The sequence below is a fragment of the Monodelphis domestica genome, chromosome 2 (genome assembly GCF_027887165.1).
Source record: "Monodelphis domestica isolate mMonDom1 chromosome 2, mMonDom1.pri, whole genome shotgun sequence".
NCBI lineage: Eukaryota > Metazoa > Chordata > Mammalia > Didelphimorphia > Didelphidae > Monodelphis > Monodelphis domestica.
The window spans coordinates 274243984-274383284 of NC_077228.1; the positions used below are offsets into that span (position 1 = coordinate 274243984).

Sequence of the window (139301 nt, forward strand, 5' to 3'; positions counted from 1 at the left end):
GCTACGATGGTCTGGACACGTCATCCGCATGGACCCACAGCGAATACCAAGACAGGTATTCTATGGCGAACTGTCAGCTGGACTCAGGAAACAAGGTTGACCAAAGAAAAGATACAAGGATCAGCTAAAGTCAAACTTGAAGTGGGCTGGCATTATACCAAAGCAACTAGAACTCTCTGCCTCTGTCAGAAGCAGCTGGCGAGCCCACATTAACCATGCCACCTCCACCTTTGAAGATGAGTGATGTCGACATCTTGCTGCTGCGACACCAGGCCACAACCGCACCTCCCGTAACAACTGGCGTCCCATGCCCCATGTGCCACAAACTCTGCACCTCAGCCTTTGGACTCCAAAGCCACATGAGGGTACATCAATAGATGATAATGCACAAAGACAATCGTCATTCTTGGCTTCCGAGAGACTACTACTACATGTCACAATTCCCCTTCTTCACTCCACTCAGTAAAAGTCAATAGCTTCCTATTGCCTCCAGAAAGCAAATAAAAAATGCTACTAAGGATTCAAAGCCCTTCATAATTTAGCCCCCTCCTACATTTCCAGTATTGCTCCCCTACATATATTGTTTGATCCAATGACACTGGTTTCCTTGCTGTTCCATGAACAAGACACTCTCAGCTCTGGGCATTTTCTGACTGTTCCTTGTGCTTGGAATGCTCTTCTTCCTTTGCTCTGACTTCTGATCACCTGACAACACTTAGGGTCCTTGATTTTTATCTCCAAGGGGATCATTATTTGGCACCACTTGTTCCCAAAACTTGGATCTTTACTTTTGTCAGATACAAGGTTATTATAATATTTTGCTCCTACTTATTTTATGTCTGTTCTATTCCACTGATCAATCTATTTCTTAGCCAGTAACAGATAGTTTTTGATAATTACTTTTTTATAATACAGTTTGAAATTGTTCTACTAGATCACCTTCTCTTATACTTTTTTTCATTAATTCCTTTGATATTCTTGACTTTTTCTTCTTCCAAATGAATTTTGTTATTTTCTTTAGCACAATAAAATCATCTATTGATAATTTAATTGGTATAGCATTGAAAAAGTAGGTATCACTTTCTATTTCTTCTTGTAGGTATTTGTGAGTGATAAGTAGAAATAATGATGAGTTAAGTGTTTTTTTTTATTTTTTCCATTTGAATAAGTTTATTTAGTCAATTTAGAACATTATTCCTTGGTTACAATAATCACATTATTTCCCTCCCTCCTCTCCACCCACTCTTTCGGCAGGCAATGCGCAATTTCATTGGGTATTACTTGTGTCCTTGATCAGAACCTATTTCCATGTTGTTGGTGTTTGCATTAGGACGTTCATTTAGGGTCTACATCCCCAACCATATTCCCTCAACCCATGTAATCAAGCAGTTGTTTTTCTTTGGTGTTTTTACTCCTACAGTGTTTCCTCTGGATGTAGATAGTGGTTTTTCTTATTCTCTGAGTTGTTCAGGGTCATTACATTGCCACTAATGGAGAAATCCATTACATTCGATTGTACCACAGTGTATCAGTCTCTGTATACAATATTTTCCTGGTTCTGCTCTTCTCACTCTGCATCAATTCCTGGAGGTTGTTCCAGTCTCCATGGAATTCCTCCACTTTCTTATTCCTTGGAGCACAATAGTATTCCATCACCGACATATACCACAATTTGTTCAGCCATTCCCCAATTGAAGGGCATTCCCTCATTTGCCAATTTTTTGCCACCACAAAGAGCACAGCTATGAATATTTTTGTACAAGTCTTTTTCCTTATTATCTCTTTGAGGTACAAACCCAGCAGTGCTATGGCTGGATCAAAGGGCAGACAGTCTTTTATCGCCCTTTGGACATAGCTCCAAATTGCCCTCCAGAATGGTTGGATCAATTCACAACTCCACCAGCAATGCATTAATGTCCCAACTTTGCCACATCCACTCCAGCATTCATTACTTTCCTTTGCTGTCATGTTATCCAATCTGCTAGGTGTGAGGTGATACCTTCTTTTTGCTGCCCAGGTAATAACAACAGTTTTTAAGAGTTACCAATGACCTCTTTTCTTATAGGGATACATATCATTTTAAGTTATTGAGTCTCTTAAAATTTTTTTTGTTTTGTTTTTCTTTTTTCCCCTCTTTTTTTAATTACCTTTTGATAATTCTCTTGAGTTCTGTGCTTGGACATCAAATTTTCTGTTCAGGTCTTGTCTTTTCTTCACAAATTCTTGGAATTCTTCTATTTTATTGAATGACCATACTTTCCCCTGTAAGAATATAGTCAGTTTTGCTGGGTAGTTGATTCTTGGTTGTAGACCTAGTTCCCTTGCTTTCCGGAATATCATATTCCATGCCTTTCTTTTTTTCAGTGTGGATGCAGTCAGATCCTGCGTTATCCTCACTGTGGTTCCTTGGTATCTGAATGACTTCTTCTTGGCAGATTGTAATACCTTTTCTTTGGTCTGATAGTTCTTGAATTTGGCTATAACATTCCTGGGTAATCTGTGGATTCTATCAATCTCTACTTTTCCCTCTTGTTCTAGGATATTGGGGCAGTTTTCTTAAATAATTCTCTGTAGTAGTGTGTCCAGACTTTTTCTTTTGTCATGGTCTTCTGGTAGGTCAATGATTCTTAAATTGTCTCTCCTTGAACGATTTTATAAGTCCTCTGTTTTGTGAATGAGATGTTTCATATTTTCCTCAATTTTTTCATTCTTTTGGTTTTGTTTTATAGTGTCCTGCTGCCTTGTGAGGTCACTTGATTCTAGTTGTTGTATCCTGGTTCTTAAAGACTGGATTTCATCTTTAGTTCTTTGGTCGTCCTTTTCCTTTTGGTCTGATTTTCTTTGGAGGTCATCTTTCATCCTCTTTACCTCATCTTTCATCTCCTTTTTCTCATCTTTCATCTTCTTCACCTCATCTTTCATCTCCTTTGCCTCATTTTGCAGCTGGTTGATTTTGGCTTTCAAGACACCATTTTCTTGTTTTAGTTCAAGTGCCTCTGTTTCCAGATGACTTATCTTAGTTTTTAAGTTCTTTTCCCAATTGTCTTCAGCCTCTCTTAATTGTGTTTTGAATTGCATTTTGAGTTCTTCCAAAGCCTGTATCCAATTCACTGGGATTTCTGATTTTTCCTTTGCTGATCCCTTCCCCTCTGTTTCGTTTGCTCTTTGCTCATTACCTGTGCAAAAGCTGTCTATTGTAATTTCTTTCTTCTTTTTCTGTTGTTTGCTTGGGTTTACTCCTTCTTTGCTCCCTGTATTTGTCTGTGCTCTTGCTCCTCTCATTTTTTTTTTGGTTTTGGGTCTGTCAGTCTCCCCTCTTGGAGCTTTGTCAGATTTCTTGGTACAGTCTCTAGGGGAGGAATGTTAGCTTCCCTGTCCTCTGGAGACTTTTGATCAGATTAAATTCAACTGGGTTGGGCTGTATGTGCTCTGAGGTAGAAGACTCCTGGAAGGCTGGGCCGCCCAGGCTCTCTCCAGTTCTCTTTAGCTGCTTCTCCGCTGTCCGCCTCTTACCTCTTTCTTATTTATTTTTTGGTTTGATTTATCTAGTTCAAATAGAGGAAGGTTCAGGTTCACTTGTATAGTTTTTCTATCTATTTCATCCTTGAGCTCCACTAGTTTCTCCTTTAGAAATTTGGATGCTATGCCATTTGGTGCATACATATTGAGTACAGATATTTCCTCATTGTCTATACTGACTTTTATCAGGATGTAATCACCTTCCCTATCTCTTTTAACTAGATTTCTTTTTACTTTGGCTTTGTCAGATATTATGATTGCGACTCCTGCCTTCTTTTTATCAGTTGATGCCCAATAGATTTGGCTCCATTCTCTTACTTTCACCTTATGCGTATCTACCTTCCTAATGCGTGTTTCTTGTAGACAGTATATGGTAGGGTTTTGGATTCTAATCCACTCTGCAATTTGCTTTACAGTTTATGGGTGAGTTCATTCCATTCTCATTCAGAGTTATGATTACTAGCTGTGTATTTCCCAGCATTTTGATTTCTACTCCTGATCCTGCCTTTTCTTCTTTCACTATTTCCTTCTATACCAATGTTTGTTTTTAATCAATCCCCCTAGTTCCCACCCTTATTTTACTTCCCTTTCTACCCCCTCCCTTCTTATTCCCCCCTTATTTTCCCTGTAGTCTTTCTAAAATTACCCCCCCACCCTCTCCCTCCCTTGTACTACTTCCCTCCCCACCAGTCCATTTGTTACCCTCCTACTCCCCTATAGGGCACAAATCTATTCTCTGCCCCCAATTGATTGGATTGTTCTTCCCTCTTTGGGTCAATTTCAAAGCATGTAAGAGTTGAGTATTTCCTGTCTTCAACCTCTTTACCCTTTCAGTATATTGATGTTCTCCCCCCCTCCCACCAAGAGCTTCTTTGTGACATATGAATTTACCCCCATTTGTTTCTTTTCCCATTTCTTTTAGTATTAACCTCTCTCTTTTTTAGCTCTATTTGTATACACACACAAGTATATGTATTTATGCATGTATATATCTATATATATATATATATATACCTATTTATGTCTTGTCCTTTCATCCTATACAATTTGTCACTTTTCCCTCTAAGTGTAGTTCTTCTAGCTTCCCAGGTATTTTAAGAGTTATCAATGACCACTTTTCTTATAGGGATACATATCATTTTAACTTATTGAGTCTCTTAAATTTTTTTGTTTTGTTTTGTTTTTCTTTTTCCCTTCTTTTTAAATTACCTTTTGATGATTCTTTTGAGTTCTATGCTTGGACATCAAATTTTCTGTTCAGGTCTGGTCTTTTCTTCACAAATTCTTGGAATTCTTCTATTTTGTTTAATGACCATGCTTTCCCCTATAAGAATATAGTCAGTTTTGCTGGGTAGTTGATTCTTGGTTGTAGACCTAGTTCCCTTGCTTTCCGGAATATCATATTCCATGCCTTTCTTTTTTTCAGTATGGATGCAGTCAGATCCTGCGTTATCCTCACTGTGGTTCCATGGTGTTTGAATGACTTCTTCTTGACAGCTTGTAATACCTTTTCTTTGGTCTGATAGTTCTTGAATTTGGCTATAACATTCCTGGGTGTTGTCGTCAGTTGGGGATTAAGTACAGGAGGTGATCTGTGGATTCTTTGAATCTCTACTTTTCTCTCTTGTTCTAGAATATCGGGGCAGTTTTCTTAAATAATTCCCTGTAGTATTGTATCCAGACTTTTTCTTTTGCCATGGTCTTCTGGTAGACCAATGATTCTTAAATTGTCTCTCCTTGAACAATTTTCTAGATCCTCTGTTTTGTGAATAAGATGTTTCATATTTTCCTCAATTTTTTCATTCTTTTGGTTTTGTTTTATAGTGTCCTGCTGCCTTGTGAGGTCACTTGATTCTAGTTGTTGTATTCTGGTTCTTAAAAACTGGATTTTATCCCTGGCTTCCTGGTCATCCTTCTCTTTCTGGTCTGATTTCTATGGAGGTCATCTTTCATCCTCTTTACCTTATCTTTCATCTCCTTTTTCTCATCTTTCATCTTCTTCACCTCATCTTTCATGTCTTTTACCTCATTTTCCAGCTGATTAATTTTGGCTTTCAAGACACTGTTTTCTGTTACCAGATGACTTATCTTGCTGTTAAAGTTTTCTTCAGCCTCTCTTAATTGTGTTTTGAATTGCATTTTGAGTTCTTCCAAAGTCTGTATCCAATTTGCTGGGATTTCTTATTTATTGTTTGCTGATCCCTCCCCCTGTGTTCCATTCGCTGTATAGAAGCTATCTATTGTAATTTCTTTCTTATTTTTCTGTTTTTTGCTCATATCCACCCCTTCTTTGCTCCCCGTATTTGTCTATGCTCTTGCTCCTCTCATTTTTTTTGGTTTTGGGGGCTTCTGTCAGTCTCCCCTCTTGGAGCTTTGACAGAAAATCTCTTGGTGCAGTCTCTGGTGGAGGTTTGTTGGGGGTTTGAGCTTCCCTATACTTTGGAGGATTTTGATTGGATTAAAGTACAATGAGGGAGTGGTGTCGAGCCTGGACTTCCCTGAGTTCTGAAGACTTTTGATTGGATTAAGTTCAGCTTGGTTGGGCTGGGTGTGCTCTGAGGCCAACACCTCCTGTAAAGCTGGAGCAAATATGGAGGATCTCCATAGCTCTGGCCAGGCTGCCAGCTCTATGTTTCCTCTCTAGCTCCTTCCCTGCCATCTGTGTTTGACACTCTGAGCTTGGCACAGTCCTGCCCACAAGGTACACCCTCCAGACCAGCACCTTTGTCCACCCAGAAGTTCTTGCTGCCACTGGAGCCTCAGAGCTCTAGGTGGGCAGGGGGGGAGGGGTCCTGGGAAGGTCCTTCTGCCTTCCCCTTAAACCTGAGTGTTCTCAGATTCTGGCTTTTGGGGTGGCGTACCTTTTGAATTGAGTCCAGCAGAAGGGTTCCTTGGCTCTGTCTTGTTGTTAGGCTTGATTTTCAGTCCCCTAGGAGCATTCAGTTTGTGATCGGTAAAGAAGGGTATTCAGAGGTCTGAACTTCTGCTCCTTCTAGGCCGCCATTTTGACTCTCAGATATATCTTGATACTTTATTGAAATTGTCGATTGTTTCAACTAATTTTTTAGTTGATTCTCTAGGATTTTCCATATATACCATCATATCATCAGCAGAGCTAGTTTTAATATCTCCTCGCCCAACCTGATTCCTTCAGTTTCTTTTTCTTCTCTTATTGCTATTTGTAAGCATTTCTAATAAATAGTATTGGTGATAGTGGGTATCCTTGTTTCATTTCTGATTTTATTAGGAAGGCTTCCAGCTTTTCCCCATTATAAACAATGCTTTTTCATGGCTTTAATGTAGATGACTCTTATCATCACTTTAATAAAAAATCAATTCATACCTATTCTTTCCAGTATTTTTAATAAGAATGAGTGTTGTATTTTGTCAAAAGCTTTTTCTCCATCTATTGATAGAACTACATGATTTTTGTTAATTTAATTATTAACATAATCAATTATGTTGATAGTTTTTCTTGTTAAACCATTCCTGCATTTTTGGTATAAATACTGTTTGGTCACAATGTATAAATTTTGTGATATATTGTTGTAGTCTTCCAGCTAAGATTTTTGTATCCATATTCCTAATGAAATTGGCTTATAATTTTCTTTCTCTGATTTTGCTTTTCTTAGTTAGTTCTCCTGCTTTTCTATATTATTCATATTCATTATTTCTTTCTATATAATAACATTCTTTGTTATTAATCAATCACAATTTATTTTTCCATTTCCCAATCAATAGGAATCTATGTTGTTTTCAGTCCTTTGCTACTACAAACAGCTCTGCTACATGGATGTGGATATATGAAATACCTTTCTATCTTTGTTTCTGTTTAGGATAAAAGTAGTAATAGTACTCTGGGTCAAGGGTATGCATATTGTTTTAGTCAGTTTTTTAGTATAATATTACATTGCTTTTCAAAGGGGTTTACACTTTACAGATCCATCAACAATGAATTAGTGAGTATCTTTGCATAGTCTTTCTTTTTTATTTTATTTTATTTTATTTAGACCCTTACCTTCCATCTTGGAATCAATACTGTGTTCCAAGGCAGAAGAGTGGTAAGGGCTAGGCAATGGGGGTCAAGTGACTTGCCCAGGGTCACACAGCTGGGAAGTATCTGAGGCCAGATTTGAACCTAAGACCTCCCATCTCTAGGCCTGGCTCTCAATCCACTGAGCCACCCAGCTGCCCCCTGCATAGTCTTTCTAACATTGATTGATTCTATTTTTTATAATTTTTGTCAGTTGTCCAAGTCTGAGTCTTAGTGTAGTTTTAATTTGCTTTTCTCTTATTAATGATAGGTCTTAATAACAGATTGAATATGAGCGGTGAGGGAGTGAAGATTTGAGGTTGTAATCTAGGGAGCTTGGGAGGATGGTATTGTGAAAAATGGCAAATGGCAAATGGCAAATGCTGGGATAAGGTTTCCGAACAACAGGTATATTGATGCATTGTTAGGAGGTCTTTGAATTGGTATAGTCATTGGGAAAAACAGTTTGGAACTATGCCCAATTCTAAACTGCCAAATTCTCTATACCATTCAGTCCTCCTAGACCCGCAAGGTGGTCAAAGAGAGAAAAAAGGACCCACATATACAAAAGCATTTATAGCAGCTCATTTTGGAGTGGCAAATAAATAGCTTCAGTAAATGATGAATCATGAAGATATTAAAGATGTATTCAGAAGCTGATTCTAATGAGCAAAGTGTTCATGAATCAGACATATGGATATATTTCTAATATTTCATGTTTGATTTCTGAATCTTTCAATTGGATGGGGGTAAAAATTTGTTGGTCTTAAAGTTGTACTTTCAAAGAAGTGAAACTGCAGCTGACAGACAGGCTGAAAATAGATCTTTTTGAATTTGTAACGTTTACCCTTAACATCTGAATAAGTTTGGACCAGACTTCTGGGAAGTTTTGACTTAAGTCAGGAAGGGCTTTCAAATGGGCTTCTTTCCTTGGCTTCTGGCCGAAAAATTGTGTTACCACCTGTTCATTATCTCTGTATCTTATGTAAAAACCTTTGCTGCTTCCATTGTTCAATAGATACCCCCCAAACCGCTAAGGCTAAAAAAGTTATAATAAATGGTCAGAGACAAGAGCTCTCTCTCACTGACTTGTCTCCCTGGCAGACATCACACTGTAACTCTGTGTCCCTTGTCTGTTATTTTCCCTCTTCGTCTCCTTACTTAGTCTTAAAACCCCTTCCCCATCGTTTTCCAGTCTTTGGCTTCCCTCCAGTGTGACTAGGAGCCACTCACAGATCTTTGGAGAAGCTGGACCTCTTCAGCAAAGAACTAGAAACTGAGGGGGTCACCAATCAATTGGAAATGACTAAAGAATTTAAGAGTATATGAATGCAATGGAATCCAATAAGACCATAAGAAATAAGGAAATGGATAGTTCTAGAGAAACCTGGGACAACTCAAATGAAGAGATACAGAGGAAAATGAACAGAACCAGACAAAGAATTAATAGTAGTATAACTGTAACATTGAAAAGATGAGCAATCTGAAAAAAAAGGTCCCTCATAGCCCCAGCTTATACTGAAATCAGTGATTTTAATTGATCTTGCCGTATGCAGATACTTTTTATGTCATCATCATAAATAGATCAGAGTCCAGGCCAAAGTTTCTTTCCTTGTTTTTTTTCTCCTTTCATTTTCAGAAGCAACCTAAGAGGCCCAAGAAAGGTTGAATTGCTCTGGAGAGACGTTTATTGCATAGATTTCCTGGATACTTGATTTTTTTTTTCTGGGATAATCATATTGTATCCTTCCAGAAGGACAGCCAATTCTCAGATCACAAAAAATAGGAATGCATCATAACTTTGTGAGAATGAAGAGCAGGAAGAGCACCGAATCTACCATTGTCCCAGCCTCGTGTGAGCAGTCAGACTGAAGAGAAACTCCAGAGTGTCTCACTGATTATAAGGAGAAAAAGTGTGAGTATTGTGTGGTGCCTCTGAACTGTGGGGGGTGGGGTGGGAAAAGGAAGAGATGGGAAGATATTATGCAGATAAAATGTGGGTGCAGAAGACATAGCATGTCAGAGCCATTTATTATTTTATCTCCCCCACTTCCCATATATACATCCTGGATTATGAGAAGAAGCTCAAGAAAGCAATGGGTATATTGAAGGGGCTAAAGTCATAAAAAAAAAAAATCTATTCCTTTCTTTCTTTCGGCTTTTCAAGCCCTCTTAAATAAAAGTCAATTACCTTATCTTTGGAGAGTTCTCCCTGCAGAGCATGACTTTTAAAAAACTTTTACCTTCTGTCTTAGAATCAGTACTGTGTGTTGGTTCCAAGGCAGAAGAGCAGTAAGAGCTAGACAATGGGGGTCAAGTGACTTGTCCAGGGTCACACAGCTAGAAAGTGTCTGGGGTCACATTTGAACCTAGGACCTCCCATAGAGCATGGCTTCTAAGAAAGTTACTGCATTATTGAATTTCAAAGGAAAAGGAAGAAAGGAAATAATTGCTGCGTGCTCCATTACCTGTTTGCCTGCTCTTTGTGTTCCTTCAGGGAATCACTGGCCTTTTGATCAAGATTTATAGGGGTTTGTAGGACTTAGGCAGGGTTGTTATAGCAAACAGTACAGATGCCCCTTTATACGGATCAATAATCTTTGTCTTTTCTTTATCCCAACCTATACACACAGAAAACATTTAATTAACTAATTAAATCAATATTTGTTAATTATTTGATTGGTTCTATTTTCTAGTTTCCATGTTTGCAGCTCTGAGCAAGATGGGTTTCCTAAGCTCCTTTTTATTCATCTGCTTCATGTTCCTTTTTCCTCTGCAGATGCCTGTGCGGGGCACAGGTAAGGATATTTGTCTCTTTCCTTTTCTTTTTTTTTTCTATTATGTATAAAAAATTTGAATGAGACACTAACCGGAACACATAGAATCAGTAGCCTTGGAGGTGACCAATAGTTCTACCTCTTTCTATACAATGTTAGATCATTGACAATAATTTATACACTCCTAACTTTAATGGGTCCCCCAAAGAACACTTTATAGAAGCATCAGTTCACTAGAGTGGATCAACATTATTAGCCTCATCAGAGTCAGAAAAATAAGTTTGTTTGAGAATAAATTCCTTGGAAAAATCTATACACATGCTTTCCCCTAGAGGTTTTATAATAATTATTATGTCAATTCCCTTTCCTCCTAAGGAGAGGAAATATCCTTTCAGGAATAGAATGCTCATCTTCCTTTCCCCTCATCTATCTCCTGTTTCTCTAATTAACAGAACAATTTGTGGTGCTTGGACCAACTGAGCCCATTGTGGCCTTACTGGGTACGGACATCATACTGCCCTGCCGCCTCTTCCCCTTGATGAGTGCGGAGCACATGGAAGTCAGGTGGTTTCGCTCCCAGTTCTCTGAAGCTGTGTTCGTGTTCCAAAAGGGGAAGGAAGAGACTGACGAACAACTGGTGGAATACACAGGGAGGACAGAACTTATAAGTGAATTCATTAGTAAGGGGAGTTTGTCTGTGAAGATTTACAATGTTCAAATGTCAGACAATGGAAAGTACCAGTGCTATTTTAGAAAAGGAGATGTATACGAACAAGCGAGTCTCGAAGTGAAGGTGGCAGGTAAGCAGTTTGTTTGGAAAGACGAGCCCTTTTTGATGGGACAGTACCATGTGTGTCCATCGTATTATTTCTCATCACAACTCTTGTAGATTCAAATTATACATTCCATTTTTTAGCAGTCCCAAGTTCCACTGATCTCAGTGTTCTGTGTCTGATATTGGTTCAACTGTAGCATGGAAGAAATATTTTTTCTTGGAATCACAAGACCTGGGTTGAAACAAATTTTATTACTTGATTGCTGTCTACCATTTTGACTGTCTGAATCTCAGTTATTTTATCTTAAAAATGTAAATAATAGTCTTTCTACCTGGCCAAGTCTAGTACTCCATTAAGACTTACAGAGTCAAATGAGATAATAGCTGCCAAAATGTTTTGCAATGATAATACGATTTGTATAAATCTGAACTATCCCTTTTTATGAATAGATATGTGGACATGGAAGAGTGCTTTCCTCCATGATTTCAACCTCTGTGGTTGGGGATGTGTCTATGATATCCTAGGCATCGGGGTGGAACAGTGGATAAAGTGTGGGGTTCTTCATGAGTTCAAATCTGGCCTCAGACACTTATTGGCTATGTGACCCTGGGCAAGTCACTTAACCCTGTTTTCCTTTGTTCCTCATCTGTAAAATGAGCTGTATAAGGAAATGGCAAATCACTCCAGTGTCTTGCTAAGAAAACCCCAAAATGAGGTCATGGAGAATCAGACAACTAAACAACAGTCATCATATCCTTAACATATAATAATTTATAGTATAATATAATAATAACATAATGATCTTTGGCAGACTTATATCCACGATCTTTAACATCTCGTATAAATATATGTTGAGAAGCATGTGCTATTTAAAGTAGCATGGCTATTTTCTTTATCTACTTTGATATCCTCCACTCCTTAGACCTATACCACCCACACCACCTTGGAAAGCAATGCTGGGAGTGGAGCACAGATGAATGATTCTTTGTCTCCTTTTTCTTACTTTGAAGAAAGATGGAATTAAGACAATCCATTTCTGATACAGCTAAAAACAACTGACTGAACATGAACTGAAACCAACACAATTGCAACAACACTAACACCTTGGGAAGTCAGGAGTAGAAAGTCTGCCTAATAGATCCATCTTATAAGAAGGAATACATAGAAATTCTGTAGTTATAAGTATCAATTTAAAATACTGGTCACACATACACACACATTCTATCTATCCAGAGATAAGAAGGGAAATTTCACTTTGTTCCTTTTACAGGACTCCATAGGCAATTTCAGAGTTACTTGAAGTCTTAAGAGAAAGAGAACACTTGAAGAAAGGAATGATTCCCAACCCAAGCTCGGAATCTGGGAAATCCCTTCCCTGTTATGGGCTGCTGTCTTCCTATCTGTTTAGTTGGAAAAGGTAGTCAACTTGCACTTATTAGACACCTGCTATTTGCTAAGTCCTAGGGATATGAGGAAAGGCAAAAGATAGCCTTTGCTCTCAAGGAGCTCCCAGGCTCATGGAGCACAGCCTCAGCCCTTCTCTAGTTTTCTCTAAGGCATGTTGATGTAGAAAGATGATGAATTCTGTAGCCATGATGATTTCTGCTCCTGAGGGCTCTCAGGTCTCTGGCTTCTCTCTCTAGGTCTAGGTTCTGCTCCTCACCTCCGCTTGGAAGGGCACGAGGATGGAGGGGTTAAGTTGGCATGCATGGCAGACGGATGGTTCCCACAGCCCCAGGTGCAGTGGAGAGACAATAGGGGAGGGAAGTTATCCTCCCTCTCTGAGACCCAGGCCCAAGATGAAGCTGGTTTCTTCCATGTGAAGGCGTTGATTGTGGTCCAAGAGAGCTCTGTTAGAAATGTATCCTGCTCCATCTGCAACAAGCTCCTGAGTCAGGAGAAGATATCAGCCATTGACATCCCAGGTCAGTTCTCAGTCCTAAAGAGAATGATTAGAGTTGGGGTAAATGGGACAGGTGGAAGAACCATAGTGGAGGGAAAAGGGCTTATTTTTGGTATGTATCTGACCTGATCCCCTTGGGTCTCTCAATAGAGTCCTTCTTCCCTAAGACTTCTCCGTGGAAGAAAGCCCTGAGTGGGATTTTACCTGTGGTGGGAATTCTCCTTGGAGTCAGTATCTTTTTCATCCTGAAAGAAAGGAAGAAAGTAAAGAAATTGCTCCAGGAAAATAAGGAGGAACAAAAAGCCAAAGGTAAATGAGAAAAGCAAAGTGGGGAAATGAAATGAGCAGGAACTTTGTCTTGGTTTGTGGAGTGATGAAGACCAAGTAAGAGGGGGGGGAAGAGAGAGAGAGAGAGAGAGAGAGAGAGAGAGGGAGACAGACAGAGACACAGAGACACAGAGACACAGAGACACAGACAGAGACAGACAAGGAAGACAGAATTCCAGACTCCAGAAGAGACAGCATCATGACAATTCCAGAGCAGGGAAGACTGGCAATTTTAGGAAGATTCCTTGTATCTAGGAAAGGATCCCTCTCATCTGGTATTTAAGGAGCAAAAACCTGTCCTTTCTGCAGAGCTTAGATTTATGTAATTTCTTTCTCTTTCAGATAATTTCAGTACAGAGCTTGGTAAGTTCAATTTCCCCCCACAACTGAATTCAGCCTGTGTCTCACCCAGGACCAACTTCAGGATGATTCATTTATTATTGTTGCCTTTCAGAAAAAAGGAAGCATCTCTATGATTCAGGTGAGTAATTCTTACTTTTACTCAAATGAGCAGTCTCTGCCTACTTTCCCTGTGGGAGATACAACCTTCCATACCAGTGCATAATTACACACACACACACACACACACACACACACACTGACCATACATATATTATGCTTATGGATTGGGGTGGGAAAAGTTTATTATAGAATAGAGTCTATGAAGAAAGCCATTTTATTTTTTATCAATGCATTTCGTTTTTTATACAACTATTCCTTTATGTAGTCTTTCTATCCTTTGTGACCAGAAAACCAGTTAAACAAAATCTTCCCCAACTGTGACTACAAATCACAATGCAAGAAATGTCATACCTGTAACTTCCTAGCTCTCTAATGAGAGGAAGAAATATTTTTTTGTCCTCAGGGCCAAGATTGGTCATTGCATTTAATGTGAGTTGACTTTGATCTTTAGTGTTTATCATTTTCACTTACATAGTTGTGGTCATTGTGTATTTTGTTCTCATGGATCATCTTTACTCTGCACCATTTCAAACAAGTGTTTCATGTTTATTTGATTTCTTTACATAAATAATTTCTTAAGGTGAAGTATTTCATGACATTGCAATATTATACTATGATTAACTTCTCCATAAATCAGGAGTACCCTCTTTCTAACCAAAGTTTTGATACCACAAAAATGATTCTATGAATATTTAGCTTTATACAGGACCTTTTTTTTTGATACCTTGAAACATGCATAATAGTGATATTTCTGGGCTATTTAAAAGTTTGATAATTTTTTTTTCTGTCATGTAATTCCAAATTATTAACCAGAATGTCTAGACCAATTCACTTTCTAGAACACTGTATTGGCTGCAATCCTCAAGAGTTCCTTTATCCTAAAGGCTTCATGATATCTCTCTCATTTCTCTCCTATTTGCCCAACTTCCTTCACTGTCTCTTGTGCTAGTTTATCATTCATATATGGATATTCTACACTAGGTCCTCTTCTCTCTCTATACTCTTTCTTATTTAACACATCAGCTCCCATGAATATAAGTATCTTTTCTAAGCAGATAATTCACACATCTATGTATCTAGCCCCAGTTTCTTACTGGTGCTTTTAATCCCAAATTATCAGTTGTATATTAGAAATTTCAAACTTACCATGTCCCAAAGTAAATTCATTTTCTTTCCTCTCCTCTTCTAAACCTTCCTATTTCTGTTGAAGGTACCACAATTTTCATCATCCATAGTAGTTGGTAAACTTAGAATTGGATAGAAAATAACTCTTACTCTCCCTCACTTCACATATCCAGCAACTTACTAGATCTTGCCATTTCTACCTCCATAACATCTCTTTTTTTCCTTATCTAACACCTTTTCTCCATTCACACAGGAAACATCTTAGGGTAAGCTCTGCTAATTGATTGCATTGGCTTTCTCATTGATTTCTCTTCTTTGTTTCTCCCTTCACTTCACTCCACTCGCCATCCCCATCCAATATGTTGTTATCAAAATAATTTTCCATAACTGTAGATGTAACTATATTTCTTCCTACTTGATAGTCTCCTTTGGAATATTAATGCCTCTGGGAAAAATAAATTATCAGTACTCTGTGATGCAGGAAAAATGGCCTTTTCTCTGTTCCTCACATGTGAAACTCCTGTTTCCCCACTTTGCATTGCTCATTCCGTATGCCTAGAAAACATTGACTCTGCACTTCTTGGAAGGGCTCTCTTCTTTCAAGACCCCGTTCAAACACTACCTTCTACATGAAGATTTTCCTGTTCCTCAGACACTCAATTACTACTTGCCAAACAACTTTGTATGTATCTACCCTGTGCTTAAGTATGTATCATCCCTTTATATTTAAGATTTATTTTTAAGTGGCTTCAGACTAGAGAGAGTTTCAAATTTTTTATTTGTATCCACAGCATCCAGCAGAGTGCCTGGTATGTAGCAGGCATTTAATAAATGTGGGTTGCTTAATTGAGAGGGAAGCTCTAATTGAAAAAGTTCTCATTGGTATTCCTTTTCATGTAATTTAACTTTCACTGCCCAAGAACAAAACTTTGAGCATAGATAAAGGAAGTTCTTCACATGCAGTTTCATCTTTTTGTTTCCTTTCAGCCTGGCGGAAGGCCCACATATATGCTGGTGAGTCTCTCCTCTTCCCCAGGATCACCACATCTCCTATTTCAGGGGACTTTCTGTTAAATGGAAGACTCTGACACATAGACATGATCCCTGGGAGTGGGAGGAGGATCCAGAGTTAATGGTGGCAAATATGGGGGAACATTTTTCTGCCTTCAGGCATTTCAGAGCCTTACCTCACCTTTAATTGTGTGTGTGTGTGTGTGTGCACATGTACATGTGCATCTGTGTTCTCTTTCAGACTGGAGAAAGAAACATTTTCAGGCATGTAAGTGATTTCAACTTTGTCTTCTGGACCCCCATTAAATCATATTAGGCCAAAAGATTCCATTTTTCTTTTTGGACCTGAAGAAGATATTCCATTGATCTTATTTGAAAGTTTGCAGGGTAGTTAGATGGTTTCGTGGATTAAGAGCCAGGTCTAGAGTTGGGAGGTCTTGGGTTCAAATGTGGCCCCAGAGATTTCTTATCTGAATGACCTTGGTCAAGTCACTTTATCCCCAATGCCTAGTCCTTACTGATCTTCTACCTTGGAATCAATATACAGTATTAATTCTAAGATGGAAGATAATGGTTTAAAAAAGCCAAGAAAGTCTGAATCCCCTTTTTCTGCAGATTACTATTTATGTGTCATCTAAATCCTTTATTTAAAAAATATAAGCCAGTTTCTTTCTGTTCTTTCCTAAGGGAGAGTGAGAATTGCTGGTTATTTCCCTCTGTGTAAGACTGAAGACTTATTTTACCCATTTCTCCAGTCTTGATTGCTCTAGTTCTGTGATCCTTTCCTCCCAGGTCTTATTCTTCATTCAGAGGCAGTTTTCTTCTCCACCGTCTCAAGCTTTTCTCTTGTTAGTTCTTCCACAATCTACTTTCTTCCCCAGAACACAAACACCACTTGCTAACTCCTTTCAATATTGCAAATATTCTCCAACTGCTTTTGAGAGAGGCCTGGTGGGGATGAGGATATTTAGCTTGCAGAGAAGCACAGGCTGAGGCATGAGATCTCCTGTATCTGAAGGCCTGCCTGAGTGCGATGAGCATCCAGTTCTTGTACACATTCACAGGGGAAGAGTAACTTGTATTAAAGTCAGAGATCGTGGTTGCACAAAAGGGGCAGAAAGGGCGCTAGAATGAAGGCTGAGGGAGGATGCAAAGATTCTGTGGAGTCAGCAATGGTCTCACTGTGGGACTGTCCCACTGATCCTCGCACACTGCATCTCTTTTATCCTGTGCATTGATTCTAGGCGTCCCCCAGGGGTACAGAACAGAACATGTTCTGACAGGAGCCTCTTCCTTTCCCCACTAGCCCAAGCTATGGAAAAGGCATTCAGGAATGAGGAAGCAGGTGAAGGAAGGGCACAATGGGGGCATTTTCACTGGACTTAGCCGTCCTGCACTGTCTCTTTTGCAAAGGCATTTCATAATACGCGTTTTAGCATTGGATCTCAGCTGCTGAGCTCTTCAGATGAAGGTGGCCCCTGTGCAGAGAGGAATCTGTGGCAGGGACTCATTCGGGAGAGGCTGGAGCCAGTCAGACAGGCGACAGCCCAGCTTCTGCTGAAGGCTCTGAAAGGCCTCTCTGTGTGGTGTTTCCTTTGGTCCTAGGTTCCTCCTGGCCCCTAAGCCACGCTTTCTCCTGGACCTGTATTGACCTTGTGCCTCTTTCTGCAGTGAATGTGACTCTGGATCCAGCCTCTGCTCATCCTGGCCTCGTTCTCTCTAGGAATGGGAAAGACACGAAAGTGGAAAGTGCACGAACGAGTGCAGAAGAAACATTCAGTGTCCTGGGCCGGGAGCCCATCACCTCTGGCAGACATTACTGGGAGGTGAAGGTGGAAATGGAGGCTCAGAATAAAGCCACTTGGCATCTTGGAATTTGTAGGGAAGGTGCAAGCAGGAGTGGGTGGGTCAGAGAGTCCCTAGAAGAGGGGTTCTGGGCCGTAGGATGCAGTGACGGGATATTTTGGCCAATAGTTAGTAAACAGTCAGTGGCTCCATTCCTAGGGAAGCCCCCAGAGCAGATAGGCATATTCCTGGATTATGAGGCAGGAGACGTCTCATTTTACAACATGACAGACGGGTCTCACATCTACAACTTCCCCCCAGCCTCCTTCTCTGGCCCTGTGCGCCCATACTTTAGTATTCAGACCCTCGATACATCTTTCACCATCTGCGGTGTGTCAGACAGACCTGAGAGCATCCCTGCCCCTTCTCTGGAGACCCCAGGGACCGCCCAAGAGCAGGAAAAGTTTCTTGGTGACAAGAACAAGGCTCCGGAGGACAAATCTACCCCAACACAAAGTCATTCTCCACCTCATTATAAGCCAGTCTCCCAGCATACCAAGTAACTGAGCTCTCCATGTTCCCTCTTCGATAAATTCTCCCTAACAACCAACTTTCCCAAAGCTTATTTCAAAGCTCTCATTTAATGAAAGCACCCACTGCATAGAAAAGAGCCAGAATCTGAACTCTGTTTTTTTCTTTTAGAAGAAGTAGAGCAGGAATATATGCCATTTGGCATCAGTTCTATGCATAGGCCCTAGAAAGAGCAAGGTTTTCTTTTGTTCTTTTCCTATTTATTTTTCTAAAGCACATTTCTTATGTGTTCTAAATACTGTTGAGATGACCAAAATAGAAGCCTAACTTTCATTCTTCATTGGAGCCTGTCGGTTACTGTGGATTCTCAAAGACTTTGCCAATGGTACATGGGTCTTGGTGATGATGGGTCTTGAAAAGTCTAACCCAAGTGTCTTGTCTGAGGGCGATTTTGTTCAGTATTGAGTGAAACATATCAAGTAGGTTAGCCACTAGACTAATGACTTCTTAGACACAGGCAATCCATAAAACAAACTAAATGAAACGTACCTTAAACATTGATAATATTCTATTTTTTGTAGTGTTAGTGGAGTGTTGGGAAAGGGGGTAAAGGGTATTGAGTCTCAATTTTTAGATCCCCTATAAATAATAAGAGAAGATATTTGAAAGGTGAGATTTCCCCTTGAGGTTAGCATGGACTAGAATCACATAGGATGAGTAGGTATGGATAAATTGTGATTCAAGTAGTCCCCATGTGCCCTGAAGTGTCAAAGAGGCCACTGCTCCATGACTGTGCTTAAGTGGTATGATGAGGAAAGAAGACAAGACCCTAATCTTGAGTTACTTGTAATTTACCTAGGTAAAGAGAGCAATGTCTGTTGCCTGCAGAAAAATCAGAAATCAAGTATATATTGATGTTTTACTTGTGTGGAGATTTGGTACAAGATGATTGTAAAAAACCCCAAACTCAAATTGTCAGTCTCTTTTATGACTCTTTTATAATATAATAAAACATAATAAATAATTATGTCTCATTTATAATAAATTTTAGTTTAAAAATTCTTCTATTGATTCTATTTCTAGTTAGAGGGATACTCGATGATTATCTGAGTGTCCTCTCTGAGTATATAAGAAAGATATTGAAGTGGGGGCAGGGGAGAGAAATTAGAACCAAAATGGTGCAAAGAGTATTACATTTGATGCCAGAAAATCTGGTCTGAAGTCTTGGCTTTGTGTCTTTTTGACTGTGATCTTAAGTAAGTATTTTATCATCTATGGGTCTCCTTTTTTCCAACTATTAAATGAGGGAAATAGGTTAAATGGTATGGTCTCTTCCAATTCTAAATATATGACCCCATTATGCTATCTTGGTTGCTACTTTTAAGAGAAGTTGGTGGCAGAACTGGGACTACTGGGAAGGAGCAGGGGCTCTTTCATTTAAAGATTATCAGTTATTAGATCAGAATTCCCTCTAGTAATCTCCAGGGTTAGGTCTAGGACTTAACATAGACTATGGTAAAGCACACACACACATATGTATATGCACATATACATACACCCATCTATTACATGCCCAAGAACTGGATACATTTTTCCTTATTTGGGTAGCTGGATATCCAGAATCAAAAAAATCACATCCAGAAAGGGCCCAGAAGAAGAAAACCAAATGAACAGTATCAAAGTTGGAAAAGGGGGACCTCACCTCTAATGAAGAGGAAATTAAGGCAAACATTAGAAACTATTATGCCCAATTATATGGCAATAAATATGACAATCTAGGTGATATGGATGAAGATTTACAAAAATATAAGTTTCCCAGATTAACAGAAGAAATAGAATACCTAAATAATCCCACATCAGAAAAAGAAATTGAGCAAGCCATCAAAGAATTCCCTAATAAAAAATCCCCAGGTCCAGATGGATTCACAAACAAATTCTATCAAACATTCAAAGAACAACTAATCCCAATATTATACCAACTATTTGACAGAATAAGCCAAGAAGGAGTTCTACCAAATTCATTTTACAACACAAATATGGTACTGATCCCAAAGCCAGGCAGGTCAAAAACAGAGAAAGAAAACTATAGGCCAATCTCCCTAATGAATATAGACACAAAAATCTTAAATAGGATACTAGCAAAACCAGCAAGTCATCACGAGGGTTTTTCACTATGACCAGGCAGGATTCATACCAGGAATGCAAGGATGGTTCAATATTAGGAAAACCATCCACATAATTGACCACATCAACAAGCAAACTGACAAAAATCACATGATTATCTAAATAGATGCAGAAAAAGCCTTTGATAAAATACAACACCCATTCCTATTGAAAACACTAGAAAGCATAGGAATAGAAGGGCCTTTCCTGAAAATAATAAACAATATTTATCTAAAACCATCAGCAAACATCATCTGCAATGGGGATAAACTAGAGGCCTTTCCAATAAGATCAGGAGTGAAGCAAGGATGCCCATTATCACCCTTATTATTTAACATTGTACTAGAAACACTAGCAGTAGCAATTCAAGAAGAAAAAGAAATTGAAGGTATTAAAATAGGCAATGAGGAGATCAAGCTATCACTCTTTGAGATGATATGATGGTCTACTTAAAGAATCCTCAAGAATCAACTAAAAAGCTAATAGAAATAATCAACAACTTTAGCAAAGTTGCAGGATACAAAATAAACCCACATAAATCATCAGCATTTCTATATATCTCCAACCCAGTTCAGCAGCAAGAATTAGAAAGAGAAATTCCATTTAAAATCACCCTAGACAATATAAAATACTTAGGAATCTATCTGCCGAGACAAACACAGGAATTATATGAATACAACTACAAAACACTCTCCACACACTCTAAATGAACACTCTAATGCAAATATTATCAACATAGCAATGGGTTCAAATCAAGAAAATATGTAATGCCCAGCGGATTTACGCGTCGGCTATGGGGGGTGGGGGGGGAGGAAAAGAAAATGATCTATGTCTTTAATGAATAATGCTTGGAAATGATCAAATAAAATATAAAAAAAAAACACTCTCCACACAATTAAAACTAAATCTAAACAATTGGAAAAACATCGATTGTTCATGGGTGGGATGAGCTAACATAACATAACATGACAATCCTACCTAAATTAATTTAATTATTTAGTGCCATACCCATTGAACTACCAAAAAACTTTTTTACTGAATTAGAAAAAACCATAACAAAGTTCATTTGGAAGAACAAAAGATCAAGGATATCCAGGGAAATTATGAAAAAAATTCAAAGGAAGAAGGCGCTGCAGTTTCAGATCTTAAACTATATTTTAAAGCAGGGGTCATCAAAACAATTTGGTACTGGTTAAGAGACAGAACGGAGGATCAGTGGAATAGACTTGGGGTAAATGACCTCTGCAAGGCAGTCTACAATAAGCCCCAAAATCACAGCTTTTGAGACCAAAATCCACTATTTGATAAAAACTTATGGAAAAATTAGAAGACAGCACAGGAGAGACTGGGTTTTAATCAACATCTCACACCCTACACCAAGATAAACTCAGAATGGGTGAATGACTTGAATATAAAGAAGAAAACTATAAGTAAATTAGGTGAACACAGAATAGTATACATTTCAGATCTTTGGGAAAGGAAAAAATTTTAAACCAAGCAAATGTTAGAAAAAAATCACAAAATGTAAAATAAATAATTTTGATTGCATAGAATTAAAAAAGTTTTTGTACAAACAAAACCAATGCAACCAAAATTAGAAGGGAAGCAACAAATTGGGGCAGGGGGATCTTCATTACAAAAACCTCTGACAAAGGTCTAATTACTCAAATTTATAAAGAGCTAAATCAATTGTAAAAAAATCAGGCCATTCCGAATTGATAAATGGGCAAGGGATATGAATAGGCAATTTTCAGATACAGAAATCAAAACTATTAAAAAGCACATGAAAAAGTGTTCTAAATCTCTTATAATCAGAGAAATGCGAATCAAAACAACTCTGAGGTATCACCTCACACCCAGCAAATTGGCTAACATGACAGCTATGGAAAGTAATGAATGCTGGAGGGGATGTGGCAAAGTTGGGACATTAATGCATTGCTGGTGGAGTTGTGAACTGATCCAACCATTCTGAAGGGCAATTTGAACTATGCCTAAAGGGCGATAAATGACTGTCTGCCCTTTGATCCATCCATAGCACTGCTGGGTCTGTATCCCAAAGAGATAATAAGGAAAAAGACTTGTACAAGAATATTCATAGCTGCACTCTTTGTGGTAGCAAAAAATTGGAAAATGAGGGGATGCCCTTCAATGCCTTTAAACATTATTTTATTTGGTCATTTCTGAGCATTATTCATTGGAGGCAAAGATCATTTTCTCCCCCCCACTCCCCCACCTATCCCATAGCCAACGCCGATTCCACTGGGTATCACAAGTGTTCTTGATTCGAACCCATTTCCATGTTGTTGGTATTTGCACCAGAGTGTTCCTTTAGAGTCTCTCCTCAGTCATATCCCCTCATCCCCTTGTAGTCTAGCAGTTGGTTTTCCTCGGTGTTTTTACTTCCACAGTTTGTCCTCTACTTGTGGATAGTATTTTTTCTCCTAGATTCCTGCAGATTGTTCAGGGACATTGCATTGCCACTAATGGAAAAGTCCATTACGTTCGATTGTACCACAGTGTGTCAGTCTCTGTGTACAATGTTTTCCTGGTTCTGCTCCTTTCGCCCTGTATCACTTCCTGGAGGTTGTTCCAGTCTCCATGGAATTTCTCCACTTTATTATTCCTTTTAGCACAATAGTATTCCATCACCAACAGATACCACAACTTGTTCAGCCATTCCCCAATTGAAGGGCATCCCCTCATTTGCCAATTTTTTGCCACCACAAAGAGTGCAGCTATGAATATTCTTGTACAAGTCTTTTTCCTTATTATCTCTTTGGGGTACAAGCCCAGCAGTGCTATGGCTGGATCAAAGGGCAGACAGTCTTTTAGCGCCCTTTGAGCATAGTTCCAAATTGCCCTCCAGAATGGTTGGATCAATTCACAACTCCACCAGCAATGAATTAATGTCCCAACTTTGCCACATCCCCTCCAGCATTCATTACTTTCCATAGCTGTCATGTTAGCCAATCTGCTAGGTGTGGGGTGATACCTCAGAGTTGTTTTGATTTGCATTTCTCTGATTATAAGATATTTAGAAGTCTGGGTATTTTAGCAGGTTATCCCCCATGCTTGGAGCATTCTCTCTCCTCTTTGCTGACTTCCTTTAGGTCTCAACTAAAATCTTATCTTCTAGAAGCATTTTCCAATCTCTCTTATTTCTAGTGCCTTGACTCTTTTCATTATATCCTACTTGTCCTGTATTGAACTTGTTTCTACATATTTGTTTGTTTGTTGTCTCCCCGGTTAGACTGGAAGCTCTTTGAGGGTAGGGACTCTGCCTCTTTTTTTGCACCTTCAGGGCTTAGCACAGTGTGACACATAGTTCTTGTTTGGTTTTCCCCTTTAAGAGGATCCATGACATCATGGGGGTGATGTCTTGATTTGGGCTTAATTTGGATTTAAGTCAGGCAGAGTTATACAAAGTTATCTGCCTCACTCTCTCTTCCAGAGTCATCAAAGTCTTTCAGCAGGTCAAAAGAGTGATGAAGGCATCTTCAATGTCTGACTGAGCTCTGCTTTAGCCACCTTCTAGCCATTGGAACAAATTGTTTTCATCTGCCCATTCTCCTGGGTGAAGTTTTCCCCCATCAGCTGCTAAGTCTGTCTGGTTGATTTTTTCTCCATAATATTTCTCATTCCCATATTTCTCTCCATTCACATGGCCACCACCCTAATTCAGTTGGTCATGATTTCTCACCTATATTACTACACTATCCTCCTCACTGATCTTGTCTCCAGTCTTTCCCAATTCCAATTGCTCAATAGTTGTTAAAACAATCTTCCTAAGGTACAAAGCTGTCATAGTCAAAGATCCTTAATTACTAATCAGATGAAATACAGATTCCTTGACCTGGTCTTTAAGGTTCTCCCAAATTTCATTTCTATCTACCTTTCCAGTCTTATTTTGTGCTATTGCTCTTAATGAATTCTATGCTCCAGGCACACAAGATTCCTGGCCGTTTCTAGAACTTCATATTACAGCTTTCATGACTGCATTCAGTACACAGTGCTCCCATGAATGGAACACATGTCCTCTGCAATCCTCTTAGGACCGTTGACTTTCTGATTTATCACCACTTAAGGAAAAACACCAAAGCTGTCATGCTTCACTTCCGTCCTAACACCCTAACCATGTCCACCTTGACCTCCCCATCACCTTCGCCATTCATTCCCTCAACAAACACAAGCGTGATCAAATCTACTCTGCCATTGTTCCTTTGTGCCTAGATGGGTGTGTCAATTGGTTTCCCTCTAGTTCCACTCCCAATCCCAGTAATTTTCTTTCATTCTTTCTTTCTTTTTTTTAAATCCTTACATCCTACTTTAGTATGAATTCTAAGACAGATGAATGAGAAGGGTGAGGCAAACAGGGTTAAGCAATTTGCCCAGGGTCACACAAGTAGGATGTGTTTAAGCCAGTTTTCAATCCAGGTTTTCCAGACTCCAGGTGCTGTATCCACTGCGACCAGCTAATTGCCCCTATCTCTGTAATTATCTGAACCAAAGTGCCCTTCCCCAGCTAACCCTCACCTTTGTGGGTTGCCTCAGCCATTAGACTCAAAGAAGATAACATGTAAAGCACTTTGCAAACCTTAAAATGCTAGTTTTTATCATCATCATCATCATCATCACAATCATTGTTATCCGGTTGTTACCTTGAGGACAAGAACTGTCTTTCCTTTTTGTATCCCTAGTCCTTAGTGCAGTACTTGGGTACATAGTGGATGGTTAATGAATGCTTTTTTGACTGATTGATTCTTTTTTCTTTAAACCCTTACTTTCTGAAACAACAAACCAGGGGGAAATTTTTATAACAAATTTCTCTAATTTCTCAAATTTATAGAGAACTAAGTCAAATTTATGAGAATTAAATCATCCCCCAATTGACAAATGGTCAAAGGATATGGACAATTTTCAGATGAGGAAATCAAAACTATCAATAATCATATGAGAAAATTTTCTGTTTCACTCTTTTTGTCCATTTGAATTAGTTTATTTAGTCAATTTAGAACATTATTCATTGGTTACAATAAACACATTATTTCCCTCCCTCCCCTCTACTTACCCTTCCCACAGCCAACATGCAATTTCATTGGGTATTACTTGTGTCCTAGATCAGAACCTATTTCCATGTTGTTGATGTTTGCACTAGGATGATCATTTAGAGTCTACATCACGAACCATATTCCTTCCACCCATGTATTCAAGCAGTTGTTTTTCTTTGGTGTTTTTACTCCCACAGTGTTTCCTCTGAATGTGGATAGTGGTTTTTCTCATAGGTTCCTCCTAGTTGTTCAGGATCACTGCATTGCCTCTAATGGAGAAGTCCATTACATTCGATTGTACCACAGTGTATCAGTCTCTGTGTACAATGTTCTCCTGGTTCTGTTCCTCTCACTCTGCATCACTTCCTGGAGGTCGTTCCAGTCCCCATGGAATTCCTCCACTTTATTATTACTTTGAGCACAATAGTATTCCATCACCAGCATATACCCCAATTTGTTCAGCCATTCCCCAATTGAAGGGCATTCCCTCATTTTCCTTTTTTTTTTTTTTGCCACCACAAAGAGCACAGCTATGAATATTTTTGTACATGTCTTTTTCCTTATTATCTCTTTGGGGTACAAACCCAGAAGTGCTATGGCTGGGTCAAAGGGCAAACTGTCTTTTAGCACTCTTTGGGCGTAGTTCCAAATTGCCCTCCAGAATGGTTGGATCAATTCACAACTCCACCAGCAAGCATTAATGTCCCAACTTTGCCACATCCCCTCTAGCATTCATTACTTTCCTTTGCTGTCACGATAGTCAATCTGCTAGGTGAGGGGTGATACCTCAGAGTTATTTTGATTTGCATCTCTCTGATTATAAGAGATTTAGAACACTTTTTCATGTGCTTATTAATAGTTTTGATTTCTTTGGTTGAAAACTGCCTATTCATGTCCCTTGCCCATTTTTCAATTGGAGAATGGCTTGATTTTTTGTACAACTGGTTTAGCTCTTTATAAATTTGAATAATTAGACCTTTGTCAGAGGTTTTTGTAATGAAGATTGTTTCCCAATATGTTGCTTTCCTTCTAATTTTGGATGCATTAGTTTTGTTTGTACAAAAACTTTTAATTTGATGTAATAAAAATTATTGATTTTACATTTTGTGATTTTTTTTCTAGCTCTTGCTTGGTTTTAAAGTCCTTTCCCAAAGATCTGACAAGCATACTATTCTGTGTTCACCTAATTTGCTTATAGTTTCCTTCTTTATATTCAGGTCATTCACCCATTCTGAGTTTAGCTTGGTGTAGGGTGTGAGATGTTGATCCAAACTTAATCTCTCCCATATTGCCTTCCAATTTTCCCAGCAGTTTTTATCAAAGAGTGGGTTTTGTCCCCAAAACTGGGATCTTTGGGCTTATCATAGACTGTCTTGCTGAGGTCATTTACCCCAAGTCTATTCCACTGATCCTTCTTTCTGTCTCTTAGCCAGTACCAAATTGTTTTGATGACCACTGCTTTATAGTATAGTTTGAGATCTGGGACTGCAAGGCCTCCTTCCTTTGCATTTATTTTTCATGATTTCCCTAGATATCCTTGATCTTTTGTTCTTCCAATTGAACTTTCTTATGGTTTTTTTCTAATTCAGTAAAAAAGTTTTTTGGTAGTTCAATGGGTATGGCGCTATATAAGTAATTTAATTTGGGCAGGATTGTAATTTTTATTTTGTTATCTCATCCCACCCATGAGCAATAAATGTTTTTCCAGTTGTTTACATCTTGTTTTAATTGTGTGGAGAGTGTTTTGTAGTTGTGTTCATATAGTTCCTGTGTTTGTCTCAGCAGATAGGTTCCTAAGTATTTTATATTGTCTGGAGTGATTTTAAATGGGATTGCTCTTTCTAATTCTTGCTGCTGAACTGGGTTGGAGATATATAGAAATGCTGATGATTTATGTGGGTTTATTTTGTATCCTGCAACTTTGCTAAACTTGTTGATTATTTCTACTAGCTTTTTGGTTGATTCTCTAAGTAGACCATCATATCATCTGCAAAGAGTGATAGCTTGGTCTCTTCATTGCCAATTTTAATACCTTCAATTTCTTTTTCTTCTTGAATTGCTACTGCTAGTGTTTCTAGTACAATGTTAAATAATAGAGGTGATAATGGGCATCCTTGCTTCACTCCTGATCTTATTGGGAAGGCTTCTAGTTTATCCCCATTGCAGATGATGGTTGCTAATGGTTTTAGATATATACTGTTTATTATTTTCAGGAAAGGCCCTTCTATTCCTATGCTTTCTAGTGTTTTCAATAGGAATGGGTGTTGTATTTTATCAAAGGCTTTTTCTGCATCTATTTAGATAATCATGTGATTTTTGTCAGTTTGCTTGTTAATGTGGTCAATTATATGGATGGTTTTCCTAATATTGAACCATCCTTGCATTCCTGGTATGAATCCTACCTGGTCATAGTGAATAACCCTTGTGATGACTTGCTGGTTTTGCTAGTATCCTATTTAAGATTTTTGTGTCTATATTCATTAGGGAGATTGGTCTATAGTTTTCTTTCTCTGTTTTTGACCTGCCTGGCTTTGGAATCGGTACCATATTTGTGTTGTAAAATGAATTTGGTAGAACTCCTTTGCTTATTCTGTCAAATAGTTGGTATAATATTGGGAGTAGTTGTTCTTTGAATGTTTGATAGAATTCATTTGTGAATCCATCTGGACCTGGGAATTTTTTCTTTGGGAGTTCTTTGATGGCTTATTCAATTTCTTTTTCTGATATGGGGTTGTTTAGGAAATCTATTTCTTCCTCTGTTAATCTAATCAATTTATATTTTTGTAAGTATTTATCCACATCACCTAGATTGCCATATTTGTTGCCATATAATTGGGCATAATAGTTTTTTTTTTTAAGACTGAATTGCAAGTACTTTTATTATTAAATTTTAGCTTCATAAAAAGAAGAAAAATAAGTTTTGGTCATTTTTACTATTCCAGCTAAATTGTCTTCTGCTATAATAAAACATTATTTTAGAGTGGGATACAAAAGAAAGTATAAAGGCAATCCAAATATATATATATATAGTCCTATTAGAGCAGGATTCTGGTATGTCATTTTTTTTGTTTTTTTTAAAATATATTTTATTTGATCATTTCCAAGCATTATTCGTTAAAGACATAGATCATTTTCTTTTCCTCCCACCCCCCCACCCCCCATAGCCGACGCGTAAGTCCACTGGGCATTAGATGTTTTCTTGATTTGAACCCATTGCTTTGTTGATAGTATTTGCATTAGAGTGTTCATTTAGAGTCTATCCTCTGTCATGTCCCCTCAACCTCTGTATTCAGGCAGTTGCTTTTTCTCGGTGTTTCCACTCCCATAGTTTATCCTTTGCTTATGAATGGTGTTTTTTTCTCCTGGATCCCTGCAAGTTGTTCAGGGACATTACACCGCCACTAATGGAGAAGTCCATTACGTTCGATTATACCACAGTGTATTAGTCTCTGTGTACAATGTTCTCCTGGTTCTGCTCCTCTCGCTCTGCATCACTTCCTGGAGGTTGTTCCAGTCTCCATGGAACTTCTCCACTTTATTATTCCTTTTAGCACAATAGTATTCCATCACCAACATATACCACAGTTTGTTCAGCCATTCCCCAATTGATGGGCATCCCCTCGTTTTCCAGTTTTGGGCCACCACAAAGAGCGCAGCTATGAATATTTTTGTACAAGTTTTTGTGTCCATTATCTCTTTGGGGTACAGACCCAGCAGTGCTATGGCTGGGTCAAAGGGTAGATATTCTTTTGTCGCCCTTTGGGCATAGTTCCAAATTGCCCTCCAGAATGGTTGGATCAGTTCACAGCTCCACCAGCAATGAATTAATGTCCCAACTTTGCCACATCCCCTCCAGCATTCATTACTTTCCTTTGCTGTTATGTTAGCCAATCTGCTAGGTGTGAGGTGATACCTCAGAGTTGTTTTAATTTGCATCTCTCTGATTATAAGAGATTCAGAACACTTCTTCATGTGCTTGTTAATAGTTTTGATTTCTTTATCTGATAACTGCCTATCCATTTCCCTTGGGCATAATAGTTTTTAATGATTGCCGTAATTTCCTCTTCATTAGAGGTGAGGTCTCCCTTTTCATCTTGGATACTGTCAATTAGACCAGTACTTTGTCTGTTTTATTTGTTGTTGTTGTTTTTCAAAATACCAGCTGCTAGTCTGATTTATTAAATTAATACTTCTTTGACTTTCAATTTTATTAATTTCTCCTTTGATTTTTAGGATCTATAATTTAGTCTTCATCTGAGGATTTTTAATTTGTTCACATTCTAGTTTTTTAATTTGTATGCCCAATTCATTGACCTCTGCCCTCCCTAATTTGTTAATATATGAATTCAAGCATATAAATTTCCCCCTGAGTGCTGCTTTGGCTGCATCCCATAGGTTTTGAAAGGATGTCTCCTCATTGTCATTTTCTTCAATGAAATTATTAATTATTTCTATGATTTGTTCTTTAACTAACTGGTTTTGGAGAATTATATTGTTTAATTTCCAATTAATTTTTGATCTACCTCTCCATGTACCCTTACTAATTATTATTTTCATTGCATTGTGATCTGAGAAGGTTGCATTTATGATTTCTACTCTTTTGCACTTGTTTGCAATGTTTTTATGCCCTAATACATGGCCAATTTTTGTGAATGTACCATGTGCTGCTGAAAAAAAGGTGTATTCCTTTTTGGTCCTCTTTATTTTTTTCCACATATCTACTAACTCTAATTTTCTAAGATTTCATTCACTTTGTTAGTGGAGTTGAAAACTGATCCAGCAGTCTGGAGGGCAATTTGGAACTATTCTCAAAGGTCTATAAAGCCATGCATACCCTTTGAACCTGTAATATCACTACTGGGTCTACATATCAAAAAGATATAGATAGATAGATAGATAGATAGATAGATAGATAGATAGATAGATAGATGGAGACATATCTTTTTAAAGGGAAATGACCTACTTGTAAGGAAATATTTATGGCAGCTCTTTTTTGTGGTGGCAAAGAATTGGAAATTGAGGGGATGTTCATTGATTGGGGAGTGGCTGAACAAATTGTGCTATGTAATGGTGATGGAATACTATTGTGTTATAAGAAATGATAAGCAAGATGATTTCAGAAAAAGCTGGAAAGTTCTACATGAACTGATGCAGAGTGAAGTAAGCAGAACCAGGAGAACATTGTATACAGTAACATTGTACAATGATGAAGTGTGAAAGACGTGTCAACTCTCAGCAATACAATAATCCAGGACAATTCTGAAGGACTTATGGCAAGGAATGCTATCCACCTCTAGAGAAAGAACTATTAGAATCAGATGCTGATGAAAGCATACTATCTTTCACATTAGTTTATTTTTTATTTTGGGTTTTGGTTTTATGTGAGTATTCTCTTTCAACAATGACCAATATGGAATTATGTTTTGCAAGTATAAACCAGATCAAAATGCTTACCATCTCTGAGAAGAGAGAGGAAAGAGAGAGGGAAGCAATTTGGATCTTGTAATTTTGAAAAATGTATGTTGAAATTGTTATTATGTATAATTGGGGAAATTAATTATCCTTCTGTCTTAGTATTAATTCTGAGACAGAAGAATGTCAAAAGCTAGAAAATTGGAGTTAAATGACTTACCCAGGAACACACAGCTAGGAAGTATTTGAAACAGATTGAACCCAGGTCCTCTTGACTAAAGCTGCACCCTATCTACTGTTCCACCTAGCTGTCCCATATTCATTTTTTCAAAGCTTAATTCAAGTGCCTCCTTCTCTGTTATACCTTCCTTGATCTGTTATTGTTTTGTTGTTTCAGTTATATCCAACTCTTCCCAACCCTATTTGGAGTTTTCTTGACAAATTTACTGGAGTGGTTTGCCATTTCCTTCTCTAGTTCATTATTTTCAGATATCAACAATGGTTAAGTGACTTGCTCAGGATCACATAGTTATTATCTGAGGCCTGATTTAAATTCAGGTTCTCTTGACTCCAGACCTTTCTCTTTATCCATTTGGCCACCTGGCTGCCCCCTTTTCTTCCCCCCACACCAAGTTCTCTTCCTTCTCAATTTTCCTTGTCTTATATTTACTTGTATATGTGTTGTATCTCTTCTTCTCCTCCCTCCCCCATGTAAGTTCAATAAGGTCAGGGATGTGTGTGTGTGTGTGTGTGTGTGTGTGTGTGTGTGTGTGTGTGTGTATCTCCTCAGCACCAGCAATATGCCCTGCACAAAATAGGTATTTAATATTTGCTCAATAGTTGGATTTTTAAAAAAAATTAGGCATGTCCTTGGACTGGAAGCTGCCATGGGGCAAGGTGTAAAGGGTGAAATTATGGCTGAGACTGAATGTATAATTAATTTAGGTTGCCAAGGATTTTATTTATAAAAATCCTAATGAAAAACCCAAATAACAAAATACCCAAGTCAGCTGCCAAATTTTATGGTGATTTAATTGATATAGTGGAGAAGATTAAGAAGAAGGGAGAAGGAAAGGGTGAAGGATTTCTCCCCATCCCCCCACCTGGCTGATACTGGGTGGGAAGATTAGAAAATCTAGAAAGTAAGGGTTTGGAGTGTGAAGGAGGAAGGAATCAACCTGAACTCCAAAAGGGGCTCAGCTGAGATGCCTGAACTTGAATTAGGTCAAGGACAAAACTCACTGCCCAAACCTAGACAAATAACTGCCACTACTCCCAAGATGTCGGGACGCCTAGCACACTGCCAGCCAAAGTCACCTCTCCAGGGAAAGAGGAAGGGACAAGAAGTGACGTGCCTTATATGGACACTTTTACATCACTTTCCTGCATCTTATCTGTACCAATGAGGACTTAGCTTGACTTAGGACAGCCCAGAGGTCCGTCCTTTTTTCTGCACATGTCTATTGAAGGCCATTCCTTAGATAGTTAAATCTTGAGTTTGATGCAGATCTTTAAAATCTTGTTAAACTAAGAAGGAAGGAGAAATGTAGAGTTTCTAAGATCTGATTCTGTTATTCCAAGTATCTCTATTGTTATTGATCAGGAAATAGCTAAATCAAATCTTCTAAAGAATGGTTTGATTAGGGTGGAATAGTTATAAAATTCACAAAGGAGAGTATATCTTCATTCCTGACTCATGCTGAACAAATGCCAGCATAGGCAGGCTCTTCCAGATGTTCTGTGATGATGATGACAGCGATGATGACAATCATGAGATGTCCTTCCCCTCCATGATAATCAATCCAAGGCCTCCTCTCTCTTTATTCACCAGCAAAAAACCCAGACAAAATCCTTAAATATGTATATCAAGGAAAAACAATATTCTGAGTTTACCAATGGTTCTCAAGTACTTACTCCAACATTTAAAAACAAAGGAGCTTGGAGGTATTTTTCATTGATGGAGTGTCCAGGAAATAGTTATGTGGCCCATTGTGAATTTCAAAACTACTCCACCCTATTCAGACCATTCTTTAGAAGATCAGATTTAGCTATTTCCTGATCAATAACAATAGAGATGCTTGGAATAACAGAATCAGGTCTTGGAAACTACATTCTCCACCCTACTCAGTGTAACAAGATTAGGAAGGGCTGCAGCAAACTCAAGATTTAATTATTTGAGAATATGGCCTTCAACAGACATGCGCAAAAAAGGACAGACCTCTGGGCTGTCCTAAGTCAAGCTTGAGCCACCATTGGCACATATCAGACACAGGAAGTGAGGTAGAGAACAGCCTCTGGAGTTCTCAGGACTTCCTGTGAGGAGGGCTAGAGTTCAGTTAGATCCCGGAGCCTGAGGTTGGAGGAGCCCCGCAGATTGTTTTCCTTCAGACTGGTCACATGAGTGATAAGGACTGACCCCTTTCCCTGCCTTGGCTCTCCAAGGCCTTAATGCCCACTTTGGCTCAGCCGGAGCCAGAGTGGTTCTGAGTTAAACTTCTTTCCTTCTCTCTCTCTCTCCCTCTCTCTCTCTCTCTCTCCCCATTCTCTCTCTCTCTCTCTCTCTCTCTCTCTCTCTCTCTCTCTCTCTGTCTGTCTGTCTCTCTCTCTCTCTCTGTCTCTCTCTGTCTCTCTCTCTCTCATATTTTCTTCCTCCTGTTGTAATTAAAACACTATAAAAATTTGGCAGCTGACTTGGGTATTTTTATTATTTGGGATTTCCCTTGTTGACCATTTAAATTTAGATTTTTTTTAGTCTCAACCATAATATTCACCCTTTACACCATGAAAACATAGGGTACCACTATTGTCATTAGCTATAGAAACTGTCAGTAGCAAATCACCCAACTACAGCATGTTGTTGTTGTTGTTGTTGTTGTTGTTGAGTCATTTTGATTGTGCCTGACTTGTTGGCCATGGCTCGTTGTTGTTTAGTTATTTTTCAGCTGGATCTGACTCTTCATGACCCTATCTGGGGTTTTCTTGACAGAGAGAGATACTAGAGTGGTTTGCCATTTCTTTCTTCAGTCCATCTTACAGGAGAAGAAAGTGAGGTAAACAGGGTTAAGGGACTTGCCCAGGGTCACACAGTAAATGTCTAAGGCCAGATTTGAACTTGGGTCTTCCTGACTCCAAGCTCAATACTCTAAACTCCTCATCACCTAGCTGCCCAGAATACTACTATAACAACTAATTAAAGCTGTCTCACACTTGCTCCCCTGCCAATCACTTAAGATAGTTCTTAGCCAATCTCCAAAATCAATACCCAATCAAGTTGTTTGCCATCTCAGGGAGGGGTAAAGGGAAGGAGGACAGAATCTGGAACTCAAAATTTTAGAAAACAAATGTTAAAAATTATTACATATAATTGGGGGGAAATGAAATATTATGTTAAATAGAATTAAAACCTAGTTGTCTACTTACTACCAAAGACCAGACAGCCAAGCAGATATAGGTTCAATTCCTCTGACACCTCTCCTCATAACTTTTTTTTTTGTTATTGTTCCATTATATCTGACTTTTCGTGACTCCCAAAACAGTTCAAATCAGGATCCAGTGGAGGAGAAAACCAAAAAAAGATGATGTAAATGTACAAGGAAATTAATAGTCAACCTAGATTTTTTAACCTATATTTTCCATCTTAGAATCAATATTATGTATTAGTATTATATATTTGAACCCAGACCTTCTATCTCTAAGCCTGGCTCTTTATCCACTGTGCCAACTTGCTGCCCCCTCAACTTAGGTTTTTTAAAAGGCTCATATAGAAGATGGAAGTAAGAAAGGACAACACAGGAGAATAGAAAAGTGTAGCACAATCCTATAAGTTTTAGGAATATGAAAGATCAAAATGAGCAGAGGGCACTGAGGAAGGTTAAGAAAAACAGACAGTTGTTTGTTTTTAAACCCTTGCCTTCTCTCTTAGAATCAATACTATGTATCAGTTCTAAGGCAGAAGAGTGGTAAGGGTTAGGCAATGAGGGTTAAGTGACTTGCCCAGGGTCACATGGCTAGGAAGTGTCTGAGGTCGGATTTGAACCCAGTACCCCGTCTCTAGGCCTGCCACCTAGAGCCACCCAGCTGCCCCCCATAGTTTTTTTTTTTTTCATTTGAATTAGTTTATTTAGTCAATTTAGAACATTATTCCTTGGTTACAATAATCACACTATTTCTCCCCTCCCCTCCCCCAACCTTTCCCACAGCCCACGTTATATTTTGTGATTTTTTTCTAGCTCTTGTTTGGTTTTAAAGTCTTTCCTTTCCCAAAGGTCTGACATGTACACTCTTCTGTGTTCGCCTAATTTGCTTATAATTTCCTTCTTTATATTCAGGTCATTCACCCATTCTGAGTTTAGCTTGGTGTAGGGTGTGAGGTGTTGATCCAAACTTAATCTCTCCCATATTGTCTTCCAATTTACCCAGCAGTTTTTATCAAAGAGTGGGTTTTGGTCCCCAAAACTGGGATATTTGGGCTCATCATACTGTCTTGCTGAGGTCATTCACCCCAAGTCTATTCCACTGATCCTCCTTTCTGCCTCTTAGCCAGGTAGTTGTTTTAAACTATTTTCAGGGAAAAAGAAAGAATGTTCAATCAATCTAGAAATATTTAAGTGTCTCCTATGTGCCAGATCCCACACTAAGGGTCAAGATCAAAGAGGATCCAACTGCAGGGTGGAGTAGATGAAATGACCGGGAAAAGGTTCAATGGCTCTGTTTTCTCTGCCAAAAAACAATGCTCTTTGATCAGAGAAAAGCTGGAATAATTATTTTTCTCCTAGTTTAGACTAAATGATTTCTGAAATACTTTCCAACTGCTCTTCTGCGACTCTATGATTTCCAGAGACTTGTCAATGCTAAGTCCCCACCCAACCCTGCATGCTCTCTTAGAGACATCTTAACCAGATTAGGTCAGGCAGGAACGTTGAGGCAGGCTAGACTTGAGCTGGAAAGGCCACAGAAAGGGAACAGGCTCCAGTGCTGTAATTACCCATGAAAAAGAACCACTGGAGCTGTGTCCTGTTGATTCCATTGAAGGCTGGGATAGACTTTGGGATCCTGTGTCATCCCAATTCCAATTCCAATTCCTACCTGCTCCTTAGGTCTTCTTCATACCCCCAAGACATGTTTCCTACAACACAAAGCCAGCAGTTCATGGTCAGTTGTAAAATCCATTAGGACAGACGCATTGATGCCTTAATTTCCTCATCAGTTAGCAACAGTCAATGGTCAGTGTAGCCTCTTGCCAGCAAGAAGCCACAAGGTAAGAAAGATAGAGAAAGGATAGAAGTATAGAATTCCGCGAGGGGCATGGCGGAGCCAAGTTACAGATATGAGATGGCAGAAATGAGTCAGAAACCAGGCCGTATTGATTATAATGGAGCCACAGCAGAACCTCGATCTATCCGGATAACACAAGGCATCAGTCATCCAGTGATCCAAAAATTAATACCACACAGGTCGGAGACATGATAGAGAAAAGAAAGTGCCTCGCTGAAGGCCAGGTCCCAGGTGAGAGAGATAGGGAAGGAAAGGAATTAAAGATGGAGCTTGGCCAGAGGCCAAGCTCCAGCAAAGACAGACATCAGTGAGAGCTAAGATCCAAGAGAGGGTGGAGACTGCTGTGGCTCTTCTTTTAATCTCTATGATATGCAAATATACACAATATATAGGGATGATTATCATTGGTTAACAAGGTATAGGTGTGGTTTCTCTTAGCCAGGTGAACACAAAGAAACCTGTTTTCCCGCCTAACCTGGGGGAATCTGGGGTCAAGGGTCAGAGGCTTTCCTAGCCAAGACTGAGCATGCTCTCTTCTAAGCCGCTCTGTACATTCTGTTTCCCTTGTCCCTAGATAGGGGTGGACTGCTACATCTAGCAAACATTTATTAAGCACTTACTATATTCTAGACACTATGTTGTTTGAGAATACAAGTTCAAATAGAAAGGCAGTCCCTGCTCTCAGAAGTGTGTAATGGAAGAAGAGGATACATAAAAAATGGAAGGGGTTGGGGGGAAAGGTAATGTAGAGGAACTTTGGAGTGTAGCTTAGGGAAGAATGAGATATGGTTGGCTTCAATGTCCTCAAAAAATGGGGGTTCTGGGAAGTGCCATCAAATAAGAGGGAAAGGTCATGGGGGGCAAAGGGTACTTCCAATATGTGAATTCCAGAGAGAGAGCTGGAGAGAGGCTTCAGGATGAAGAGATGAGGCATGGTAGAGGAAATTAGAAGTGCAACTGAGAGGAGTAAGATGAGATACTGTCTTGCTCTAGAACTAAGAGCTTTTATTTTTTTAAAAATTAATTTATTTAGTAAATTTAGAACATTATTCCTTGGTTACAAGAATCACAATCTTTCCCTCCCTCCCCTTCCCCACCCTTCCAGTAGCCAACATGCAATTTCATTGGGTATTACTTGTGCCCTTGATCAAAACCTATTTCCATCTTATTGATGTTTGCACTGGACTGATCATTTAGAGTCTACATCCCCAGCCATATCCCCCCAACCCATGTAATCAAACAGTTGCTTTTCTTCAGTGTTTCTACTTCCACAGTTTTTCCTCTGAATGTGGATAGTGTTTTTTTCTCATAGATCCCTCTGGTTTGTTCAGGATCACTGCAGTGCCACTAATGGAGAAGTCCATTACCTTCAATTGTGCCACAGTGTATCAGTCTCTGTGTACAATGTTTTCCTGGTTCTGCTCCTCTCACTCTGCATCAATTCCTGGGGGTTTTTCCAGTCTCTATGGAATTCCTTCACTTTATTATTTCTTTTAGCACAATAGTATTCCATCACCAACATATACCACAATTTGTTCAGCCATTCCCCAATTGAAGGGCATCCCCTCATTTTCCAATTTTTGGCCACCACAAAGAGCACAGCCATGAATATTCTTGTACAAGTCTTTTCCCTTATTATCTCTTTGGGGTACAAACCCAGCAGTGCTATAGCTGGATCAAAGGGTAGACAGTCTTTTTAGCACCCTTTGGGCATAAGAATTAAGAGTTTTTAAAGGGAGTCTTGGTTTTTAATCCTAGTTCCTTTGATAATTCACTATATGTCCTTTGGCAAGTCATCTGTTTTCTAAGGTCTCAGTTTCCCTCTATGTACAAATGAAGGAGTTGTACTACATGATGTCTAAGGTCTTGTCCATCTGTAAAATGGGGGCATTGTACAACATGGCCTCTAAGATTCATTTCTAGAACTAAATGATCTCTATATCCTCTCTAGCTCCACTAATCCAGGATTCTATGACTTCTTGGTACGCTTTAAAATATAAAACATAGGCAGCTATTTGCAATTTCCTCCTTGTTCCACTGCTATATATTGTTAAGCCAATGGGTTCTGCTCAGATTCTAGAGAATCCTCTACTATGATGATAGCAAGGCTCTAATAGCCATCCCAACCAAAGGCTGAAGGTAGGAAGGAGGTGAATTCCCTTCATTCCTGCTGATGGTAGCTCCATCAGCAGAATCTCCCAAGCCTCAGTAGCTGGAGGGTATCATTGTATCAGTGAATGGCATACATTTTTTGGACCCAAAGTCATGTCTGTTTAACCTGGGTTACATTACTACTCAACAGGATAAAATTAGTCATCATGACACCATCACATAAAACACCAAACAATTACTTAATTATAATACAAAACAAGTATTATAGCATTTACTCATCCAAATGCAAAAGCAGGAATAATCACATTGAGTAACATCACAGTTTTGTAATAGAAGACAAAAGCAAGAATAATCATAATATTCACTCAATAGAAGACCAGATGTAATGGAATACTATTGTGACATCAGAAGTGATGAACAGGATGAATTCAGAAAAACCTGTAAATATGAACTGATGCAAAGTGAAGTGAGCAGAACCAAGAGAACAATGTATACAGTAACAGAAATATTTTACTATGATAAACTGTGAAGGACTAAACCAATATCAGTACAACTACCCCAAAGATAACCATAAGTGACTCATACTGAAAAATGCTCTTCACAGACAAAGAAGGAACTGTTAGAGTCTAATTGCATATCAAAGCATGTCATCTTTCACTTTATTTCCTTCATGATTTTTAAAATTATATTTATGACATGTATCTCCTATCATGACACAAGTAATATGGAAATATGTATTACACAAAAACACTAGTATAACCTATAAACAGACTATTAATTGCCTTGAGGGAGCAAGGGAGAAAATGAGAATCCTAAAATGTCAGAAAATAATTGTCAAAGAAGACGAGAGCAGTAATAAAGGGACAGAGGGTTTTGCTGGAAACAGTTCTAACTAGGTTGCCAGAGAGATTGTTAAATTTTCAGTGTAAGCATTTACACTTCAAAAATTGGTGAAGAATTGATTTGTTGTTTCCTTGGTTGTCTAGACTTGAGAAAGTGATAACAATTCAGATTAATCTTAAAAGTGTATATGCATATTTTTACTTCAGGATAACCATAAACATTGCTTGAACTCAACAGGTGTGCATGAAGGCTCAGGAAATAAAGCCATAATCAACATGAAGACTTGCAGATCAATAACAATAGCAGAAATGAAAATGATAACAGAAATTGGAATTTCTATATTACTTTAAGATTTGTGATGTGCTTTACATCTGTTTTCTCATTTGAACCTCACAACCTTCCTAGGAATAAACATAATAATTCATCTATAAATTTTAAGTGGAAGTTTCCCACAAATGCACAAAGTATCCATAGCGAAAATACACTTGCAGAAACTTAGCAGGGAGGCATGTGAGTGGGGAAACTGATGTATTTGGAACAAGTTTGGCCTGAAGACCTTGATGTTCTTGGACTTTCAGGACTATACAAAGCTGCTCCTTTGCTAACTGTTCCTTTCTCCTTTTTATAGCTCTCTGGCTGGGAAAAATTGCTTGTTTTCTATTCTCAAGCTAATGTAACAGTGGCAAGCTCTTTTCTCTTACAGCCACCCTCAGCAGGGTGCTAAGGAAAAGTGTTATGCTAGTTTAGTGACAACCCTTTAGTTGGAGAACTGCCAAGTCTCAAAGATTGGTAAATAGCAGGCAATTGGGTTTCCTTGAATTAGATCCAAGACTTCTCATGACAAAACATAGCTCCAAGAAAACAGATGCAAAGCTGGTTTCCCCTCCTCACTAGTCCCCCTTTCCCTTCTAATATCACAGAGAACTGTAAAGAACCCCTTTAAGATATCTCCTCTCTCAGCCTGAAGGTGGTATTAGAGAGCAATAAACCTTAACATCTCTTTACTCCACCACAGTGTTTAAGCACTCTTTCAATGAGTTCCTGGCAGCTGCTCCAGTTTTCTGTCTGTCAATCAGTACAGCAGCATTTCTCCTCCAATCAGTAAGTTCTCAGCAAAGCAGCCAGAGGCAGCTGTCTTAGTTGGAAGTCTTCTATATCTTCTATCTTCTATCCCTAAAATCTTCCCCATTTGGCTTTTTACCTCCCCTCTTAGTTTAATAACCTCTAATGACTCAAGCCAAAGACCTCAGTGACTTCTCTCTATTGTGTGAGATAAAACTCAAATGATCCATACCATCAGGTATGAACATTCCATGTATAGTTTAACAATCCTTATAAGATCTTCCCATGGTTTCCATTTATTTAAATTATAATTTTGTTAGTTACAAATGTAAAAACTCTTAAAGTAGTCACATGCAAATGACCTGTTGGACCACAATGCCCTGAGCTATTCTTACTATAGTCATTGCTATGCCCTCAAACAGGTCCTCTCAGTACATTCATCTGAGGGGCCATTCTCTATCCAATCTTTGGAGGCATTTGTCTCTTCTCTACTTTTTTTTTCCTGAGACTCTATTTCTTCACTTGTGAATCTTTATCATTTTTTCCTTACACAAATGTTCTCCTCCTGCTTCCTTCCTTCCTTCCTTCCTTCCTTCCTTCCTTCCTTCCTTCCTTCCTTCCTTCCTTCCTTCCTTCCTTCCTTCCTTCCTTCCTTCCTTCCTTCCTTCCTTCCTTCCTTCCTTCCTTCCTTCCTTCCTTCCTTCCTTCCTTCCTTCCTTCCTTCCTTCCTTCTTTCCTTCCTTCCTTCCTTCCTTCCTTCCTTCCTTCCTTCCTTCCTTCCTTCCTTCCATCCATCCTAATTCTTACCTTCCATCTAAGATCAGTACTATGTATTGCTTCCAAGGCAGAAGTAATGAAGGCTTAAGCAGTAGGGATTAAATGATTTGCCCAAGGTCACACAGTTAGGAAGTGTCTGAGATCACATTTGAACCCAGGCCCTCCAATCTCTGTATTTGGCTCTCTTATCTACTGAACTATCTAGCTGCCTCCCTCTCTTTCTACTTCCAAAAATCAAATTGTTTGCATACAAAAAGGATAGAACTTTACATTTGCAGCCATTCTGCCAATGTGTGTATATATTAAGGTGAATTCTCTAGTTTGGTCAGGATAGTTATCATTTTTGACAAGTTGTAGCTATATTCAGGTGTCCCAGAAAAAAATACTAAGTAGATTCTATTCCAGGGCTAAGGGGAAAAGTTTCCTGTAGCTTTGGACCAACTGTGAACCAACTCATTCTGTGAATCACCACAGCTAAATTTAGTTATATGGTAATTGGCAAAGAATTTTTGATGGTTCCCAATGTTTATGGATAAGAGCCCTGACCCTGGTACTAGGCAATGGGCCCTTCCCGAAAATTAAATTTTTGGATTATTCATGTTATTCCCCTCTAGCTTGGATTACACACACACACACACACACACACACACACACACACACACACACACACACACACACACCCCTAAAACTACAGCCAGAGGGATCAACTGAGGGCTTTGAAGACGAGGCAGAAGCAAATGTTCAGCTTCCCTGATTTTCAAAAAATTCTATTTTGTTTATCATGCAAAGCATACATCCATATTGGTCATTGTTGTAAGAGTACAGTCATATGTAACCAACCCCCCAAAATAAAACCATAAATGCGCTGATGGGAAAAACAAACCCAGCTGTTCTTTCTCTGGAACTTCTCTGATTTTCAAATGCCTATTCTAGCTGGGAGCTGGGATGATCTTGGGCAAGTTATTTCCCTCAGCTTCCTATAGGCAATGGATGTAGATCCCTGAATCTGGAGTCAAGATCTGAAGTTGAGGCCTAACTCTGCTACTTACTACCAATGTGAGTTTGACAAGTCACCTAATTTTTTTTTAAACTCTTACTTTTAGTGTTAATAACACTCAAAGAGAGAAGGACAAGGACTAGCAAACAGGGTTAAGTGACTTGCCCAGAGTCACACAGATAGGAAGTGTCTGAGGTTAGATTTGCACCTAGGTTCTCCCATTTCCAGGAGCTCTACCCACTGTACTACTTACCTGTCCCACCATTTTTCTCCAGCTCATTTGACCGATAAGGAAACTGAGGCAAACAGGGTAAAGTGATTTGCCTAAGAACACTCAGCAAGAAAGTGTCTGAGGCCATGTTTGAACCCAGGTCCTCTGGACTCCTGGTGCTTTATCCACTGTGCAACCCAGTTGCCCTTCAAATCACTTAATTTAAATGGACCTCAGTTAGTAAAATGAAATGGTTGGATTAAATAATAAGCCTGTGATAAATGCTCTCATCCTCTACTGAGATGCCCCACTGTCATCTGCAAGTCAATATGTTTCAAGGTAGCATCAGCTTCTTCCCTTCCCAAACCGGCTTCCCTTCCCAATTTCCCCATTTCTGTCAAGAACACCACCCTTCTCCAGGTCTTCAGGTTCAAACATGCAGTGTCATCTCTGACTCATCTTTTTTTTTTTTGGTCCTCTAGACTCAATCAGGCACCAAAGCCTATGGAGCCTTCAAAATAATTACTCTTGGTCTCATCTCTCCCTCCTCATTCCCTGTTGTGATCTTGTCTCTGACTTCCTCTCTTCTGAATGTTGCAATATTCTACATTCCAGAATTTTTGTTGCTGGCCTCTTTTAATTCCAATCTCTCCTGTATACACAGATGACTATCAATACATCCTGCCACATGATTTTTCATCATACCAACTTCTGCTCAATAACCCATAAACGGCTCCCTACAGGTATCTTTGAAAGCCTGCCATTTAAGGCAGTGTCGGGTGTTGGAAAGAACACTGGATATGGAACTATAGCGACTTATTACTATATCTTGTGGGGCAGTGTTGCGAGGGGTCTCGGAACTTGAGACAAGGGGTGAGGGTTAACGACGAGTTAAAAGGATGACACTTGTCACCAGCATGCTCCAAGCAATCTAGGTTTATTCCACCATGTTCCTCTATCAGGCTTCTGCCTCTGCTGCTAGAAGCAGTCCCTATTTGATCTCTTTTTACTGAGGGAACTGAGCTTAGCTCATAATTGGAATCAGTCAACAAACATAATTTTGCCTAGAATCTGGCCTCTGGAGCTAGGGAGGAGATTTCTCTCTGCCTACACATCATTATACTCAAGGTTGCTCTTTCTCACAGTTGTGCCCTTTTTATATCCTACCAATGTGATTTTGGGTAAATCACTTAACCTCATTGGGCCTCAGTTTCTTCCACTGTAAAATGAAGGCAATAGCTTAGACAATCCCTAAAAACCCATATAGCTCTAAATATATGCTCATGGGGCCATCCTGAAATGGATCCAATTGTGTCTCCCACTATTCCTAATTCCCTATGGTCCAGGCTTCTCAGTGTGTCCTTCTTCGTTCCTGCTGTTTCTCTAAACTGAAATGCCTTTCTGATCTCAGTGGCAATTCAATTCCGTTTTCATTCATTAGACACTTACTGTACAAAAATATTTATTGCAACTCTTTTTGTGGTGGCAAAAAACTGGAAACTGAAGGGATGTCCATCAATTGGGGAATGGCTGACAAAATGTGATATATGACTCTAATGGAATACTATTGGGCATAAGAAATGATGAAGATGATCGTAAAAATCCTGGAAAAACCAATATGAAGTGTTGCAAAGTAAAGTCCTTGTTCTCTCTTAGAGTTGTTGCTAACACCACAAGTAAGAGTTAAAAAAAAGTAAGTGATGCTGGGTTTGTACCCCAAAGAGATAATGGACAAAAAGACTTGTACAAAAATATTCATAGCTGCGCTCTTTGTGGTGGCCAAAAATTGGAAAATGAGGGGATGCCCATCAACTGGGGAATGGCTGAACAAATTGTGGTATATGTTGGTGATGGAATACTATTGTGCTCAAAGGAATAATAAAGTGGAGGAATTCCATGGGGACTGGAACAACCTCCAGGAAGTGATGCAGAGCGAGAGGAGCAGAACCAGGAGAACATTGTACACAGAGACTAATACACTGTGGTATCATCGAACGTAATGGACTTCTCCATTAGTGGTGGTGTAATGTCCCTGCACAATCTGCAGGGATCAAGGAGAAAAAAACACTATCCAAAAGCAGAGGACAAACTGAGGGAATAGAAACACCGAGGAAAAGCAACTGCCTGACTACAATGGCTGAGGGGACATGACAGAGGAAAGACTCTGAGCGAACACTCTGATGCAAATACTAACAACATGGCAATGGGTTCAAGTCAAGAACACATGTGATACCAGTGGAATCACACGTCGGCCACGGGGGGTGGGAGGGAGGAAAAGAAAATGATCTTTGTCCTTAATGAAAAATGCATGGAAATGATCAAATAAAATACTATAAAATTTAAAAAAAAAAGAGCAAAAAAAAAAGTAAGTGATTTGCCAGAAGAACATTGTACAGGGTAATAGCAACAGTGTATGATGGGGACAGCTGGGTAGCTCAGTGGGATAGAAAGCCAGGCTTGGAGACAGAAGGCCCTAGGTTCAAATCTGGCCTCAGACAATTTCTAGCTGTGTGACCCTGAGCAAGTCACTTGACTCCAGATGATCAATTGTGAATGAATTAACTATTACTAGTCATGCAAGGATCTAGGACAACTCCAAGGGACTCATGATATTACAAAGACTATCCATCTCCATAGAAGGAATTGATGGAGACTGAAGGTGGATTGAAGCATGCCATTCTTCACTTTATTCACTCCATGAATTTTTCTCTAGTAGAAGCAATATATGTCTTATTTCATAATATGAATATGGAAACATGTATTATGTGATAAAACATGTACAACCTACATCATATTGCCTGAAATCTTGGAGAGGAGGGAAGGGTTGGGAGAGAGCATGGACCGAAAAATGTTAGAAAATTATTTTTAAAAATTAGATCTACATGTAATCTGGAAAAAATAAAAAATATGAACAAATAAAAATAAATAAACACCTACCGTGGGCAGGGGAGATAGAATGTGAAAATTTTATAAGCTACACTCCAACACTACTCTCCTACTCAATAAACTATAGTAGCTCCCTAGTATATTTAAGATCAAACATAAAATCCTTTGTTCAACATTTAAATGTCTTTTTTTTATCTTATTTAGTGAATTTAGAACATTATTCCTTGGTTACAAGAATCACATTCTTTCCCTCCCTTCCCTCCCCCCACTGTTTCTGCTGCCAACGCACAATTTTAAATGTCTTTTTAATCTGCCTTCTTCCTACTTTTCTTGTATTTTTACACTTTACTTCCCCATGCAAATTTCTGTGTTCTAGCTACAATGGTCTATTTATTGTTGCTCAAAAATGTCACTTTACACCGGCTATCTCCCACAATTACAGTACTCTTCCTCCTCACCTCTACCTCCTAGTTTTTCTGGCTTCCTTTTTTAGCTCAAAAGCCTTTTTTTTTTGCCTCCAGATTTCCCTACTTCTCGCCAGCTACTGAAGTCTTGTCTTGTGAAATTGTCTACCTATCTAGCTTGTATAGACCTAGTTATTGACATGCTCTACATTGTAAGCTCTTTGATGGCAGGAACTTTTGGGGGAAGGAGGTGGGGTGGATTTTCTTTGTATCCCCAGCACTTGACATAGTACACCTGTAATAAGTGATGATTGACTCCAAACCCTCTCTATCCTCCAAGGTCCCAATCAAATGCTCCCTTCTCCATGAAGGCTGATTATTCCAGCCACACAAGCCATAATTCTCTCAGAGTTCCTCCAGCACCTATAGTTTGTGTCACATACATTAACATCTAATTACATACATTCTAGTATTATTCTTGGATTACTTTGCATTTACCCAATCGAACCCTAAACTATTTAAGTTGTAGACTATATCTTTCTTTTCATCTAGCATGGTTCTGGGCACACGGATAACCATCAATACACACTTAAAAAAAATCTTACTTTCTATCTGTCTTGGAATCAACATTAAGTATCAGTTCCAAGGCAGAAGAGTGGTAAGGGCTAAGCATATAGGGTAAAGTGACTTGTCCAGGGTCACATAACTAGGAAGCATTTGAGTCCAGATTTGAAGCCAGGGACTTTTATTTCTAGCCCAGGCTCTCAATCCACTGAGCCACCCAGCTGCCTCTATCAGTGCATACTTGTTGATGATGTCTACCCTGTAGGATCTTCCAAACTCCATTCTATCACCCTCCCCAGGAACGAGATTCAAAATATTATTCCCTGACTCTTTATTTCAGCTTCAGACAGAAATAAGATTTAGAACTAGAAGAGGTCTTAGAGGTCATCTACTTAAATTCCTTCATTTTTCCAAAATAAGTTTTATTATTGTGTTTCATTTGTATATCAATCATTTCTGGCAACTAGGTGGTACAGCAGATAGAATGCCAGGCCTAGAGATAGGAATCAGGAAGACTCTTCTTCCTGATTTAAATTCGACCTCAGACACTAGCCATATCATCTTGGGCAAGTCACTTCACTCTGTTTGCTTCAGTTTCCTCATCTCTAAAGTGAACAGGAAAAGGAAATGGCAAGTCACCCCAGTATCTTTGCCATGGAAACCTCAAATGGGATCACAAACAGTCAGACACAACTGAGAAATGATTGAAGAGCAACATTTCTGGAAATTTCTGCCCTCCTTGTAACAAAGGAAAATAATTAGCTAAAAAATATACAAATACAGTGATGATGTCTGTAACATTTTATCCTGGTAGTCTTTTCCATCCCTTTTGCCAAGACGAAGGAGGTATGTCTCATTTTCAATCTATTTAACATTTTATTTTAAAATTAAAGTTTACTTTTAAATTAATCATAGCCTGCCTTCTCTTCCTTCTATCCACTCCCCCCCCCACTCCACCCCCATTAAAAAAGAAAGAAAGGGGGCAGCTGGGTGGCTCAGTGGATTGAGAGCCAGGCCTAGAGATGAGAGGTCCTAGGTTCAAATCTAGTCTCAGACACTTCCCAGTTTCATGACCCTGGGCAAGTCACTTGACCCCCATTGCCTAGCCCTTACCACTCTTCAGCCTTGGAGCCAACACACAGTATTGACTCCAAGAAGGAAGGTAAGGGAAAGAAAGAAAGAAAGAAAGAAAGAAAGAAAGAAAGAAAGAAAGAAAGAAAGAAAGAAAGAAAGAAAGAAAGAAAGAAAGAAAGAAAGAAAGAAAGAAAGAAAGAAAGAAAGAAAGAAAGAAAGAAAGAAAGAAAGGAAGGAAGGAAGGCAGGAAGGCAGGAAAGAAAGAAAGAAAGAAAGGCAGGAAGGCAAGAAAGAAAGAAAGAAAGAAAGAAAGAAAGAAAGAAAGAAAGAAAGAAAGAAAGAAAGAAAGAAAGAAAGAAAGAAAGAAAGAAAGAAAGAAAGAAAGAAAGAAAGAAAGAAAGAAAGAAAGAAAGAAAGAAAGAAAGAAAGAAAGAAAGAAAAAGCTCTAGTAACATATACCTATAATCAAAACAAAATTTCCTGCAGGGGTCATGCTCTCAAAATTTATCTCCATCTGTGCTCTGAATCCGTCTCTTCTGTTAGGAGGTAGACAGCATGTTCATCATGTTTCATCATGAGTCCTCTGGAATCTTGATTGCTCATTGCATTAATCAGAGTTTGTAAGTTTATTAAAGTTGTTTGACTTAAAAAAAAAGTTAATACATAGTTCTTTTGGAGCTGCTGACTTCACTTTGCCTCAGTTCTTGCAAATCTTCTCTGATTTCTCTGACACTGTTACCTTGATCATTTCTAACAGTACAATAGTATTCAGTTATGTTTATATGCTATAACTTATTCAACTATTCCCCAACTGATGGGCATCTCCTCCATTTCTAGTTCTGAGCTGATAACAATATTTTTGTACACATGAGTCCTTTTTCTTCTCCTTAGATTTCTTTGAAGTAATGGTTTACTTTGGGTAGCAATGGATCAAAGAGTATGCACAATTTCATGACTTTAAAGTCACAGTTGGAAATTGTTTTCTGGAATGGCTGGACCAGTTCAAAACTTCACCAATAGTGCATTAATTAATGTACCTGTTTTCCTATAATCTTTCCAGCATTTTCCATCTTCCTTTCTTTCCCCTCCTTAAATCAACTTTACCAGTGTATTAAATGGGTGTGCAACCTCCTAATTTTACTAAGAAGGAAACTAAAGCCCAGAAATCTTGTGAATTGTTCAAGTTATAAGTAGTTAAACTAAGATTTGAACCCAGTTCTTCTGACTCCAAAATTCACACTCTTTTCACATATCATGCTGCTATTCTAGGCATTAGGAGCTCTCTAGGATAACCATATTGAGGATGTAATGGAGGATATTCCTGAAGGAGGTGTGAGTTTTAAATTGCCTTCTGCTTCTGAGATTTAAGATGGGTTGGGTCCATATCTGTTTGCCCATTGATGGAGGGGAGGGGAGAGGAGAGGAGGCAATAAAGTCTATTACTAAAAAAACCCTTTTAAATCAATATTCATGTTTTAATAAAACCTACCCTTAAAAATAGTAGTGGAGGTTTGGGAACAAATCCCTAATCTTTGAAAATCAGCTTCATGATGGAAAACTACCCTATTTTTCCAATAAAGTCCTCTAGTACCACTAAAAGAACAAAAGATTGGCTGAGGTTGGGGAGGAGAGTTCTAAATTCAATACTTCAGTAGCTCTCTCTTACTAAGTGAGCAGAGTTCAAACTCTTCCTGGCATTCCAGGCCCCCCACCACCTTCTTGCCTTTTTTATTGGAGGGTGGAGAAGGAACTAGGCTTGTGGGTCCAGTTGGTACAAAGAGCTCCCATAGAGGAACCTCCCTTTCCCAGGGCAGATTAATACCTGCTCTTCAAGTTAGAGTTGCCTATAGCACAGACAGGTAAATGAACTTACCCAAGATTACATAGTTAGTTTATTGAGTTCTGCTCCCTATCAATTCCTTTACTCTGCTTCTCACCACTTTACATTTCCTATCTTACTTCATATTACTCTCTCATGCTTAGAATATTTACCCTCTTACTTTTTTTTAAGCTAAGCAGAATGAAAATTTATTACCTTTTGGCAATCTATTTTATTTTTTCCCCTCAAAACATACAGAAGAAGAAGAAGAAGAAGAAGAAGAAGAAGAAGAAGAAGAAGAAGAAGAAGAAGAAGAAGAAGAAGAAGAAGAAGAAGAAGAAGAAGAAGAAAGAACAAAAAGAAAGGAATGCTTCAATCTGCATTTAGACTACATCAGTTCTTTCTCTGGAGAGGGATAGCATTTTTCATCATAAGGCCAATGACTTGAGTCGTTGTATTAATCAAAACAGCTAAATCACTTCCGGTTAATTCGTCTTACCTTTCCTATTTTGAATTCCTCCCAAGCTTTAAAGTTCAACTCAAATGCCACTTGGTAAGCCTTGTCTCCTCCACCTCCACCACTAACGCTGGTGTCAAGTCCCCTCTTCAATCTCACAAGGTACTTAGTTTGCTACTATCCTTATTTATAGTTATTTTGTGGAAATATTATTCCCTTATTCTCCCAAATATGCATCCTGGCATGGTGACTAGGGAGCCAGCCTCAAAGTCAGGAAGAGCTGAGGCTAAGTCCTGCCTCTGACACATATTTGCTGGTTATATGAGTTACTTCTTGGAACCTCAATAGGACTTCACACTGTTGACCTCAGTTCCCTCGTCTGTAAGATGAGCTGGAGAAGGAAATAACCAACCATTACAGTATCTTGCCAAGAAAACCCCAAATGGGGTCACGGAGTCTTGGGTATGACTAAAAACGACTGAACAACAAGAACTGGGATATTATAGTACACATTTATACGACTGTTCAGCAAAACTAAACTAAACACATCAACCAAGTCTGACAGTAGATCTGACATTCCATACCCATAGTACCTCACCTTTTTGCAAACCGTAAGGCACTATACAAACAGCTACTAGGTGGCTCAGGAGGATAGAGAGCAAGACCTGGAGTTGGGTCCTGGGTTCAGTTCTGGTATTAGATACTCCCTAGCTGTGGGACCCTGGGCAAGTCACTTAAACCCACTGCCTCCCCCCTAATTCTCTTCTGCCTTAGAACTGATACTTATATTCTAAGACAGACAGTAAGTGGTTTTGTTTTATAGGTACCTTACAAATTTGGGCTATTATTCCTATATAATATTGGACAAGATACTTCCTTTATCTGGGTCAAAATTCCTTTATCCGCAAAATGAGGGCAGATGGCTCAGATGATCTCTAAGTTCCCTTCCTACTGTAACCATCTATAAATGTATGTCCTGCCAACAACAAAAGACATGACTGGTTCTGTTTCAACTAGAAAGTACGCAAGGCAGCCTCATGTGTAGGTAGCCATCTACCAGAGGTGATAGGAAGGTTCTCCCCATTCCAAAACATCTCCCTTTCCCAGGCATGAACCTGATTGAAATTCTCAGGCTTTTGGAGTCATTCCTTTGGACTAAACATTGCTATTGGTTCCCCTTTGAAGATGAAGACTCTCTTGTTATTTCTGTGAAGTCCTTAATAATTAATTCAGTGTTAGTTTAATAGGTCCATGTCATAGAAAGAATATTGTCCCATCAGAGGACTTCATCTCAGATTCCATATCAGTTAATTATTGGGTTGTTGTTCAGTCTTTTTCAGTCATGCCCTAATCTTTGTGACCCCATTTAGGGTTTTCTTTGCAAAGATGCAGAAGTAGTTTGTAATTTCCTTCTCTAGTTCATTCTACAGATGAAGAACCTGAGGTAAACAGAGGCAAAAATCTATTAAATTACTACTGAGTTATTAGTGACTTTTGCACAAATAACAAGTCTTGCCCAGGATCACACAGTAAGTTAGTATCTAAGGCCAGAACTGAATTCAGAACAAAGTCTTCCTTGCTCCAGTTATGGCAAGCTATCTTACTAGGTCACCTAGCTGCCCCTTTTCTCAGTTTTTTTTCATCCCTGAATTGAAGGTCAAATACCCCTAAGATCACTATCAGTTCTGAGGTTCTCAGAGCTTCCTGGACAGCCTGAGACTGTGGCTGCCTGAAGGGACAGGAAAAGCAAGTTGTTAAAATGGGTGGTAGTGGGGGTTGAGAGGAGTGTAGAGAGGTCTGAAGTCAAGGCTTCTAGGCAGAAATCTGGTTCTAATGGGCCTCCAGAAATAATTGTGCAGGAGGATGATAACAAACAAAAGAACTATAATCACTTACAGAGAGCTTCTTCATCAAGGGCCTGGGGGCCCCCAAAGGGGGTGGGAGTAATAATGACACCTAATTCACAGAAGTAGGGCCAGTAGAAGACAAACAATCCATTTCACAATTTAGCCTATGGCAGCTTTAAAAAATGCTTCTAATAACCCCTGACTAAATCTAAACTGGATATATAGAAGACCTAATAAAAAGTTTTAAAAAGGCCCAGAGATGATGGCTCATACGCATGTGGGGAGTGTGGGTAGGGGCCCGAAAGCCATCCCTCTCCTCCCTCGCCCCAACACACCCACTGTAAATAAGGTCTCCCTTTGCCTCGTTAACCTCTGCACACTTCGAGTTGCATTTCCTACAATCGGGTCACCTTCCCTCAGGAGGAATGGCAACCCTTTAACTCCTTCCCTTCCTCCCTCCGCAAGGCGGGAGCATTGCGCCAAGTAGGGAGCCACCCATCCGCAGATAGCCATCGCCTCATTTGGCAACAGGCTGAGCTAAGGATCGTCTGAGGTCGTCTGAGAATGGTTGAACTTGAAGAGTTCTGAGCCAAGTCCGAGCTACCTTTCCCCCACCTCCACCCTCACCTCGTGGATCAGGGCCCGAACTCCCGAGAAAATGGACTCGGGAGGGAGCAGTCCGTGCAGTTAAGTCAGTCTCTGGGACAGTGCAGCCAGGACGCCGCCTCCTCGGGCTCCACAGGGATTCCTGCTTCTCCAGCCTCCCCCAACCGCTCCTCCCACTGTGGCAGCACTTGCTTTTATACTGAAATTAACGCAGGTCAAGCTGACCCCGGCGGTACAGAACCAGCCGGCAGGTCGTTTCAGGCCGTCTTGTCCCCTCCAAGGAAACCCCAACTGGTCCCGACCCAGCGAGGCAGGTGGGACTCTGAGAAGACAAGCCCGCTCGAGGCTGATTCCTCTCCACAGCTGCAAAGATGATGGAACAGAATTTTAAGGGGGACCCGGATACCCCGCACTCCATCTCCTTCTCGGGCAGCGGGTTCCTCTGCTACTATCAGATAGGGGTCGTGGATGCCTTCCGAGACCTGGCCCCCCGCATGCTGGATACGGCTCATCGTGTGGTCGGGACATCTGCTGGCTCGGTAGTAGCTGCCCTGACAGTGTTAGGCATCAGCATGGGTAAGAGTTTGTTCTGCTTTCCCAAGAAGCACCACTGGGGAACCCCCAGGCAGAAGCTTGGCTCTGGGTACCAGCGTTTGGGAACTGGAGTTCTAGGAGGGGTCCTGAGTGAGTCCGGGGAGGGGAAAGCCAGTCACTGGGTGGGCAGGCAGCCCTCCCTCCCTGTTAATTTGGGCAAATGACTCTCTGCCTCTGGCTTTCCCATGTATGTGATGGAAAAAGGGAACTCGGGCTTTCAGGAATGATCTTATGTATGAGGGCAATAGAACCATAGCTCTAGGACTGCAAGTGACCATAGAGGCCATCTATTCCCAGAGGGATTAAAAGGTGACTTTGCCCAAGGCATATGGTATCCTGGGGAAAGGGTTTGGAGCTTAGACAAGTCACTTGATCACTTGTTCTCAGTTTCCCCATCTGTCAAAATAATGGGCTCCAAAAATAAAGTCCTCCCTCTTTGACAACTGCTTGTGAGACCTACTTGAGTCATCTGACCTTTTGTCCTTAGTTTCCTTATCTGTAAAATGAGATGCTTGGACCAAGGTACCTCCCAGCTCTAAATCTACAAAATGAGGGAGAGCTGGGGTTTGAAATCAGGTCTTCTGACTCCAAATACAGCATTCTTTCCATTGAACTTTGCTGAGAGTTGGGAAGAACTTTAGAGATGAAATAATGAAGGGTTTCCCTCACTCAAAGAGTCTCGGAACATTTCAGGGCTTGCAAGCCTTTTTATTTATTTTTTCTTTTTTTTCTTCTAAAACACTTACCGTCTGTCTTAGTATCATTTGTGGAGAGTGGAGTGGTAAAGGCTAGACAAGGCTGACTTGTTCAAAGTCAGACAGCTAGTGTCTGAGGCCACATTTGAATTCAGGACCTCCCAATTCCAGTGTTCTATCCAGTGTGCTACCCGGCTGTCCTGAGGGCTTGCAAGATTTCAAAAATTATTGTATCGAAAACTAGCATAGACCATAGATTTCATCTAGTCCAACACTCCAATTCTTCCTCATCTCCTTTTTTTGAACAGGGTTGCTAGGGAGATCTGAAGAGTAGGATATAAATTAGACATAGTAGGTGGCATGGTGGGTAGAATATTCAGCCTAGAGTCAAGAAGATTCATCTTTCTGAGTTCAAATCTGACCTGACACTTACAAGCTGTGGGACCCAGGGCAAGTCACTTCACCCTGTTTGCCTCCGTTTCCTCATCTGTAAAATGAGAAGGAAATGGCTTCTAGTCTCTAGTTTCAAACCACTTTAGTCTCTTTCTCAAGAAAACCCCAAATGGGGTCACAAATTGAACAATAATAAAATTTCCTAATTTCAGAAAAACATTTGACATATTCTTTCCCTATATAAACAACAGGGGATAAAGCACTGGATTTAGAGTCAGGAAGACTTGAGTTCAAATCCACCTCAGACATTTGCTGTGTCACTGGACACTGCTTGCCTCAGTTTCCTCAGCTATGAAATAAGCACCTACCTCACAGGGTTGTTGTGAGGACAAAATGAGCTACTATTTTTTTAAATACTTGGTTCAGTGACTGGCACTTATAATAAATTCTTGTTTCTTTCCTTGTGGATATGTTGGAGATATGTGGACTAGATGAGAACTCGGTGGATTTGGAACTGGTTGAAAGACTAGATTAAGAAAAAATAAAAATAGATTAAAAAATGATAGATGGAAAAATGATAACCTAGAAGGAAAGTCTGTTTTGGAATATCTCCAGAGTTCCTTCCTTAAGTCAGTCCTGTGATATTTTTATCAATGACTTGGATGACTTTGAAGAGAGAATGTTCATTCAATTTATGGATAAACTGGGCGGGAGGACCAATATACTGGATGATAAATTGAAAATAAAAAAAATTAGAACAATGAGTATATTTGAAAAAAGATGAAACTTAATAAGGATTAGTGTAAAGTTTTATGCTTGGAATAAAAAAAATCCATTGCTTTTTAGGTAAGGGAAGATGCAAATAGATGTTTTTTTAAAGAAAGCATATTGCAAACTCAATATTAGCCATTTCCTAAGAAAGCTAAGGTAATCTGAAATTGTATTAATAGATGCATAATGCAGCTAGGTGGAGCAATGGATAGAGTGCTTGGCCTAGAGTATTCCTGAGTTCAAATCTGGCCACAGACACTTAATAGCTGTGTGACCCTGGTCAAGTTCCGTCACCCTATTTGCCTCAGTTTCCTCATCTATAAAATGAACTGGAGAAGGAAATGGCAAACCACTCCAGTATCTTTGCAAAGAAAACCTCAAATGGGATAACAAGGAGTCAGACACAATGGAAATGATTGAACAAAATGCCTGGAAAAAAGAATGTACAAGACTTACTGTGCTCTGACCCAAACTAGGGTACTTCATTTAGTCCTGGTTGCTTCACCTTAGGCAAAATGTTGACAAACTGAAGAATTTTCAAAGGAGGGGTACCTGGGATGGTGAGGGGGCTGAAAATGATGAAATCAGAGCATTGGTTGAAAGAAATAGAGATGACCTCAGATACTTCCTAACTTTGTGACCTTGAGTAAGTAATTTAACCCCAATTGCCTAGCTCTTACTTCTATTCTACTTGGAATTGATAGACTGTATCAGTTCTAAGAAAGAAAGTGTTGTTGTTTTTTTAGTTTAAATAATAGAGAAAGAAAGAAAAAAGAAAGAGAGAGAGAGAGAGAAAGAAAGAAAGAAAGAAAGAAAGAAAGAAAGAAAGAAAGAAAGAAAGAAAGAAAGAAAGAAAGAAAGAAAGAAAGAAAGAAAGAAAGAAAGAAAGAAAGAAAGAAAGAAAGAGAGAAAGAAAGAGAGAAAGAGAGAGAGAAAGAAAGAAAGAAAGAAAGAAAGAAAGAAAGAAAGAAAGAAAGAAAGAAAGAAAGAAAGAAAGAAAGAAAGAAAGAAAGAAAGAAAGAAAGAAAGAAAGAAAGAGAAAGAAAGGAGGGAGGGAGGGAGGGAGGGAGGAAGGAAGGAAGGAAGGAAGGAAGGAAGGAAGGAAGGAAGGAAGGAAGGAAGGAAGGAAGGAAGGAAGGAAGGAAGGAAGGAAGGAAGGAAGGAAGGAAGAAAGAACTAGGGATAATTAATGTAAGCTAAAACTGAAGAGGAGTATGAAAGCTGTCTTTAAGTACAGTGTTTAAAAATCTGTCATGGGGAAGAGACATTAGACTTGTCCTGCTAGATTCCTGAGGGAAGAACTAGGGATAATGGGTGGAATTTGGAAAGAGGTAGATTTAAATATTGATGGAAGGAAAAGCTTCTGAGTAATTAGAGTTGGTCCAAAGTAGAAGTCTGTCAGACCTGCTTGGCATTTTCAGGACATAGTGCATTCCCTTATCGATGGTGATCTTCTGGGTCTGGATGAGCTCAGGTGTGTGGAAGAGCCATGAAGGAAGAGAGAATTTCATGCATGCAAAACAAAGTAAAGTACCTCAGCTATCAATCAAGAAAGAACATTCCAAATAGAATGTTCCCAGGAAAGTCAGTTGGAGAGTCAAGCCAGGCTGAAGAGGGAAGAAGCTGTGAACAGGTCCCCTGTTAGCTTCTGTCCTAGGCTGAAGGACCCTTGGGGCTGAGGGGGGCGGGGAGGCTTCTGGAGCCAGGCTGAGAAGAAATGAACTTTTGTTGGCGGCTTAGAGTGTGAAGAACTGATTGTATATTTGAGATCTGAGTTTGAAGGAAGAAGAAAGAAGATTAAACAGTTGTCCTTTCATCTCCCTGACATATTCTTGTGTCACAGTTGTGACAGGACTGACATTTTCCCAAATCCTCCTAACCCTCCTTATAGACTAGGGAAAACCCTATCCCTTTCACCTCAATTTCCATCCTTGTCCTGTTTTTCCCAATAAACCCTCTTACTTGAGAAAGGAAGAGAAAGGAGTTTTTCTTCTCTAAACTTCACAGTTCACCTTTGAATTACTTAGTAGGGTCGCTGACTAACAGGGGGGAGGCAGGAGGGCATGGGTGGAAAGCTGGGAGGTGAAGGGTGGATGGAAGGGTTGATCTATTAGCCATCATTAGTGATCAATAGGCAACCCCAGAGTATCCCCTCCAGTAGTATCTCTCTATCTCTCAGAAGTATCTCTATCTCCATTACAACTAGGCACCCTGAGGTTTCCCCTAGTATCTCTCTAGTCAGCCAGAGTATCTCAGTTATTACAACTAGAAATCTCCACAGTATCATTTATTACAACCAGAAATATCTCCTACAGTATCTGTTTCTAATACACAGGTTGGGTGTGTTGAAGGGAATTCTTACAAAGGCAGAGTTGGGCTTTCTCATCCTGAAATCCTGTAATTCAAACCGTGTATATTGACAGCATCCATACAGGCTCTTCAGGCTAGGGGGAAGGGAAGAGGAGGAAGGGAAAATTGAGATAAAGGAAGGTCATGTGGGAAACGGTGGTATAAAATGGAAGGAATTAGGCCTTTTCACATCCTGAGAAAGTGTGTCAGGGTAGCACAGTGCCTGGCTCAAATTTGGCCTCAAACAAGCTGTGTGACCCTAGGCAAGTCACTTAATCCCCATAATCCCCATTACATAGTGCTTATCATTCTTCTGCCTTGGAACCAATACACAACATTTATTCTAAGATGGAAGGTATGGGTTTAAAACAAGAAAAGAAAAGAAAAAGAAATGTCTGGTGTGGAAGACATCCAGCTGGATCAGTGGATTGAGAGCCAGGCCTAGAGAAGGGAGGTCCTGGGTTCAAATTTGACCTCAGACACATTCTAGCTGTGTGACCCTGGGCAAGTCACTTAACCCCTATTGCCTACACCTTATCACCTTTTTACCTTGGAACCAATGCACAGTATTAATTCTCAGACAGAAGGTGAAGGTTTAAAAAAATTTTTTTTGTAAAGATATTTTATTTTACCAATGACATGTAATAACAAATTTCCACATATGTTTTCCAAAGTTATGTGATCCAAATTGTCTCCTTCCCTCCCTTCCCTTAGCCCTCCTGTAGCTGGCAAGCAATTCGATGTGGGTTATACATGTATCATTTAAGACATACTTCCATATTGTTCCATATATACATATATTTGCATTTTTTTTTAGTGAGAGGATAGGAAATAGAGGCAAGGAATGCAGATTGGATTTTTTCTTTCTTATTTTGACTTGGAATAACAGCAGTAATACTGATAGCTAGCATTTACATGGTGTTTTAAAGTTTGCAAAGCACATTACACCCATAATCTTATTTTTTCCTCGCAATAAGTCTTGGATGTAAATAGGGGGCAGCTTGAGGTGATTGTAAGACCAAATGAAGGGTGGGATTTTTTCTTTTCTTTTTTAAGTGTAGGGAAGACATGGCATTCATTGGTGGGTAGCAGAGGAGGAGGCAGTTAGGGACTGAAGATGAGAGAAAGAGAGGTCTGAGCAAAATCAGGAGGGCCTGGAGGAGATGGGAGATGAGATCCAAAGACACAAGTTGTAAAGATTAAAATTTAGGGGAGATGGGGAGACTGAGGCAGGTAGACTCTAAGCCTGGCACTCTGTCCACAGTGCCACCTATCTGACCCAGAAAAACAATCAAAGCTTTACAAAAATGAGTGAGATCCTTTGGAGGTAGTGGTTTCCCACTCATTAGAAGGGTAGACAGAAGTTGGATGACTCCTGGAATTGTTGGGTATACTTTAAAGAGAATTAAAAAAAAAACAAACCCATACCTTCCATCTTAGAATCTAAGTATTGGTTTTAAAGCAGAAGAGTGGAAAGGGCTAGGCAATGGGGGTTAAGTGACTTGCCCAGGGTCACACAGCTAGGAAGTATTCCACCTACCTGGCTGTATAACTATGAGCAAGTCATTTATCACCCTCTCCCCAAATTCTGTGACTGTGGAGGTATCTTCCAAGTTGAAAATTCTGTCCTCTCCCCCTCCTCCTTTGTCCTTCTCTGTTTCTCTGTTCTGGGTACATTCCTATTGACTGTCTAAGGGTGTGTGCCCAAGGGATGAACTCGCAGATCCCCAAAGTGCTTCTTTCTCTAAATACAGATGTTCCTTGCTAAAAAGCCCTTCTTTCACTCTTAAGTAGTCAAATAATCCCCTTGTTTCCTCTATCAATTTACCACCCACCAACAAAGGATGCAGCCAGGTGGAGAACTGTGGTTATCCTGGGCTTAGAGTGGTGGGCAATGTTTACAAGCAAATTAGGTCAACCAAAGTTCTTTGTTCCTCATTCACTTCCATGTGGTGATAGAGACAGACTTGGCCTTGGTTTAGGGAATAAGGCAGTGTGGTCTGTTTGAAAGAACTTTTGTTTCTTTTCCAGTCGGGAAGGAGAGTTAGGTTAACCTCTGATAGAATACCTCCCCTCTGTGGGTCTCAGTTTTCTCCTCTATAAAGTAAGGCAATTATGTGGCTACAGTTCCTTCTGACTCCAATGGAGTGAAAAACCAATGTTTTGTAGACTCTAAATGATCACCCTAGTGCTAATATTAATGATATGGAAATAGGGGGGCAGCTGGGTGGCTCAGGGGACAGAGAACCAGGACTGGAGATGGGATGTCCTGGGTTCAAATGTGGCCTCAGACACTCCCTAGCTGTGTGACCCTGGGCAAGTCACTTAACCCCTATTTCCTGGCCCTTATCCTTCTTCTGTCTTGGAACCAATACACAGTATTGACTCCAAGATTCCAAGGTAAAGGTTTAAAAAATAATATTAATAATATGGAAATAGGTCTTGATCAAGGAAATGTAAAACCCAGTGGAATTGCTCATTGGCTATAGGAGAGGGGCAGTAGGAGGGAGGGAAAGAACATAAATCTTGGAATCATGGAAAAATAGTCTAAATTAATTAATTAAATAAAATTAAAAACAACAATGTTTTAATCCAGCAACACGTCTACCAAGACCAATTCAGCCTTCTATCTTTGTAGTTGTCCAGTTGTGTTGGACTCTTCATGACCCTCTGGACCATTGCTATCCATGGAGTTTTCTTAAGGATACTCGAAGTAGTTTGCTATTTCCTTCTTTAGCGGATCCTTTTGTCTGGCAATCAGAGCTTAAATGATTTGCCCAGGATCACACAGGCTAGGAAGTATCTGAGGCTGATTTGAACTCGGTTCTTCCTGACTCCAGGACCAGAACTCTATCCACTGAGCCACTTGGCTGTCTCCTAGGCATATAGCTGTGTGCTCAAGGACACAGTTAAGAAGTATCTGAGGCTGGATTTGAACTCAGGTCTTCCTAACTCCAGGATTGGTGCTAGAGATGCCTCTTTCCTCTTTGCATATACCCGTTATATGGAGTTCATCCAGCTATTTAATCAAAGTAAAAGTTAGTAGGATATTCTGGGAATGGGCATTGAGAGACCATCCCTGTATTCATGAAATGCATAACCATACATAAAATGATACCCTCCCCCTGGAATGCCTTTTCTTTCTCTCCTTCATCTATCTAAATTCTGCCTAGTTTTTAAAAGCCAGCTGTTGCTCCATCAAATACAAACCAGAGGGGATAAGTTTAGCCAGAGAGGCAATGTCCTCATAGTCCTTATTATATAATATAAGAGATGATGTTGTCAGGCTTGAATTCCATATAAAGGCTATGTCTTGGGTTCAAATCTTGCCTCTGACATGGTATAAACACAGGCAAGTCACTTAACATACCTGTGCCTTAGTTTCCTTATCTGTAAAATGGGGGAGGGTCTCTTGGTGGCCTCTGACGTCCCTTTTTACCTCCAAATATATAATCCTGTGCTACATCTACTCCAGGAACTAGCGCCATTAATACTTCCTAATCTTCAGTCCCTTACTGGGTACTGGCTCTTTCTCTTCGGCCCCCAAACAAGCCCATCATTCCTTTAAAAAACAAACACAAAAGATATTCACCTGACCTTGTTGTTGTTCAGTTCCATCTGACTCCTGTCACAATTAAAATTGTTTCAAGAGACTGATTTTGAGTAAGAAATATGGTTTTATTGAATATACATATATATATATATATATATATGTTTATTGGTTAGGCCAGCATCATAACCCATAAAGTGGCACACAGGGCTATGGTCCTCGTGAATGACCACTGAGAAGCTGGGCCAGACAGCTGAATGAATAATTTTATTTATTTATTTTTAATTTAAATTAATTTATTTAGTCAATTTAGAAAATTAGTCCTTGGTTACAAGAATCATATTATTTCCCTCCCTTCCCTCCTCCCACCCTTCCCATAGCTGATGCACAATTCCACTGGGTATTACATGTGTCCTTGATCAGAACCCATTTCCATGTTGATGTTTGCACTGGGATGTTCATTTAGAGTCTACATCCCCAGCCATATCCCCCTTCTCCCATGTAGTCAAGCAGTTGTTTTTCTTCTGTGTTTCTACTCCAACAGTTTTTCCTCTGAATGTGGATAGTGTTCTTTCTCGTAGATCCCTCCAAATTTGAATGAATAATTTTAGAACATTGAACATTCCCTGACATTTCTAATTGGTGGATTAATTAATTAAGAGGTGATCTATTGAGCCATCTGCCCCCAATCCCACAGGTGGACACGTCACATAGATTCGGAAAGATCCCTTCCCCCCTTTATTGATTAACCAAATTCTGTTAATATGGATGACTTTCTTTGGGATTCCTAAGGACAAAGAAAATGCAAAAACCAGTCTGCTGAATAGAATCTCTGAATCAGACCCCAGACACAGAAATACACAATAATTTTTCCTAATATACGGGAATTGTTTGGGGCCTTTCTACTATAGAGTTCTACCTGATAAGAGAATTAATACAGTTTATGAAAGTTAACTTTTGTTAGTGAAAAATAGAATTTTCTTCATAAAGATAATGGAGTGGTTTGCCATTTCCTTCTCCAGTGTGACCCCATTTTACATGAGAAACTGAGGCAAATAGTGGCTAAGTGATTTACTGCTAGAAGGTGTTTGAGGCCAAATTTGAACTCAGCTCATCCTGACTCCAGACTTAGTGGTCACTGAGCCACCTGACTGTCTTACTTGACTCTCCTATCCCCTAAAGTGAATCTTTTCCCTTTCCCAGGCAAACTCCTAGAAAAAACTACCTCTACTACTTAACTTCCTTCAGTTCCTTTTCTTCCATTTTTCAGCCCCAGCTAATCTGGCATCACATTCCAGCATGCCCTTAAATTATTTTCTCAAAGATTAATCATGATTTTAAGATGACCACATCCTAGTACTCATACTTCTTCACTGTTCTGTACCATTTGATGGTGTCATCCACTGTCTTCTCCTCCAGCTATTTTCCTGATGCAAGCTCCTCTCCGATGGTTCTCCTCTGACTTCTCAGTCCTTTCAGCAGGCTCAGCACCCTTCTCTTGTTCTTTGAGGGGAAGAGTATTCACAGGTTTTTATGGCTAAGGAGGACTTAGAAACCATTCTGTCGGATTCTCTCATTTTACATAGGGGACAACAGAGACCTTTACAGACTAAGTGACTTGCCTGTGGTCTCGAATTATTATTAGTGCCAGGGCAAGAATTAGAAGCTTGGTCTTCCAACTCCCAATCTAATGTCTTTTTTAAAAAACCCTTTACCTTCTGTTTTAGAATTATACATGCCTGATACATGTGGCAAATTGTAGGCCTCAGGAACGAACCATTGCATCCAGCAGTTGGCATCCTGGTAGCTGTAGCAAGGGGGCAGGGAACTGGGCAAGTCTTTTTTTTTTTAATTTTATAATATTTTATTTGATCATTTCCAAGCATTATTCATTAAAGACAAGGATCATTTTCTTTTCCTCCCCCCACCCCCCATAGCCGACGCGTGATTCCACTGAGTGTCACATGTGTTCTTGATTCGAACCCATTTCCATGTTGTTGGTATTTGCATTAGAGTGTTTGTTTAGAGTTTCTCCTCTGTCATGTCCCCTCAACCGCTGTAGTCAGGCAGTTGCTTTTCCTCGGTGTTTCCACTCCCATAGTTTGTCCTCTGCTTATGAATAGTGTTTTTCTCCTAGATCCCTGCAGGTTGTTCAGGGACATTACACTGTCACTAATGGAGAAGTCCATTAGGTTCAATTATACCACAGTGTATTAGTTTCTGTGTACAATGTTCTCCTGGTTCTGCTCCTCTCTCTCTGCATCACTTCCTGGAGGTTGTTCCAGTCTCCATGGAATTCCTCCACTTTATTATTCCTTTTAGCACAATAGTATTCCATCACCAACATATACCACAATTTGTTCAGCCATTCCCCAATTGATGGGCATCCCCTCGTTTTCCAATTTTTGGCCACCACAAAGAGCGCAGCTATGAATATTCTTGTATAAGTCTTTTTACTTATTGTCTCTTTGGGGTACAAACCCAGCAGTGCTATGGCTGGATCAAAGGGTAGACATTCTTTTATCGCCCTTTGGGCATAGTTCCAAATTGCCCTCCAGAATGGTTGGATCAAACTGGGCAAGTCTTAGGCAAAAGAACAGAGATGATGAAGTTAGCCTTGCCCTATCCTACCTCCACTTCTCAGCCTCTTCCTGTCCAGTGTGCCCAGTGTTCCTGCACAGACCTAACATCCTCCTATGCTCTGGACTAAGGTCCTAACAAAGAGACCATTCCTAAGGGATGTGGAGACACTTTCCTTTTTATCAATTCATGCCCCTCTCTGCTACAGTCAGGGCTATTTCTTAATTGTCTGTCCCCTAAATACACTAAACTCTTCCTTCGTTCCTTCCTTTCTTCCTTCTTTCTTCCTTCCTTCCTTCCCTCCTTCCCTCCTTCCCTTCTTCCTTCCTCCCTATGGACCCCTTCTCAGAATAATGTTTTTAAATGCATGAAATAAAATAGAGAGGATTATAACAGAAATCAATTATATTGAAATAGTTTTCAAAAGATTTTTTTTAAAAGCTCACAGACCTTAGTTAAGAACCCTGATCCTTTGTTTCACCATTGGTCCTTTGTAATTAAGATTGGTTATTACATTAATCTGAAGTCTAATGTCTTGCAGTTCTAATATCTTATTCGTGAATATCTGGCTCTAGTATGATGGCAAACACAGGTGATTTGAGGGTTAGAGACTTGGCTTCTGGTCTCAATAATAATAAGGTCAGCAATAATAATAGCTAACATTTAAATAGCACTTACTATGTGCCAGGCACTGTGCTAAGCACTTTACAATTATTATCTCATTTGATCCTTTCAACAGTGGGTGGTGGTTGTCGATTATTTAGGAAGTTAGGTAGTTAGTGAATCATTTATAGATAGTGTAGGGTAGATAGGCCTGGTGTTTGCCAGCCAAGAAAAAGCTGTCCTCAGAAGATAGTTAGAGGTAGGTTATTAGAAAGTTTAGATAGTATTAGGAAATTTAGGTATAGTCATAGAGTATTAGAATAATAATCTCTTTCCTCTTTTTCTATTTTCTATCTGTACTTCTTTCTCAAATTAAACTAAGTGTTTTCATTCAACTGCTCTCCTCACTTTTGTCGAACTCCTACTTTTTAACCCTTACACTACCTATATGATCTTGGGCTTAACCTCCCCAGGCTTCAGTTTCTTTCCTTGTAGAATGAGAGGTTGGACTAAATGGCTTCTGAGATCCCTTCTAGCTCTTCTGACTTGAAGTCTACTGTTTTATTGACTATCACAAACCTCATTTTTCTGAGGAGCAAACTGAGGATCCAGGACAGTGCTAGTTAGGTGTTTAAGTATTGAAGCACCACATAGTCCTGCTGATGGGATTTCCTCCCTGGAATGCTGCAGGTGAAATCTTTGTAGGGCATGTACCTTGTTCTGCTTGGTTCTCACTATGGTTCCCGTCTGGTCTCCATGATTCAAAGGCATTATGGTAGAGTTGAGCTAGAGTCAAAGAGGCTAGCTTCACATCCTGGCTCTTTGGCCAAGTAGCTTAAGTCTTAGGTAGAAACTCAGTTTCCCTTTCTGTAAAATGAGAGATAGGAAACAGGGACCAGACCTGTGATTTTACTAGTATATGAATTGCCCAAAAGAGGAACCACCAACTCTACCAACTTGCTATTGAGTCATTTTTTCAGTCATGTTTGACTCTTTGTGACCCCATTTGGGGTTTTCTTAGCAAAGATACTAGAATGACTTGCCAATTCCTTCTCCAGCTCATTTTATAGATGAGGAAACTGAGGCAAACAGGGTGAAATGACTTGTACCAGCTAGTAAGTATCTGAGAACAGATTTGAACTCAGATTCTCCTGATTACAGGCCTGGTGCTCTATCTACTGAGCCACTTGCCTTCACTCTACAGAGGGACAACGTGGAACTCAGAGAAGTCAGTAGTGACACATGTGGGAAATGACCTAGTCTTTTCTGGTTTGGGGGACAGCTAAGGGGTGTAGGGGATAGAGCACTAGGCTTGGAGTCAGGAAGATCTGAGTTTAAATCCAGATACTCACCAGATATGTGACCCTGGGCAAGTTACTTTAAATCACTTTACTCTGTTTGCCTCAGTTTCCTCATATGTGAAACAAACTGGAGAAGGAAATGGCAAACAACTCCAGTATCCTTGCCAAGAAAACCTCAAATGGGGTCACACAGTCAGACACAACAAGAAACGACTGAATAACAATGAAGCAAAAAATGTTATTAATCATTGTAGAACTTCCTTTCAAGTTGACATTATTACAGCAAGTGCAGTTTCATTAATGATTCTTCTCATTCTTTTTTTTTTCTTCTTCCTCCAGGCCTGCTGGAAGCCTTTTAAGACAAAATACTCAATTACTTTCCTCTGCTGACCCAGGGAAGGTTAGAAAGAGGTCTTTTTGCCTTAGGTTGGTCTGAGTGAGGCAGAAGAAAAGAAATCTTAGCTGGGAGACAACTTAGGATAGGGACTGAATTTCAGGAACTTGTTGTGTTTTTTTTAACTCTTACCTTCCATCTTGGAATCAATACTATATATTGGTTCTAAGGAAAGAGCTAGGCAATGGGATTAAGTGACTTGCCCAGGGTAATACAGCTAGGAAGTGTCTGAGGCTAAATTTGAACCCAGGACCTCCCATCTCTGGGCCTGGCTCTCTGACCCACCCAGCTGCCCCCTAGGAACTTGATTTTGAAAAATATTTTGGTCACTGTATTTCAATATGATTGACTTCTTTTGTACTCCTGTGCATTATATTTGATGCCTTTAAAAATAATTCTTAATAATGATCCACCACATTGCCAAAGGGATCCATGTTACAATAAAAGGCGAATAACCCTTCAAATAGGGGGAGGTTAGGTTTCTCAGTAATTGCTGACATGTTTGAGTTATGTTATTGCCAATTCCCTTAGTTTCAAGGTTGCATGAGGCCAAGTGTAAGTACCAAAACCATAACCCAAAGTAAAATATTTTGGCTTCTCCATTTCATTCTCTTGGCATGCTCTCCTTCCTCATGGATAATTGAGTTAATTCATAGGAGTTCATTCATAATTCATAGGGACCTTAGGGGCCATAGAGTCTTGGGGCCAAGCAGTTAGGTTGATGTGGACATAATGCTTAAATATATTATCTCGTTTGTTCCCTGCAACACCCTGTAATGTAGTATAATGAGGCTTGAATCCAAGAGGACGTGCTGAGTGCAGGAAGCCAGGGAAAGTCCACTTGTCCTATGCCCTTCTTTTGAGGCTTGTTCCTAGGCTTGTCATCTGTCTTGAGGTGAATTATGCTTCTATTTAAAAATGCTTTTTCTGCCCTTTATTGATTTCCACTGCTTGTTTCCACTTTGGGCCAGCTCAGAATATAGCAGCGGGCACTGGGCCAGTGGCTGGGCCTGCCCAGGAGGGCACATTGTTCCTACCCCTGCTCTAGCCCCAAGGATTGTCTCCAGAGCCAGACATTGGGTGAGGCCACTCCGTTTCTTCCTGGCATGCATCTTTGGGGGCTCTGAACAGGAAGCTGCTGACAAGATATTTGTCCTGCTAAACCAATTTTAGATATGTATAGAGAGCTCCAGTAAGAACAAGTCATCCCCTAGTGGTGGGGGAATGGGGAAAGTAAGCTGATCAGCCGCAACATTGAAGTATAAAAGTCAAAGTTTTCCAATGGCAAAGAGCAAAGGCGAGTTTCCTGATAGAACTCCAAAGATGGTGGACAACTGTCAAGGGGAGGAGTGGTGGTAGGATATCATCTGTGAATGATCATCTCACCCAACTGGCAATACACACCACTAAGTCATTGGCTCTCACAGTCCCTCTGGATGCAGACTCTGGAGAGATATCTATGGAAATGATTCCACATATCCCCTTCCAAGATGAAAGTCCATCCATCATTTGAATTTGAGACAGTGGAAGCAGCAAGGTGGCATGGTGGCTCAGATATTTACTAGCTGGGTGACCTCAGGCAAGTCACTTAGTCCTTTCACCTCAGTTTCCTCATCTGTAAGATGAGCTGGAGAAGAAACTGGAGAGTTTTTACCCCAGTATCTGCCAAGAAAACTTCAAATGGACATGACTGAAGAATGACTAAACAATAACTTTCTCTGTCTATCTGTCTGTCTTTCTCCTCTGTCTTCTTTCTCCTTCCTAGAACCATACATACTTATGTATTCATGCATTCTGGGAGTGTTCCCCAAAGCAATTGATAATCTGAACCATCACAATCAGAGTATTATTCTCTCCTTTTTACAGTTGAGGAAAATGGAAACTCCAGGAGATAAAGTTGCTTGTTCGAAATCTGGCAGTGACTACGTGGCAGTGCTTGGACTAGAACCCAGGTCTCCTGACTGAACTCACAGAACCACAGAATATTGTGTTGTCAATATAGCCAGGGCTTCCAGTCAAATCTAGGACATTTTGCCTCTGCTCTCCGAATTGGTGGAAAGCATACTGATTACCATGCATACAGAATAGATCTAGAGATATGTGAATATAGATGCATCTACATATAGATATCCATGGATCTATGATGTACATACGTACACACACATTATCTATCTTTCTATCTGTCTGGTATTTCTGTTCATGTCATTTTCCCCCAACCGAATGTAAGCTTCTTGAGGACAGGGACTGTTTTCTTTATCCTTTTAGTCTTCTAGTCTGGCTCTCGGTCCACTGTGCTAGCTAGCTACCCCTTACCCTACTTATTTTCCAGAGGAGGAAACAGCCTCAGAGAAGCCACCCTCCAGTGCAGGGAATTACCCTGCATGAGTTGGAGGAAGACTCTTAATAAAGTAGAATTCCAGGGAGGGTTCTTTGCTTTTTCCCAATCCCTGTCAGAAGGGCAGAAGTGGACGGTAAGACCTGTCCACTTAGTTTCACTTGAACCTACATTTTTCTATTCTGAAGGAGGTCGGGGAAGTTAGTTGAGAGGCATTAGTTAAGGATCTAGCAAAGAAGGGGGACTCCACCCTGAGTGTGGGCAGGCAGTTTTTATGGCTTGTCTGTGTTCTCAGGTGGGTCCCTGAGGTAAGCACACACCTTGGTATCTGAATGCTCTGGTTGTTTAATGGCACTGGTGATAGTCTGACTGCCTTCTCCTCGGGGCCAGGTGGGAGAAATGACTTCTTGGTGGTCATGCTTGTAAACTATGAATTTATTGACCTCAGTGTCTTCTTGCTTTCTTATATTTTCATAACCACTCATATTTCCAAGATGCTTTAGAAGCCTAAGATTGACTTCCGGAAGGAACTTTAGCAGTCATTTCATGGAGTTCCCTTGTTTGAGAAATGAGGATGGGGAGGTTGAATGCAGGAATTTGAGGTCAAGTTCTCCTCAAAATTCAGGGCTCTCTCTACTACAAGTCCAAGTAAGGGTTATTAGTCACACTTCTCTGAAGGGAAACTGAGGCATAAGCAAATAAAGTTCTCAGTTGGAAGACCTTTAGACTCTTGAATATGTAGAACTGGAAATCTGGAAGGGATCTCAGATGCCATCTAATTAAGCCACTTCACTTTGCAGATGAGAAAACAGACCTATAGAAGGAAGTGACTTTCCTCACACAGGAAGTAAGAGGAAGGCACAAGATTTAAACTCAGGTCCTTTAACTCTAAATTCTTCCCATACTGCCTTGTATACCTTTCCTGGGATAAACCCTTAGTATAGTGGAAAAGAGCACTAGACTGGTTTTTAGTCCTGAATTTTCCACTGTGTGACCCTTTGGCAAATCATATTATTTCTTCAAGGATCAATTTCTCCATCTGTGATTTAGGAACAATGATTTCTGCTCTGCCTGCCTTGGAATATCTAGGTCAAGAGAGATAATGGACATGAAAGTAGTGTTAAAATGATAATATATTGGATAACAAGCAAGGAATGATTATTCGTCCTCTTCTGTTACTTGCTCTGTGATGCTGGACAAGTTGCTTAACCTGTCTGGCTTTTGGTTTCCTTCTCTAGAATTACTAATGATAATAGCCGCCCCACATACATCATGGGAGTAACTATATTATAATGTTGTCTTGTGTAGGAATCTTGAGAACCTGGAATCAAAGTGAGTCAGAATTTGCCTTAGAGGATCTAGATCGAAGGTAACCATATTAGAGTATCTAATGTGACCTACGTACCAGGGCTGTTGTGAAAATCAGATGAGACAATATTTGTAACACACTTGGCGCAGTGCCTGGCATGTGGTAGGGACTATAGAAAAATTAGTTTTTAAAAAATGAAAGTTGTGAACAAGCCGAGTTCAGCAAACCCAACCACCATATGGCCCAGATCTGACAGTGTGTGCACAATTCCGTGCCCATTATCGCCTCTCTCTGCTTCATAGGGAAGGAGCTGCCTTTTCTTCTCGCTTCTCTGGGGTTGAATCTCCCTTTCTGTCCCCAGTTGTACTGTCATGATCACTGCCTATATTGCTTCCCTGGTTCTGCTTACTTCGTTCTCCATCAATCCATGTTTTGGCACACGAGTCTTTTTCATCTCTCTTAGCCCTCTTGGGGGTATAGACATAACAGTACTTTTGTGGGTCAAAGGGCATGCACAATTTGATAGCATTTGGGGCATAGTCATGAATTTGTTTTTTAAAAATATTCTGATAAATATATTTTGATGTATTTGGTTTCCTTCGTGGTCCTCTGTATTTTATTTTATTCCTTTTTAAAACATTCTGCGAAGGACTGTAGAGGCTTCACCAGAAAAGGGACTGGATCGCAAAAACAGGTTACGAACCCTTGCTCTAGACACGTGACCATCTTTACATGGAAACTCTGGATAACAGATAACCCCTAATAGAAACAATACTCAATTTATATGCTGTTTTGCTGAGCTGTTTAGTCATGTTTAACTCTTCTCAATCCTATGGACCATGGGGTTTTCTTGGCAAAGATACTGGAGTGGCTTGCCATTTCCTTCTCCAGTGGATCACCAATCCATAGGCAAACAGAAGTTAAATAACTTAAATAAATAAATAAGGTCACATAGGATGGTTCTGAATTTGAATTTGAATTCAGACCTTCCTGATTTTGAGCCCAATGTTCTCTCCACTATGGCACCTAGCTGCCTCAATTTATAGGCTGAATTTGAATTCAAGTCTTCCTTCCTTCCAGGCTTGGGACTCTATCCACTAGGCTAACTAACTTTGTTGATTAATTGGTTAACTTTGAAAGCCACGGAGAGAACTTTACAATTTTGTTTTCCTCCTCCTTCATCCTTTTCCTTCTCTTGTTGGTAATAGATGACAATTTCGAAGAAATGCCCAGACAGTACAAAGCCCAGCAAAATCCAGAAATTACTTCAAGACACTCTATCTTGGGGGACTGTGATTCTAATCGCCCTTTCTCTATTTCTACTTAGATGAATATCTCAAAGTCTTAAATGTTGGTGTGGCTGAGGTCAGGAAATACTTTCTGGGACCGTTTTCCCCTTCCTGCAAGATGGTCCAGATAATGAAGCAGTTTCTATACCGAGTCCTGCCTGAGGATTCCTACAAGATGGCAACAGGAAAGCTCCATGTGGCCCTTACACGGGTGGAAGATGGAGAAAATGTGGTGGTATCTGAATATACTTCTAAGGAAGAGCTCATTGAGGTACAGATGCTATATACCTGGGATTAAGCTGGAAGGTGGGCTCTGATCAGACTCAACTCAGGAAAGAAACATAGATTTCCTGACTGCTATTTTTCTTTTCTTCTTTTCTTTCCTTTTAACAGGCTTTTATTTTTCTGCCATCCCAGTTACCCCCATTGGAAAAAAAATGAAAAAGAAAACTTCAAATAAATATAAGATGGTCTCTAAATATATAAAAAGCAGAAATCAGCTAAAGAATCCAAGAAATAATTCTCCCTCTTTTTTTCCATTTTATTTTACATTTAAAAAAGACCAAAACATTTTACTTTCTATTTTAGAATCAATATTATGGGGGCAACTAAGTGGTTATGAGATACAGGACCAGGCCTGCAGATAGAAATTCTTCCTAGCTGTGTGACCCTGGGCAAGTCATTTAACCCCCATTACCTAACCCTTATACTGCTCTTCTGTCTTAGAACCATTAAACCCTTGCTTTTTGCCCTAGAGTCAATATTCTTCTTTTTTAAACCCTTAACTTTTAGCTTAGAATAACTATTGTATATTGGTTCTAAGGCAGAACAGCAGTAAGGGCTAGGAAATGGGGGTTAAGTGACTTGCCCAGGGTCACACAGTTAGGAAGTATCTTAGGCAAGATTTGAACCCAAGACTTCTTGTCTCTAAGCCTGGTTTTCTCTCCATTGAGCCACCTACCTGCTCCTAATTTTAGGCATTTAATTAAAAATCAGTTATTTTCTCTTTATCCCACCCCACTGGAAAAAAAAGAAAAGAAAAACCAAACCACTGTGACAAATAAATACAATCAAGTAAAACAGATTCCCAAATTGTCCATATCTAGATGTGTTTCATTTTCTATCAGATCTCTGAAATCATGACTGGCCATTGCACTGCATTGATCAGAGTTCTTGAAGTTTTCTACAGGTTTTAAAAAAACATTGTTGTTTGTTATTGAATAAGTTGTTCTGATTTTGCTCCCTTCACTCTGTGGGAAGGGAATTTTCCTCCCCATTATATCACTTTGTTTGACATTATCAATCAGTGACCTGGAGGTCCTTTATCACTGAGATATGCAAGTACAGAAAAACCCTCAGAGAAAGGAAGTTGAAACCAACAAGATGGGAAACTGATCCCACAAGCACTGCCCCCCTGGACAATGCCAGGCAAATTAAGGAACTATGATTGGTTCCTGAGATGTGATGGTAGAGAGCTTAGAGTAGGTGGAGAAAATTGCTTATAAGGCAAGACCAAGGCACTGCTTGCTCTCTTGCGCTCTTCTGGCTGAAACTTGGAACCTGTTGATGGTGAGCTTCAATCCATCAAATGGCAACTAGAGTATTTAGCTAAGCAACTTTTACTTCTTTCCTACATTTCCCCCCCTTTACTATCACTACTTTGGTGTAATAAAGCTACTAAAGCTACTAGCAGCCTCATAATTTAATTTTAACTATTACAACTCTGTATCACATTTCTCTTAAACCATCCCTTTAATAGTATTCCATAATATTCACATATTATTCATTTATTCATTATTTTATTATAAAATCGTATTTGTTATATACATATTATAACATGTCACATATTTAATATAACATTATATTATTTTATTATAAACATTTATTATGTATTTCCCCCCAATTGATGGGCATTTTCTTAATTTATAATTCTTTGCCACTATAAAAAGAGTTACTATGTATATATTTTTGTACATATACATCCTTTCCTTCTTTCCTTGATCATTTTGGGGTAAGGAATTTTTCTTCCTCCTCTCATATTACTTAACATGCCCAATTTCTACAAATTCTACAATTTCTCTTTGTTTTATTTTTTTTCTTTTCTTTCTTCTTTTTTTTTTAATATTATGAGGTATGGCAAGAGCTATCTGGTACTGCTATCTCTTCACCTTGGCTATGGAGTAGCTCCCCTCAAAAAACAGCCAGGGAAAAGAAAGTTCCTTTCCTCTCTCCCAGTGACATTTGTTAATAAGACTGAATTACTGGGAGCAGCTGGGTTGCTCAGTGGATTGAGAGCCAGGCCTAGAGATGGGAGGTCCTAGGTTCAAATCTGAACTCAGACACTTCTCAGCTGTGTGACCCTGGGCAAGTCACTTAACCCCCATTGCCTAGCCCTTACCACTCTTCTGCCTGGGAGCCAATACACAATATTGATTCTAAGGTGGAAGATGAGGGTTAAAAAAAATAAGACTGAATTATTACTGCAATAGGTTGTACTTTGCAGGAGATGTCATACTTTAGTAGGTAGAGGGCAGATCTTGACATCAGAAAGACCTAGATTGAAGACCTGTTTCTGACATTGTTTTCTATGATCCTGGTTAAGTTTTTTCTCTCTTTTAAATCCTCATCTTCTGTCTTAGTATCTATTCTAAGACCAAAGGGTAAGGACAAGGCAATCAGGGTTAAGTGACTTGTCCAGGGTCAGAGCTAGGAAGTATCTGAGGTCAGATTTGAATTCAGGACCAGTGCACTATGCTACCTCACTGCCCCTATGGTTAAGTCTTTTCACCTTTTTGTGCCCCAGACAACTCTCTCAGGAACAGATTACTGGTTAGTTGCTCCTCTGTAGAAGTAGAGGCAGTTTCTATATCAGTCAGTGCTCCACACCAACAAAATCACAAGACTGGTACTCCCAGAAAAGTATCCTTGTGCTCAGTTCTCACTCAGACAGATAGAACAATTATTGCAAATAGGCAGAGGGATAACAAACTATATCAAGCCATCACAATTTTTTCAACTTATACCTTTGTCTTGGAATCAGTACTGTATATTAGATCCATGGCAGAAGAAGGCAGGGCAATGGGGGTTAAGTGACTTGCCCCAGGTCACAGAGCTAGGAAATTTCTGAGGTCAAATTTGAACACAGGACCACCCCCCCCCCGCCCCCATCTCTAGGCCTGGTTCTCAATCTACTGAGCCACCTAGCTGCTTTCAGTTTTGGTTTTTTTTTTTTAATGAAAGGAAAATGGATTCTCTCCTCTCACTACTCTCACCCCCCACTCCCACCCAGCTTCCACAGGCATGATTATACTATCCAGGTACCATTCACACTATTATAAAATAATAGAAAGGAGTCATGGGGGAAGGGATGAGTGTGTGATGGCCATCACTAGCCTCTCCCTGTTCTCCTCCCCTTTCTCCATAAAAAATAGAAAAACAATGATAGGTATTTATTGAATGACTGGTTTAGCCATCAGTTAAGTATTTATATAATACTCGGCTACTGTGAGGACTACTAAGAAGACCCTGTATGTCAGGTTGAAGAGTTTGGACTTCATCCTGTAGGAAGGTTTATGAGCAGGAGGTTGGCATGATCAAAAGAAAATCCAACAGGTGGTAGTAGGAAGAATTGGATGGAGCAAAGAGGTCTTTGGATTGCTGATGGCCTCCTTCCCATCTCCTTCCCATCCTCTTCCCTCCAGAATAATAACTCCAGGGACTTCAAGAGAGTCATGATCTTGATGATATGAGTGTGCATGCATCCCTTCTCCTCTGGTGATATTCTTGCCCTTGCCTTTCCTTTAAATTTCCCACAGAAGCTCCATCCAGTCAGTTGGAGGTCTTCCTTTGGTTATTTTACCTTTTTTCTCCTACTCTTCAATTTTAATTTTATTTTTTTCTCAATTACTCTAAACAAAAATTTATATATATATACATATATATATTTAAAATTTTTCATTTCCAAATTCTCTCCCTGAGAAGCATTTTGATATAGATTATACATGTGTAGTCATAGAAAACATTTCCATATTAGCTATGTTGCAAAAGAAAACATAGACCAAAAAACCTCCTCCAATCTCCCATAGTCTAAGAATAATAAAGTTTAAAAAGTATGCTTTAATCTGCATTCATAGATAATCAGTTCTTTTTCCACAAATGGACTGAATTTTTCATCACAAGTCCTTCGGAATTGTTATGTATTGCTGAGAATAGCTGAGAATTGATTATTGATCATTGTACAATATTGCTTTCACTGTTCGGTGGTCTCCTGGTTCTGCTCATTTCACTTTGCATCAGTTCTTATAAGTTTTCTCAAATGTTATTTAAATTGTCCCGCTCGTCATTTCTTATAGCACAATAGTATTCCGTCACAACCATATATCACAACTTGTTCAGCTATTCCCCAACGCATCCCCTCAGCTTCCAATCCTTTGCCTTTCTGGTTATTTTCATATTTACTGAGATCAGTGCGACATTCCTGACATTCATCTGTTATTCTTTTTCCTTGCTCTATGACTGTCCATCTCCCTTTCTGATTCTTGATTAATCTGTAAAATATGAGGGAAGGACTAGACAATGTCTAAGGTCCCTTTCAGCTCTTAATTCTGGCTTTTATATTGTGTAAATGCATCTCATAATTGGAAATAGGCATCAGCTCACTTATACCCACCATATATATCTATATCTATCTTTCCATTGCCCCCCGGGCCCTCTCCACAGGCACTCTACTGCAGCTGCTTTATTCCTGTTTACTGTGGTCTCATTCCACCAACTTACCGGGGGGAGGTGAGTACTCCAGCCTTACCCCAGGGAAAGCTTGGGGAGAAGGGAAGTCGGTGCTTTCAATAAGCACTTACTTAATTCCTACTGTTTTCGGAGCACTGTGCTAGGCTCTAAGTGACATCATAGGATGATCCATTTAGGGGTAGAGAGTCTAAGAGATGATTTAGTCTCACCTCCTCATTTTCCAGATAAACAAACTAAGGCCAAAAAATGGCAAGGGATTCACCTGTGCTATGCAGGTAGTATGCATAAGAAATTGAATTGAATCCAGGTCTTCTTAGATCAAAATCCAGGACTCTCTCTACAAATCATGAGATATACAGTTTGCTTAAGACATAGTCTTGCATTCATGAAGCATTATATTATAGTAGGGGGATATGTCGGACTAGAAGAGGTAGCTGGTGGCTTAGTAGACAGAGCCCTGGGTCTAGAGTTGGGAAGATCTGAATTCAAATCTAGCCTCAGACACCCACTATGTGAGCCTGGTCAGGTCATTTAACATCTGTCTGCCTCCATTTCCTCAAATATAAAATGGAGATATTAATAAGACCTATTTCCCAGGATTGTTGTGAGGATCAAATGAGATAATAGTTACAAAATGCTTAGCACAGTGCCTGGCACAGTAGGTACATAATACATGCTTTCTCCTTTTTGAATAACCATTCTACAAAAGAATACATGATAAGTGCCTAAGAGAGGTTCCAACAACACACCAGGTGAGGTCTGAGGAAGAACAATCATAATAAACTGAGTTAGATCAGGGAGGGATTCATGGAGGAGGGAACATTTGCATTGGGTTTTTTAAAAGATGGTTAAGAATTTAATTGATTAGGGATGGCAGGAGGACATTTCATGCAAAAGAAACTCCATGAACAGACTCATGGAGATGGGAAAATGTAGGGTATGTATGAGAGATAGAGTGGTTCATTCTGGTGGGAGCATAAAGGGGAACAGAGTGAGAGATCTGGTAATGTAACATGGCCTTATATTGTGAAGGGCCTTGAATGCCAGATTAAAAAATTTAGTAGGCAATTCAGAGTATGAGGAGTCAAACAATCAGACCTATGCATAAAGCAGTAGTATGCATGTGAAGGATGAGTTGGAAGGGAGATGGGTAGGAAACCACTACATTATTGTATTAATAATAACAGTAACAACAACTAGCATTTATGTGTGCTTTAAGGTTGACAAAGAGCTTGACATGTTGGCTCATGTGATTGTCCTTCATAGATTCTTATGGGACAGGAAGAGCAACTAGCTGACACAGTGGATAGTCATCTTCCTGAGTATAAATCTGGCCTCAGACACTTCCTAGCTGTGTGACCCTGGGCAAGTCACTTGACCCCCATTGCCTAGTCCTTACTGCTCTTCTGCCTTGGAACCAATACTTAGTATGGAATATAAAACAGAAAGTAAGGGTTTATTTTTTATTAAAGGATGCGTCGATGGATGAACAGAGAAGATGATGGTCAGACCTTGAGGGGTAGAGAGTTGGAAGTCAAATAGGGGCAGAACAGATTATTCTGGGAACAAGTAACAGTGCCCAGGAAATCTGTTACAATACCCACTGGTAGGAGCTTGCTATTGTTCTGCCCAGAGACAGAAATGTACCCTCTGGGAAAAGAAGATTTCTCCCAGGTCCTTCCTTCAGGATAGCAGGGGATAGACTACCTGCTGCCCACTGCAGTGATGTCAAGCTGACTGGAAGCAAAACCCTTGAGAGCAGACTCGAACCCTGATTCCACATTATAGACTCCCACCCTCTCGGATTCTAACCTCCCAATTAAAAACAAAAGCCTCAGTCACATCTTGAGATGGGAGGCTCAATAAAGAGATCAGTGGAGGGCTCTCAGGTGGCTTAGGGATACCCTAATTAGAGAAGGTCTTTATTCAAAGTGAAGAATGTTTTTGGCAGCTGGGTGGCTCAGTAGATTGAGCACCAAGCCTACAGAGGGAGGACTGGGTTCAACTCTGACCTCAGACACTTCCTAACTCTGTGACCCTGGGCAAGTCACTTAACCCCAATTGCCTAGTCCTTGCCCTTTTGTCTTGGAGTTGTTACTAATAAAGTTTATTTAAAAATAAATTGAAGAATGTTCTTTATGACTGTCAATGAGACTGAAGTTGAGAAGATTTTCAGGGATAAGTGGTCAGTTTTGTTGTTTTTTCTGGCCTTAGAATGTATCCCACCTCTTACTCACCCCTCTTTGGGTCCCCAAACATAATTCAACTAGCATGTTAACAGATGATAATGGCTTCATTTGTTTCTTCCTCCCATTTTCACAGTGGCCTTCTGGAGACAATGGCCTTGACCAAAGAAGTAACCTTAAAAAAATGTGCGTGTTCTCTGGGAGATATCTGGGTGGGTGTTTCAGTACCAGCCCTATATCCAGAAGTACATGCTGGTAAATGTTTAACAACAACTCCAAAAATAATGCACACACCCAACACACTTTTTATTTCATCTGCTCTATTAACATTTTTTCCATTAATTTCTGAAGTCAATCAATGAAATAATAAATCAAGCCCTAATTTGGATCATCTACCAATTTCTGAGGGGTGAGGGCTCTCGCTGAAAATTTAGTCATTGGCTCAAGGGAGCCAGTTAAAACTCTAGCACTGCCTCCCCTCCATAACCCTAGGCAACATCCATGGTCTGGTTGGTCTTGCATTGGCTACCCAAGTCCTAGAGAAAAGAGCAATCAATGGGTTAGGAATCAGAAGGCTTGTCCTGACTCTTGTCACTAAATTCACCCATTGACCTTTGTCAAGTCATCTTCTTTAAGTCTGAATTCACTCATAAAATGGGGGGTAGACTAAATGACCTCAATGGTCGCTAAAAATGGTCTCCATTTTTGCAAATGGAGAGAACAACGTTCTCTTTTCCTCTCTCCCTCCCTTCCTCCCCCACCCCTACCCCTTTACTGTCTTCCCAGTATCAATTCTAAGATAGAAGTACAGCAAGAGCTTGGCAATTGGGGTTAAGTGACTTGCCCAGGGTCACACAGTTAAAAGGTGTCTGAAGCCAGATTTGAACCCAGGTTCTCCTGACTCCAGGCCTGATGCTTTATCTACTGTGCTACCTAGACCCCCACGATATTCTCTTAAATCTATGACAATGATAAATTAAATTTATGTTGATAATAAATTCTTTTTGTTTGCTTAAATCCTTACCTTCTGTTTTAGAATTGAGACTAAGTATCAGTTCCAAGGCAGAAGAGGGAAAAAGGCTAGGCAACTGGGGTGAAGTGATTTGCCAGGGTCACAGAGCTAGGAAGTGTCTGAGGCTAGATCTGAACCCAGGTCCTCCTAATTCCAGACCCAATCCACTGAGCTACCTAGCTGACCTTGATAGTACAGAAATTCTCTAGGGTTGTTCTCAACATCTGGGGAAACAGTGACTAGGAACCAAACAAGCCACAAACATTTATTAAGTATCTATTGTGTTTCTTATACTATGAATACAAAGTAGAAACTGTGGATACAAAAATGAAACAGTTCTGCCTTCAAATAATTTATATACTACTGGGAAAGCCTATGTTCCTAGATAAATAAATATAGAACATATACAAAATAAATACAATACAAAATGATGAGGGGGGGCAATGCTAACAACAGGGTGGGGGGGATGAGGAAACACCCCTTTCAAAAGGTAAGAGACAATACTTGAGTTGAACTTGGAAAGGAGCTAGGAGTTCCTGAAAGCAAAGAGTGAGGAGGGAGAGCATTTTAGGAATAGATAAGACCCTGTGAAAGAGCAAAGAGGGGAGAGATGGTGTGTGTTATGTACAGGAAACAGAAAGAGGCCATTTTTGGCTGAAAGATTGAATGAGGTTGCATAAGGATAATGTGAAATCAGCCAGGAGAGAAAGTTGGAGTCAGATCATGAGGAGTTCTAACAAATAGGTAAGATAATGAGAAGGAAGCATCTGGGAGTAGAAGGAAGGAGTAAGATGTAGGTGGGTCAAAGGAGGAGAAGGAAGAGTCAGCTTTCTAAGTTATAGGCTTTAAGAATTAAGGATCTTTTGGGGGCAACTAGATGGCTCAGTGGATTGAGAGCCAAGCCCAGAGACAAGAAGTCCTGGGTTTAAATCTGGTCTCAGGAACTTTCAAGACAGAAGGTAAGAGTTTAAAAAAAAAAAAAGAAGAATCAGAGGCCTTTGGCAATAATAATTTTGAGAACCAGAAACCAATGCTAGTTTTGGTTGGAAAACCTTGATGTAGATGGTCCCTAGGATCCTATGTAATGCTAATAATCTAGGATTAGGATCTTTAATAAAACATTTCCCTGCACATTAACACAGATAAGTTGTTCCTAAAGGTTGTCCTTTGCATTATCAATAACCAAAAAAAAAAAAATCAGTAACCCCCCCCCCACTTCCAATATTTTTATTCTCTCTTCTTCCTACTTCTAAAAACAGAGGTATATTGATGGAGGATTCACTGGAATGCAGCCATGCTCCTACTGGACAGACTCAATTACCATCTCAGCTTTCAGTGGCCAGCAAGACATTTGCCCCAGGGACTGCCCAGCTATCTTCCATGACTTCCATTTATTCAACTGTGGCTTTCAGTTCTCCTTGGAAAATATTGCCCGGATGACCCATGCTCTCTTTCCCCCAGACCTAATGGTAAGTGATAAAAGATTCTGTAGAATCCTGTAAATCCTCTTTTGAAAGGGAAGTAGGGCTTCTCCGGATCATAGTGATTTAGTATATATCTTATCTAGTCTAACCCCTCTCTACTTCCATTAGAGATGAGCAAACTGAGGCCCAAGAATAGAAGTGACCTGCCCAAGATAACAAGGCAAAGGATTTTTAAAAACCTATACCTTCTGTCTTAGAATAAATATGCAGTAGAGACAGCTAGTGGCTTAATGAATTGAGAGTCAGGCCTAGAGATAGGAAGTCCCAGTTTCAAATCTGGCCTCAGATACTTCCTAGTTGTGTGACCTTAGGTCAGTCACTTAACCCCCATTGCCTAACCCTTAGCACTTGAAACCCATACACAATATTGATTCTAAGATGGAAGGTAAGAGTTAAAAAAAAAAGAATAGATCCTCAGTATCAGTTTCAAGACAGAAGATTGGTGAGGGCTAGACAATTGGAGTTAAGTGACTGACCCAGGGTCATACAACTAGGAAAGTGTCTGAAGCCAGATTTTAACACAGGACCTGCCATCTCCGAACCTGTATCTCTACCAAGTATAAGATTTAAATTGATATCCAATAACTCCAAGTATTATATTTTATAAAGTTTATTAATTACCTGAAGTAGAAGAAATAAAAAGAACCAAAGTAAAACCTGAGTAAAAAACACCTGAGTAAAATTCTCCTGCCTCTCACCTCACCCCAGCTCCACAGCCAAGTTTCCAGGAAAGAGAGTAAGGGCAAAGCTACACAAAATTTATATCCTCCCTACGTTAACACGTAATATGAGAAGAAACATGGGAAGCTGGGATTTAGAGTTCTGGGAAGCAAAATTCTAATTATACACTAGTGAGCCACCTAGCTGCCCTAAGTCAAGGGTTTTGAACTCAGATCCATCCAGTGTGCTCTCTAACACAATAGCTCTCTCTTCAGTACACCTCTGGGTAAGTCACTTAACTTCTCTAGACCTCAGTTTGCTCCTCTATAAAATGAAAAATGAATAATCTCTAATGTCCTTTGAGTACTAAATCTTATAATGTATGAAACAAATGCGGAAATTGGGGGATTTGAGGACTTGCTGTGGTTGTCATGAAAATAACTGGGTTTAATTCTTTCTGCATGAATTCTCTGCCAGATCCTATAAGACTTATAGGATACAGTCCAATAAACACTTTGTAGGGTGATAATGCACAGGGCTAGATTTACACATAAGCACAAAGAGCACTCTCTGAGGGCACATAGTTGCCCCACTCCGCCTACCCCCCACCCCCTAAGAGTTTGTCACTAGAAAAGTAGAAGGACTTAAATGGAGTTGCTCCACTCCTCTTCTCCACTGTGCCTGATGACATTTTTTTACATCACCTGTCCCTCTGCCCAGCAGCCTAATGGGAGTGCTTCCTCCCTCCTCCCCTGTGTGGGGTAAGAAGGGGGACAGAGAGTGTCCAGCTCTTGGTGGGGGGTGGGGTATGGCATGTGGTCTCTAAAAGGTTCACCATCATTGTGACAGAAGAAAAAAGACTGTAGTAGTGATGGTTCAATGAAATTCAGTGAGCATTTATTATGCACTTACTATATACTAGGTACTGTGCTAGGCACAGGGGTTTTAAAGACACAAATGAAGCACTCCTTGCCCTCAAGGAGCTTACTTTTTGCTTATCTAGTGGAGGACAAATTTTTAACCCTTTCATAGTGTTGAGAGAAAGGGGAAGTAAGTCCTGGTTCTCCCCATGGCCCCCATCTCTATTTCAGCAGCTCGAGAAATAATGAATTTTCATGGTTCTTTTCTCCTCAGGCTCTGCATGAATATTATTACCGGGGATATCAGGACACAGTCTTATACTTGAAGAGGATAAGTGAGTACTCTAGGTAGGGAAGGGGTGGGAATAATAATAACTAGCATTTACACATCACTTTAAGGTTTGTAAAGTCTTTTACAATATTATTTCATTTTATCCTCACCACAACCTTGGGAGGTAGGCTCTACTATTATCCCCATTTTATAAGATGAGGAAACAGAGGTAGAGAGATAAAATGTCTTGCCCAGGGTCTCATAGTAAGTGTCAGACTGAATTAGAGCTCAGATCTTCCTGATTCCAGGTCTAACGCTCTACTCACTGTGTCACCTAGTGACCTCTTTCCTTTGGCCAGCTAGCTTCCATTTGAACACCTCCAGTGATTGGGGATCCATTACCCCAAGGAGTCCCTGGAAAACAACAACTTGGAGCAGTTGAACAAAAAGCATTCTTGTGAAGAAATAGTCACTCTGATGAATCCCAAAAAAGAAAAAGAAAAAAAAGAACACTAACTCTGAATTTGGTGGACCTGAGTCCAAATCCCTCCTCTGATACCTTGTGTCAATGATTCTCAAATCTGCCTTTTCTGCCTCAGTCTCTGCTAACTTCCAGTCTCAATAATCTCCAACTAACTTTCAGATATCTGGATATCTAGTAGACATCTTTTTTTTTTAACCTTTATTTTCTATTTTAGAAACAACTCTAAGACAGAAGGGCTTGCCTAGGCTAATGGAGTTAAGTGACTTGCCCAGGATCAAACAGGTAGGAAGTATCTAGGTCAGAATTAGGTCTTCTTGATTCTAGGTCTGGCTCTCTATCCACTGAGTCACCTAGCTTCCCCATCTAGTATATTCAATATGTCCAAAATAAAACTCCTCATCTCTCCCCTAAACCTTTCCTCCATTAGATTGTTGTTACCTTAGAAAGAAGTCAGAGTGTTGAAATGTTTGAATTATAGTATAGGCTACCAACATTTCCTTCTTCACTAATGCTGAGCAAGTGATTTCCCTTTTCCAGGTTTTGGTTTCTGCATTTTCAAAAGGGAAAAGGGCTCATAGGTTTTAGTGGATCATATACTCAGTATGAGTGATTTATATAACATTAAAGCCAAAAAATCCCAAGGACAAAACACTGATCTCCCCAGCTTATGCTGCTGATAAAAGGGAATTTGGAGACAGTTGGTGACTCAATGGTTGGAAAACCAGGCCAGGAGAAGGGAAGTCCTGGGTTCAAATCTGATTTCAGATACTTCCTAGCTGTGACCTTAGGCAAGTCACTTAATTCCCATTGCCCAGCCCTTAATGCTCTTCTGCCTTGGAACCAATATACAGTGTTGATTCTAAGACAAAAAGTAAGGGTTAAAAAAAGAGTGTAAAGGGGTCTTAAGACCAAAAAAACTTGAGAACTATTACTCTAGATCCATATTGGTGAACCTATGGCACATGTGTGGGAGAGGGCTGCTCCCTTCCCCCTCTCCATGCACGCCTGAGGACATTTCTCATTTCATCCACCCTCTGCCCAGCAGCCCAATGAGAGCCCTTCCTCCCTCCATTGTCTGGGATAAGGAGATGGCTCACATACAGCATGAGGATACTGTTTGGGCAGTCTCTAACAGACTCAGTCTCTTAAAGGTTCATTATCACTTCCCTAGATCATAGTGGCCTCTGTGTTATATTGGTGAGTTCTATGCAGAGGCCCCTTCCAACCTTGATATCTTACACTTCTCTGACAATAAATAAATAAAATACTGAGAAAACAATCTTCTGAGCCCAAACTGACCCTTCTTGTTAAATTCATTCATCATAGTGTCAGGGTCAAAGATGCACCCAATGCTGGTTTAAGACCCTCTTTGCCAGTTTGCTTCTATACCTTATGCCAGAATCAGATTACACAAACTTCCCCCCAAAGGGGGAGAGGAAGGGTCAGGTGAATGTTTCTTCAGAAGGGAAAACCAGTTTCCTATTTAGAAAGTTTCTTTTTTTTTCCCCAGAGGGTCAGATTGTTTCCTTCTTTTCTTATGAAGGGAGGAATGATGTAGTCCCTCTGTCTCAATATAGTCCCAGCCAAGGTTATTCCCTACTTTCAGAGCCAAAAGAGATACCACTGCCTTAAGAAGTCTGGATATGTTCCAAGACGCTAAAGATATGTGCCAGCTCTCCTTGGCAAAGATATTTTGCAAAAGCATTTCCAAAGATTTTCTTTTAATTTAGTTATTGATTCTTGTTTCTCTTATATAATTCTTTAACCAATTAATAATTAAGATTATTCCTTACAATTTATCAGTAAATACTGGTTATCTAATAGGGTTGCATACAGAGAATTTACAGCTATGTAGAAATCTAAAAACGGAATATAAACTGAATTGCTCAATTAGATTATCTTTTAGACTGAGCAGGCTAAACTTGATCCTTCCCAGTCTCCCAAGGCTGGGGCGAGTATCTGTATTTCTCAGGTTCTAGCCATTGTGACTAAGAGGTAGTTGGCCATTGATGGACAAATTGCCATTCGGGCCCTCATAATGTGTCCTAGATCCATTCCTGCCTCTGACCAAAGGAATGGAAATGGTGCAACCCAAAGCCTCACACCCATAGGTAATTCATGTCTGAGAGCTGGTATGACTGAGGAGTGAGACACTGGAAATGGCCCAGCCCCAAAGTAGCATCGTCAACTCTTCAGTCCAACCCTGTATTTAGAAATTTAGAAGAATGTTTTTTCTCCTTTATTCTGCTCCTCCCTTCTAAAGTGACCTTGGACAGGTTTTTCTTCCTGTTGCCAATTCATCCACCTTCTCCACCCTCAGCCTCCATGAGTGAGATCTCTTTGTCAAAGGGAGGATCCTGTATCCTGACATTCCCAAGGACTTATATATCCCTTCTTGGAGGTGTTCTTTCCTTTTCATGACTTTAGCACTGGATGTAACTTTAACTTAATGGTTTGTTCACTACACAGTCCCATAGATATTCCACAGTTAGTTCTCTAGTCATAAGATAATAGATTTTGAGCTGGAAGGCACCTCTGAGGTCCCTGAATCCAGGACCAGCCCCGATTCTACAAAGAGGAAACTGAGCTCCAAAGAGGTTAGGTGACTTACCCAGGGTTACATGACTACAACACTTGAACTTGGGTCTTCCTGATACTGTGTTTAGAGCTCTTTCCACTTCACCATATTGCCTGAATCTCAGAATTGCTCTGAATCAACCAATGACTGTCCATATTTTAAAACCAGATCATTCTGGTCCAAACCTCTATCTCCCACCGGGATAAAGAAATAACCAATGGATCATCCCCTTCCATAACTAGCAAAACTCTTCTTCGATAATTGAGATGCTCAAGCAATGGCAGACTAATTGGAATTGGGGGGGGGGACAGGATTAATACCCACTCTCCTTTATCCCCTTGGATTTAGAATTAGAAGGTTCTACAGTGAGCCTCTAATCCAACTTACTTATTTTATAGAAGAAAACTGTGGTTATCAAAGGCCACACAGTTTGTAAACAGGAAATAGGATTTGAACTCAGGTCCTTTTAATCCCTGTCCTGCTTTATTTATTTTATTTTATTTTTTATTTTTAAAATCCTTACCTTCCATCTTGGAATCAATACTATGTATTGGTTCCAGGGCAGAAGAGTGGAAAGGCCTAGGCAATGGGGGTCAAGTGACTTGCCCAGGATCACACAGCTGGGAAGTATCTGAGGTCACATTTGAACCCAGGACCTCCTATTTCTGGGTCTGACTCTCAATCCACTGAGCCACCCAGCTGGCCCTCCTGCTTTATTTTTAACCCTATTTTTGAGAAATTTCTTTAAAGCACATCATCCTACTCTCTTGCCTTAGAATAAGAAGGAAAGGAAGGAAGGAAGGAAGGAAGGAAGGAAGGAAGGAAGGGTGGGTGGGAGGGAGGGAGAGAGAGAGAGAGAGAGAGAGAGAGAGAGAGAGAGAGAGAGAGAGAGAGAGAGAAAGAGAGAAAGAAAGAAAGAAAGGAAGGAAGGAAGGAAGGAAGGAAGGAAGGAAGGAAGGAAGGAAGGAAGGAAGGAAGAAAGGAAGAAAGAAAGAAAGAAAGAAAGAAAGAAAGAAAGAAAGAAAGAAAGAAAGAAAGAAAGAAAGAAAGAAAGAAAGAAAGAAAGAAAGAAAGAAAGAGAGAGAGAGAGAGAGAGAGAGAAAGAAAGAAAGAAAGAAAGAAAGAAAGAAAGAAAGAAAGAAAGAAAGAAAGAAAGAAAGAAAGAAAGAAAGAAAGAAAGAAAGAAAGAAAGAAAGAAAGAAAGAAAGAAAGAAAGAAAGAAAGAAAGAAAGAAAGAAAGAAAGAAAGAAAGAAAGAAAGAAAGAGAAAGAAAGAAAGAAAGAAAGAGGTATGGGTTGATGTCCTGTCTTGGACACAGCTTGATTATATGACTTTGGGCAAGTTAATGAACCTCTCAAGAGGGCGCCTATGCAACTCTCTATGGCCCTAGAACAGTTGCCAATGATTTGTTCCAGCAGAGAAAAGAAAGATGAATCTTCCTGGTGCTTTGTCCACTGAGCCACCAAGCTGACCTGTTCTTGGGATATAAACACAAAAAGGAAGTTAATCCCTACCCTCTAGTCAGTTACATTCTTTTTTTTATTTTTAATCCACAAGCATTTATTAAATTTCTTCTGTGTACTAGACACTATACTGTGTTGAGGATATAAAGACAAAATTAAACAGTATAATATCCAACATACATAGGGAATTGTCACAAATATTTAACATTAAGAACCTTGGTACCCAATGTAGTCAGTTATATTCTAACTGTTGTGATTCAGTTGTTTTCAGTTATGTCCAACTCTTCGTGACCGCATTTGGGGTTTTCTTGACATAGACACTGGGGTGATCTGTCATTTCCTTCTCTGGCTCATTTTACAGATGAGGAAACTGAGGCAAATAGGTTTAAGTGACCACAGAGCCACATAGCTAGTAAGTATTTCAGACTGGATTTGAACTCAGGAAAACAAATCTTCGCTACTCCAGGCCTAGCTCTCTATGCACTATGGCATCACCTCACCACCCCTGAGGACTGCTTTATCAGGAGCAATTAACACAAGGGATCATACTCCTTCCCTGAAGAATTTTCAGAATAGGCTCAATACCAGCCTCTTTGAATTGGACGAATGTGATTCTGTTCCCTTGCCTTGATACCTTGCCACCATAGATTCTGCTTCGGTTGTTTGGGGGCACACATCCCTCTAGTGGTGGAAAAAGAACAGTCTTCTCCAAACCTAGACAACAATCATCCTCTCACTAGTAAGGGTACAAAAGAACATTAGGGCATTAGTCATATTGTATCACACTCATAGGACCACATATTTAGAAGGCACCATGGAGGCCACTGAATTAAACTGCCTCATTTTGCAACTGAGGTCCAGAGAGGTTAAGAGACTATTGAAAGGTCACCCAGGAAGTAAGTGGCAGAGGTGAAACTTGAAACCCAGTTTTCTTATTTCCTATAGTAAGAGGTGGCTAGGTAGTGCAGCAGATAGAGTAGGAGGTCTGGAGTTCAAATCCAGCTTTAGACACTTATTAGCTGTATGACCCTGAGTAAATCACTTAATCCCTGTTTGCCTCAGTTTCCTTATCTATCAAATGAGCTGAACAAGAAAATGGCAAACCACTAGCTGTATGCCCCTGGGCAAGTCACTTAACCCCTGTTTGCCTCAGTTTCCCCACCTGTCAAATGAGAAGGAAATGGCAAAACACTCCAGTATCTTTTCTAAGAAAAAAACAAATAGGGTCATGAAGAATCAGATGGGAATGGAGAATAACTGAATGACAAATTCTTGTATCATTGTATCACACAGTCTTTCTAGGGCTCTGATAGATTGCGTCCCTAGGAGTGGAAGTGGAAAAGAGGCAGTTTAGGATTGATGCCAGGAAAAAAACTTCCTGGCCCAAATAGAAGAGGCTGCCTTGAAGGATGCTGGGTCCCTCCTGCTTGGAAGTCATTAGGCAGAGGTTGGAGGACCACTTTTCTCAGGATATTCTAGTGGAGATTCTTTTCATGTATGGGCTGAACTAAATGGCTCATGGAGGTCCCTCCTGACTCTCAAAATCTGTGATTCTTTGAGATTAAGGAGTGTTTATGTTCTTTGGAGCAGTACAGTTTGGAGCTCTGAGTTTGACTACTAAAAATCAAATTCCTTCCTTTAGAAAAGGTTAGAGACACTACTTGAAGTGATAGAAAGAGCTCTCCTAGCCTTAACTCATTCTGCCTCAATGCTCCCCCTGGCCACTTGTAGACCTCTCACTGATGTTCCATTAACACTGATGTCATTGCTCTTGATGAGACATGAATAGGAACTATGCATGGAGTCTAGAAAATAGACACAACTATGTAGTCACCTGGTTCATTCCCCTAAATAATTTTTATAATAATTAATTGGGCAGATAGGTGGCACAGTAGATAAAGTACCAGGTCTGGAATCAAGAAGACTCATCTTCCTGAATTCAAATTTGGCTTCAGCCATTTATTGTTGAGAGCCATCATGCCCCCACTGCCTGACAGGATCACATTTTGGGAAAATGAAAGAAGATGAGACATCCACTGAATCCCCTCTGTGTAACTTCTCCCTCTAACTTCCCTTACTAATGGAATTGTCTTCTCAGTACAGGAGAAATAATACAAGAGCAAATACAGGGCTAAGACACATATGTCCCACTTTAATTCCCCCCCCCCCAGATTATTAACCTAAAAAGATTACATTCTCAGAATCAAAACCTAAAGATCATTAGCCATTACCACTCCCCTTTCCCTCTTAGTAGAGGTACACTTAGACACCCACTGCTAGCCAAACACACAGGCACATCAGGCACTCCTCTAAAGCACAAGCTTCTGACACACTTCGATGGTTCGTTGGTTTATGATAACCAGGCAACATTGTCAAGGTGCTTTGATGCAACACAAGAAAAATGTAACTTGGAAATTGAGAAATTTCCTGATTTCAGTCCATCTTAAATTCCCCTCTAACCATGTACCTAGCTACAAAATGTTTTGTTACCTACCTCCTAAGTAATTGTGATTGATTGTGAAAGCTGATCAAAAGCAACAATGATTCTCTTAGCTGGTCATCCCACAGGTCAGGAAGAACTAACCTCCAGATCACCCTACCCATGTCATTTATCTCCATCACGAATATTTCTGTTGTGGCAACATGGTAAATGATCACAGACTGTTGATTAAGTGATTTGTTAATGTGTAACATATCCAATTATCTGCAGAAGATCATGTATGTTGAAGAATGATTGTGCCAGAAAAGCATGTATTCACTGAAGCTATAAAATAAACAAAACCCCCATTCAATGGCAGAACAGCTGCATGATGCCTTAGTACAGGTCTGAGCACAGGTCTGTCTCTCACCTCTTCATTATTTGCCTGACTGCTCCACTTAGTCAGAAGGATCCCCGACTTTGGGAGACCTCAGGCTCAGCTCTCAAAAATTTATTAGCTAGGTGATCCTGTCATTTAACCCTATTTACCTCAGTTTTCTCATCTGTAAAATGAGCTTGAGAAAGAAATAACAAAGCACTCTAGTATCTTTGCCTAGAAAACTCTAAATGGAGTCACGAAGAATCAGATACAATTGAAACAACTGAACAACAAAATAATAATAATCAACATTTAATTAATGATACAATAATTTTATTATTATTCAGACAAAATAGCAGCCCACCCCCCAGTGAAATTTTACTAGAAAATATCCCCTTTTGTCCTTTCCCAAATCCTTCACTCTGTTTCCCAGACAAAGACTTTGGGTCTCCAGGGAGGGCATGAGCTTTAAATCCTAAAGACCCTTGGAAGAGGGAACACTGCCACTTACAGTACTGAGATGGTGAGAGACTACTGGATTTGGGAGGTTGGGTAGATGAGGAATAGGAAAGTGTGGAAAAGAGAGAGTAGAAGCCTGAAAGGTGAGCTCAGAGGACTCCACAGTCCTCCGACTAAGCCAGGAACAAAAGCAGATAGAGATATCGTATATAAAATGTAACAATGATTCTCAGCTCCAGGGCTATACAAAAATAGGTGGCAGGCCAGATTTGGCCCTCAGACTGTAGATTTCTGACCCAATAAACAGTAAATAACTGTGAGAGAGCAGCTCATCGCTTGCTTGGGAGTCCCTTGGGGAAGCCATTTATCTATGAAAAGCATTCGATTTGGGGTTAAAAGTCAGGAGACCTGGGTTTTAGCAATAATTCAGCCTTTTCATAGCTGTGTCCATCTCGGAACAGCAGCAGCCTTCGTGCCTTTAAGTCAATAACATTTTATCAAGCTTCTACTATGTGTCATGGTGTGTGTGTGTGTGTGTGTGTGTGTGTGTGTCTGTCTGTCTGTCTGTCTGTGTCTGTGTCTCTGTGTGTGTGAGTGTGTGAGAGAGAGAGACAGAGAGAGAGGGAGAGAGAGAGAGAGAACCAGAGAACCAGAGAGAGAGGAGTGTGTGAAATAAAACGTGTGTAAGAGAGAGTATGTGTATGTTTATGTGTGAAAAAGTATGTGTGAGAGAGAGAGGGAGTATCTATGAGTGTGTGTGAGCGTGTCCCTGCCCTCAAGGAGCTTGTATTTCCTCCTCACCCCCTTATTTTTTGGAGAGTGAACTTCCTATCTCCCCAGGATGAAAGTGGGGCCACTTGCTCCATTTCCCATCTGAGTCAGCTCAGCCTTCCTCAGGCAGCTTCATGGCTTCCCATCTTGAGGTTCTCACCTTATTAATGCCAGATTTAGGTCAGACCCTGGATTGACTCAGCCCACTAGTGGTAACTAACAGTGCCCAAACTCAAACAATCCACCAGCCTCAATTTACCCAGAAGCAGGGATGGCAGGAGTGTGCCTGGCAAGCTTACATCCTAATGGAGAGGAATAACACGTGCACAGATTAATAAACAGAAAATACAGACAAAGTAATTATAAAGTATGAAAGAGCCCTAACAATTGCAGAAAGAGGAGTAATCAGGAAACATAGGTTCATAGATTATACTCCAGAAGGGGCCTTGGAGGTCATGAAGTCCAACCTTTTTATTTTCTTTCTTTTTTTAAACCCTTAACTTCCATCTTAGAATTAATACCATGTATTGGTATCAAGGCTAGGTCGTGAGGGTTAAGTGACTTGCCCAGGGTCACAAAGCTAGAAAGTATCTAAGGCCAGATTTGAGTTTAGGATCTCCTGCCTCGAGGTCTGGCTCTTAATCCAACTGAATCACTTGGCTGTCCCTCTCCACCTTCTCTTTAATTTTCTAGAGAGCAAACTAGTGATTGACCAGGTTAAGTGACTCACCCAAGACCCTACATCCAATGAATAGCAGACCACAACCAGGCTTCTGCCTTCAAATCCAGGAGACTCTCCATGACATCACACAAGATTCTCATATAAGAGACATAGTGTTTTGAGGAATATTAGTAACTCAGTAAAACAGCAGATATTTATTAGAGGTCTATTTTGGGAGTCGTGAAGACCCTTCCTGGGTTTGAATCCAGACTTAGACACTTCCTAGCTGGATGACCCTGGGCAAGTCACTTAACTCCATTTGCTTCAGTTTGCTCATCTATAAAATGCCAAACCACTCCAGTTTTTTTGCCAAGAAGACTACAAATTGTATCATGGAGAGTTGGAACTGACTGAAATATCTATCTCAGCACCCCAGAGGTTGAGTGCTGGTCTGAGAATTTCCTTCTCCAGCTCATTTTATAAATGAGGAAACTGAGGCAAGTGGGGTTAAGTGACTTGTTCAAGGTCAAACATTTAGTAAATATCTGGGGTTAGAATAAATTTGGGAAAGCATTCTTTGGCTTTTTATCCCGATTTTTTTTTTAACAGATGAGGCAGACAGATGTTAAATGACTGGCCCAGGGTCACAGAGCTAATAAATAGCTTTTGAAACATGTTTCACTGGGTAAATGGATAATCAGGGTCTTTTATCTAAGTATACTATACCCACTTATTGGGAGCTATTAAAGATTACTAGCCAACTAAGTGGGCATAGTGGATAGACTTGAACTCAGGAAGATTGAACTTCAGCCCCAATACTCTATTCACTGGGCCACTGAGCTGCCCATATCGTAAGTGACAGAACCAGACACGTCCTCTGAATTCACTTTATAAGGTTGTTGTAAAGATAAAATGAAATACTATCAGTGTGGGCCACCTAAAATTTTCTTTGAAGTGCTTTGCCAGTGTCGAGTGGTTCTAAGGTCGCCATGAGGATGCCTATTCTGCTGTCTTTGCTAGATGCTGTCTACCTCTCATCTCCCACCAAGAATTTAATTTTCCCCCGGGTGGAAGTGTTCTGCTTGGGAAAGCATCTGCCCCAGGGCAGGGAATGGAAAGCAATTGATGGGCAGAACTCAGAGACTGCAGTGGCCACCTCGTCAAAGCCCTGGAGGCACCCTCTGAATGAAGCCACCAAGGGGAATGGGAAGGATGACGACGATGAGGATCTTGAATTTGTACTTGCTCAGCTCCCTTCCTCATCAGCCACGCAGCCATCTGCAGAGGCACTTGTCCCATCACCACCTGACTCACCTAGAGCCTGCCTTGTCTCATCACCATCTGAACAGTTGCCACTCTCACCAGCTCTTCATCCAATGACACGCTCGCTCCCAGCACTCATGCAATCGTCCATGACTCTCTCAGTGCCTTTCTCATCTCTGCCATCCTTTGTGCAGTTACCTACCTCACCCCCTGCACAGTCACTGGTATCAACACCTGTGCCAGCACTTCCTTCACATTTAGTGCCATCCCCAACATTATCCCCAACGTCTCCAATTATGTTATATCCTCCATCGATATATCTTCATTCACCTTCAGTGTGTCCTGTGCAGGCATCATCTGTGGAAACCGACGTCATGTCCCAGCCCCAAGGTACCGCCTTCCACCTATGGGATTTATTTGGGGTTTCTCATGGGCCTTCACATATGGGGATTATTTAGTAACAGTAAAAAGTAATTCATTTAAAAAAAAAACCCTCTTACTTAGTCTTAGAAGAGTATCAGTTCCAGGGCAAAAGAGCTGTGAAGGCAAGGCAATTAGGTTGAGTGATTTGCCCAGGGTCACAAAACTAGGAGGTGGCTGAGTTTAGATTTGAACCCAAGTCCTCCTGGGTTCTTCTCTACTGAGCCACTTAGTTGTCCCTTCAGTTTTTTTTTAAACCCTTACCTTATCTTAGAATCAATACTGTGTATCAGTTCCAAAGCAGAAGAGCAGCAAGGGTTAGGCAATAAGGGATTGGAAATGTTTGAGGACATATTTGAACCCAGGACCTCCTGTCTCCAGACCTGGTTCTCTCCCCACTGAGCCACTTAGCTACCCTTTAAGGTTTTTTTTAAACCCTTATCTTCTATCTTAGAACCAATTCCAAGTACTGGTTCCAAAGCAGAAGAGCATAAGGGCTAGGTAATTGGGGTTAAGTGACTTGTTTGAACCCAGGGCATCATAATTCCAGACCTGGTTCTCTATCCACTGATTTCTCCTAGCTGTCCCTTCAGTTTTAAAACAGTGACGGTTTTAAAGGTCCCATTTGTTTTGTAGGATTCTTTTTTTTTTTTATCTATCTTCAGGGTTGAAGGAAAAGTCAACAGAGCTCCCTCACTGTTTTTGCACAAACTAATGTCTCCCCTTTGGGAGACACGATCATTCTCTAACAAAGTTGGGAGATTCAGACTTGAAGGCATGTGATCATGAGCCAGGCCTCTTCTCCCCCTCTCCCAGTACCCCAAAAATAGAGCACTGGTCTGAGAAACAGGAGATCTGAGCTCTAGTCTCAGTTCTCTCATTCATTTATTGTGTGATTATGAGCAAGGCAGTTTTCTCACCTCAAAAATGGGAAGAAAGATCCCTGCTTAACTGACTTCATAGGGTAGTTGTGAGGATCAGATAGGATATACTGGAAGTGAAAGCCATCGAACAATGATAATAAAGGTAAGAATTGACATTTACATATTGATTTATAGTTACAAAGCGTGATGAAGAAATTATCTCATATGATCCTTGCAGTAGCACTGCAAATCATGTCAACTTTACAGAAATGGAAACTAAGCCCTGGAAAGGGGAAGTTACTTATCTAAGGTCAAACAATTGGGAGGAAGCATGGAATAATGGAAATATTCTTGAGCTTAGAATCAGGAGACCTCTGGGCTCTGCTAACTGTTGAAAATAAACTTATACAATCTTTTACGATTTACAATGTTTTTAAAAGATGTATTATCTCATTTGCTCTTCACAAAATCCCAGTTGTTGTAGGTACTGTTTATATGCCCATTTTACAGATGAAAAAATTGTGGTGAGAGAGGATGGTGCAGCTAATGTCTAAGGCCAAATTGGAAGCTAGGTCTCCTGCACTCCACATCCAGTGCTCTGGTCACTCTGGCCACCCACTCAATCTATACTTACTGGACGTGTGACCTAAAGAAAGTGTCTTAACTTTTCTGGTCTCAGTTTCCCCTTCCACAGATATATAACTCTAATTCATCTGTTTCTGGAAACCTTAAAATCATAATTTTTAAACCCTTATTTTCTATCTTAGCAACAACTCTAAGACAGGAGGGAAAGGGCAAATGGGGTTTAATGACTTGCTCAGGATCTAGAAGTGTCTGAGTCCCAAGTCCTCCTGACTCCAGACTCCACTCTATCTATTTTGCCACCTAGTTGTCCCTCTAAAATCATCTTAGTAGAAAAAAAAATCATGTTAGTGGTAGAAGATACCCCAGAAGCCATCTGGTTCAATTTCTTCATTTAACAGAGGAAGAAACTGAGGTTCAGAGAAATGAAAGGACTTGCCCAAGTCACACTGAAAACATCAGAAGAGAAATTTGAACCCAGTGCCTGAGCTGGAATTTGTTTCTATGTCTCCTAACTTAACTCCTGGATGCACACCCTTCTTTTTTTTTTGACCCATACCTTCCATCTTAGAATCAATACTGTGTGTGGTCCTAAGGCAGAAGAGCAGTAAGGACTAGGCAATAGGGGTTAAATGACTTGCCCAGGGTCACACAGCTAGAAAGTACCTGAGACCATCTCTAGATCTCTAGGTTTGATTCTCTAGCCACTGAGTCACTTAGCTACCATTTCTTCTTCTCCTTTTAATCTTCCCTTCATGTTTTCTTTTCTTTTTTTAAACCCTTACTTCCATCTTAGAATCTGTACCATGTACAGTATTGGTTCTAAGGCAGAAGAGTGGTAAGGGCTAGGCAATGGGGGCTAAGTCACACAGCTGGGAAGTGTCTGAAGTCAGATTTGAACCTGGGACCTCCTGTCTCTAGGTCTGGCTCTCAATCCACTGAGCTACCCAGCTGACCCCATGACTGCACACTCTTGATGAATAGAATCACATAAATGGGCCATCCAAATCCAGGGGATGATTGTGATTATGAGGTGGGCAGCAAGATCAGGGTCTTGTCCAAAGAACTGAGAACTTGGGCAATCTCTGTGTCAAGCAAGCTTTATTGTTTTTAGGGAAGAGACAGTGGTGGTGGTGGTGGTGGTGGTGGTGGTGATAGAGTGGGGTTTTCAGGAAGGCTTTTGATTTTGACTGGTTTTCAGAGAAGGAGTTGATTGTTTGGGTGGTAGTACTGTCCCTGTACCAAAGGTTACCCATGGTTCCTTTTTGGTCTGCATGGCTTTACCCATGAATAACTGCCCAGTGGGGTGAAAAAGGCAATGTAAAATGGGATGCTGTCAGTATGTTAGCTTCCTGGGGCAAGTTTCAGTCAAATTCTGCTCTTTCTAGTCAGAGACTAAGGAGTGATGTGAGGAGTTTTCTCATAAGTGTAAATCTAAGCAGCTCCTATGTCTTATCCGAAAGGTGGCCCCATACTAATCACTTAGCTACTGTTTCCATGCTCTTTGGATTGTTTCTAGCTCCTTGGAATGGTTAGTGGGACTCCTCTTTTCATGGAAGCCCAGATCAATTACAAATGGGAAAAGCCTTGATTAAGTAAGTGCTCGTTATGTTCCAAGTACGAGGAAGAGGAAGAGAAAGCCTGGTCTTGGTCCCTGGTCTTGGAGATCTCTCAGTTTACTTGGCGTATGACAACACATGTAGGAAAGTTCAGTTGTTCCATTGGGTGGCTGACAAAGTCTAGGGGTCCTTAGCTTGTACTGTTGAGAAGGGCAGGTTATGCTAGAATCTGAGTTGGCCCAGTTTATTATGTATGGTATGGTTGGGGGATCTCCAGCTCCCAGTAGGAAGAAAGGAAACAAATATTTATTAAGCACCTACTATGTGTCAGGCACATAGGGGTTTCCTAAGTAGCACAGTGAATAGAGTGCCAGGCTTGGAATCAGGAACACCTGAGTTTAAATCCAGCCTTAGACACTTATTAGCTATGTAACCCTGGACAAATCACCTCACCTCATTTGTCTCAGTTTCTTCATCTTTAAAATGAGCTGGAGAAGGAAATGGCAAGCACTCTAGTATCTTTGCCAAGAAAACCCCAAATGGGTTCATGAAGAGACTGAAATGACTAAACCACAAAAAATATTAGGCACTGTGCCAATCACTTTACAAATAGTATTTCATGTGATCCTCACAACAGCCCTGGGAGGCAGGAACAATTATCACTCTATTTTACAGTTGAGGAAACTGAGGCAAATGAAGAATAAGTACTTGCTTGGGGTCACAGAGCTAGATTGAGACCAGATTTGAATTTGAGACTTCCTGACTCCAGGAGAGCTCTATTTATGCACTGCTTTGCCTGAACTTAAATGGACAGTTCATATTCATTAAAGATGCCTGTCTGCCATCAAATCTTCCACTGGACTGATTTGCTTGTTTTTTCTCTGTCAATGATTTGTTCTGCCCTCAGGGTCCAATCCAGTGCTTGCTTAGTTCCATCAGGTCAGGACCATGGCCAAGTCAGGAACAAAGCCTTCTTTGTAACCAACTGCAGCTAGCAGCTGTCTGACCCTGTGCTGGCCTTGTCTGCTCCGTGCCTCCTTACACTTTACATATCCTGAGTACAAAAGGAGAATCTGTCATTAGAAGGACTTCCGGAGTGCCTATATGTGATAAAAGAGTGTGTCTGGGAGAGGATGGAGCAGGAGCCCCAGAGGCAAAGAAGTTGCTCTACATTGAAGGAAAAAGATCTAGGATAATAGCTAGGGAGCATAATGAATAGAGTGCCAGACTTGAAGTCAGGAGGACCTGGATTCAAATCTAGCCTCAGATATTTCCTAGCTATGTGTGCTGGAGGAGTAGGTGATGAGGAATGTCCTCAGGCTTGTGTGGAGATGGGGAGGAAAGTGACTCCTTCCTGCACACCCCAGTATGCATGCCTTAGGTTTACCAACATGGACCTAGAGGATGGTTTGGTAATAAGATCATGGGAGGACCCTCAGTGAAAAGTATTTAAGTCAATAGAATTTGGGCAGAGATTCCTGTACCTTTTTTATCTTCCCCCAAAACAAACAAAAAAACAAACAAAACAAAAAACAAGACCATCAAGACAAAGCTATCCTGACAGGGCAGCTAAGTGGATAGAGGACCAGGTGTGGAGTTGGGAGGTCCTGGTTTCAAATCTGCCCGCAGACACTTCCTAGCTGTGTGACCCTGGGCAAGTCATTTAACCCCCATTGCTTAGCTCTTACTACTCTTCTGACTTAGAACTGATACTTAGTATTGATTCCAAGATGGAAAGTCAGAGAGTATTTAATGATTTTTGTTTAACACTATGCCGACTGTCTAAGCAACTAGGAACTCATTCTCTGAATTTAGCTGCCATGTGCTCCCTAAGAGTACCCCTCTATCCCCTCCCCCAGGTTTTCAGCTTCCTTTTTAATCCCAGTCTTCCTGCTTCAGAATATAAACTCCAGGAGGGCAGGGAATGGCTTTCTTTTTGTTTGTATTTGTAATCTCCAATGCTTAGTGTGGTGCCTGGCACATAGTAAGTGCTTAATAAATGTTTGTTGACTTATTGAGAAAAACACTGGCTGGGTTTAGAAATGTTCTTCACTCTTAAGGGAGAGGGAAAGAAAATAGATTTTTGGCAAAGTGAAAAAAATTAAATGAAATATTTAAGGGCATTAAAAAATAGTTTTCTCTACCTGTTGCTCCATCCAGGGGGCAGGATTACCTTTTGTTATGTCAGGACTAACTGCTAACTTTTTGTTTCCCCGGTACTTCTCCATTTTGGCTGCTGGGTATAGCTTCTTTGAATCAGAAAATCACCGTGTTTCTGGTCAATATGAAGGAAACCGTCTCCAAGCCCTCTGTGAAGTAAGTGATTCTTGAAGGTGGATGGGAAGGGGCCGTCCTTTACCTCACAGGTAAGAGCAGGGATTGGGCAATCCAGGGACTGACTGACACCACCATTTTGGTTGCCAGTGGAAAACTTGGACCTTGTGCCCAGGTCAGATTATTCAACTCCACCCTTCTAATGCCTCCTGGCTGAAGTAACCTACTTTACATCTTTGAGGCTGATTCTTATTGGATTGCCATGCCTGCTTCCCCTTCAGAAATGGCTGCATTTTATTCCTGGGCAGCCTTGCAATCATAATATTCAGGTTAATATAATCATTAATTCCAATTGATTGATTCCATGCCTTCTTTGGTAATAGTGGAAGCCAACACCACCTACTTGTCCCTCTGCCCACCTACACCTCCCTCCCTGCCCAGTCCTTTTCTCACACTTAATTCTCAGCTAATTCCTGATTTGAGCAAAGAAACCGGGATCTAGTCTAGATCTAGTCTATAGCAGCAACCTGTACAGTTGTTACCTGATATGCTCAAAAAAAATTTTTTTTAAACCCTTACCTTCTGTCTTAGAATCCATCCTGTGTATTGGTTCTAAGGCAGAAGAGCAGTAAGGACTAGGCAATGAGGTTAAGTGACTCGCCAAGGGTCACTCAGCTAGGAAGTCTGAATCCGGATTTGAACCCAGGACCTTCCATCTCTGGGCCTGGCTCTCAATCCACGGAGCCACCCAGCTGCCTCCTTGATGTGTTTTTTTAATCCCAAATTAAAAAAAAAATGTAAATAAAACAAGCATTTCCATATACAAAGATTATGTATAAATGGAATCACAATTTCTTATATGTTTAGCTGACTTTTCTTCATATCTACATAATAAATCCCATCCACACATCCTCCTCTCCCCATCCTTCCTGCATCACAGAAGATACTGTCCAGGAGTCTGACAGGTTCATATAAGTTAAGTCTTCCATGTTTCCATTTTTCAGTTCACTCTCTGGAGGTAACATTCACAGTTTATCCTTCCAAAATTAATTCTGTAGCTGTGAATGATGGTCTCTTGGCTCTGCTCATTTCGTTGTTCATTATCCCCTTAGTCCTTTCCAAGTTTCTTTAAAATCAGCTTGTTCATCATTTCTTATGGCTCAGTAGTAATTCCATCCAACATCTACAATTCTACCAAATTCCATCACAGTCTTGTACTCCCAATATGTAATATGTTTTCTTGCCTGAAAAGTAAATAGGAACGGGTGACTTAAGGGTCTGGCTTTGTAACAGGTGCCCTGCCCAAGTCTGTAGGGGGTCTAAAATCTCTACCTGCTGACTCACCTCTTTTGGTGGATGCATCGTCTCCAGAAAGTCCTACATGTGTGAAACACTTGTGAGGTGATCTAATATGCAATTCTCTCTTTTTTTTAAATAAAAAAAATACAACGTGTGGTTTTAAGATGATCCCAGTGGACATAACATAAACATCAGTAAATAAAACTTTGTTAAATAGAGGTCCTCCTGAATCTGCTTTATTGGAATAATCTAAAGGATGGACATTTCTTTTAATGACATAGATGCTTATCATCCAGAGTGGCTCTTCTCAGGAGCCACAAGGGGTCTGTTCAATGTCTCGTCTGCTCCTATTAAGCCATTATTCCATAAGCAGGAGTTAATTATTTCAGGTCCTTAGGCTGAGAGTAGAAAAATCCCCAAAGAGATTGAGCCTAGGATGAATAAATTGGGATGAGAGAGGAGTCACTTCACCTCTTGTATAATTGCACCTAGGGGCCACCCTGGGGATGACACAAATTGGGCGAAAAAGTTGTTTAGAAGGAGCAGCTGTGACACAAATGACACCAGGAGAGACTTCTCAAGACATCGAAAATCAAGGCGAGCAAAGAAAAGAGAACAGCAGTAAGTATACCTAATGGGTTCAAACTCTAATAGAGAAAGACAAGGGATAAGAGGAGGCCACAAACATTTTTAGAAAAGATTGTGTGATGCTCACTTCTTTTTTTACTTTTAAAAATCTTTACCTTCTGCTTAGAATGGATTCTAAGTATAAGTTGTAAGGCAGAAGGGCAGTAAGGATTAGGCAACTGAGTTTAATGACTTGCTAGGAAGGATCTGAGACTAGATTTGAACCCAGGTCCTCCTGATTCCAGGCCTGACTCTCTCTATCCATTAAGTCAGACATCTAGCTGCCCCTGCAATGCTCCCTTCTAAGAGCAACCATCCCAACCTTCCTCCTCCTACCATATCTTCAAGGTCCTCTGAACTCTGAAAAAAAAGAATGCCCAAGAGAGGGGACATCAGAAAGTACTGTCGAGGGACAGCCAGGTAGCTCAGTGGCTAGAGAGTGAAACCTGGAGTCAGGAAAACCTGACTTCAAATACAACATCATATACTTCCTAGCTGTGTGATCTGGAGCAAATCATTTAACTCTGTTTGCCTAACTGTTGCCCTTCTCTCTTAGAGAGAAGAAGGAAGGAAGGAAGGAAAGAAGGAAGGAAGGAAGGAAGGAAGGAAGGAAGGAAGGAAGGAAGGAAGGAAGGAAGGAAGGAAGGAAGGAAGGAAGGAAGGAAGGAAGGAAGGAAGGAGGGAAGGAAGGAAGGAGGGAAGGAAGGTAGATAGGAAGGAAGGAAAGAAGGAAGGAAGGAAGGAAGGAAGGAAGGAAGGAAGGAAGGAAGGAAGGAAGGAAGGAAGGAAGGAAGGAAGGAAGGTAGGAAGGAAGGAAGGAGGGAAGGAAGGAAGGAGGGAAGGAAGGTAGGTAGGAAGGAAGGAAGGAAGGAGGGAAGGAAGGTAGGTAGGAAGGAAGGAAAGAAGGAAGGAAGGAAGGAAGGAAGGAAGGAAGGAAGGAAGGAAGGAAGGAAGGAAGGTAGGAAGGAAGGAAGGAAGGAAGGAAGGAAGGAAGGAAGGAAGGAAGGAAGGAAGGAAGGAAAGAAGGAAGGAAGGAAGGTAGGTAGGAAGGAAGGAAGGAAGGAAGGAAGGAAGGAAGGAAGGAAGGAAGGAAGAAGGAAGGAAAGAAGGAAGGAAGGAAGGAAGGAAGGAGGGAGGATGAACTGCTAAGAAAGAACATACTGTCATTGAACCATTTAACAGCTGCATCAGTGCCTTCAGTGCTGTTCATGCCTAAGACTTCAGGCAACTGACAATGTCTCCTGGCACAAGAGATTTGTCCAGGGACATTTACAACACTGAATAACACCCACCCAAATTTATTCAAGAGTAGTAGAGAGAGATTATCTGATTCTCCAGTTTTTAATTTTTCCAGCCTATATAGCATTTTGAAAAACCTTTACTTTCTATCTTAGTATCAATTCTAAAACAGACCAGTCAGGGCTAGGCAATCGGGATTAAATTACTTGCCCAAGGTCACGTAGCTAGGAAATATTTGAGGCCAGATTTGAACTCAGGCAGAAGAGCAGTAAGGGCTAGGCAATGGGAGTTAAGTGACTTGCCCAAGGTCACATAGCTAGGGAGTGTCCGAGGCCAAGTTTGAACCCAGAACCCCCTTCTCTGGGCCTGACTCTCAATCCACTGAGCCATCCAGCTGCCTCCAATCAAAAACTATTTTTAAAGCAGCCACCTCAGACCCTGTGCTAAGTGCTGAGTATACAAAGGACAAAACCACAACATATTTACATACTCTGGGGGAGACAGCTTCTAAATAATTGGGTATAAATAAGATACATACAGAATAGAAGGAAAGCAACCTAAAAGAGAAAGTTTAGATGGTCAAGGAAAGTCTTCTGCAGAAGGAAGCACTTGAGCAAAGAACTCTAGGCATCAGGGAGAGTTCAGTGCAAAGACACGGTGAAAGGAAATGGAATGTAATATATGAAGAACAGCAATTGGGAGAGGGAATAAATATTTTTAAATAGCATCTACTGTGTGCTAGGCACTGTGTAAAGCACTGTGCTAAGTGCTTTACAAATATCTCATTTGATCCTTATAACAATCCTGGGATTGTTCCATCTACTCTGGGAGGTAGGTGATTTTATTAGCCCCATTTTACAGCTGAGGAAACTGAGACAGACAGGTAAAGCGATTTGCCTAAGGTCACACATCGAGGAAAGATTTGAGACAGGATCTGAACTCAGGTCTTTCTGATTCTAGTTCCAGTGCTCTGTCCTCTGTGCCATCTAACTGCCCCTAGCCAATATCACTGGAGGGGAGTAAAGTGAAAAACAGGGAAAAGGTAGGAAGGGACCTGGTTGTGAAGAGCCTTAAATGCCAAACAAAACAACCCTTTTCTGAGTTTTCAGGTAACAAGGAGTGACTAGTTTATTGAGGAGAGAGGATAAGGTAGCATGGCTTAATCTAGGCTTTAGGAAAATCATTTTGGCACCTGTTCTGGAGGATGTTTTCAGGAGAGACTAATTGGAAGACCTTTGTAATAGTCAAGGAATTCAGGAAAACCTATCTTCCTGAGTTCAGATCTGACCTCAGACACTTCCTAGCTGTGTGACCCTGGGCAAGTCACTTCACCTTGGCAGAGATACTCGAGTATCTCTGCCAAGGAAACCCCAAATAAGGTCATGAAGAGTCAGAAATGATTGAAAATATAAAAATAAATAAATTAAAAGCAACAACAGTGAAATGGCCAGACCTGAGCATTAGGAAATTCACTTTGATAGACAACAGTGGGCCACAGGGACACACAGCTAGGAAGTATCTGAGGTCAGATCTGAACCCAGGACCTCTTCTGGTTCTGGCTCTCTACCAACTGAGCCTCCAGCTGCCCCCAAACTATGTATTTTTTAAAACACTTTCCAAACTGGTGCCTCTGAGGGGTATGTGCTCTGATCTGCAAGCCAGGACTGATATCTAGGTGACCTAGTTCAGTTCTCACTCCAGTACACCAATAAACTAACCACTTTGTGCTTTAGAAAATTCTGAGCTCTTTAAACACATTTTTACAAATGGACCTTACAACGTTCCATTTGCAGTAGGTGTTTCCATTCCCATTCGGTGATGCTTTCAGATCCTCATAGCAATATTCCTGAGCTCGTCAGGATAAAGAGGCTTCTCATTTTATCATGAGGAACTAAGTGACCCGATAGCAGCAGAGGTGGGACTAGATCCTAGGACTCCTGAATCCTAGTCCACAGCTCTGAAATGTTCTTAATTTCTCTTGATTTAGGTCTCCCCCCTGCCTCGACTCCCCTCTGCTTCCTACTCCTGGGACAGTTTGGGTGTCCTACCGGCCTCATCCCATGGGTACAAGTCAGATGAATGAAGACTCTCAGGTTTGGCAATTTCCAAATATACTTCCACCCCCACCGCCTTTATTTCCTATGAGCTTGCTCTCTGGTCAGCTCTGAGCCTTTGCCTGTCATTGACTGGGGCACCCTTGCCTTTGGCTGGGCTCCAATAAGCCCTTGGTGACAACTTGGCCCCAGTGACCCCATCCCCTTCCCTCCCACTTTAAACCCTCAACTTCTGTCTTAGAATCAATATTGTGTATTGGCTCCATGGAAGAAGACAATGAGGGTTAAGTGACTTGCCCTCCCATCTCTAGGCCTGACTCTCAACCCACCTAATTTCTGCCCAAATTATAATAATACTATAATAATAAAAAATAATACTATAATAAAAAAAATTATATAAAATATAATTAATACTGTCACTTGGAGGGAGGATCACATGATAGAATTGTCTTGCTAATTGTGACTCTATCTGGGAGGAAGGGCTTTCCTTTACAGGCTTCATACATCCTATAGCATTCAGAAACAAAAAACAAAATTCTATAGGCAAAATTAAGCCAGTGGGTGACAGCCTTTGACATACCAGACAGTGGTAACTCAAAATGTTAGGGCTCCCTAGAGAGTTCTTTTCCTAATCCCTCTAATCTGGTCAAGGATAGGGAAAGGAAGATTACTCTTAACTGGATTAGTCACAGTAGCCTCTGCCTTTACCTACTCATCACTCCATTTTGTTTTCAGGAAAATCAGAATTCTTCCCTGAGCCTTGACTTCATTTCCCTTTAGAAATCAATTTGACAGGTGGGTAGCTAAGTGGTTCCATGGACAGAGAGCCAAGGCATAGATATGGGAGGTCCTGGGTTCAAATTTGGCCTCAGATACTTCCTAGCTGTGTGACCCTAGACAAGTAACTTAACCCCCATTGCCTAGTCCTAGCCAAAGAAAGAGAGAGGGAGGGAGGAAGGAAAGAAAGAAGGAAGGAAGGGGGAGAAGAGAGAAGGAGGAAGGAAGGAAGGAAGGAAGGAAGGAAGGAAGGAAGGAAGGAAGGAAGGAAGGAAGGAAAGAAGGAAGGGTTATTGGCGGGAAGGATACCTTTGGGGTTCAGGAAGGATACCTTTTGCAAGCATGCAAGACTCCAAAACTTAGCTTAAAAACAAAAAAGAGATTTATTAATTTAGAAAGTAATGTTGAGAGTGGCCAGGAGGATAGCAAGGTAGAACCAAGATGGGAAGCAGTTCCTTGGGAGGTCAGCATGAAAGGAAAGGCTGTTCCCCCCCCCCCCCCCCACGACATCAGTTCTGAGATTTTTATACCTTTTTACAACAGATTCTATGCCCTGGTGGGTATGTGACTTAGAGTGGTAAGCCCTCAGGCATTTGGTGGGGTGAGGTGGTCATCTGACTGGAGTCTGCCTAGAGGCATAAAGATTCATCTCTTTGTCCATCTTAAGTCTAGAGGATGTTCAAGGGTAGATAGTCATTTCAAGACCCTTGGGGGAGGGGGGTCATTCGGTGTTTCCAGGTTCAGAGTCATGAGGATGGAAGGGAGCGAGGGAGTTCCCCTGATAATAGTCCACCTGCGTTTCTGGGGTACAGTGCCCACATCATCTCCCCCCTCTCCTAATATGTAAGGGAAAAAGGGATGGTGGTCTGTCTTCTGTAACTTCTTTATAGCTGAGAATGGGCATAGAGATGTCCCTACCTAACATTAGGAGAGAGAGATATTGACTGTAGGCTGTGTCCAGAGCATCAGGCTGGGATGTTTGCCGAGGTTATGGTGGCATCTGGCATCTGGGTGGCTCCCATGAGTGCTTTTACCCTAGAAGCAACTAGAAAGATGACAAGGTTACAAATACAAGGTCCACATATCAAGATACCCCCAATTATCAAGATGATAGGAATAAATGGAGCAAAGAGGGCATATAGCCAGGATTTCCAGGAGGATGAGCCAGAAAACAGCTTTCTACGGGCATCAGCCATCCAAGTGGACACCTCATGTAGCTCTTGAACTCGTATTTCCACTTTGTGGGAATTATTGATATACCAAAAAGGACAAAGAATGTAAGGAAAGAGATAGTCATGGCTAGATCAAGAGAGATTTAAGATAACAAGGAGGAGGGGATGGAACTACTTATTCCAAAATGTCCTTAGGTTGGGTCTTTCTGTGGAAGAGGAATTTGAGATCTTCCAGTGGCTCACAGGAATAAGTGGCTTCTGTTCCCCCTTCACCACCTGTTTCTGGAGGGATAAAGGGTTTAATATGAGAGACATGAGTCCACGTATTCTGCCCCTCTAATTTTACAGCTGTGGGAGTGGACAAAATAACCCTATGGGGGCCCTCCCATCGGGGTGTTAGGTGGTTTGATCCACTCCATGTCTTCAGATATACCAAGTCTCCTGTTTGGGCTGGGTGGAGAGATTCCTTTGTATCCTCTATGGAGGGTTTGGGGAGGATCTGATTAGTGTATTCTCTCAGAACCTGGTGGATTGGGCCAAGTTGTCTAGAGAACCGAACAAGGCTGTGTATTTCTATATCTAAAAGAACATCAGAGGTTAGAAAGATAGAGCAGTTCAAATGGACTCAGCCCTAACTTTGCCAGGGGAGCAATTCTGATTCTGGTTAGGGCAATCGGGAGAGCTTGGACCCAATCAATCCTTGCCTCCTCACAGAGTTTGGTGAGGGCTCTTTTTAGGGTCTGATTCATACGTTCTGTTTTCCCTGAAGATTGGGGATGCCAGGCTGAGTGTAAATGGTAAGTAATGCCCAAAGCCTTAGAGACCATCTGAGTGATCTGTGAAATAAAGGCAGGACCATTGTCACTCTGAAGGGGTTTTGGAAGGCTGAACCTAGGGATGATTTCATTAAGTAAGGCCTTTGTGACAACTTGTGCTTTCTCTGATCTGGAGGGAAATGCTTCAGGCCAGCCTGTGAAGGTGTCTACAAAGACTAAAAGGATCTTGTACCTCTTGCAAGGTGGCAAATGGGTGAAATCGATCAGCCAATTCTCAGCAGGTGATTCCCCTCTCCTTTGGACAGGCTTAAGGAGGGGAGGTGGCCTAAGAGCTCCAGTGGTGTTGGTTTGGGCACAGAGGACACAGGATCTGCAAATTTCCCGGATGGTTTTGGAAATGCCTTTGCCTGTGAAAAGTGGCTTTATCAGGGTGGTTAGTGCTTCCCTGCCCAAGTGTGTGGAGTTATGTAATCCCATAACCAGCTTCCACATTAGGTTATTAGGGAGGAGCAGAGGTCCGGAGGGAGACCTCCACCACCCGTTATGTTCAAGGGTGAATCCCTGAAGTTCTGCCTGTGCAATTTCCTCCTCAGTGTATGAGGGAGAAGCGCCCTTTGGTACTGTGAGGTGTTGTGGAGTTAGGGTCTGAGCAGTGGCTCTTGCAGCCTCTTTGGCCCCTAGGTCTGCCCTATGATTCCCTCGGGCTATGTTGGAGTCTAGACCCTGATGTCCTCTGCAGTGAATGACAGCAATTTGGCTGGGTAAAGTGACTGCCTCAAGTAAACTCAGGATTTTTTTCCCGTGTTTCAAGGGAGAGATTTTGGTAGTTAATAAACTTCTTTCTTTCCATATAGCCCCATGAGCATGTAAAACATGAAAGGCATATTTTGAGTCCGTGAAAATATTTGCCTTTTTCCCTTCAGCAAGCTGCAATGCACTTGTGAGAGTGATCAGCTCTGCTTTCTGTGCTGAAGTCCCTGGGGGGAGTCCCTTTGCCTCAATGGTGGCTGTCTGAGAGACTATGGAGTACCCCGCTTTCCTTTCCCCATTCTCCATAAAGGAGGATCTATCTGTATACCAGCTGACCTCTGCCTCAGGGAGAGGAGAATCTTTAAGGTCTGGTCGGCTAGAGAAAGTGTGGTCTATCAATTCCTCACAGTCATGGGAGGAGGGGTCTCCAGGAAGAGGGAGGAGGGTAGCCGGATTCAATGTCCTGCATACCTTCAGGGTAAGGCCAGGTGTGCCCAGTAAAAGAGCCTGGTACTAAGTGAGCCGGCCCCCAGAGAGCCATCTGTGACCTCTAGCTTCCAGAATGCTGAGGACACGATGGGGGGGGGGGGGGGTCAGGATTTCTAAGGGTTGACCCAGAGTTAGTTTAAATGCCTCTTCTGCGATGAGGACTGTGGCAGAGACTGCCCTCAAGCATGGTGGCCATCCCCGGCTAACTGAGTCAAGTTGTTTGGAGAAGTAAGCAATGGGGAGGAGGTCAGGTCCTAGGTATTGTGCTAGAACGCCTAGGGTGAGCTGCTTTCTCTCATCGGTAAACAAGAAGAATGGCTTTTCAAGGTCTGGAATCCCTAGGGCGGGGCGGAAGAAAGCCGGGTTTTTAAAAGTGAAAAGGCTTGTTCCTGGTCTCCCCCCCAATCTAGGGGTTCCAAATCAGGCCCCTTAGTGGCTTCATAGAGAGGTTTTGCAATGATCCCGAAATTAGGTATCCAGATACGGCAAAACCCTGCCATACCCAGAAAAGTTCAGAGCTGTCTTTTGGTGGTGGGGGCAGGAATGGACAGGATGGCCTGTTTCCCGTCTGTGGTCAGGGAGCGTGAATTTGGGGTTAGGGTGTGTCCCAAATAAGTTACAGACTGGGAGAAGTTGGGCTTTAGAAGCAGAGACCTTGTAACCCCATTCTCCTAGAAAAGTTAGGGGAGAAATGGTGTCTGTGATACAGGCAGCCTCAGATGGGCTAGATATCAAAATGTCATCGACATAGTGCAAGATTGAGCTGCTCGTGAGTCTCAGGGCTCTAAGATCTTTGTTGAGGGCAGCAGGGTGTCTCTTAATCCTTGTGGGAGCACACACTACGTGACCTTATGGGGTTGGGGGTCTGGGGAGGAAAACCCACTCAAAGGCAAAGAGGAATCTGCATTTTGGGTGCAAGGGTATGCAAAAGAAGGCGTCTTTCAAGTCAATGACAGAGAACCACTGAGAGTTCCCTGGTATCTTAGTTAGGATTGTATATGGGTTTGGGACAATGGGGTGAACAGAAATTATTGCTTCATTAATATGCCTGAGATCTTGAACCTTAGGCCAGCTCCCATTTGGTTTTTTTACTGGCAGGATGTGAGAATTACAAGGTGAGGAGCACTCTTCTAAGCAGCCATAGGCTAGGAATTTATCTATGAGAGGTTGTAATCCTTCTCTGGCCTCGGGGGAAATGGGATATTGCTTCCTGTGCGGGTAAAGGGAATCAGGCTTGAGGCTTATCATTACAGGATCAGCCTGGAGGGCTCTTCCCAGTATGCCTTGATCCCAGTCAATGGAAGGCACCTTCTCCCAGATTTCTAAAGAGATTGTTGCTGGCTTCTGCAAAGCAGTGTTTGGAGAGTTTAGAACTGAGATAAGCGGAAATTGTGAGCCTAATTTCTTCATAATATCCCTGCCCAGCAAAGGACATGGGGAGGAAGGAATAACCAGGAATATATGTTGGAATCATTTATCTTCATGGGCACATGTTAGTGGTGCCGTCTCTCTACAGCTAAGAGTCTTTCCCCCAACTCCAATTACCTTATGCTGCGAATGGAATGTAGGACCATTGTGAGTTTGGAGAACAGAATATGTAGCTCCCACATCAATTAGAAAGGTAACTTTCTTATCTTCAACCTCGAGAATAACCCTGGGTTCGGCCATGGTGATGGAAACTGGGAGTGCACAAACCCTAGGGTAGCCCTATTCCAAGTCCTCAGGAGACTAGAGGTCAGGAATGTGCCTCTGGGGTACAGGGCCCATGTCAGAAGGAAGGAAGAAAGGGAGACCTTTGGAAAGCAAGTGACAAAAGAATTCCAGACTAGGAAAAGATCTCATTTAAGTACACATTTAAGTACTGACAAAGCTTATTTCATTCCTATTAGTTCAAAGACTTTAGACATTGAGAAAATATTATTTCTTAATATTTCTAAAGTGGGGGCCACTTAGTGTCTTTCTACACCATAATTGGTCTCTCTCAAGCTTATTGCATTCATAAAGGAAAGGAGACCCTTTGGTTACTCTACTAGATAAAATCTCCAAAACTTGAATGGAAATCAAATTTTTGTAAATTGAATCATATTTCAAAAACTAATGAAGCTCCTGAATTAATGGTCTTGGGCAGTGAATACCTTTATAAAGTGAAGGATCCTGCAGAGCAAACAACCATTCTTTATTTCCTTATATAAAACTTGCTTAAAAGGAAACCTAGCTGGATGGGCAAAAAAGGTGGTGCTTTGCTGAAGTTGTGAGAGATGCTGTTGCCATGGCAACAAGGCAGGGAGGCTTCCTGCTCTAGCTTGCCAGGAAGTCTACAGAACATTTGTTTTTAAAAAATTTTCTTCTTAAATCATCATTAACTTTGTTTTGGAATCATCTTCATTTCTGAATATATTCCTTCTCTTCTTCTCCTACTGAATGAACTAGCCCTTATTGGAGAGAGAGAGGGAGAGAGAGAGAGAGAGAAGTTTGGTAAAACTATCACATTAATTATGCCTGGCCATACATACCATAATAAATACTCATAGTCAATGGGCAACTAGGTGCTCAGTGACTTGAGAACCAGCTTAGAGATAGAGGTCCTGGATTCAAATTTGGCCTCTCTTCCTAGTTATATGATGACCCTGCACAAGTCACTTAAGCCCCTTTGCTTAGCCATTACTGTTCTTCCACCTTGGAGACAATACTTAGTATTGATTCTAAGATGGAAAGTAAGAGTTTATTAAAAAAAAAAATAAACACCCATAGTCCTCTGCCTCTGCAAAGAAGGGAGGGAAATACATTTTCTCAGCTCTTCAACACAGTACCAAACTGTTTTTCCCTTCTAGGTATCCAAACACCTGGAAAGGGACCAGAAGTAGCCTCTTTATGACTATGGGGAACTTTCTTCTGCCTCCTGTCGTGTTCCGGATTGACCACAACTCCATCTTCTCCTAAGACTGTGCTGCTGGTTACGGAAATTTGGCTTTTATTTTGCTGGGGACCTCTGTGTCAGGATACCCTTGCAGAGTCCCGAAAAATATGAACACCTCTGCCAAGAGCCATCCCACATTCAGGTCTTTTTCGACCAGGAAAAGAAGGCCACCCAAAGTGGCAGATGTTCCTGATGAATCATCAGTGTTCCTGAGAACCAGCTCTGAGATAGGAAACCCATCAGGCCCATTCTGTCTGAGCTGGCAGGTTCCTTCCCGTTTCTAGTGTCTGTAGATTCATTCCACTATTCTCTCCTCATGGTGCTCTGTTTTCTATATTTTCTATAATCTGGGGATAGAGACTATCCCCAATATCCAGTATTCTGGGGGAAAAAAATCTTTTAAAAGACTCATTTCTTTTCCCTTTTCTTGGATCCCCTTCACCTTTTCTGTGCTCATCTTTTAGCCAGTGGAATTTGCCTCTGGGTTCCTCTGGTCCTGGATAAAGGGGCAGCACTATTTTGTCTGGGAGGGGTCCCCAGGCCATTTCAATCCCTGAGAATTCAATGAGGCCTTCATCCCCTCTCTCCTCCCTAGGCTGCTATAAAGTATTTCATTCTAAGAGGACCCTGAAAATGCATCTTTACTCCTTTTAGTCTCTTTAAGAAGGTTTATTTCTTCTGCTCACAAGAAGAGACAGAAAAGCTTCAAGCTGATTGATGTCATTTGCAAAACAAACAGATGACTAAATCTCTGGGCTGGGGAAAGAGTTTGCTTAACAAAATGTGTGATACAAAATCAAGGAGGCATATGGGAAGATGGAAAGCAAAAAACAGGGAGTACTCCCAATCCGTGAGCCTTCCAGGAAGAACAGTAAAGTACATTCATTTTCATGGCAATTTTGAGTCCCAAAATGGGAATAATTGACATGGTAGAAGCAAGAGGAGGTTGGGTGTGGGAGTATATTTAAATGGGATCATTTAACATAATGTATTGGGGTTTTTTATGAACTCTGATTTAAATGGCCTTAATTTTTTTTAACCCTTACCTTCTGTCTTGGAATCAGTACTGTGTATTGGTTCCAAGGCAGAAGAGCAGTAAGAGCTAGGCAATGAGGGTTAAGTGACTTGCCCAGGGTCACACAGCTAGGAAGTATCTGAAGGCAGATTTGAATCCAGGACTGTCCATCTCCAGGTCTGGCTCTCAATCCACTGAGCCCCCTAGCTAGCCCCTTTAACAGGCTTTTAAACAGATGAATGACCCTGTGATCAGCTCCCAACTTGAAATCATTCCCTTGAGATGGCAAACGAACTTTCAAGATATCTGTCCTTTGTAGGTCTTTTCTTTCTTTGGTTTCCTTTTACTGAGTTTCTGGAATCAGCCCAGGGAGGAAAATCCCTCCTCTGATTTATGGAGGGAGGAAGACATACCTCTGTCATCTCTACACAGCTACAGAGCAAAATGATGACCCATTTGCAAAGAGAATTGACCACTTCCCATTCTTCCGCATGGGGGCAGGTAGGTAGTACAGTGGATAGAGTATTGGGTCTGGAGTCAGGAAGACCAGAGTTCAAATCTGAAATCAGACATTGACTAGCTGTGTGACCTGGGTAAGTCATTTCATCCTTTCTGCCTCAGTTTCCTCATCTGGAAAATAATCTGGAGGAAAAAAATCACTCCAGTATCTTTGCCAAGAAAACTTATGAAGTTAGTTATGAAGTTTTGATGTTATGAAGAGTCAGGCAAGACTCAATTAATCGTTCTTCCTGGAGCTTATGTGAGCAGAGACTCTTGGAGGGGAATAAAAGGAAGATTGTTCCTTCACGACCTGGGAATGTATATTCCCTGGTTTAGAAGGTGAGGAATAGAGCTCAATAATAATTATTGTTCTAACATTAAGCTTGTATATACTGCCATATACAATAGAGATGTTTTAGCATCAATTATACAATAAGCATCAATAAAGATTTCCCAAAATTCCGTATCCATTGCCTGTGTATCATCTCTTACGATTGCAATTTCCTCTGCCCTTATTTCAGATCAATGTTTTTCTTTCTCAGCCACTTAATTTTTATCCTTTAAAACATCAGCTACATCTGCCCACAGAGACTTTCTACGATGAAGGCAGCCTCCTTTTCTCCTTTTTCTCTCTGTAGTCCACCTGTCCTATAGTAGCCTTCTTGGATGAGTTCTTCCTCATTACTTCCAAGCCTTCTGGGTTGGGAGTGGTCCTTGCTCCACTGCCTGGTAGATATCTCCCTTAAAGCTCCTTGAAGGCAGGGAATAATTATGCCTTTCTTTGAATCCCCAGTGCCCAAGACACGATGGGTAGCACACAATACCATGCCCTCACAGGACCCTGTAGAATATGGCTCCCCCAAATAATGTACCTGCTAAATGGGTGCTAAGCTCTAGTCTCCAGCTATAGTCCCAGGGATAGACTTCATTGCCTGAGGACTGGGCTAGTCAAATACAAAGAATCTTCTCACTAGAAGTCTGGCCACCAGGTGATAATTTTGGTTTTTACCCTACTGACCATAAAACAGATAAAATCTGGTCTCAGACACTTCCTAGCTGTGTGACCCTGGGCAAGTCACTTGACCCCCATTGCCTAGCCCTTACCACTCCTCTGCCTTGGAACCAATACATAATATTGATTCCAAGGTGGAAGGTAAGGTTTAAAAATAAATAGATAAAAATGCTCTCTTGTGCATATGTCAAAGCAGCCTGTAAGCAGTGGGAGGGCAAGATTGTCAAAGGTTGGGAACAGGGTAGTGACAGCCTTCTTTCAGGGAAGGGGTCTTTCTGTTTGAACACAATCCACCTAGATTCATGGCTGACAGTTTGAAAGTGAAAATGAGCCCCTTGTTAAACAGTTAACAGCTATGCATTCTTACCCCCTTAGGACGCAGATATTTCTAGAAATAAATCATAAGTTGCACATGCCAATGCTGTCTTGCCACGTTATTCTATTTGTTTCAGGTCCCCCGATCAGCTCCCATGGCCCAAACTTTTGTGTCCCTAGAATAAGGATGGCTCTTTCCCCTCCTTATTTGTACACTTCAAATAAAATACATGAAGAGCTGCAGGCCCACAGGGTCTGAAAGTAGGGAAATGAGACCTAAATGAAACAAGCTAAAGACCGGAGAAGCTAGCATACCCAGATAATGGGAAAGAGAAGAGGATCTTTGCTAATAAGCCTGAGGTCCCCAGATGTGTTCCCTGGGCTGACTCGCACCACTCCAGAGCTTTGGATTCCTAGCACTATACTCCAGCTTCAGTGGTTAACAGAAGAGGGTTCATTCGGATCTTCTTATTGGAACTCTCATAGCTTATCTCTCTTAAATTTTTTTTTAAATTGACTTTATTTTCATGAAGATTTGCATTTTCTCTCTCTGCCCCACATTGGGGGGGGGGGACCCTATTACAACACATTGTCAAACAAACAAACAAAATTCTCCTATTGTCCTTGTCCAAAAAAAATGATAGCGCAGTCTGCACTCTGAGTTGATTACCTCTTCGGGGAGCATGTTTCATCATGTTTCCTACGGAATTCTGGTTAGTCATTTTGTTGATCAGCGTTCTTAAGTCTTTCAGAGTTGTTTGTCTTTACAATATGGTTATTGCCAAATTGTTTTCCTGGTCCCTCTCCCTTCATGGCATTAATTCATACAAGTTTTCCCAGGTTGTTCTGAAACCACCCCTTTTATCACTTCATACAGCACAATAGTGTTCCATGATAAAAATATACCCTAACTTGTTCAGCTATTCCTCAGTTGACAGTCAACATTTCAGTTTTCAATTCTTTATCATCCTAAAAAGAGTTGCTATAAATATTTATGTATATTTAGGTCATATCGAGAGTTAATCATTCTCACTTCAACTTCTGCGTGGTAGTCAGGCTCAATCTCTTTTCCCAAATCTCTCTCCCAGGACAGGTAATACATGTCAGGTTCCATGACATGTGTTGAAAATATAAATAAATACTGCAGGGAAGCAATTTTCTGGGCTCAAACTGACATTTTATTGTAGGAGCTACAAATCACAAAATGTCAGGGGCCAGAGCCAGCACAGTTCAGTCAAAGATGCAGAAACGAGGGAGTGATAACTATGTAGTCTATGCAAAAGAATCAGATTACACAAATCCCCCCAAAAAGCAAGGGTCAGCTGAATATTAATGCTTGGTGGGGACTGGGGACAACCCAGGTTTTCATCTTCTAAAAGGCCTCCCTCTCCAAAAAAATGGTTTTCTTATCTTGGAGACAATTACATCATCTCTGTTCCATATATGGTAAAAAGTTAAGGTCACTCTGTAATTCCAAAGCTACCTGAGGTGTCATAAATTTCCAGTCTTTGGAGCATGTGGACATAATCTAGGATGCTGAAGGCATGCACACACTCCTTGGCAAGGATATTTTGCCAAGGCATTTCAGATGATTTTCTTTGTTATTTTATTCACAATATGATTATTGATTACGGATTCTCACATGCAATTTATTATTCAATCAACAATTGGGATTTTTACTTATTAAATCTATGGTTATAATTTATCATTATAATAGAGTATCTAATAGGATTGCATACATAGAATATCATTCTAAAAAGTCATAAAACAATGAATATAAAACCAATTAAGTTGCTTACTTAGGTTATTCTTTTACACCTATGATCATGTTGATAACTTTGTTTAACTATGTCTTGGGTATTTGGGAAGTAAATAGAAGATGTATGTTTTTGGAACATGTCTTAAAACAAAGGAATAACAGGCATCTGATCAGGGATGGAGAATGTATAAAATATACAGGTAAGACTATAATTGCTTGGCAGTTTGCAAATCTAATTTTTAAAAAAGGCTTTAAAATAAAAAAAAAGGTATATTCACATCACTAAATATGACACAGAGTTGCTACTTAGTAAGAAGAATAGCTGTTGAAATACAAAAAAGAGCCAATAAGACCCATAGCTTCTAATATCCAACCCAAATGCACAAAGTTTAGGCAACAAATAAGATGAATTAGAAGTGTTAACATGAAGAGGCAAATTTGACATCATGAGTCAAAATGAGGCCCATGACTGCTATAAAAGGAAACAAGATAGGGAAAAAGAGGTTAGGACAGCATTGTATATTGGGACAGGTACTCATGAATCCAAAAGTTAGTAGGGAAGTATGATAAAGAGGATTTCGACAAAGATTAATGAAGATAGAAAGAGGAGCAGTGTTGTCCCCAGACTCCTATAAATCTTACCTGTATGAGATAGGAGTTCAGGAAACAGATTTCAAGCCTGGAACAAAAACATGATAAATAAATATATCCTTGCTTTTGATTTTAGAATCAATGCTGCATATTGGTTCTAAGGCAGAAGAGTGGTAAGGGCAAGGCAATGGGGGTTAAATGACTTGTCCAGGGTCACACAGCTATGAAGTGTCTGAGGACATATTTGAATACAGGACCTCCTGTCTCTAAGCCTAGCTCTCAATTCACTGAGCCACCCAGCTTCGCCCATGATATAATGTTGATAGGGGATTTTGATCATCCAACCACCTGCTAGAGTATCCTCTCTAACAAAAGATTACTTTATAGCATCTTATTAAAGGTTTCATCCAGATTTAATTTGCACCAAGAGTGATGGACTAGTTGCTATGGAAATGATGGAAACCTTTAGGGGAAAGTAGTCACTTCCACTTGTGATAGAAAAGGAGAGGAAAGCTAAGCATAGTCAAAAATGTTCCCTAGATGTTGGGAGAAGTATTTCAAATGGTTCAGAGGATAAAAATGGAGACACCATGGACAGACAAGGAAAGTCAGGCCAGGAGGGATGGGAACCTCCCAAAAAACAAGATTCTACGTTATCCACACCCAGAGAAAGAACCATGGGAGCAGAAACACAGAAGAAAAACAACTGCTTGGTCACATGGGTCAGGGGGGATATGATTGGGGACATAGACTCTGGGTGCACATCCTAGTGCAAATATTAATAATATGGAAATAGGTTCTGATCAATGACACATGCAAAACACGGTGGAATTGTGCATTGGCGGGGGGGGGGGGGGGGGAAGAACATGAATCTTGTAACCATGGAAAAATAGTCTAAATTAAATAAATAACTTTTTTTTTAAAATGAGAGTCTAAAGACAAAAAGAAAATGATTTTGATCAGAAGGAAAAATGGAAGCTTTCTGAAGCTGTGGCTAAAGATAAAATTGTAAACTAATGTATATATCCTATAAGATGTATAATATACATAATATAGAAAAAAGCAATATATATACTAATATATATTAGTTCACAGTTGTGTCCTTATTCATATATTCAGAAAGCTTACATTTTTCTCCCTGATCAAAACTGTTTGCCTTTTATGTCTTAGTCTATATTTAGTTGGTTGTCTCTCGAACCAAGGATGACGATTGTCTTTGTGCATTTTTGTGCACAAAGACACTTGTGCATGAAGATTTAAGTGGAAAAGTCGATGCCCAGAGACAGTCCCACTCTCTCGGCGTTGGAAGCCTGGGTCCAGTGGCACGAAAAGTCATTACACCTGGAGACTTCCTCAGCTGCATTGGATGGCCATGTTGTCTTTTGTGCTCCAATACGCCCTGAGCACTCCACAGTGCCTTGCTGCATTGCCATCTCAGCCGTTGAACCTTCTTGTTGGTTTCTTCCGCCTGTTCGGCCGAAGCAGTCTTCACATGCTGGGTGAGCAAAGCCCTGGTTCACCAGAGGTCGACGATGACAACCCTATGGCTACCCTCACAAGGTTTGGCCAGCCTGTCGAAGCCGTTGCCCGGGGTGTGGCCGCTGCCGCATGCTAGCAGCTACTGGGAGCCACAAGTGAGAGCTGGGTGTCAGGTGGGAGTTAGAGGCTGGAGAGCTGCCCTAGGAGGGCACGACAAGCGCTCCATACCAAAGATACTACCCCTCCCTGAGCACCCCATACACATTATACACATGAAGTCTGTATTAGTACCTTAAGGTTCACAGTTGGAATAAACACACACACAGAGTCAATTCTCATCATTCAAAGTGGTCATGCTCCGGAAAGTCTCCACAAATACTGAATTAAACCCTCACCTTCACTCTTGGAGGGGAAATACAGGGTTAAGATCCTGCAGGCTTCTGACTACCACGCTTACTTTAGCACTTTCCAGAGTGGCTTCATGGATAGAGCAGCAAACGTCCTGTTCCTTTTTCTGGATGTCCAATGTTGTGAATTCATCTATATGGAGCTCAAGGCCAACAATACCAACTCATGTCTGAACGAAGCATATCTAACACATATTTTCTCCATGAGGCACCTCAAAGCCTTCTGGTACTTAGAAACGCTTAGATAGCCCTCCAGCACTACACCTGAGGGCTGTTTTTAATAGCAAAATTGCCCCCCAAAAGTAAAAAAATTTGCAAAAATGTGGCACCAAACAGAATGTGAAAAGGATACTTATTTACAGTTAAAGAGCTAAAACTCTATTCAACCTCAACTGGAAACATTCATGTTGGGCAACTCAAATTTTTTGCCACTCTGTGGTGTGATTTTTAAATTTCCTCCATCTTGCTTGGTCTGGCACCCAAAATTGTGCACACCCACACCACACGGGCATGTGCTACTTAATGACAAATCAGAAATAACTAACTGGCCCCCTGGGCTGTCCTAAGCCAAGCTTGAGCCACCATTGGTACATGTGAGGCGCAGGAAGTGAGGTAGAGAACAGCCTCTGGAGTTTGCTCACTTCCTGTGGACAGGGGCTAGAAGCAGTTCATTCTAGGAGCTCGAGCAGGGAGGAGGCCCGCAAGCAGCTTTCCTTCAGATCGGTCATGTGAGTGAAAGGACTGATTCCCTTCCCTGCCTTGGCCCTCCAAGGCTAAACTCCCTCTGGCTCTGCCAGAAAGTTGAGTTAACCTCTTTCCTTCTCCCCTTCTTTCCTTCTCTCTCTCTCCTTCTCTCTTACTCCTGTTGTAATTAAACTGCCATAAAACTCCATTCTGACTTGAGTGTTTCATTTAGGAATTTCATAAGTGAATTCCTTGGCAACCTTAAATTTATATATATAAATATATATATATATATATTTAAAAGTGATTTCAATATCACAGTGGATATCTGAGAATTGATTTGGGGGTTACAAAAATTATTTTGGATAAGTGAATTTGCAAATGTGGAATTTGAAAATAAGGAAAATTGTATATGCATATTCATATGTAGGTATATATAGGTGTATATATATATATGTATGTGATGGTGGTATAAGCATGCCCACTCTAATAAATGTAATTCCAGAAGGTTTAGACAATGGAGTGAATTGTTTACTCAAAGGCCTATGCTAAGTGTGAATAAGTTTTCAAAACAATTTAAGATTAAAATACTTTGATCATTCAAGACATGTAGAAGAGACATCTAGATCACTCAGTGTATTGAGAGCTAAGCTTAGAGATGGGAGGTCCTGGGTTCAAATATGACTTCAGATATTTTCTAGTTGTGTGACCCTGGGCAAGTCACTTAACCCCCAATGCCTACCCCATAACACTCTTCTGCCTTAGAACCAATACTTAGTATCCATTCTAAAACAGAAGGTAAGGGTTTAAAAAAAAAATACAGAAGTCACACAAGAAATACATTATTGTGATAGGTTAAGAGTATTAGCTATAGCTCTGGTCCCATTATAAGAAAGTAAGGAAATAAGCATTTTAAAACTCCTACAATGTGTCAGGAGACATTGTGCTAAGCCTTTACAAATACTGCCTCATTTAATTCTCACAACAACTTGGGAAGTAGGTGCGATTATCAGCCTTATTTTATAGTCGAGGAAACTGAGACAAGACAGATATCAAGTGACCTGCCCAGTCACATAGCTGTCTGTGTCTAAGTCTAGATTTGAATTCAAGTCTTCCTGAATCCAGATGCAGCCCCCTATCTACTTTACCACCCAGGTACTACTAAAAAACAGCAAGATTGGAGTCCAAGACAGTAAGGGAGGAGTGCCAGCCAATTCCTCATGAGGGGAATTAGTTGGAAAGTATAGTGGGAATAGATATGTCAACTTAGGAGAAGCAATTTCCATTTTGTTTTAAGGCTTTTTGTGATGGAGCTGTTGTTATGTAGGTTATGTTTTTCAGTGGCATAGCCTTGTCCACCCAATTTGGTAACCCTCTGCCCTATTGCTATATGGGTCTCTATGAAATACTAAAATCACTCAGTTTATTAAACACTTATTGTGTACTAAGCACTCTGCTGAGCACTGGACATACAAAGAAAAGGCAAGAACTGTCCCACCTTCAAGGAGCTTACATTCCAAAGGAGGAGACAACATAAACCTAAATGGGTGCATGCAAGATAAATAGAGTAGATGGAGGGAAGGTGGCTTAAAAGGATGTTATTAGCTCACTGGGAAAGTCTTCCAGGAGGAAGTAGTAGTCAAGTGGAATCTTTTTTTTTTTAACCCTTTTCTTCCATCTTAGAATCAATAGAGCAGTAAGGGCTAGGCAATGGGGATTGAATGACTTCCCCAGGATCACACAGCTAGGAAGTGTCTGGGGTCAGATTTGAACCCAGGAACTTCCATCTCTAGACTTTGTTCTTAATCTACCAAGCCACCTAATTGGCCCTGGTGAGTAGAGTTGTTTGTTTGTTTGTTTTTTAATTAAACCCTTACCTTCAATCAATACTGTGTATTGATTCCAAGGCAGAACTGGTTCCAAGGCAGAAGAGTGGTAAGGGCTAGGCAGTGAGGGCTAAGTGATTTGCCCAGGGTCACACAACTAGGAAGTGTCTGAGGCCAGATTTGAACCTAGAACCTCCCATCTTTAGGCCTGGCTCTCAATCCACTGAGCTACCCAGCTGCTCCCTGAGTAGAGTTTTTAAAGACTAGATAGTATAAGATAAAATAAGAGAGATTTTACATGGACAAGAGATCATCTCTTGGAGAGACCTGCTAAAAGAAGAGTAGGGGAAGGGAAAGAAAAAAACTGAGTGTTCTAAGGAAGGAACAGAGGCTTGGAGATACAACTGATAATCACTCTGGCTTGGGGAAGGAGAGGAGAGAGGTGGATCCCCAGAAACTAAGGAGAAACCTATTCCTTTGGAAATCTACTGTCCTTTCTGAACCCCTCAATACCTTCAGTGATAGCAGTCTAAAGTCCTCACTGGGGCTGTGGATTGGGACTTTTTGAAGAGAGCCATTCACAGATCTTTTCCAAGGATTTCTCTCTGTCTCTCTTCCTTACCTGTCCCTGGACTCCTACGTTCAAGTTTTAGTTAGCTTAGGAGTGGGGACTAATAGGCAGCTGGCAAGAAAGAGGGATCAAGGCTGAGAAACCTTGAACCCCTAGACTTTGGAGAACCAATCTGCTAGAGGGGGCAATTGTAGGGCTTCCCTTTTGACCTACTTTCCTACTTGATACCTTTAACACCTTTTCCCTACTTGAACCCCAATAAATCACCTGATATTCAAGATTTGGTCTGGGCCAGTCCAACAAAGTTAAGGGGACAAAAGATTTGGGGAGGGTCACACCTCTCCCCAAAAGGAGGTTGATTTCTAGATCTCAGGGACTCAAGATTGCCTGACCCAAGGAATTAACATCTTTCCTTGGCAGTGAAGTATCCCCAAGGTCCCGAAAGGGACTGACAGTTGATGTCTCTGGGGGAATCAGAGATATAAGAAATCATCTTACTTCTCAAGGATAAATTGGATCTTTGGGGAGCATTTTATCATCTCACTAAGGCATTTCCTCTTTAGTCGCCTGTCCTCCATCTCCCAGAAAACATTCTCTGGGAAGACATACTTCCCTTTCAAGGAGACAGGATTTGGCTATCTCCCCTCAGAAGGAAGGGAGGAGAAGGATCTCTTCACTCTCAACCCCATTCCCTCTTTCTCTCCATCATCACTATCCCCTCTCCTAATCCCTGCATTACAAGTGGTACCCCAGTTAGAGAAAAAGAATCCACCATTGACAAGTTACTGGCAGTTGGGAGTGACTGGGGGGGAGGGGTAGCCATCTTGTTACATAGAATCCTGTGAACAGTACTCATGGTAGGGAAAGGGCTTAGAGGCAAATTCAAATGAATAACTTTTTTTCCTGTGGGGAGGCTGGTACAAAAATAAGGGGTGAAGGGATACAGGGATTTATAAAATGTACCAAAAGATACTGTGGACTGGCCTACTACTATTGATAATGGCACACATTTACTATTCACTCTTTGGGATGATAACTAACATCATTTATGATGTGTCAGGGACAGTAATGAACATCACTAAGTACTGGGAGCAGATAACATTTGAAATAACAACCTGATGGCCAGTGTTTCCTGACATTTCTGGGTCTGTAATGATGGCATGGAAAGTACAGCACTGTAAAAAGGGGGAGTGATCATGGGTAAGGGTGACAACAACATTGACAGTAAACTAGAGAGAGTACTTTCTCAAATGGCCTCCATGACAGAAATGTATCAAGACTTCATGACCAAGATAGACAAGTTGGGGATGGGAAAGGACACTATGACAAACACAGATACTGGCAAAGACAATGACAATGGGGATGTTACATCAACTGCTTTGACTGTAGGGCTCTGCACAGAAAAAACAATGGTAGACAAGCAATCCAACACAGCATCTGTGCAAGCAGAGGGGGCTGCAGGGACACAAAAGATCATGCCTCTGTAGGATTTTGCAAAAATAACACAAGATTCAGGCATCGTTCATGTGAAAGTTCACAGGCTGTTCTCAGTCCAGGACTTGGAGGTGTAAACCTCAAATTTCCTTAGACTTATAAATGTTGGTAATTTCACCATTGGGATATTTCATACTTGGAAAATTTCTTACTGATAGTCTATTGGAATGGGAACCCCATTGGCATGGGAGGTTCCTTCTCTTCCCTTCTTAAGATTACTTTAGGACAGAAACCCTTTGCTGAACAATGGAAAGGACTTTGACCTATGCTTAAGCATAGAACAGGAATTTCTTTGAGTCTTGATTGATTTTAGAATTGATACAATGGAGATACTCCACCCTATTCAGTCCTAATAGGATTGAGTAAGGGCTGCAGCCTAGATCAAAATTTAATTATTCCAATCTCTACCATACTCAGGTTAACAGGATTTAGAAAGGGCTGTAACAAAGGAGTATAGATTTAATCATTTGAAAATATGACCTTCAACAGACATGTGCAAAAGCCAGAAACCTCTGGGCGGTCCTGGGTTAAGTGAGAGCCTCCATTGACAGGGAGATTGATGAAGAGTGATTGGTAGATGTGAGGACTGAGGGGAGGCAACTTGGATGGTGTCCTTAAAGATAGGAGGGTCTGGAGACTGGAGGGGGTTGAGTTTTTGGGTCGGTGTGGTTCCTGGGCTCGGAGGAAGCTTGTTCTGAAGGAAGCTGAAGGTGGGGGCCTCTGAGACTGTTTCTCCATTTTGGACACGTGAGTAATAGGGACTGATCTTTTTTCTTTGCCCCAGCTATCTAAGGGCTTGGGCCTTTTGGCCCAGTCTAAACAGAAGGGGTATTTAAGCCCTATTCCCTTCTCTCTCTATATATATCTCTAATTCCTTTCTTACTCCTATTGTAATTAAACTCCAAAAAAGGCTGATGGCTGACTTGAGTTTTTCATTTAGGAATTACATAGCTGATTCCTTGGCGACCTTAAATTAATATATATCAGTCTTTTAAAGTGATTCCCTTGTAACAGAGGCACTTTGTAAACGAACGCCCTGTTTTTGCACCAGACCTTTCAAATGTCAGAAGGAGCTGAAACGGGCCTTTATGCTGTTTGAGCCAAATTTTGAGGATACTGCACTTTTATTGCAAGAATTATTTACTCCCCAAGAGCAAACCCAATTCTTTAAAGAGATGAGAGAGGATGCAAATCTTACCAGCTGGTCAGAATGCTACAGTGATATTGAATTTTCTAGGCCTCAGAACTTAACTTACCTCAAAAAAGCTAGAGAACATCTACTAGAAGCAATGAAGTCATTCTGTGTTCGCCCAAATGCATGGGGTAAATTTGAATGAATCAGACAGGACCCCAAAGAGCACCCTTCCATCTATTTAGACAGGCTCCTGGAGAATGCGGAGTCCATCTGAGGATACCCCCAAGATAGTGAACAAGCAATACCAAATGTAAAGAGACAATTTTTAAGGGGATGCAATAACACACTTAGAACTTTCTATAAATGTTATTGTCCCACATTCAAATCTCTCATTCTAAGAACTGAGGGATTCTGCAACCTACTTGCATGAAACAAATTCAGAACAGCAGAGGGAGAAGGATGATAGATCGGGGATCTAAAGCAAAAATTAGAGGGGGCTAAGGAGTCACTAAAACAAAAAGAGATAGAGGAAGTTAAAATTTTGGCAACACTTAAGCACTTTCTCCCAAACAAGACCTCAATACCAGCAGAGGGGTCAAGGGGCTACAAGGAAATGCTTTTTATGCAACAAAATCAGTCACATAGTCAGATTCTATCTCCTGAAGTCACAACATGATCAAGGAAATAACAGGAGATCACATTACAACAACAATTACAACCAAAATAGAAATAACAGCAATAATTACAGGGGAAACAGTTACTACAGTACTTACAAATCAAAATGCTGTGACAGACAATAGAGACGATATCTAGAGAGATGATAGATAGATAATCAGATGATTGATAGATAATGGATAATTAGGAAGATAACAGTGGATAGATGATTATATATTAAATAATTCAGATATTTAGATGGGTAAATATAAGATAAATTATTAGATAAATATAGCATTTATTTACTTTGGGTAAGGCACTGTACTAAGCACTAGGAAAAATAGAAAATATAGAAAAATAGAAACAAGACAGTCCCTGCCTTCAAGGAGCTTACATTTTAAGGAGGGAAGACAGCATGTAAAGGGGTGAACCCATTGTCATTTGAGTCACCCACAATTTGGATGAAGGTATTAGAGTAAATGATAATCAAGGTCCCTACTCGTTCTAAATTTTATGATTTTTTTTTAAATGGTGAATAGAAAGGAAGGAGTTGATGGGAAGACTACTTGGTCAATTTGATGAGTTCCCTGAATCAACTAGATGAAATTACAGGGAGAAGACTTTTACTGGAAGAATATCTCCCATGGGACTATCCCAGCATCTTGTCCAGAAGACACAGCAAACTCCAGATTAGTTTCCAATAAGTATGCCCATTGACTGAGAATTAGTAAGGATAAATTCTTAGAAAAGAGCTGCCTTTCTTTGTGGTTTATAAAAGCAAATTATAAAATGGCTCACTCCTTTTCTTCTCATGACTCTTTCCCCCCTTGATCTTCCAAACCAAATAAAGTACATCAAAAGGATTGGAGAGTGGGGATGGCAGTGGTGTAGAATATTTCTTCCCCCTCATACCCTGGAGTATAAAATGGAAACTTGAAGAAGAAACATGTGGAAAGTTGTCTAGACTTGCCCAGTGACTTGTTGAAGGACCTTGAGTTCCTGGACATCTTTTTTTCTTGTTTCCTCTTTTGAGCAAAAGTCAGAGACTTACTTTGTGGGTAATCTTGCATTTAAGAGAGTTTTTTTTTTTTAAACCCTCACCTTCTGACTTAGAACAGATACTAAGTTTCAAGGCAGAAGAGGAATAAAGGCTAGACAGTTGGGATTAAGTGATTTGCCCAGGATCACACAGTTGGGAAGTGTCTGAGGCCAGATTTTAACTCAGGACCTCCTGACTCCAGACATGATTCTCTATCCACTGAGCCACCCAGTTGCCCCCAAAGAGTTCTTGAGTTTAGGAGTCATGCACCAAACTCCTAGGAAGGAAATTTCCTCAGTACCATGTACCTTTGGGGTGGAAGGGAACCACTGCTCTACTGCTGAACACCTAAAGTCATGGTGTGAAGGGAGACGGAAAGAAATCTGGACCTTGATCAACCTATTATTGCCATGAGTTTCTGAGGAAATATAGGTCAGAAAAAGGGAAGCTTTTGCTCATCAGTCCTCTAAAGTGCCTTTCAGGGAGTCTAATGGGTCGTTTCTTAGTGTCGTATTTCTGCATTTGTTCATGGGTTCACGTGAGTATCCAGATGGGCATCCAGTATTTTGTGATGGGTGAAGTGAAGGCCACTCATACAAGATATTAGTATGGTGCAGGTTGGTGTAAGAGTTGGGTAACCTTTGACCTACACTTGAAGAGACCCAGACACAAGGCAAGAAGAACACGTAAGAGGCTATTGCAATAGAGCAGGCAACAATCTGGAAGAGATTACAGAGAAGAAAATACAACATATGTCAACTGATGGAATATATAAGGTAAGGAGGAAAAGAGGGGTTAAAGATGACTCTGGGTGACAGGAAGGAGAATGGCCTTCTCCACTGAAATAGGGAATCTACAATACTTCTACCCCTACTAATGCAAGCTGAACTTTCCCTGAACAGTAAGTCTCACTTGGTTCCTAGTTCTGACCATCCAGGTCATTCTTTTAAAAAGAGAAAATTAAAAAATAAATTTTTTCTATCTTAGAATCAATACAGTGCATTGGTTCCAAGGCAGAAGAGTGGGAAGGGCTAGGAATGGGGGTTCAATGATTTAACCAGAGTCACAGAACTAGAAAGTGTCTGAGGCCACAATTGAACCCAGGATCTCCTGTCTCCAGAGCTGGCTTTCTATCCACTGAACCATCTAGCTGCCCCTTCTTTCACTTTAAAACCAACCATCTCAAAACAAAGGAAGCAGACTTTGGGGAGAAACATATTCACCATTCCACCCAATATGGGAAAATTATCTTCTCGGGAAGGCTTGGATATAAAAACTGTTACCTTCCATCTTAGAAACAATACTGTGTATTGGTTCCAAGGCAGAAGAGCAGCAAGGACCTTATCCCAAGGGGGTTAAGGGACCTGCCCAGGGTCTTGTAGCTAAGAAGTGTCTATGGTCACATTTGAACCCAGGACCTCCCATCTCCAGGTCTGGCTTGCAATTCACTGAGCTACCCAGCTACCCTCCATCCAGGCCATTCTTAATGGGGTACAAAGCTAGAAGAGAATCATACATTTCATCCATGTAGATTGGAGATGGAATGAATTTCCATGCAACTTGAGGAGCAAAAGAAGAAAAGGGAGATGATGTCACAGAAGAGGGACACAGAGCCTCAGTGGGTGTGTATCAGGCAAGCAGCCCTTGTCACATCTGGGTTGCCTTGGTACCAGGGGAGGGGGTGGGAGAAGAGATAGCAAATCTAGGATTTTGTTGCCAGGCAGCCCTTTCAATCCCAGCCACTTTGCTTTAGTTAGGAGGGGAGGGGAAATGTTCCCAGGGTTCCTGTCATTTTTAGCACTAGGTATAAGGGGCTTCCAACAGGTCGCAGGCTGCCTCCCTGACTCACCTTCTGTTCATTCCAATTCCCTGAACAAGTTGAAACCAGGGTTCTCTTTCTTTTACTGAATCTAGAGTCAAATCCCAGGCTCAGATCTCTGGATTCCATCCTCATTCTATCATCCCCAGCAGACAGTGAGCCTTGGATCTTGGCTTTGAGATCATACTGGATTTATCATCCATTCCACGGATGCTGTTTACATACCAGAAAATACTCATAGGGTCTAACCAAACTGCACCAAGAGGTCAAGAAAACTCTTCCTCTCTTTTTCCTATGGATAACCCTGCAAGCACCCCCATTTTTTTAAACCCTTACCTTCCATCTTGGAATCAATACTGTGTATTGGATCCAAGGTAGAAGAGTGGTAAGGGCTAGGCAATGGGGGTTAAGGGACTTGCCCAGGGTCACACAGCTGGAAAGTGTCTGAGGCCAAATTTGAACCCAGGACCTGCTATCTCTAGGCCTGTCTCTCAATCCACTAAGCTACCCAACTGCCCCCCAACGGCCCCATTTTGGAACTGACGCCTTTTGAAATACTGATTTAGGATCCTGAATTCTCCCTCCTCTCCTCCATAAACTCCAGGGGTTCCCCCTTGCCCAGGGATCAAAAATAAATGCATTGTTGGGAAAGCTGATCTACCCTTCTACATTGCTTCTCTTTGATTGTGCTCTACTCTATATGCTCTATGCTCTTTTAAGAGCATAAAGCATATAGTCCAGCCCTGCCAAAAATCCACAGGGGCTCTTTGTAGTGGCAAAAAATTGGAAAATTAGGGGATGCTCACCAATTGGGGAATGGCTGAACAAATTGTGGTATATGTTGGTGATGGAATACTATTGTGCTCAAAGGAATAATGAACTGGAGGAATTCCATGGGAACTGAAACAACCTCCAGGAATTGATGCAGAGTGAAAGGAGCAGAACCCAGAGAACATTGTACACAGAGGCTGATACACTGTGGTACAATTGAATGTAATGGACTTCTCTACTAGTAGCAATGCAATGATCCAGGACAATTCTTTTTTTTTTTTTTTAATTTTATAGTATTTTATTTGATCATTTCCATGCATTATTCATTAAAGACAAAGATCATTTTCTTTTCCTCCCCCCCACCACCCGTAGCCGATGCCTGATTCCACTGGGTATCACATGTGTTCTTGATTCGAACCCATTGCCATGTGTTTTTTTTTAAAAACCCTTACCTTCCGTCTTGGATTGTGTATTGTATATTGGATTGTGTATTGGCTCCAAGGCAGAAGAGTGGTAAGGGCTAGGCAATGGGGGTTAAGTGACTTGCCCAGGGTCACACAGCTAGTAAGTGTCTGAGGCCACATATGAACCCAGGACCTCCTATCTCTGGGTCTGGCTCTCGATCCCACTGAGTCACCCAGCTGTCCTAGTTCCTTCACTTTTAACTGCCAATGACTGGTGCCCTAGTGATGTTTAACCACGGAACGTAAGTATCTTTTATTTACTTCAAAGACATAACAAGAACAAAAAAACAAAAACCTTCCCCTCCAGTGCCCCGGACGGACAACATTCTCTGACCAGCCTTGTCTCTGGAGAGCTGCCTCCGCACAGCACCGCCTCTGGGGCACTTGGGTTCAAGTCCAGCTGCAGCCAGCCAAGCCTAGCTCTCAGCCGCGGCTGCCGCTGCTGCCGCTGCTGCCGCCGCTACTGTCTTGGGGGCTCCTGCGAGACTCGCCCTAAAATCCAACCTGAACTCTCCTCCCAGGCAGGACCTCCGGGAGCTCACAAGATGGTAGCAGCCAGTCCCTCTCCCCTGGAGCCGAGGGGGAAATATTGGCCCCAGGCAGGCAGAGCGGGGCTCTGCTCAAATGTTTAACTATCATCTCCTGCTTGGGGAGGGGAGAACTGTATAGAAGACACACGTCTAAGCAGTCTGAATGAGGAGTATCTTCTCCATCCTGTAAGTCTAGGCAATCAACAAAACAAACAGGGCCTTGATTTGTAGCAGCAGCAATTTCCAAGGTGTATGTAGATATTCATAGCTGAAGTTTTATTTATATGCATAATCTATTTAATTGAATCATTGTCATAATACTATTACAGAATATTCTAATATACAATAATAAATAAAAACAAAATCAATAACAATGCATTTAAAATAATCTTTTATAATTATGTATTATTAATGGCTTATAATGATTATGTTGAGTTTAGTCTATTATTTTATACATCAGTATATTCAGAAGGAAAATTTAACAATTGACCTTAATTAGCCACTAGGTGGCAGCAGCAGATAGAGAACTGGACCTGGCCTCTGCAAGTCTTGAGTTCAAATTTGACTTCAAACATTTACTAGTTGATCCTCCTTGAGCAAAATCACTTAGCCTCCATTTGCCTCAGTTTCCTCATCTGTAAAATGGGGATAACAAGAGCATCTGACTTGTTGCAAGGATCAAAGGAGATCATCATAAACTACTTAGCATGGTGCTGGCACATAAAAGTTATATATTTTTATTTTATTCTATTTATTTATTTTTGAATATTTTCCCATGGTTCCATGATTCATGTCCTCTCCCTCCCCTCTTCTTGCCCCAATCGTGGGGCTGACAAACAATTCCACTGGGTTATATGTGTATTATCAAAAAGTAATATAATTATAATTTTATTTATTACTATTATCATAATATTTATTGTTATTTTATTTATAAAATAAATACTATTTATTAATGCTTATAATTATTAATATATTTGTTACATTCCATTTAGAAATAAAATATAATTGTTAGATTTTTAAATTCCTGAGCCAGTTTGAACTGGGCCCTGCATACCTCTGCTCCAGTCTCTCCCTATAATACTGTCTCTTCTCTAATTGGAAAGCCATCAGTAGGAAGGGTCAACCAAAGTCAATCCAAGAAAAGGGCAGCCTTTCCTAAGAAGGGATGAGGTTGACTAGTACCTTTTTTTCTTTTAAACCTTTACCTTTATCTTAGAATTGATATTATGTATTGATTCCAAGGCAGAAGAGCCATAAGAGCTAGGCAATGGGGGTCAAGTGACTTGCCCAGGGTCACACAACTAAGAAGTGTCTGAGGTCAAATTTGAACCCAGGACATCTCCAGACTTGCCTCTCTATCCATTGAGCCACCCAGCTATCCTGCATTGGCCAACTTTTATCAATTTTCCCATTGAATCCTAATCTTCCCATTTGAATTTCCATCCTGTTCTCCCTTTTCACACTTTTTCTCTCTTTTCTTCCATTTTCGCCTGCCTTGTACTCAAGATTAACCACTTACTTGTCATGCCTGCTGGCTTGGAGGTCAAATCTATAGAGCTGGCAGGACCTAAGAAACCATGTAATCCAAACACCCTGGTTTTACAGATTAAGAAACTAAATTAAAATATTAAAATATGGAGATTAAAATATTTACTCAACAGCACGTGAGTTACAGAGCTGAGATAGGAACTCAAAGTCCTTTCCCTCAAAATCCAGGGCTTGCTTCATGGTACCAGCTTGGAGAGGTGGGGAGGTGGCACAGTAGACAGAATCCTGGGCACAGGGTCAGGAAGACTAGAGTTCAAATCCAGCTTCAGAAACTCCTAGCTATGACCCTGGGTGAGTCACTTAATCTCTGTTTGCCTTAGTTTTCTCACCTGTAAATTGAGAATAATAATAGCATTCAGCAGGATCAAATGAGAAGATGTTTGTGAAGTTCTTAGCACAATGTAGGCACTTAATAAATACTGGTTTCCTTCCTACCACACACTTGTCATATTATTTAGACCTTGGAAGGGTACAAGTTCCAGCTTTTTAAAAAAAGTTTTGTTTTTTTTTTAATGGAATGATTCATGGATTTGCACATCAACCTTATGCAGAAACCATTCCAGTTTTAATATAATGCCCCTGAAAAGAGCTATATACAGAGCTTTCAGTGTCCCACTGATCCTCTAGGTAATAGGGAGCCACTGAAATTTATTGAACTATAGAACAGCATGCTCACACCTGAGGTTTAGGGAAGTCACTATGACAGCTAAGTAAGGATAGACTGAAGTGAGGGTGTGAAGAGCTTTGGAAAGCTCAAAGCTATTTATGTGTAGGTGGCACAAAGAATTAAAATCTGGCATCAAACACTTCCTAGCTGTGTGACCCTGGCCAAGTCTCTTTACCCTGTTTGCCTCAGTTTCCTCATCTGTAAGCTGGAGAAAGAGATGGCAAACCACTAACTGTGTGCCCCTGGGCAACTCACTTTGTCCTGTTTGCCTCAGTTTCCTTATCTCTCAAATGAGCTTGAAAAGGAAATGGCAAACCACTAGCTGTGTGCCCCTGGGCAAGTCACTTCATCCTGTATGCCTGTTTGTTCACCTAGCAAAGGAGCTAGAGAAGGAGATGGCAAACCACTGCAGTATCTCTGCCAAGAAAACCCCAGAGTCACATTTTACATGACTGTAAAACAACTAAGCAACAATCTATCAGTATCATTTCTGTAGGCAGACTCAGGAGCCATTTACAGAATTTGTTGTGATGTGTGGCTGTAAGCCATTGTTTCATGACTATGATACTTTCCTACTTGCCCTGGAATTTCTATTGCTGGATACATTTGTGAGCTACAGATCAAAGGGAAAAGCAAGATTTATTATTATTTGGCAGCTGAGTGGCACAGTGGACCTGGAGTCAGGAAGACCTGAGACAAAAGCTGGCGGCAGGTGCTTTCTAGCTTGTGATCCTGGACTAGTCTTTTTTTTTTCAAACCCTTACCTTCCTTCTTGGAGTCAATACTGTATATTGGCTCCAAGGCAGAAGAGTGGTAAGGGCTAGGCAATGGGGGTCAAGTGACTTGCCCAGGGTCACCCAGCTGAGAAGTGTCTGAGGCCAAATTTGAACCTAGGACCTCCCATCTCTAGGCCTGACTCTCAATCCACTGAGGTACCCAGCTGCCCCCCTGGACTAGTCTTCAACCTCCGTCAGCCTCAGTTTCCCCTGTGAAATGACAGGGATGCACCTTTGAGGTTATAATATGACACTGAATTATTTTGAGTTGGAAGTTATGCAAACTGCTTTTCCTGTTTTGTCTCTTAAGAAAGTTGTCTATTTTGTTATTTAAAGAGAGGCGGAGTTCCATGACGCAGCCCTGTCAAGGAGGTTTCCTGATTGGCTAGGACTGAACTTGGTTTGCAAGAGTAGACCAATGGAGTGTGAATGCAAATTAAAGCATACTTTTTTCTTTCCTTATTTTTGTTTATTTTTTTCATATGACAAATATGAAAATGTTTTTCCTTTTTTAATATAATTTTACTTTTTAACACTCTTTTTCCACAGTTACATGATTCTGGTTGTCTCCCTCCCCTCTTCTCTTCCTGCTCCTGGAGCTGACAAGCAATTCCATTGGTATCATGGCTCAAAACTTGGGTCCTGGCTGGGCACTCTATCCCTGGCGCCGCCCAGCTGCCTGACTATGTTGTTTTCCTCTGCAGCAATTCACTTTATTAGTAGCTCTCCCAAGGGTCAAAGTCCCTCGTTTAGGGCTCAGTTCCCAGTCGCTTTGACTCAATCAGGAAATTTCTTCGTGCTCTTACCAAGGTGCCAGCCTGCAGGACCATCATTGTTTTTGTTGTTCTTCATTTTCCTAGAGGATGATGACATCGCTGGCTGATGACTTGCTTGTGAACTGGAATCGAGGGAGGCAGAATAGAACCAATACTCTCATCCAGAGTTATCCAAGCCCAGTAGCAAGACAAAGGTCAGGGCGGCTGGCCATGGCCCTGGGTGCAGTGGATGCCCTTGGCCTCTTCCATGCCTTTGAGCTCTCCTCCGTGCCTGCTTCAGCCGCCTTCGCGGCCATTGGAACGAATTGTCATCATCTGCTCATTCTCCCCAGGGGAATCTTCCCAAGCTTGGGCTGAGGGGATGGCAAGTCCTTATGGGACTGATGGGATCAGTGGGAGATCCCTTCCACCATTGACCATCTCCTCCACCCCCCTACCCTGCCAGTTTTTTTTTTTTAATCCTTAATTTCCATCTTGGAATCCATACTGTATATTGGTTCCAAGCCGGAAGAGTGGTAAGGGCTAGGCAATGGGGGTCATGTGACTTGCCCAGGGTCATACAGCTGGGAAGTGTCTGAGGCCAGATTTGAACCTAGGACCTCCCGTCTCTAGGTCTGGCTCTCAGTCTACTGAGGCATCCAGCTGCCTCCCCAACAGTTTTCCTAGGAGAATCACCTTGATTTTCTAACCTGTCCATAACAAAGTATGAACAATCTGATAACTCAGCCTTTCCTCTGATTTCCCAGGTGTGAATTGGGCATTATTGGGGCACTAAATGATGAGCCTCCTTTGTCTTTGGAAGGTACAGTTACAGGCTTGTATAAGATCCTTTGGCTTTGTGGATTTTAGAAGCTCCATAGAACAGCGGAAAGAGCAAATGATTTGGGGTCAGAGGATCTGGGTTCAGATCCTCCTTTTGTATGACTAGGCAAGTAGTAACCTTTCTGGTTTCTTCATTTACAAAATGAGGGCACTGGACTTGATGGCTTAGGATCTTGGGGGAGAATCTGGTACTTACTAGTTTAGTTACATTGGGGGCAGTGGATAAAACACCAGAGTTGGATTCATCTTCCTGAGTTCCGATATGGGTTCAGACAACAGTTGTGTGACCTGGGCAGGTCACTTCACTCTGTTTGTCTCTGTTTCCTTATCTGTAAAATGAGTTAGAGAAGGAAATGGCAAACCACTCTAGTAGCCTTGCTAAGAGAGCCCCAAATAACATCACTGTCAGACTCCTCTGAAAAAAATGATTGAATGATTGTTACTAGTATACTATCTGTGTGACTTCGGACAAATCACTTGACCTCTCTGGGCTTCAGTTGCCTCATTTATAAAATGTAGGGTTTGGACCAGGTGGATTCTATGATAGTATTCATTATATTACATATACAAAAAGCAGGAGAGCATGGTACAGGGGAGAGAGGGACAACTTTGGAGTCAGAAAGACTCGAGTTCTAAGTTCTACCCTTGACATCTACTAGCAACATTAGCTTGGACAAGACACTTGACTTCTCAATGGGGAAGGGAATAAGCATTAATTAAGTGCCAGACACTGTGCCAAGCACTTTACAAACATTATCTCATTTGATCCTCACGACAATACTGGGAGGGAAATGCTATTATTATCTCCATTTTGCAGCTAAGGAAACTGAGGTAGACAGAGGTGAAGAGGTTCAGCTAATAAGTGATGAAGACTAGATTTTTCAGGTCTCCTTGACTTCAGACCTGCTGTTCTAGCTGGTCCACCCAACTGCCTCAATAATGGTTTGAGCAGCTTTTTATGGGTAAAATTAAGATAAGTTGTGTATTTGAACTGGCGGTAGGGGGAATTTCCCATTGTTGGTGGAGGGTATTTCCACACTGAGAATTTCCCACTTGGTGACATCATAGGTTTGGATCCCCTTCTGCCCTCTCTCCTCCTCCATCCCCCCAAAGATAGCGACAAGAAGATTTTTATATCCTCTCTCTGGCAATGGAAGAGAAGAAGGGTTCAAAGTCCAGAATTCCAGTAGATTGCTCCAGACACGTGTCCACTTCTAGCCATGGCTAAGACAAGAACGAATTGCAAGTCTAATGGGAAGTCCTTCATGAAGCAATGCAGAATACAATTAAGCAGAATCAGGAAAAAACATATGCAATGATGACCCCTATGCATAGTAACTGGCACATAGTAGGTGCTTAATAAATTCTTGCTGATTGATTAAAGGGATGGGTTGGGGGCACGTTTGGAAACCACATTGATATACAAATAAATGATATCAATATCTTCTAGTTCTCAAACTATAAAATATGTCTCAAAAGTCTTAATGCTATGTATTTTATGCCAGCTGTGTGACCCAAGGCAAGTCCCTTCTCCCACTTTGCCTCCCTTTCCTTATCTCTGAAATGAAGTGGAAAAGGAAATGGCAAATCAATGTAGTGGCTTTGCTAAGAAAGCCCCAGATACGGTCACAAAGTGTCCAACTCTACTGAAAAAATGGCTGAACAATTGTTACTTACTGCGTGTGACTTTGGACAAATCACTTGACCTCTCTGGGCTTCAGTTGCCTCATTTATAAAATGTGGGGTTTGGACCAAGTGCTACAATAGTATACATAATATTATGATACATTATATTATATATGGGAGAGGCAACATATGTAACCTATGTCATGTTACCTGTTATTTTTGGGAAGAGGAAGGGGAGAGGGAAGGAGAAAACATGGATCACAAAATGTCAGAAAGTGATTATTAAAAATTGTATCAACATGTAATCTGGAAAAAATAGAAAAGACTCCATGTATTTTAAAGCCATTTAAACTTCACACTGTGCTAAAACTTTTGAGACATCCTGTATTCTAAAGTAGCATTCAGGGGGCAGCTGGGTGGCTCAGTGGATTAAGAGTCAGACCCAGAGACTGGATGTCCTAGGTTCAAATCTGGCCTCAGACACTTCCTAGCTGGGTGACCCTGGACAAGTCACTTAACCCCTATTACCTATCCCTTACTGCTTTCTACCTTGGAACCAATACACAGTATTGATTCTAATGTGGAAGGTAAAGGTTTAAGAAAAATAAAATAAAGTAACAATCATCAAAACCTTTTGATGTTGGCTAAATAATAGAAAAGTAGATCAATGGAACAGATTAGACAAAGGAGAATCAGAAATAATGAGACTTAACAATCCAGTGTTTGATAGACCTGAAAACAGAAATTACTTAGGAAAGAATTCCTTATTTGATAAGAACTAAAAACTATAAAACAGTCTAGCAGAAATTAGAACTAGACCAACATTTTATAGCATATTCCATAATAATTCAAATTAAATATTTTCACATTAAAGATAATGCCATTGGGAGAGAGATAGACTGACAGAGGAAGGAGAGAAAGAGAGAGAGGAGAGGAGAGAGACAGAGACAAAGAGAGAGGGGGAGAAGGAGGGAGAGAGGGAGGGGGAGAGGAGAGAGGCAGAGTTAGAGTGAGAAAAGAGAAAAAGAGAGATGAGAGGAGAGAGAAACAGAGGAAAGAAAGGAGAGAAAGAGAGATGAGAGAGAAGGAGAGAGGGAGAGACAGAGAGGGAGGGAGAGAGGGGAAGGAAGTGGGGGGGGGAGAGAGAGAGAGAGAGAGAGAGAGAGAGAGAGAGAGAGAAGGCAAGAAGAAGAGAGGAAGGGGGAAGAATGTGAGGAGAGAGGCAGAGACAGAGTGGGGAGGAGAGAAAGAGAGAGAGAGGAGAGAGGGGGGAGAGAGAGAGAGAGAGAGTTCTGTTCATTCTGCCTTCAGTCTTGCCCAGTAATAGCAAGGTGCAGAGAAAAGAGGGCCAATTTCAGTACAGAAAGATCTGAGTTCAAGACCTGACACTGACTATGTGAGTCTGGCCAAGTCCTTTAATGTCATTTTCCTCACATCTAAAATGGGGCTCAAAATGCATGTTCCCCTCCCCCATCTTTCTCAAAAAGCTGTTGTGAGGTAGCACTCTATTAGCCTCACAGTATTATAGAAATGAGAATTTGTTACTCAGCACTTGGTTTGTTTTCAGTCAGACTGGCCAGCTGAGTCACAATGGTTAACAATTTCCATTAATGGAAGTCATGAGAGAATTAGGTAGTGAGTAAAGAAATGCCCTGTTTGGAGTGAAGTAAGAGGCAAGTTGGGGAAGGCAAAGTGTATTATGGGTCCTTCTCTATTCCCCTTGATTGGGACCAAACCTGGCCAGATTCTCTTTCTCCAGGGCATCCCTGGCTTCCCAGGAAACTTATTGTACAAGTCTATCAGCCCAGGCCTATCTTCTATGGAACAACAACTACTCAGCATCTCCCTCATCTCAACAAAACTGACAAGGAAGGAGTCACAGAATGTTAGAGCTGGAAGAGATCTTAGAGATCATCTAATGCAATCCTTGGAACAAGACACAATAGGTAGAACACTGGACCTAGAACCAGAAAGATGCATCTTCCTGAGTTCAAATCTGGCCTCAGACACTTACTTAGCTTTGGGACCCTGAAGGCAGTCACTTCACCCTGTTTTCCTGAGTTTCCTCAACTATAAAACAGAATAGAAAAGAAAATGGCAAACTGCTTTAGTATCTCTGCCAAGAAAACCCCAAATGGGGTCAAGAAGAGTCAGAAACAATAGAACAACAGCAATATCATAACCCTCTCATTTTACAGAAGAGGAAGCTGAGACCCAGAAAGATGATGTGGTCTGTCCAAATTCCCATGGGTCAGTTGCAGAGTGGAGACTGATTTGAATTTGGGCCCATTGACCTAAAATCTAGCATTCTTTCCATCACACCAATTACAATGGACATGATCCCAGACTTCTGTTAAGGGGAGATGGTAATTGTGGAAATCTCAGATAAGCTGGTAGGAGAAATGTGGGTTCAAGGAGATCTTTTGCTGGTTCTGGTATCACACCCAGCAGTAGGTATTGCCTTGACTGAGGTTTAGGCCTGGACAGAGACTAATTATTGGCAGGGAGAAGCCCATCATCCCAGTGTACCAAGTTTAAAATATCAGAAGGATGGCTCTTACTGCTCTTGTATGAGCAATTGTTAAAGTGATGACTGAGAATAGTCACAAAAACAGACAAAACTTTGGACTACATGAGTAATGAAGCTTCTCATGATTCTAATTCTAAAAGGGTGACACCTGTCATGTCCACCCATTTCCATCAGGGCCAGACTTGAACCAGTTTATGAAATTGTAAGGGGTAAAATTATGGTTGGACTGAATATTTAAGAGTATGGTGGCCAGGAATTTAATTACTTAATTCCAAATGAGTTACTCAAGTCAGAATGACTTTTATGTTAGTTTTATTTACAAATAGAGTGTGAAAGTAAGGAAAGAGAGACAGACAGACAGACAGACAGAGGGAGGAGAGACAGAGAGGGAGGGAGGGAGGGAGAGAACTGCTCTGATCTGGTCCAAACCAGACAGGGCTTCAGTGACCCCAGCAAAGGTGGGGAAAGAGGTTTATTAAACAAGGCTTTCAGCAATGAGGCCTCCTCCAAGAGGATGAGGGTCCTCTCTGGGGGCTAGCTAGTGCCTCCAGAAAAGCCAAGCAAAGGGAGTCATCCTTTTTCACTCATCCACGCATCAGTACAAAGGGAAGCAGTCTGAGGTCTCAAGCCTGAGCTCCTCCAAGGCCAAGTTCAAAGGCAAGGACCCTCTCACTGGAACTTACTACCAAATTTAAAGACAGTTCTCTGCATCATTTCCTGTGCCTTTGGTCCACTTTTACATGCACCAATGGCGACTTTGACTTTGCTTCAGACTACTCAGGGGGCAGTCATTTGTTTTTGATTTGTCACTCAATAGCACTCGTGGGTCATAGACCTCCCCCCACCCCACTTAAGGATTAAGTGGGAGTGTATACATTCCTGGTAGCTAAAATCTAAAGAATAAATAGGGGAGAGTTAATCCCATCTTCACAAAATTGATAAAATTTCTCTTTGGTGACTTATCACCTCCTTTTCAGGGTTTCTGCCCCACTCTGGCCTCATGAGGTCAAAGCCTTAATTCCTTGCCCCACCTTCCCCCATCCAGAGTCCTTGCTGCTTTTGCCAACCAAGGCCCACACTTTCTCCCCTTGATGAATTGTCTTGGAGGGCTTCCATTCTGGGGAGGGGATCAATCCAGACTTCATTCCCCTCCTGGTTCTGTTCTTGATTTCCAGACTTCACAGCCTGGTACTTTGTTCTCCACTTCCTGCCCCTCTATCCCCAGCTCTCTTTTATGTGTTGTTTCACCCCCACCCCCATTGGAATGTTAGTTCTTTGAGAGTAAACTGCTTTTCTTTGTGTTTGTATCTACATTCCCAGGGCTTATCACAGAACCTGACACATAGTGTTTATTTTAATTTATTTATTACCTTCTTAGAATCTACTTAATATTGGTTCCAAGAACAGGCTAGACAGTGGGTCACTCTGGTCACTGATGAGGTGACCCTTCTCCTCACCAAAGCCAATCTCTCTACATCACCTTCTGACTTCTCCAGCAGTCAGCCCTCACTGTCCTCTCTCTTTTCTCTTATCAGTGTCTCCCTTTCCACCGGCTTTCTCTGCTTCCTGTAAACATACTCATGTCTTCTTCATCTTCGCCTTTGCTTGATCCTGTCATCTCTGAGTAATCATCTGAGATTTCTTTTCCATTTCTCAACTAAACTCCTCGAGAATACAATCAATGTTTGTATCCATTTTCCATCTCTCTCTGTCGCTCTCTCCCATATATATATATGTCTTGTGTAGGGACTTGCCAAGCCCTTTTCAAGGTCTACTCATCCACCTTTGGCATCCATCTAGCACCCAGCTCTCCCCTGTGGCTCCAAGAAGCTGTAGCATGCATGATGGCTGTATCCTGGTAAACCATCTTAGCAGACAAACTACACCAGGTAGAGGGTAAACTACAAGGTAAACCTATCAGTGAGTGAGGGGGTTGTCTACCCCAAGCATGTGAAGACTTTCCCTAGCTAAAGGGTTAGACGGGAACATTTTGTTCCAAAGGCCATGGAGGCAATTGAAGCAGGCACTGTAGAGTGCCTAGAGCTTGGTCAGACATTGACGACCCCAAAGTCAACCATCCATTGCATCCTGGGTCATCAACAGTCACCCTGACTTTTGTCTTGCCCTGAATTTGGATGACTGAAAGAGAGAGCAAGGCTGGCCACTCTGCATAGCTCTGCCTCACTTAAATCCAATTTATGTGCAAGTTAAAAGACATCACTCCAGTGATGCCATGTTGGTCCTCTTCAAGAATGAAGGACAATGACCAGTACAGCTTGTAGGGACCAGTTATTTACATATTGCCTCCCACATTGGAATGCACATTCCGTGAACACAAGGACTGGATTTTTTTCTCTTTATTTATATCTCCTAGCACAGTGCCTAGCACACAGTAAGTACATAAAAAAAGAAGTGTTTTTCAATTGACTGACTTTGTACATGTTTTGTATTTATATATCTATATGTTTATGTATTGTTTTCCTCCAATAAAATATAAACCTTTCAAAGTCGGGAACTATTTCATTTTTTGGCTCTATATCCCCAGGACCTAGCCAAGACCAGACACACAGTAGATGCTTAGTAACTGTTTTTCTGAATGAATGGATAGCTCCAACTATTCCAGCCTTATCTTACATTATTCCTTTTCATGTGGTCCATGTCCCAGACAAACTGGACTACTTACTGTTTGCTCCCTGAAAATCCTGTGCTTCCTGCCCTCTGCATATTGTCTATATTCTTTCCCAAGCCTAGAATGCCTATCCCATTTCCCTATCACCATTTTTTGAAATATACTCATCTTCCAAGGCTTGCCTCAATGACCTCTCCTCCATGAAGCCTTCCCTGATTTCCTTACCAGGAAATGACCTTAAGAAGTCATGTAGTGAAACTCCTCCACCCCACTACCATCATTTTATGGATGAGGATATCGAGTAATCCTCCTTTGTTCATAGTCACAAATCTCGTGTCAGAGATGATGCTGGAACCCACATGTCTCTAACTCAATTTCTCCCTTCTCCCCCCCCCCCCC

The 139301-nt window shown here is 40.9% G+C and overlaps 2 protein-coding genes across 2 annotated transcripts; both read left to right on the top strand.

Annotated features, from left to right (window-relative positions):
• Positions 1-10774: 10774 nt before the first annotated feature.
• LOC130456935 (butyrophilin subfamily 1 member A1-like) lies at positions 10775-19253 on the top strand (the record flags this gene model as incomplete). Its single annotated transcript, XM_056814709.1, has 5 exons — positions 10775-11183; positions 12749-13030; positions 13159-13317; positions 15176-15188; positions 17405-19253. Coding segments are annotated over 5 exons (1740 nt in total), but the record flags the coding sequence as incomplete, so codon positions are not given.
• A 32310-nt stretch (positions 19254-51563) lies between these two features.
• PNPLA1 (patatin like phospholipase domain containing 1) lies at positions 51564-111442 on the top strand. The gene is made up of 10 exons (XM_007483778.2): positions 51564-52381; positions 70007-70239; positions 74688-74753; positions 79172-79381; positions 81191-81251; positions 91422-92054; positions 97335-97404; positions 99154-99282; positions 102515-102620; positions 109377-111442. The coding sequence occupies exons 1-10, from the start codon at positions 52177-52179 to the stop codon at positions 109407-109409; spliced, it is 1746 nt and encodes a 581-aa protein (XP_007483840.1). The 5' UTR covers positions 51564-52176; the 3' UTR covers positions 109410-111442.
• The last annotated feature ends 27859 nt before the right edge of the window (positions 111443-139301 follow it).

Bases quoted from the DNA above. Each gene is read 5' to 3' on its own strand.
- PNPLA1 (XM_007483778.2), top strand. From the start codon at position 52,177: ATGATGGAACAGAATTTTAAGGGGGACCCGGATACCCCGCACTCCATC. The intron at 74,754-79,171 runs GTGAGTACTCCA...TTCTAAAAACAG, and splicing joins CACCAACTTACCGGGGGGAG to AGGTATATTGATGGAGGATT. The intron at 97,405-99,153 runs GTAAGTGATTCT...AATTGCACCTAG, and splicing joins GTCTCCAAGCCCTCTGTGAA to GGGCCACCCTGGGGATGACA.